At 31.2% G+C, this 121,896-nt stretch overlaps 5 protein-coding genes, 1 long non-coding RNA gene and 2 pseudogenes across 12 annotated transcripts; 4 read left to right on the top strand and 4 right to left on the bottom strand.

Moving 5' to 3' along the window:
* The first annotated feature begins 36,920 nt into the window (after positions 1-36,920).
* Positions 36,921-42,662, top strand: LOC123225224 (copper-transporting ATPase HMA4-like). 2 transcript variants are annotated; one of them, XM_044649132.1, is made up of 9 exons: positions 36,921-37,099; positions 37,756-38,044; positions 38,441-39,186; positions 39,328-39,799; positions 39,888-40,055; positions 40,310-40,564; positions 41,153-41,275; positions 41,500-41,985; positions 42,076-42,662. In XM_044649132.1, the coding sequence occupies exons 2-9, from the start codon at positions 37,766-37,768 to the stop codon at positions 42,466-42,468; spliced, it is 2,922 nt and encodes a 973-aa protein (XP_044505067.1). In that variant the 5' UTR covers positions 36,921-37,099; positions 37,756-37,765; the 3' UTR covers positions 42,469-42,662. The 2 variants fall into 2 exon arrangements, with proteins under 2 accessions (XP_044505067.1, XP_044505069.1); XM_044649134.1 differs by having other exon boundaries at positions 37,760-38,044.
* Positions 42,663-45,307: 2,645 nt separating this feature from the next.
* On the top strand, positions 45,308-47,054 carry LOC123226483 (annotated as a pseudogene).
* A 12,380-nt stretch (positions 47,055-59,434) lies between these two features.
* Positions 59,435-65,277, top strand: LOC123226199 (E3 ubiquitin-protein ligase BIG BROTHER-like). 6 transcript variants are annotated; one of them, XM_044650722.1, is made up of 9 exons: positions 59,435-59,586; positions 60,140-60,243; positions 60,339-60,494; positions 60,847-61,078; positions 61,846-61,880; positions 62,436-62,480; positions 63,505-63,632; positions 64,697-64,805; positions 64,894-65,277. In XM_044650722.1, the coding sequence occupies exons 3-9, from the start codon at positions 60,354-60,356 to the stop codon at positions 64,960-64,962; spliced, it is 759 nt and encodes a 252-aa protein (XP_044506657.1). In that variant the 5' UTR covers positions 59,435-59,586; positions 60,140-60,243; positions 60,339-60,353; the 3' UTR covers positions 64,963-65,277. The 6 variants fall into 6 exon arrangements, with proteins under 6 accessions (XP_044506657.1, XP_044506661.1, XP_044506659.1 ...); XM_044650726.1 differs by having other exon boundaries at positions 60,140-60,226; XM_044650724.1 differs by having other exon boundaries at positions 59,458-59,705.
* Positions 65,278-72,921: 7,644 nt separating this feature from the next.
* Positions 72,922-74,301, bottom strand: LOC123225304 (extensin-2-like). The gene is made up of 2 exons (XM_044649237.1): positions 73,272-74,301; positions 72,922-73,149 (listed from the first exon to the last, which is right to left on the bottom strand). Exon 1 carries the CDS (start codon positions 74,192-74,194, stop codon positions 73,319-73,321), a length of 876 nt encoding a protein of 291 aa, XP_044505172.1. The 5' UTR covers positions 74,195-74,301; the 3' UTR covers positions 72,922-73,149; positions 73,272-73,318.
* A 6,602-nt stretch (positions 74,302-80,903) lies between these two features.
* LOC123224753 lies at positions 80,904-81,400 on the bottom strand. The gene is made up of 2 exons (XR_006504051.1): positions 81,303-81,400; positions 80,904-81,183 (listed from the first exon to the last, which is right to left on the bottom strand). It is a non-coding gene; the product is annotated as an uncharacterized LOC123224753 (long non-coding RNA).
* A 7,176-nt stretch (positions 81,401-88,576) lies between these two features.
* Positions 88,577-92,398, top strand: LOC123225396 (annotated as a pseudogene).
* A 7,477-nt stretch (positions 92,399-99,875) lies between these two features.
* LOC123225366 (aldehyde dehydrogenase family 3 member F1-like) lies at positions 99,876-106,214 on the bottom strand. Its single transcript, XM_044649299.1, has 10 exons — positions 105,986-106,214; positions 104,563-104,631; positions 104,072-104,168; positions 103,727-103,933; positions 103,304-103,428; positions 102,967-103,071; positions 102,707-102,879; positions 102,513-102,603; positions 101,703-101,852; positions 99,876-100,313 (listed from the first exon to the last, which is right to left on the bottom strand). Exons 1-10 carry the CDS (start codon positions 106,163-106,165, stop codon positions 100,053-100,055), a joined length of 1,458 nt encoding a protein of 485 aa, XP_044505234.1. The 5' UTR covers positions 106,166-106,214; the 3' UTR covers positions 99,876-100,052.
* A 12,284-nt stretch (positions 106,215-118,498) lies between these two features.
* Positions 118,499-120,983, bottom strand: LOC123226427 (transcription factor MYB46-like). The gene is made up of 2 exons (XM_044650945.1): positions 120,626-120,983; positions 118,499-119,404 (listed from the first exon to the last, which is right to left on the bottom strand). Exons 1-2 carry the CDS (start codon positions 120,946-120,948, stop codon positions 118,774-118,776), a joined length of 954 nt encoding a protein of 317 aa, XP_044506880.1. The 5' UTR covers positions 120,949-120,983; the 3' UTR covers positions 118,499-118,773.
* Positions 120,984-121,896: the final 913 nt, after the last annotated feature.

The following is a 121,896-nucleotide window of genomic DNA, read 5'->3' on the forward strand; positions in this document are numbered from 1 at the left end:
TGATGATTGATCGAATTTATCGACCTAAAGAAATAATTGTAGACATCGCCGATCGATATAAAATTGATATTTCCTACTCACAGGCTTGGCGGGCAAGAAATTGGGCTATCAATTCATTGAGGGGTTCACCGGAGGAATCTTTTATGCTGTTACCAGATTATTGCTACAATTTACAACGTACTAATCCGGGCACCATTACTGCTATTGAAACAGACGATGAGCATCGATTTACAAATTTTTTCATGGCGTTAGGATGTTCCGTTCGTGCATTTAGTCAATATCTTCGCCCCGTTATTTGCATTGACGCTGCTTTCCTTAAAGGTCGATATCTGGGGCATTTATTTATTGCGATGGCTCTTGATGGTAATAATCAAATATACCCTATTGGTTTCGGTGTCGACAAAAAAGAAGATCACGACACGTGGTGTTGGTTTCTTATGAGAATTAAAGAATGCATCCCTAACCTCTCTGAGCTTGTAATAATCTCCGATCGACATCATGCTATCTACTCGGCAATGGCTGAAGTCTTTCCAGATGTCCACCATGGATGTTGTTGTCATCACCTTCTGTGTAACATGCGGGCAAAGTATAAACGAGACTCAAAGGTATATTGTAAACAAGTTATTACATTTATAACAGTTTATCATTTTCAAACATTTTGCTTACAATGAGTTTTCATATTTTTTTCCCTCTTACAGGTCGCAAGTGCATATTGGAAAGCCGCTAAATCATACACAGAGTCTGAATTTGGGCAGATGATGCAATCCATTGACTCAATGAACCCCCAAGCTGGAGCTTATCTACGGGATGTCGGCTTTCCCCGTTAGAGTAGAGCGTACTTTCCAGGGCATCGATATAATATCATGACCACAAATATTGCTGAGTCATTTAATGCCCTTGTCAGACATGCACGGGGCCTACCTATAACCATGCTCTTGGAGTTTATTCGTGATACAATACAACGATGGTTTTACGAGAGGAGAACCCATGCAAGTAAGTATCAAATCGATATTAATTAAAAGTTGTCTCATATATTTTTTTTCCACTTTGTTAATCATATTACCAAATGTGTTCTTAATATTTTTTCTGAATTACAGGTGAATGTCATAACTTCCTCACCCCTTGGGCGGAAGATAAGATCAGTGATCGTCTTTCAAAGTCTGCAAGTTTAGATGTTCGACCGATTACACCTACTCGGTATCGGTTGTTGGAATTGGTGGATTCATGGGTATTGTGGACTTTGGTGACATGTCATGCACGTGTAAAAAGTTTCAGCTTTCACGTATTCCGTGCAAGCATGCCATTGCCGTTGCACGACATATGAGACTGACGAATGTGCACGTATGGGTTCATCCATTCTTCCGCACCGATATTTATCGTGCAATATATCAGGAACCAATCAATCCTCTTGGAAATCAATGTGATTGGTTACACTCACCGGAAGACACAGTTATATTGCCCTCCGTCCTCGATAGTCGTCGTCCAGGTCGTCCAGCCAATAGAAATCGACGTCCATCACAAGGAGAAATTGTTACACCGAGGATTTGCAGTCGTTGCCATGAACCGGGGCATACACGAACCCAATGTAAATCCCCAGCACCGGTCCCGAGCTCTGCCCCCCAGCGTTCACATACAAAAGGCAAAGGAACGAGATCTTGACATGCTTATACTCAATTTTGTTTTTTATATGATTCTTCATTGTTGTACTCCAGGTTTATGTAACCGATGTATTTTTATTATTGTTTCAAATGTGTAATTGTATTGTCATTTGATGTAATAAATTTAGTGTTACTTATTTTTAGGATTACTTTATTTTCTCTAATTGTTTCAATTATGTAAATGTTTGAGTAATTATACGTTTTTATTGTTTTTTCATGACAAGATTATTTAAAAAATGAACTCAAATACGATACACATCCATATATAGCCACAAATAAAGTATATCATACACATATGAACATACAATAAATATATACATCTAAACATAGGAATAACGATAAATATACATCCATGAGCTACTCGATACAATGAAAATACAACTGTGTCGTTAATCGTTGACGCATAGAGGTAGACGACTCTCGGGGAAAAACGTAGCTACGTGCCAACGCCAAACACTCAAAAAATCGCAACATAAAGACGCCACAGTCACCGGAGCCCAACCCCTGCTGAGGTACATCCGACGCTCGATGTAAAGTGAGGGGATCACGTCGTAGAGTCCTCCTAGAAGCTGTCCAAAAAGTCGTCGCCTCTAATAACGCGGGAATAAAGGTCATGTACGGTCGCATGCGCTACTCCAGAGTCCCTATACTCCCCGAATATGAAACATCTGAATCGTACACCGTAATCGACCACTCACGGAAATCTATAACTCCGGCGACCCAATGTGCGTTCTCAAAGTTTATAGGGATGAAAACCTATAAACAATGAGACATTTTAGTTACTTATCGTTGTCGTTAACCAATTGAATATAATAAAAATATATATAAACTCTACCTGATCGACCATCCCCCATGGTTTGTACAACAATCCCGGGGTGTACGATGCATCAACCATCCTCGTGAAGAGCCCCGAAAACTCAAACTCTCCAATCGGTGTGGTCTGCCAACTCTTCCAGGCCATCTCAATATGGCCTCCAAAGAATGTGTGGGCAGTCGTCCAACGCTGTGAGATAGTCGACTGGTGATCGGCCTGCGGCCGACGTAATAAAGCCAAAAAGGAGTCCACATGCTAAAATGGTTTAAACAAGTTCACGTGTTAGTTAGTAATAAATATATCTAGCTTTTTATGAAATTATAGACAACTCACATCGTCGGTCAACCACTCGCGCAACTCTACAATAAGCCTCCAGAAGCTGGCCTTCGACTTCGACTTGATGAAGTAGACATCATGTGAGTCGAAAGCTGCAGCGCTGGTGTACCACGTGAGGAAAGATTCCTCACGCTCAGAGGCAGAGGATGGAATGGTCGTAGGTTGTCGTTTCGCCCTCCCTTTGAGTGGATTCGTATACGGGGTGCGAACCAGCGGACCCTTCCGAACGATTCGGCCACGTGCTGTACGAATCATCTGCATGATCCCAAAAAAATAATTAATTCGTCATTCATCCTACGTAACAATTAGCATTAATCGATTTATCTTACCTTCTCCAAGTATGCGGGAGGAGGTTTAGCTGGAGAATCCTGAATCAAGGTCAAGTCCACCACGCGTGCTCCCTTGGCGGACTAGAAAATATAAATTTTGAACATCTCAATGACCAATAGATACAACTATTTATATACTAAGTATGATTGATATACCTCAATAGGGATGGCCTCAAAATCGTCCTCCTGGAAATCCTCCTCCTGTGAACCAATATCCACTATTTTTTTGGTCGAGCTCGGGATATCAGCAAGTAACCATAATCGCTCGTCCTGAAAAACAGTCAAAACATCATCAAATAAATAATATAATTGAAAAGACAGATCAATCAATGACAATTTAAAAATAAAGTTAACCTGAACTTCCGGGGAAGGTGTTCAGGGAGAACCCTCGATTGATGCAACAGAAGGACTAACCGATGCGTCCTCCGGGCGACTACCCTAACATATTAGTAATAATAACTTAATTAGTGATATTTCATATATAACAATACTATAATATAATAATGACATTTAACAATAAATATAAATTTCAAACATCATACGGACCTCGTATGGGTGACGGGATGGTATTGCGGTATCAACGGGGGATGTCGGTGGGATATCCTCGTCCCTCTCCTGTGCGAATGTAATAATAGTTGTCAGAATTATAACACTGTAGACATTTTATATAAGTAATAAATTATAAGTGGTTTTACAACCTGAGCGACGGAGGCTGGATATGTACGCGTGACGATGTCCTCCAAACGAGTCATACGATCCTCTAATCGAGTCATCTGAGAAGAGACATCGTCACGTAATCGGGTCATCTGGGAAGAGATATCATCGCGAAAACTCAATATCTCACGTAAAATCGTAGTACCCCAATGCGCTAAGGTAGCATCAGATGTAGAAATACTGGGTGATACGAATCGGGGACACTGCTCTGTGGCATGATGGGTAGTGCGGTCCTCCACTCCAGGATGCTCCTCCATGCTAGGGTGGGCTTCTAATCCAGGATGGTCTGTCGTCCGTGGGCTCTGAACAACAGGGGAACATATAGGCTACTCCATAACAGGAGGCTGAATAGGCTCCTGATGTGTCTGTGGAGTCTCTACAGGTACATCTGAAGGTCCCGAGGATGGAGGAGCCTCGTCTCTAGTCGCGGTCGGAACCGAAGAAGATGAGGAAGAATCAGCATCAGGTAAACCGGTGTACTCACGAATCTCAGCGTACCACGGTAAACCCTCCTCGATCGATGATGGCTCAAGAGGGAATGTGACGTCCTCCTAATGATGAAGATATATAAGTCAAAATAATTGTAACATATAATGAATTAATCGACTTATTAATTTACTAGTACATACCGGATCACCAGTGAAAATACGACCTATATGAGTCCAAACAGGGACGTCTCATGTACGCCACCTCAACATCTGTGGGGACGCATAGAGATCGAAAAGGTCAATCCAATCGTGTAACGTCTCTAAAGTCTCATATATCCAATACTGTAATATAATCATTTACGAGGTAAATATAAAGCAATTTATATTTTTGCCAATTAATATATATAAATAATAATATAAAACTTACCTGAAATGCGAAAGGAAATCCGTAAAGGTCGTATTTACAGATTTCCTGCATCCGTCCGGAACAGACCATCTCACTCGCCTGTGACATAGAATCGTATGTCATCTGCCATACAGTGACGCCCCACGAGTAAGAATTAAACCCGTCCAAATGATCAACTAATTGTAAGTACTCCGTGGACACCTTCTTTCGTCGATCATTGCCCAACAAAACCATGTGTAGAATATACAACAAGGCGAGCTTGACAGCGTCAACATCGTCATCCCCCCATGGCCTCGACAAGAAAACACGCTCGATGTCGTGATACTGCACCTTCGAACAACCGTGAAAGTACGTAGATCTGATCCTATGTCTGGAAGAGCGAGCAATATATGAAGAAACATCGATCCGACGGCTAAACGAAAGCCCTGTCACCAACGTAAACTCGAACGGACTAAACCTCACATCAACCCCGCTAACCCTAAACCAAAACTCGTCTCTGGCAAAGGGTGGATGTAACTGTCGGAGTAAAAATGCATGAACCAATATCCCGCAGAATTTGGTTTCGGGTAAACGAAGGAAGGACCTGAAACACGTCCTCTCAAATAGTCGCAGCTGCTGAGGGGTCAATGTAGAAGAAATCTGGGATAATGTCGTACGCTGTGCACGAGATATCGCATTTGCCCGGAAGTGTCTGTACTCGTCGGGAATGCGCAACTCGCTCTCAATCCGTCTTCTTTTGCGAGAAATATCCTGTAACAATCACGTAAAATTTGTTAGATATTCACAAAAATAACTATGTAAACAAATGTATTAGTGAAAAAAACATATAAAGATGAGAAATACCAAATAATTAAAAAGGAAATGACAAAACTTAACAAATAAGAACAGAAATTCGAGTTCTATACGTTCAACTTCTGTAGAATGTTAACAATCGAAAAAGTTATCTTTAAATGACGGAAAATAGAAAAAACGAAACTGAAATTCATACTTTCTAGGTTGAAATACCTTGAAGTGACGATAATCAGAAAATTGTTCGAAAATTTTGAAAATACGAATCGATATATTCTAAAATGGTCAAATTTGAAAAACGGATGTGAAATTCAAATTCTATACGTTGAAGTACCTTAAAGTGACGATAATAAAAAATTCGTTCAGAGATCGTGAAAATACGAATCGATATATCCTAAAATGGTTAAATTCGAAAAAACGGAAATGAAATTCGAATTCTATACGTTGAAATACCTTAAAGTGTCGATACTCAGAAAATCATTCGGATATCGTGAAAATACGAATCGATATAACCTAAAATGGTAAAATCTGAAAAAATGGAACTGAAATTCGAATTCTATACGTTGAAATACCTTAAAGTGACGATAATTAAAAAAATCGTTCGGAGATCATGAAAATACGACTCGATATATTTCGAATTGGTGAAACTCGAGAAAACGGAGTTGGAATTCGAATTCGATACGTTGAAATACCTCAAAGTGACGATACTCGGAAATTCATTCGAAAATCATGAAAATACGAATCAATATATCCTAAAATGGTTAAATTCGAAAAAACGGAAATGAAATTCGAATTATATATGTTTAAATACTTTAAAGTGACGATACTCAGAAAATCATTCAGATATCGTGAAAATACGAATCGATATAACCTAAAATGGTGAAATCCGAAAAAACAGAACTGAAATTCGAATTCTATACGTTGAAATACCTTAAAGTGACGATAATTGAAAATTCGTTCAGAGATCGTGAAAATACGAATCGATATATCCTATAATGGTTAAATTCGAAAAAACGAAAATGAAATTCGAATTCTATACGTTGAAATACCTTAAAGTGCCGATACTCAGAAAATCATTCGGATATCGTGAAAATACGAATCGATATAACCTAAAATGGTAAAATCCGAAAAAACGGAACTGAAATTCGAATTCTAAACGTTGAAATACCTTAAAGTGACGATAATTAAAAAATCGTTCAGAGATCATGAAAATACGATTTGATATATCCTGAAATGATGAAATTCGAAAAAACGGAGTTGCAATTCTAATTCGATACGTTGAAATACCTCAAAGTGACGATACCTGAAAATTCATTCGAAAATCATGAAAATACGAATCGATAAATCCTAAAATGGTTAAATTCAAAAAAACGGAAATGAAATTCGAATTCTATACGTTGAAATACCTTAAAGTGACGATACTCAGAAAATCATTCAGATATCGTGAAAATACGAATCGATATAACCTAAAATGGTGAAATCCGAAAAAACGGAACTGAAATTCGAATTCTATACGTTGAAATACCTTATAGTGACGATAATTGAAAAATTGTTCGGAGATCATGAAAATACGATTCGATATATCCTGAAATTGTGAAATTCGAAAAAATGGAGTTGCAATTCGAATTTGATACGTTGAAATACTTTAAAGTGACGATACTCAGAAAATTATTCAGAAATCGTGAAAATACGAATCGATATAACCTAAAATGGTGAAATCCAAAAAAACGGAACTAAAATTCGAATTCGATACGTTGAAATACCTCAAAGTGACAATACTCAGAAATTCATTCGGAAATCGTGAAAATACGAATCGATATAACCTAAAATGGTGAAATCCGAAAAAACGGAACTGAAATTCGAATTCTATACGTTGAAATACTTTAAAGTGATTATACTTGGAAAATCATTCGGATATCGTGAAAATACGAATCGATATAACCTAAAATAGTGAAATCCAAAAAAACGAAACTGAAATTCGAATTCGAAAAAACGAAACTGAAATGACGTCGTTACATCGTAAGTTGTGTCAAAAAACACCAAAATTTGAAAACTCGAATTTGAAATTTGAAAAATACATATAGAAAAACCTAAAACAGAAAAAACGGTATAAAATTCGAAAACTACACGATCAGAAACCGTGGATGAGAAAAATCTCAATTTAACCCCAAATGAAAATTCTTTAATTAAAAAGGTCCAATGTTATATCCAAAATTTCCATAAAACCCCCTTTGTTGTAATGAATCTCATCCAGCTCTCCAAGATTTTAAAAAACCCAATTTACCCCCCAACTAAGTAGGAAAAGGACGCTGTCGTGGGAAATTTCGTTCTGCCGTGGGAAATTACGTTCCCACGGCAGACTGCCGATCCACGTTTCAGCCAATTTCGGCCAATTTTTGGTCGTTTTGACCTCCGATTTTTGCATAAATCAAATCTACACATTCTATAACATAAAACCCCTCAATCAATTCAACAAAAACAACCAAAAATCCAAACATTTTAAGCAATATTCAAAGCGTAAACCCTAGAATTTCAAACCCAAAATTCTCAATCAAATCTCAATTATATCAGCAATAAATTGATCCAAACAAGATTACGGGAGATATACTAACCTTCTTTGCCATTTTCGGTTGCCGGGAAGCTTCAAAATCGACGGAAATGACCTTCGCCGTGGGATTGACGTGGGAGGAGGAAACTTTTGCGATTTTTCGTGGAAATGCACAGTGAAATCAGAGCTGCCGTGGGAAATTTTGCTTTGTATATAAAGGGGGGCAGGTTCGTAATTTCGCTTTTCCCACGACAACGTGCGAAATTTCAAAAAAACCCGACGTGGGCTAAGGATTTCCCCGACACCCCAATGTTTTAAAAAAGCCAGTTTACCCCCCACAACCCATTGTTCATTCAACTGTCGTGGGAGAATTCGTCCTGCCGTGGGAAATTCCGTTCCCACGGCAAACTGCCGTTCCATTCGACAGCCAATTTTTGGTCGTTTCGACCTCCGATTTTCACATAAATCAAATCTACATATTGTATAACATAAAACCCCTCAATCAATTCAACAAAAACAACCAAAAATTGAAACATTTTAAGCATTATTCAAACCGTAAACCCTAAAATTTCAAACCCAAAATTCTCAATCAAATCTCAATAATATGAGTAATAACTTGATCCAAACAAGATTACGGGAGATGTGATAACATTATTTTCCATTTTCGGTTGTCGGAAAGCAAGAAAATTCTCGGAAATGACGTTCGCCGTGAGATTGCCGTGGGATGTGGAAAAAATTCAAATTTTCTTTGAATTGCACAGTGAAAATTTGCTGTGTTTATATATGGGGGCAATTTCATCATTTCACAAAACATGGGCATTTTTGCTTAAACCTGAATTTTTTTGGGCAATTTCACTTAGACCCCTTTAATTTTGCCTAGTTTTTAAAATTTCCCTGAATAAAAATAGATGGGGGAAGAGATTGAAGACAAGAAAGAGATGGTTCGACGGAATGGTACGAAGCTAAAAGTGAAGTTCTTTTGTCAGCTAGCAATCTATGATTTTAGCTCCTTCTTGTGGGATTACACTTGTAGGGAATAATTAAACATGTCATGATCAAATTTTATAAATAAAAATCAAAATTTATATACTCAGATTTAATTTTTGATGAAGTATCTTCGAATACGATATAAGGTGCTGATGTTAGTCTATTTCTACGATGTCATTTGTCTACGTACTGATTTTTATTTGGGAGACAAGATTTGTGCATTGATTTTTGTGTGTTGGGTGGAGAAGAATATGTTTGTGATAAAAATAGCGTTCTACACTTTTTGGGGAGGCAGTTTAAACTTTAAACAAGAGTCCAACTGTCGATCATCAACCCCTAATAACTTTCCTTCGACGGTTAAGAAAACCGGATAGAGTCAATCCATCATAGATGAACCCGAACCCAATATTTCTCATTCACACATGACGAAAGATTCGAATCAAATACTTAGCCATAAAAATCTCATATAGCAGTACATTTCATATTTACAAATGTGGCGTCCGACCGCACAAGCAACCTACACTTGGGAGCTAAATATTATGCATTTGTTAGAAATAATATAACCGCTTCAATCTGAATTAAAACAAAATAAAACATTAAGCTCGCAGTCCTCTAAAGTTACTCGATAACACTAGCTCCCTTTAATCTCTCATTTATCATTGTATTATTCTCCTATGTATCCATGATTAAGTTCAATCTCTCATAGAGTGACATGATCGGCCGACCAAGGGACACACGTAATATATAAATCTTTCTCTTCTACTCAATTTTCTTAATTTAAATTTAGCTATTTTTTTAGTCGTGCTCTATAGACTGAATCATACATGGTTATAGGTTCCAAGTTAAAATAGCAATACTAAGAGTAAATATCGAACAACAACAAAGAGTTAAAGGGTACCAATATGAGATAATTTTCATAAAGTCTCATATAGTGAGGGAGCAAGGATTCATCCTCTCACTACTTTAATTGGTCGTCTTACCAATATGAGGTATGAATCATGTGTTACAGTATGTATTTTCTCAAATGTCATTTACAACACTATATAGATCTTAGTTCAATCGTTACACCAGTGTCTAACCTGAGTTCTTAATGATCTTCACACTTATAGGTATTTATCCATATTAAGAACTCACATCTGACATTCACAAGTTATTTGGACGTGGGGAATCCAAATAAATCATTTTCAAATGTATTTAACCATGACCTCATCTTGATCAATTATTAAGGCGACATTTTAACTTCGATAATTTTTTTTTTGAGAAATTTGTTTTCCATTGGTATACTCTTTTAGCATTAAATTTCTCAAGAATAATATCCATCTTTGCTCACTCTCTCAGAGCCAAAGGTAATTACTCATATGAGTACGCTAATCTCTCACTTGTGTGACATTATAATCCTGTTGAGCTAAAAAAAGATGCATATGTAGTGAAAAACCAAGAATTTTGGGACGCAAGTTCAAAACATAAAATGAACTTGAATTCATGATTTCCGATATTGTGTTATCAGTACAATATATAAGCTCAACACTTATCAATCATAGTCTATGTAATCCAAGAAATTTAACATATGTGAGAAATATTTTTCTTAGAACAATCTTGATCAAAGGATCAATAACCATACAATACGTAGAATTATATTATACGTTTATTTTCCTCTTGAAAATGGGGTCTCTTACTATTTTGTATCTAGTGTTGATACGTTTGGTTATCCTATAAAAATTCACAATCTTTTATTTTAACAGACAACTATTATTCTGACAATATCGTTCTATTTATTCAGATTCATGAAGAATCTTCTTAATCAAATAGTTTTTTGTATATTTACTAAACAGACTATATACTAGACTTTTGTTGTGGATATAGCTACGCATCTCTGTTTCTTATCGCTCCAAAATATGGGCCTTTTTGAAATAAGAAAAACATAGCCTTATATTAATTTGCATTGGTTTAAATACTTCACAAACCGACATCTCAATAGTCAATCAAATACAAATTTGATCCTTAATTACATAAAAAATAATTCACAGAACTTTTTAAAAATATCAAAGTTATACATATAGCCTTCCAATGCTCTTTTCTCATTTTTTACTTATATTGATTAACTAGTCAATAATAAAACAAATATTTGGGCATGCACGCATCATACCATACATAATACATCCGATGACATCTGAAAAGATGACCATTGACATTTCTCTATTTCTATCTTAAGTTTTAGGACATATCTCTTTTGGCTCAATAATTTGTTATTTGACATAGGAATATCAACAAGTCAAAAAAGTATGAATAATCATCCTTTGATGATCATCATCTACTTTAAATAATTTCTAGCTATTTACACATCATCACACACATTGATAGAATTACAAATTTGTTATTAGACTTCGTCACAAAGACATGGTGATTTTGATAAATCCTTTTAAAGTCATAAGACATTAACACTTATGAAATTTCAAGTACCAGTATCTGTATGATAGTTTTAGGTCATTCAACGCCCTTGAAGTTTGCATACTCTGCATTTTAGACCTATAATAACGAGATCTATATCTCGTTTTACTCAAATTTCTTTGTCAAGTTCTCCACTAAGGAAAGTTGTCTTGACATTTATCTAATGTAATTCTAAATTCAAATGCATTATTACAGCTAAAATCAAATATATTGAAGTAAATCTTATAAATGACAAAAATATCTTTCTACACAATATATATTTTCTCATTGGGTATAGTTTTTTGCTATAAAGCGAAATTATCTATTCATTGAGTCATCCGTCTTACGACTGATTTAGGAAATCTATTCATTCCTAATGAATTTTTGATCTGACGGTAAGTCAACCAAAACTTAGAATTGGTTTGATTTCTTCCAATGTTTTTTTCTCATTTTTTACTTATATTGATTAACCAGTCGACAATAAAACAAATATTTGGGCATACACGCATCATAGTATACATAATACATCTGATGACATCTGAAAAGATAATCATTGATATTTCTCTGCTTCTATTTTAAGTTTTAGGACATATCTCTTTTGGCTCAATAATTCGTCATTTGACATAGGAATATCAACAAGTCAAAAAAGTATGAACAATCATCCTTTGATGATCATCATTTATTTCAAATCATTTCTAGCTATTTATATATCATCACACACATTGATAGAATTACAAATTTGTTATTAGACTTCGTCACAAAGACATGGTGATTTTGATAAATCCTTTTAAAGTCATAAGACATTAACACTTATGAAATTTCAAATACCAGTATCTGTATGATAGTTTTAGGTCATTCAACGTCCTTGAAGTTTGCATATTCTGCATTTTAGACCTATAATAACGAGATCTATATCTCGTTTTACTCAAATTTCTTTATCAAGTTCTCCACTAAGGAAAGTTGTCTTGACATTTATCTGATGTAATTCTAAATTCAAATGCATTATTGCAGCTAAAATCAAGTATATTGAAGTAAATCTTATAAATGACAAAAATATCTTTCTACACAATATATATTTTCTCATTGGGTATAGTTTTTTGCTATAAAGCGAAATTATCTATTCATTGAGTCATCCACCGTACAACTAATTCAGGAAACTTATTCATTCCCAATGAATTTTGTATCCGATGGTAAGTCAACCAAAACTTGGAATTTGTTTGTTTTCTTTGTATTTCATCTCTTCTTCCAATGCATTTCAAAATTTTTTTATTAAGGAATGAGATAATTTCGTTTATTATTTCAAGTTCTTCATCATCTTAGAGAGTGATTATGAAAATCTCGTTTTCACTTCAAAACGTCACTTGAATACTTTTGGACGTTCACTCCTATACAATTGAGAATTAATGTTCCCACTATCTAAAATAGATTAAAGTTTAATCTCAATGCTCTTACTAGGTTGAAATGAATATAGCAAGCAATTGAGGATCATTACTCCCACTATCCAAAATAGGCTATAGCTTAATTACATTTGTTCCCATTATCTAGAATAAATATAGGTCTTATTTCTTAGGACTCAATTAATGATAGTTAAGATATAGTCATCCTCATTCTTTTCTCATCTCATTCAGATGAAACATTTTATCAACATCATCCCTATAAAAAAGATATTTTCTATGAATGCAATATCTTATAATATAATTTCAGTTAATTTTCTAACGGAATCATTCCTAATGAACATATACCCTTTGGAGTGTTTAGCGTATTTGATAAAAATACATTCATTTCTTCTCGGTTTTAGTTTTTTTTTAACTCATGGGAAAAACTATGGATAGACATTGCTAACCATTAAGGCTGCAATCTATTAACTCAAGTTTTTTACCTGACCATAACTCGTAGGGAGTGGAAACAACTTGTTTAGTAAACAATCGGTTAAGTACACAAGCAACAATAAACATCATATCATCACAAAGTGACTTGATGTTTTGTTTACGCCTTCATTGACTTAACCATGTCCAATAGAGTTTAATTACTCTTCTCTGTTACACTGGTTTGTTGCGAAGTTTTTGGAATTATTATTTATCATACTATTCTTTTTTTCATTACTGAGCTTTTTGAACTTTTTGGATAAATACTCAAGATCTCGATGAGTTCTTAAAACTTTTATCTATTTTGTCTAATTGATTCTCAACCTCAATTACATATACGTTGTCTGAAACATTCTATTACTTCTGACTTACGGGAGATCAAATAGACAAGACCGAATCGAGCATTGTTATCAACATAAGTAATGAAATATGAGATACTTTCTCAAACTTTATATTCATAGGAAAATATATACTTACGTATATAAATTACGAAGAAAGTCAAATTCTTATAGTTTTGTCGAATTGTTTTCTAGAAGCTTTTTCAGCTAGACAATACTCACATGTGGACAACTCTATTTATGTGAAAGTTCCTACTAAACTTTCATAAGCCAATTTATTTAACCCATCTTGGCCAACGTACCTTAATTTAACATGACATATATTTGCATTAATATCCATACATATAAGAGAAGTAAATAATGAAAAAAATTAACATTATCAGAATGTAAGGTGACAAACACCATACAATCATTTAACTAACAAACCAAATTTATAGAAGTCAATTTTATCGCATTTCAATAAAACACCTAGAGAAATTCAAATTATATCATAGTTTAAAAAGAATAAGTACTTTAACTAAGATTTATCGAATATTTGGAGCATATTAGATTTCATATAGGTATAGAATTCGACCACCTTGCAAAATTTATTTACTTGTGTCTGTTCCTCTTACTACAACCCTTGTATTATTGTCTACATACATCCAATTCATTTTATTTAGAATTCGACAGAAATCTACTAAAGATCTTCTATCATAAGCTACTTGGTCAATGGCTTCTGAGTCTGTAATTCACATAAGATAATACTCAGTTAATATCATAGTACTAGAAACTAAAGTTTTATCACTTTATGTTAAACAAGACTATCATTTTTAGCTCTGTTCATTCATAGGCGATATAATTCTCGTTACTTCTATTGTAACTATTCATCTTATATCTATCTCTTCTTCTAGTACTTCTGCCACACTCTCGTTTCAATTTTTTATTCTTATTCTTTGAACATTATATGATCTCCTTCCCATATTAGGATTTAAGCCACTCATTTTTAAAACTTGATTCTGTAATGTATGCACGAATACCAAGTTCAACTGCCTCAAGGGCGCTTGTCCTTTAGTTCTATGTGGCAAGAACAACTAACAAAAATTCGTCTTTCGTTATTGTGGGTCATATACACCTTCATACGCTCCCACTATCAGAAAGAGATTGTTTTTCTAAATGAACCTACTGTTCATGTGTCAGGTTATATCTAGCTGACTTCAGTTTTATAATCAAATTTGAAATTAAATCAAATTCAACAATCAATTATCTTTATTTGCGGACTATAATTCCTCCAAAATCTTCAATAAAAAACATACTTATAGCATATATTGTTAAATATTAGTGGTACTTATATACTAGATCATTATTCATGAAATTGATCAAGATATTACACGAAGTGAATCTTACTTCTTACATGCATGATGTGCATCCACATCATGCTTGTGTGACGCACTCATTTGGGTTTCTATCCCTTAATTAGCCGCGACTTTATCTTAACCTGATCTACGACCTCTAAAACCTTTTGCTCATCTAAGATATTGTGCATTTCAAATGTCACACGTTGAAATTCTCTCTATTCAGTATTATTCTCATTCAAATCAACTATCATTTCCTAGGATATCTTAGTTAAGTAGATCACAGAGACATATACACATTAATTATTGCAATCACCTATTAAAATTTAAAATATCTCACATAAGGTATAAAATTGAAAGTTCATTATATTCTCAATCATCTTCTAGACATTAATGTTTGACATTTTAAACTTTAATCTAATTGCGCCAATATTAATTTTGGATGAGAATTTCATTAAATTCTATCAATCTCAAAATTCTCATACTTAACAAATATATGATACAACAAATGCATAATCTATTTTGACTACGACTATTCATCAACCCGTATTAATCTTTGAGTTACTTTATCCATGACAAAATCTCTATGAAATTTGTATTAAGTGAAATATCTCGCATTTCGTTAATTTTGGGAATAACGTTAAAATAGTGGATATTCTTTCATATATTACTAAACATTGCTCTATAGTAAACTGTAATGAATTCACCTGTCCCAAAGATTTTAAATTTTTGTCCCGAACAAGATCATTGATTACGGGGCTCATATTCATACATATATATTATTAGACTATATACTATCTTTTTTTCAATTAAAAGAGTTCAACAGATTATTAATAATCTTAACAAGTAATGTGATAATCCCTAGTCAACAAACTTGCATGAAGTAGAAACATGTATTTCAAAACATCAATATGTGTTTTCGGGAGTTGGAATGAGGTATTACATGTCTTTATGTGTCGTAAGACCCATGGAACACATACAGATCTTAGCACTACACTGCTTCCAAGGACCAGAAAACAGGTTTCATGTGCTAAAACGAGTTGGAAAGGGGTGTTCATGTGCTATCATGAGCCGAAATAAGTTCATACGCTCTTTCACACATCTAGTTGATGTTGCATGCGCCTTTACGCACCGTAACAGAGTCTACACGCACTGGGTAATGATTGTCACCACCATGCACCACCATGCACCAAAAGCTATTTGTCATGCTCTTCCACGAGCTCACATGCGCAAGTCAACAGTTCGGTCAACCTATTGACCGTTGACTAGTCAATAAACCTGGATGGGCTTTGACCGGGTTCGGCTAAACCAAGTTGGCCAGTGGGTTAACCCATTGACCAACAAGTTTTTGACCAATCCGTTGACCAACAGGTTTGATAATCAGATTTTTCCAATCCAAATTTGATCCGAAATTATGCATAAACCTTAGATTTTTGACCTTCTAATTAGCAGCATTCCGACAACAGCACCATGGGGCTTTTGTAGCCGAGTCGACAACGAGCCTTATTGTTCCAATTTTTGACGCCAATGTCGTCGAAATCTGTCGAAATGATGAGGAAGAAAAACATTCCTTTTGTGCTCGATTTTGGGTTGATTTCCATCGATTTCGACATTATTTCGATTCAATTTTTATTTCAATACATGCAATACATTTCAAATCAATCATCCAACATATTTCCCGTCATCAATTTCATGTAATTGTGGTCAAATTTAATTCATGCCCAAAATGAATTTTTTAATCAAAATTTCAATCTAAAAGCAGAATTCGGATTCAAAATTTCTATAGTATACATAATTTCATCCACAGAAAACGTGGCATATACGCATTCTAGGCTCTGATACTAATGTTGGGAATAATCAAACATGTCAGGATCAAATTCTATGAAATTCTATAAATAAAAATCGAAACTTGCATACCCGAATTCAATTTTCGATAAAACATCTTCGAATACGATGCGAGGTGTTGACATTAGTCTATTTCCATGGCCTCATTTGCTCATGTACTGATTTTCACTTGGGAGATAAGATTTGTGCATTGGTTTATGTGTGTTGGGTGGAAAAGAATACGTTTATGATAAAAATAGTGTTTTACACTTTTTGGGGAGACAGTTCGGATTTTAAATAAGAGTCTATCATTAACCTCCAATAACTGCCCTTTGACAGTTAAGAAAATCAAATCGAATCAATCCCTCATAAGTGGACCCAAACCCAATAACACCCAACCTTTGTACTTAGTAATCGCCTTCAAATCAACATTTGACAACGAACTGGGTTTTGATTGTTTGTTTAGACACCTCAATTGAGTCTTTTGATGTAAGAAATAATTGTGTTAAGGTTGTTAATCCTCAAGGTTTTGTTTAGCAATAAAATTTTTTAAGTTTTTGTCAACCGAGTAAACAAGTTTTCAAAAGGCATTATTACGGGATTTTCGTTAAGGTTAAATGATAATCAAGGGAGGAATAAATATTTTCCTAAAATATTGGGGGTGTTCAAACTTTCTCATCTCTTGGGACTTAGTAATATAAAACCCCTAAGTTTTACTTACCAAAAAATTTCAAAACATTCCCTAAGACTATGGGGTGTTTGATTGAAAGTAATATTATTTTGATAATATATTTTATATTATTAATATTATTTTATTTGGCTTGTCAATAATAAAATATTTTAATAATTTTTTATTATCAATGATGATATAACAATTAACATAAATGATAATATTATCAATTTTGGTAATTTTGATTTTATTATAATTTTATAATTATTAATTTTTATACTTAAATAAATTTATTTTAAATTAATATAACAAGTAACATAAAAATAATTTATCTATAACATAATTTTTTATTTTTATAATAAAATATTATTCAAAACAAACACAAGGTTTTAGGGATGAAATTGTTAAACAACAAACTCGTAAAAGTATTTTTTAACAAAGAGTTTTGAAAAGTTTAAAGATATTATTCTCTTCTTTTATGTGAATGTCATTGTATGAACAACATTCTATTTTAGAAAAAAAAAAGGCCAAAAGATTGGTTCCCACCCAAGGTTTAAGGTATATTCAAACTTTTATTTGTCAATTTTCAAAAACTCAAATACCGACTTATGAGTTAATTTTTATTAAAAATCTCAGTTAAGATTAAGGATAAAACCATTATTTACTAAAAATATTTTAAAAAATTTTCCTTCCTAAGTTTTAAAAACTAATAATTTTTCTTACCCGAAGTTTGAAAGTGACTATTTCCCCCCAAGATTTTAAAACTGTCATTGAAGACAAAAACTTCATCATCTTCAACCACGTTCTCTTTCCCTATTAATCAAACCCCTCCTTCTGATGAAGATGAAATTGTCTTCATCCGAGTGTCTTATTCTTAAATAAAGATGATTCATCGTCTTTGTCTTTGACGAAGACACTCCGATGAAAGGGATTTGATTGACAAGAATAGATAAGTCAAAAGGGAGAGAGAAAGTGATCGAATACGACGAAGTTCCCCGTCTCTAACGATAGTTTCAAAACGGGAAATTATATTAATTACCTTAAATTAAGGGAGTCTAAACAAAATTATCCAAAACAATTAGGGTTAAGCAAAAATGCCCCATTTTTATGAAATGGCCAAACTGCTGCTACATATAAATAATGAATTTTACATATTTTTCCTGTTATTTTCCCACGGTTCTACTGTGCAAATTTAAAGAATTTCCCCTTTCCCACGGGCGTTCCACGAGAGAAGAGATTTCCGTCGATTTTCATATTTTTCAATGATAAAAAATGGCAAAGAAGGTTAGTACATCATTCCTACTCTTGTTTGAATTAATTTATTGCTCATATTATTAAGATTTGAGAGAGATTTTGAAGTTTGAAATTTTAGGGTTTCGATTTTAAATAATGCATAAAATGTTTTGATTCTTGGTTGTTTTCGTTAAATTTCTTGAGGGGTTTTGTGTTATAGGATATATAGATTTGATTTGTGTTGAAATAGGAAGCATAAATGACTATTTTTTGGTCAAAAAATAAGTTAGAATCATCGACGCTCGGTCAGGAGAGATGGACCGCCGATTAGGGGGAAAGTTAGCGTTTTCAAAATTCTAGGGACCAGGGAATAGGGGGTAGTCCACTAGGTGTCTTATGGAAATTTTACATGAAATCGTTAGCTAATACCATGAAAACCGTGGGTTGGGGGGATATTGACTTTTTTTAAATTACAGAGGCTTTAAGATATTTGAAAATTGTTGAGGGGGTAAGGGAAAAATATTGGACCTATTCATAATAGAAATTTTTTTAGGGGGTAAATTGATATTTTTCACACCCAGGGTTTTTCGACGTGTAGTTTTCTAATTTTATATTTGTTTTTCCTGTTTTAGGGTTTTTCAATATATAGTTTTCGAATTTGACATTCGAATTTTTATTTTCGTGTGTTTTTAGGCACATTTTACAATGTAGCTAACACAATTTTTGATCGATATTTTGTCATTTTAAGATATATCGACTTATATTTTCAGATTTTCGAATGATTTTTCAATTGTTTAGGGTTTAGGGTATTTCAACGTATATAATTTGAATTTCAGTTCCGTTTTTTTTTATTTCGTCATTTTAGGATATTTCAATTCGTATTTTCAAATTCTCGAACGATTTTTTGATTGTTTAGGGTTTAAGGTATTTCAACGTATAGAATTCGAATTTCAGTTTTGTTTTTTCGAATTTCATTAGTTTAGGATATTTGAATTCGTATTTTCGGATTTTCAAACAATTTTTCGATTGTTAACCTTCTAAGGTATTTCAACGTATAGAATTCAAATTTTAGTTTTGTTTTTTCGAATTTCGTCATTTTAGGATATATCAACTAATATTTTTCAGATTTTGAAACGATTTTTCAATTGTTCACATTCTAGGATATTTCAACGTATAGAATTGAAATTTCAATTCTCCTTTTTCGAATTTCGTCATTTTAGGATATATTGACTCGTATTTTTAGATTTTTGAGCAATTTTTTGATTGTCCACATTCTAGGGTATTTGAACATATATAATTCAAATTTCAGTTTCCTTTTTTAGAATTTTGACATTTTAGGATATTTTGACTCATATTTTCAGATTTTCAAACGATTTTTTGATTGTTCACATTCTAGGGTATTTTAAATTCAAATTTCAGTTCCGTTTTTTCGAATTTCATCATTTTAGGATATTTCAACTTGTATTTTCATATTTTTAAATGATTTTTCGATTGCTCACATTCTAAGGCATTTCAACATATAAAATTCAAATTTTAGTTTCGTTTTTTCGAATTTTATCAGTTTAAGATATATTGACTCGTATTTTTAGATTTTGGAATGATTTTTTGATTGTTCACATTTTAAGGTATCTGAACTTATAAAATTTGAATTTCAGTTATGTTTTTTCAAATTTTGTCATTTTAGGATATTTTGATTCATATTTTCAGATTTTTGAACGATTTCTCGATTGTTTATGGTTTAAGGTATTTCAACGTATAAAATTCAAATTTTTGTTCTGTTTTTTAAAATTTTGTCATTTTAGGATAATTTAGTTCGTATTTTCATATTTGCGAACGACTTTTTGATTGTTCACGTTCTAAGGTATTTGAACGTATAGGATTTGAATTTCAGTTCTATTTTTTTGAATTTCATCATTTTAGGATATTTTGATTTATATTTTCATCTGATTTTTTGATTGTTCACATTTTAAGGTATTTTATCATATAAAATTCGAATTTCTGTTTTATTTTTTTGAATTTCATTATTTTAGGATATTTCGAGTCGTATTTTTAAATTTTTAAATGATTTTTTTATTATTCACATTCTAGGGTATTTCAATGTATAGAATTTGAATTTCAGTTTCGTTTTTTCAAATTTTGTTATTTTAGGATATATCGACTCTTTTTTCAAATTTCTGAACGATTTTTTAATTGTGCATATTTTAGGGTATTTCAACGTATAGAATTTGAATTTCAGTTTCGTTTTTTCGAATTTCATCATTTTAGGATATTTTGACTCATATTTTCAGATTTTCAAACCATTTTTTGATTGTTCACATTCTATGGTATTTTAACGTATAGAATTCAAATTTTCATTTCGTTTTTTCGAATTTTATCATTTTATGATATTTCGATTCGTATTTTTAGATTTCTAAATAATTTTTTGATTGTTCACATTCTAAGGTATTTCAATGTATAGAATTCGAATTTCAGTTTCTTTTTTTAGAATTTCATCATTTTAAGATATTTTGACTTGTATTTGTAAATTTTCAAATGATTTTTTGATTGGTTAGGGTCTAGTGTATTTTAACGTATAGAATTTCAATTTTAGTTCCGTTTTTTTGAATTTTATCATTTTAAGATATTTTGATTCGTATTTTCAAATTTTCGAATGATTTTTTAATTATTCACATTCTAAGTTATTTCAACGTCTAGAAATCAAATTTCAGTTGCATTTTTTCGATTTTCACCATTTTAGGATAGATCAACTCATATTTTTCATATTTTCAAATGATTTTTGGAGGATGGCAGTTTCATTTTTCAGACTTTTGTCATTTTTGTTTTGATTGTTTTTCTTTTTTTAAATCTTTTTTATGTTTTTTTATTTTTCATTTCTACATTTGTTTATATATATGTTTTTTATGAATGTCTTACAAATTTTTAAAATTTTTTGTAGGATACTTCTCTTAAAAGGAAAAGTGTCGAATGCGAGCTACGGATCCCCAACGAATCGAGACACTTTTGGGTAGAGGTTATATTTCGTGCACAACACATTCTTCGTAGGTCATGTCGGGATGACTTGTAAGAGTTGGCAAACCACACCGATAGGGGATTGTTTTACAAACCATGGGAGATGGTTGATGTGGTATAGCATAATAATATTTTCATTATAATTTACATTGAATTATAATATAATCTACATGTGTATCCATTATAATTTCTCACTGTTTATAGGTTTTCGTCCCTATAAACTTCGATTGCTCATATTAGGTTACTGGAGTTATAGATTTTCGTGATTAATCGATTACGGTGTAAGACTCTGAGGTATCATACTTAGGGAATATAGGATGTCTCGAATGACAGATGCGACCGTACACAACAATCATACCAACATTATTAGAGGCGATGAATTTCTAGACAGCTTCTGGGCTTCCATCACGACATACTCCCCTCATGTTACATCAAGCGAAATGTGTCCCTCAGTAAGGCGAAGGCTTCGACGGTGACTATGACATGTTTATGTTACGATTTTTTGAGTGTTTGACATTATCACAGAGCATAGATTTTCCCCGAGAGTCGTCTACGTCTATGCGTCGGCATTTAGCGTCGCAATTGTATTTCCATTGTATCGAGTAGATCACAGATGAATATTTATTGTATGTGCTTATATGTATGATGTACTTTATCTATCATTATATATGGATATGCATTTGATTTCATTTTTTAAATAATTTTGTCACGGAAATAATTATATGAGATTAGAGTCATGTTATTAACTTTAAATTATGGTATTAGTGAAATACTCAAAAATATTTTCAGCATGAATATCATTATTGTTTATTTAATATATTTCAGGTTCAATGACATAATTTATTGATTTGTATAAGTTCAGCTTAATGCACAAGTAAAACATATATTAATCAAATCAGGAAAAGTTAATTCTAATAATTGGAAGAATAATGTTTATTCTAACAAATATGAAATGAAGAAAATTATTCACACTAAATTTATTATATCACATGTGAATACAATTACACATTTGAATCGATAATCAAAATACATCGATTACATATTATTTAAACAATAGTCATGAATCATATAATTCATAAAAGGCCAAATGACTATTTCCCACCCAAGGTTTGATGTTTTCTCAAGTTTCCACCCTTTAACTATGGAAACATCAAACACCCACCCATAGCCGGTTAGATTTAACAAAACCCTAACGGTGGTAAGGGTAAAATCGTCATTTTTGCTATAATATTAAAAATAAACTAAAATAGAATCTAATTTTGCCCCCCTAAACTTTAAAAACTAAAATTTTCCCCCAGCCTAAGTTTTAAAAAATGGCAGTTTCATCCTAGGGTTTGGTTTTGAAATCTTCGACGACCATTCCGGCTCCATTACCGACGACCTCTTCCTCCCGAAGCAGCCTCTCCTTTCGACTAATGGTTTCCTCCCATTTGGAGGCTCGATCGACGTCGGAGACTCCTTGGGAGATGAAGAACTTCGTCGGGGAAGATGAAGTTCTTCGTCTCCCCAAACGAAGACAAAGCCTTCGTCTTCGTTTGGGAAGACGACCGTCTTCCCAGAGTGAAGACGATCGTCTTCTCAGATGAAGACGATGACTTCGTCTTCGTCTGGGGAGACGAAGAACTTCGTCTTCCCCGACAAAGTTCTTTGTCTCCCAAGGCGTCTCCGACGTCGATCAAGCCTCCAAATGGGAGGAAACTATTTGTCGAAAGGAAAGACTGCTTTGGGAGGGAGAGGTCGTCAGAAATGGAGCCGAAACGGTCGTCAAAGATTTCAAAACCAAACCCTAGGGTGAAATTGTAATTTTTTAAAACTTAGGGTGAGGGAAAATTTTAGTTTTTAAAGTTTAGGGGGGCAAAAAGAGAAAATTTTCAGGCGTTAGGGTTTTGTTAAATCTAACCGGCCATGAGTGGGTATTTGGTGTTTCCATAGTTAAAGGGGGGACATTTGAGAAAATATCAAACCTTGGGTGGGAAATAGTCGTTTAGCCTTAATAAAACTAATCAGAAGCTTGTCAAGATCTCGATCTTTTACCTTTTTTGGATAAACCCTGTGGGATGGAGCTCGAGTCGGTGCTGAGCTTTTACATTAGGTTCGAACATGCCCTGGTTCCTTACAACGACTACAAATCTTAAGTGTAACATTTTCCTCTTGTGAAAGACATCGATTTCTGTTGAAAGGATGACCCGAACGATGACTATCGAGAACATGGGGCAGGATAACTCTTTCTTCTGGTACATGCAACCAGTCTGATTGGTTGTCATGATAAGTAGACCACATGCATGTCTGACAAGAGTGTTAAATGACTTACAATATTAGTTGTCATAAAGTTGTATCAATGCCCTGAAAAGTGTGCTCTACTCCAGCGCTTAAATCTGACCTCACGTAGATAAGCCCCAATTTGAGGGTTCATGCATCAAGAGATCGCATCATAGCCTTAAAATCTACTTTTGTATATGATTTCATGGCTTTCCAATATGCACCCGCAACCTGCAAGGTAATAAATAATATGAGAACTTTATGATCAAAATTTATGAAAATGTTAAATGGAATAAAAATTTAATACAGGTTTAAACACGTTACCTTTGAGTCTCGTTTGTACTTTGCACACATGTTACACAGAAGGTGATGAGAACATCCATAGTGGATATCTAGAAAGACTTCAACCATTGCAGAGTATATAACATGATGTCGATCTAAGATTATCGCCAACTCGGAGATGTCATGGATGCATTCTTTAATCTTCCTGAGAAACCAACACCATATGTCATGATTTTTTTTTTACTGACACCAAAACCAATGGGGTATATCTGGTTATTACCATCGAGACCCACTGTAAGAAATAAATGACCGAGATATCGACCTTTAAGAAAAGCAGCATCAATGTAAATAACAGGTCAAAAATATTCTTTAAATGCATGAACGAAACATCCTAATGCCATGAAAAAACATTTATATCGATGGTCATCATCCGTTTCAATAGCGGTAATGGTTCTCGAATTAGCACATTGTAAATTATAGCAATAATCTGGTAAGAGCATAAATGATTCTTCTAATGAACCCCTTAGTGAATTTAAAGCCCAATTTCTTGCCCACAAAGCCTGTGAATATGAAATGTCGGCGATGTCCACAATTATTTCTTTCGACCGATAAATTCGATCAATCAACACAAACTTTGACCTCATTAATTGACCTAAAGCTCAAGCCCCAACTTATTGATGATGTGACATTATTTGATCAACTGAACATATGTGGGTTGGATTCATTTGACTGATTTGAAACACTTCACCTTTTTTGGATTTGGTTGCAGATATATACTACCGACAGCTTTCAGCCTCGCACTTAATATTTCATCGCCCTTTATTAGACCTCTTGACCTTGAATTAAAATCCTTTTAGTAGGCCAAATTGCTTCACAATATCTTTCAAATGTTGTTTATTATGAAAAATATCACTAAACTTTACAACATTCTCCTCTCAGATCGATCTTGTATCACTTGATGATGTTAATGGTTGTGGAGAAAAATTAGGAAACCACCTAAACGAATAAGTGGAGACATTGTTAAAAAAAGGCCTAGAATAATTTCTATCACCTAAAATAGGATCTTCAAGCTGTAAATTGTTCATACCTTTGATAACATGTGGCTTATGCTAAGGATTTGCCTCTTCAAAAGGAATATCAGTCATGTCATTTCCATTAAAGTCACCTCAGTCAGGAACCTTATCTTTCTCTCCATGAGCCCATGAGTTTGTAATATACAATGCGTCATTATTGAAATCAATCAAGTTTTTCAAATCATATTTTTTTTTTCACTTAACTAATTTCTTCTTCTTCTACTTCTTTTTCTTCTTGTCCTTTAATCGGAGTACATGTAACAAAAATAAAAATACATTCTTATAAGTATTGAGACATATCAATAAAACCCTATATATCTTTATCATTTTGGATCTATATGGGGTAATCGAGCTTAATTTTTCTTGGCTTCATTGATAGTTGAAGGTAATTTTTTATTGGATCAAGACCACAACACTCCTTCAAAAGCTAAAAAATCCTTCAAATGGTGTACCAGAGAGAATTTTAATCAATAGTTTAGATCTTCCAACATATTTCATTGTGTTGTCATCACCTTGAATCCATTTCCCTTGATAACGAACCGATGCAAAACCAGTCATTTTAATTATCACTCATACAATAACAAATTTTTGGAAAAAAGTAATCATTTATAATAAAAAATCCATAATAACCATTTAAAACCATCTTACACTGATTAATATCAAAATACCCCTATTATTTTTCAAATATTTTTTAACCCCCTATAGTTATATAACATTTTATTTAACACTCTTGTATGTTGTCTTGTATTAAAATGCATCTATTTATTCTTAACATTTCATTTAGAATGTTCTTACAATGTTTCATATCAAAATACCCCTCATATCTTTTAAACATTTCATTTACCCCTATAATTATCTAACATTTAATTTTACACCTTTGTATGTTGTTTTGTATAAAAATACATCTATCTATTGTTAACATATCATTTAAAATCGTTGTACAATGTTTAATATCAAAATACCCTCCATATTTTTCTAACAGTTCATTTTTCCCCCTATAATTATCTAACATTTTATATAACACCCTTGTATGTTGTGTTATATTAAAATACATCTATCTACTCTTGACATGTTATTGAAATCCTTCATATATTGTGTACTATCAATATAGCCGCATATTTTTGTAACATTTCATTTTGCCCCTCATGCTTATCTAATCTTTCATTTAACACCCTTGTATATTGTCTTGTATCAAAATGTATCTATTTATTCTTAATATGTTATTTAAATTCTTCATATATTATGTCATATCAAAATACCTCCATATTTTTCTAATATTTTTTTTACCCCCTATAATTATCTAATATTTATTTAACACTCTTGTATGTTATATTATATCAAAATGTATTTATCTATGCTTAACAATTCATTTAAAATGTTCTTACAATGTCTAATATCAAAATACCTCTAATATTTTTTAACATTTCATTTAGCCCTTCATAATTATCTAACATTTCATTTAACATCATTGTATGTTGTCTTGTATTAAAATATACATATATATTTTTAATCTGTTATTTAAATCTTTTATATATTACGCCCATATTTTTCTACCATTTCATTTAACCCCTAAATTATTATCTAATATTCAAATACCTCATTTACATAACATACAAACTAAATTTAACAAATAAAATTAAGTTTTAAGTTAAGATTCGTATAAATACATTTTTTTCACGATTTGCTTTTTTTATTCGAATTTAGAAATACAAACTTCTTCCTTCCGAACAAATCCGTAGTAATTGATATTAAGTAAAAATGAGAGTGAAAATGAGTATTTGAGTGATATGAGAAGTGTATATAATAAGAGTGAGAGTATGATGGTTTATATAGATGTAGTGAAGGGTAATTTTGGTATTTTAAAAAAAATCTAAGGCATTTTTGCTTAGGAATAGGACAAATGGGCATTTTTGCTTAAGAATAGGTAAAATAGGCATTTTTGCTTAATAAAAGGGTAAAATAGGCAATTAATATAATTTCCCATTTCAAAAACCTATGGGGAAAATGTTTACTTTTCAAAATTTAGATATGGGCAAATTGTTAGTTTTTTAAACCTAGGGAGAAAATGAGATAAAATTTTAATTTTTTAAATAGTTTTAGTAAATAACAGTTTTACTCTTAACTTTAGTTAAGTTTTTTAATAAAAATTGACTCATAAGTGGGTGTTTATAGACCTGGCCACGGGCTGGTTTGGCCCTTGAACCGGATCGAAATTGGTTCGGATAAAATCAAAACCGAAAGAACCGGAACAGGAACCGAATTGAATCGGAACCAAAACCAAATTTTGACGGTTTGGTTCCGGTTTATATAAATTTAAACCGTAAAACTGGCGGTTCAATCCGGTTTATAAACCGGTGGTTTACATCTTCTAAAACGGTACTTTTATTTTATTTTTTTAAATTTTAACAAAAAGGAACCAACGGTTCCCTGCATGGGAACCGTTGGTTCCCTGCAAATATGTAGGGGACCGAGTCCCTTGCATATTTCAAAATCTTTTGCAGGGGAGGTCCCTTGCATATTTTTCAAATTTCATTTCACCCTCTCCATTTTTAAAATTCTTTTTTTTTAAATTTTTCCTATATATATCCATTCAATCTCTCAACTCTCCCACACTAAATCCTTCAAACTCTCTCATTCTCATCTTTTCAATTCTTAATACTCTCTCAATCTTTCAATCAAATTCTCTCAAATTTAATTAAATTCTTTCTTTATTTTTTATTAATTTCAATTTCAATTTTTATTATACAATTCATAATTAATTATAGAATTTATTCTTATAATTAATTTTATTTATTATTTTTTTATTATCTTTCATAATTAATCATATAATTAAATTTATTTATAATATAAAAGTGGATAGTTCAAGAGCCGAATTACGCTAACAAGATATAAAAGTGGACTTCAATGAAGAATCGTTTAATTTAACTACGGATAGTTCGATGACGAGAAATAATAATTAAGATAGTGGGGGTGAATGATAAGGTAAGGGGTACTGTCGGCTATTGGATGTGCAAAGGTAAGAGAATTACATAGGCTTTAATTCTTCTAAATCCTAAGAAGATATGTAGAAAGTTTAATTGAAAAATTAAGTCCAAGTCTTTCTTTTAATTTTCAATTATTGTAATTAATAATTTAAAAATTAAATCAAGATCATGTATTAGAATTGACGGTTTAAGATCAGTTTCGAACCGGGGTCATGAACCGGAACTGTTGGTTTCGAACCGGGGTCATGAACCGAAATCGTCTGTTCCGAACTGGTTACAAACCGTCCTATTACGGTTTCAGTTCAAGGTCCTTATTTTTTCGAACCGTGAATCGATGGTTTCAAACCGAAACTACCGATTCATGAACCGTGGCCAGGACTAGGTGTTTAGGTTTTTGAAAATTGATAGGTTGGAATTTAGAATTACATTAAACCTTGGGTTGGAACAAGTCTTTGGCCCTAAAATAATAATAATAATAATAATTTTAATAACTTTTTATATTCTATATAGGCCAAAAGACTTATTCCTATCCAAAGTTTACTTGTTTTCCAAGTTTTCACCTATTAACTTTAAAAACCTTAAACACCTACCTATTTGTTAATTTTGATTGTTATTGTCAAAGGTAAAATTGTCGTTTTAAAATTATATTTAAGGAAAAAAATTTATCCTTATTTTTCACCTTAGTTTTGAAAACTAACAATTTCTCCTTAACTTAATTTTTAAAAGTCACTTTTCATCTATACCATTTAGGGTGTCTAGAGTTTTTATATTTTAAAGTAAACAACCACCTCTCTCAAAGTTTAAAACATTGCACTTACACCCCTAAAAATTCATTCCCTATTTTCGGTGACTGTTCCTTCCAATGATTCCCTCTGGAGCATTGTCAACCCCACCATTGGTAAGCTTTCTCCCTTCCTAGTGGTTTCCTAGCACAGAAACTACCAAAAATCTAACTGAAATGGTCAGATTCATCACATGAATCTACGCAACAAAATTACACAAATCCGTGCGATGAAGCTAGATGTCTTTTGGAAGAGTTGTGCATCAGTCGATGCACAACTCTATTGCATGGTTCTGTGTGATTTTTTCATACAATTTTGTACAAAAAATCCAACTATTTCAATCGAATTTCTTGTGATTTCTGATGCCTTTTTGCTTTCTCATTCAATTAGACAAAATCTTGTATAATATCTTTTATATATATTTAGCATAAAGTGAATAACCATATTATTCTATAATATTGACCACTGTTATCATATTTTATCTTGCATAAAATTTTATATTGTATATTGAAGAATCAATTTATAAACTAAAAAAAAAGTACTTATATAACTCATTAAGCAATTTTTAAAGCTTATAAATAAAAACAATTTTTATTCATTAATTTACTGTTATCTTATTAATGTTTGAAAAATAAAAATTACTCAAAAGCTAGTTATTGAGATGAGAGAGCCCAAGACCATATAAACCCCACACTAGTTGTCCATACTTTTTAATGTAGGATCCAAGTCCCATACCTTGCACTTAGGATCCTAACATACCACCACGCTCCGCAGCCCTGGTGCCCACGCGAGCTGGCGGTGCGCTAGCTCCCTACTAGCCTCGGGCGAACACTATAATGCCGGCGTCACCACCCGCACCGCACGATTACAACTGGGAGACATAGTGATGGCTCTGATACCAAATGATACGAACCTTAGAAGAACCACACCTCAAAAACTAGCTATTGATATGGGAGAGCCCAAGACCATATAAACCCCACACTAGTTGCCCATACTTTCCAATATGGGATCCAAGTCTCATACCTTGCACTTAAGATCCTAACATAATACGGTGGGCATCATACATGTTGACTTTTAATGAAATATATTCAAAACTATTCTCTATCCTTTCAAGAAAATGTCTTAATGAACATTTTTGGATCCTACTTGAATCGGATAATCACTTTTGAAATAAAATCAATAATATCGAGTATAACAAATATTAATTCTAATGATTATAGAGTCGGTTACTAGACCCAAAATTTGTCCTACTTAATGTGATTGATTTGGTTATAAAAATGGCAATCTAATTCGAGTGAAGTTTTTTGTTACCAAAAAAAAAGGTCTCAATGGACATTTTCAAGGGTGATATTCATTATCCTAATAACTTATTAACATGCTTTTTAATTTTATCAACCTACATAGTTTACACACAAAAATCAGTTTCATGCTTTTGTCCACGATGCTAGTTTCATTGCTTTTATATATTAACAAGGCCAAAAGACTTGATCCCATCCAAAGTATAGTGATATCTCAAAGTATTATCCTCAAACTTTCAAAAATCTAAGTATCCATCCATAAGGTAATTTTTATTAAAATATCAATTAGGACTAGGGGTAAAATTGTTATTTATTAAAAAAATTAAAGTTTTTTTTCACATTTTCTTCCATAAGTTTAAAAAACTCATTATTTCCCCACCCAAAGTTTGGAAAGTGATAATTTCTCCTTATGGTTTTTTCCTCTTCTCTCTGGTGACGATATGTTGTCTCTGACCATCAGTCGTTCTCCCTCTACTTTATCTCCCCTCCTGTTCTATCTCCCTTTGCTCTCTAACGACTTTTCAGATGAAAATCATCTAAAAATCCAAACAACTTTCATTTGAAACTCCAAATGATGTCTAAACGAATCATCTGGAAGGTCGTTGTCCAGATTTTCAGACAATGACATGCCCAGACGATTCTTCTAGACGTCATTTGGATTTTCAGATGAAAGTTGTCTAGATTTCCAAATGATTTTCATGTCCAAAGTCGCCGAAGAGTAAAGGGAGAGAGACTGGGAACAGTCGAAGATAGTAGATCATCGCAGAAGAGAAGAGGAAAAAATCTTAGGGGGAAATTATGAGTTTTTAAACTAAGGAAGGAAAATGTGATAAAACTTCAATTTTTTTAATAAATAATGATTTTACTTCTAACCCTAACTGAGATTTTTAATAAAAGTTTTAACCTAAAAAACTTTGAAAAAAATTATAAAGATGAACTCTTTTATAAATATCATATTAATGTTTTACACAAACAATTCGAAACCTATAATCAAATTTGAAAATTTTAATTGTCATAACTGTCACATATCCACACCCGACCCTCTCATAATTGTCACCCACCAAACTCAAACCCATTAGAACCATTAGCAAAGGAGAAGAGGCTAAAAGTTAAAAGGGAAAGAAGAAAACGGTTACATTTGCAAACACAAAACTTTATTAGTCAACATTTACATTTTAAAACGAAAATATCAGTGCCTCTATTTGTTCCTATACTTCAGAAAACCTTCACCTTTCTTCTTTGTTTCTCAAATCATAAACATTATTTGAATTTTCAAAATAAGATTATTGACTTGGACAAATATCGTGGAAGTTTAGGTAACATGTATTTGTGGAGCTTGAAGTGTGAATTTTTTTTTTAAATTACCAACTCGTGATAGGTTTGAAGTTTGTTTTAATTATTTTTTGTGTTCCTTTATTACATATATTAGATGAATTTAAAGTATAGAAGGGAGTGGATATAATACGACATGATTTTGGATACTTAGTTTACCTACTTTAGGGGCATTTGGTTGAGGAATAATGAAGATTACTCTGGTATATTTTCATTACTTATATAAAGAGTAATCTAATTACTACATTCATCTTATGTATTAAAAAATTACTATGATAATCTTGATTTTATTATAATTATATCTTTTTTATTAATTTTTTTTAAAGACAAAAATAATCTTATTTTCAATTAATATAACAAATAACATAAAAAAAATTAGAATAATTATCTTAAGGACATTTAGTAAATTAATATACTAGTATTATTTTATTACCTCTAACCAAATGCAATAATTATTTATATTTACCAATTTTTATTAAATTTTATTAAATATAGTAATAATTTATATACAGTAATTTTCAAGATAATATTATAATTTGATATAAAATATTACTTAAATCAAATACTTCCTTAATGTAAAAAAAAAAAAATTACTTAGTCAAAAAGATTGCACAAAATGAACCATAACACAGAATCTAATCTACTTCACATAATTCATAACATGAATCACTCATATTGTTGTACGGTTAGACATTACCTCAAGAAAAATGCCTAAGAATTATATTAAAGAAGCGTCTAGACATTACATCATGAGTGATTGCAAGGAACATATAGTGATTAAACAAGTCATTTACACACATGTTGATTCAAAGTGCGAGTACAAATCCTTGTATCTAGAAATATTGAGAAGAATGTAATCTTATAATTCTAATCGTTTCATTACAAGTTGTTCCATAAGTTTGAAAGAACATTATGAGTATGTAGAAGTACAAACTCTTAAGCAAGTTATATGAGAACTGAAAACATTACCAAGCCAAAAAGAGAAGTTTAATCAAAGCTTGAGTCTAAGTTTATGTTTTTACAAAATTATATTGAGTATTTATGCATGAGATGAGCTAGCATATTTTACAGTGCTTCTATGTTCATTAGAGTGTTGAGCTATGTAAGACTTGTTCTTGCAGTTATGCATGTGGAATTCAATGTCATGACTTTTAAAATTTTGTGACACCCATGAAAGAAAATGATTTTTCTCATAAACCATAGGATATATTTTTTAAAAGGTTGTTGCGATGAGACACTTGTGAGATTCTTTATACACATGCCTACAGTGGTGTACCCTCAATTGTAATGTTATGACAATCCAATTATATTATGCATATGGAAAGGGAAACTACAAAAGCTAATTATGTTATTCACATAGTTAAGGTGACAAATTCTTATCTTAACCTAGTTTGATCAACACAATTAGTACAATTTTCAATAAATATTTTATGAAAAAACTTTTATTGATATGTGAAATGTTTTCATTTCATTTATTGCATTTTATGTCAACATAGTTTAGGCCCATATGTGTGCCCTAGATGATGAGGTCATGAGATAGAAAATGTAAAATGATAAGTAAATAAGGAAAAAAGAGAAAAGAAGGTAGAACATATAATATAATGATTTCTTATTTATTGATTGTTTATCACTCACATTTTTTTTCATTTTTTACGTTGAAAGTGATTGACAACTAGAGAGATACTAGTTAGTAGAGGTTATGCATGATGGGATTATGAGGATTATGTTTTGATATATTTAGTTATATAAGTTTCACCACATCTGATACATCACGAGCTATTTGTCAATTTGATATTTAGTTTTTTAGGCATCTCTTGCATGTTTTTTTAGGTTGATGCATGAAAAATGTTAAGAATGAGAAATTTTAGAGTTTTTTAAAATTTCCGCTAATATAAGTTATTATTCAAGTTAAATAGTTAGTTGATAAACAGTAACATCTCTCTTTGATTGACAATTCTATTCGAATGGTAATCCTTTGGAGAGGGACATAACATGACATTAGTAATGATCAATCTATCAATTTACTTTCTTTGCCATTTACATACCTTTTTGAGAATAGCCACTTTAAAGCCACCACACAAATATATAATTAGGGAAAACTCATAAAGATAAAAAATTATTAAAAATATATATATTACTTTATTATTTAAGGTTTTGAGAATTATTTATTATAATTATAATTAGGTTTGGGTTAAAATTTCTCTTGATATATAGTTGAAAATAGTTGCAATACATCATGCATTATCCTTCTTTAATTTATATCATATAATAGGGATATTAATTAAAACAAACGCAAACTTTTCCATTTAAATCTTTTTAGACAAACTTATAGTGATTTTACTTTTTTAAGCAAATTTAATTTAATTTTTAATAATAACCTTCTCGGGCTAGTTACGTCACTCTTTTGACTAATTACATCAAAATATTTTTTTCGATAACCTATGAACATTCTATGTTTGTTAGGTTATGATTCAAAAATTCAAAAACTTATTCGAAATGATCAATTTTTGTTATAATACAGATCTGAACGAAAAGATTAATATAAGTGCAAAGAAGGGTGCGTGAAGGTACGCGCAGGTACGTATGGGTGTGCAGTCATATATATATATACATATATATATATACAAACAAACAAAGGGGCGAAGAAGTGCGCACACTCACGCGCGGACCTCTTGGCACCCATTTTATGGCCAAATGATTATTTCAACCCCAAGTTTTAGTGTATTCTTAAAATCACACCCACGAGGTTTGAAAAACCTGATGTCTTACGCATGGGCTAACTTTCGTTAAAAAAAGTAAGAGTAAAATCATTATTTTATTAATTATATTAAAAATATATAAACTTCATTATATTTTCCCCCCACAGTTTTAAAAACAAACAACTTCATCTCTACCTAAAGTTTTCTAATTTTCAAAAGTAACATTCCCTATCCCCCCCAAAACCTAGGGATTATTTTCCATATGTTATCTGGTCACCATCTCCAGCAACTAACCACAATGCTTCAACCTGCTACTCGTCAGCCACTAGATCTTCACTCTTTGGTGGAAGAAGAGGCGACGAAGACACGTCGATTCGTTTGAATTGATGAAGACCCTTGTCTCCGTTGATTTATCTAGAATCGACGAAGACTTCATCGATTCTTTTGGAATCGACAAAGGTGACTCTTCAGTGGACCATCTGGAAGCTTCGGAGGTGGCCGATGAGATGATGGGTTGAAGCTCTTTCTCCGGTTGTCGAAGATGGTGGCTAAAAAGCCTCTGGAAAATAAACCCTAGGTTTTGGGGGGAAAATGTTACTTTTGAAAATTAGAAAACTTTAGATAGATTAAATTTGTTGGTTTTTAAAACTCGGGCGAGAGGGGGGGGGGGGAATAATGCATTTTATATTATTTCAATATAATTCATGAAATAACGATTTTACCCTTACTTTTTTAACAAAAGTTAGCCCATGGGTGGGACTTCGAGTTTTTCAAACTTTGTGGATGTGGCTTTAAAAATGCATTAAAACTTGGGGGTGAAATAGTCCTTTGGCCCCATTTTATATACATATATATATATTATATTTTTTTAAATATTATATAATATAATATTATAATATTTAATATTATATTATATTTAAAAATTATAATATATAAAAATAATAATATAAAACAGAGGTGTGAAGAAGCGTGCCTCTTTGCATCCATTATATGTATATATATATATATATATATATATATATATATATATATATATATATATATATATAAAATGAGTGTGTGCGAGTGCGCGCATCCTCATCCACTCGCACATCGATAGGCATCCGCGTGCACTCTCACGCACCCATACACATTTTTCTTCGCAGTCATATTAATCTATTCGTTTTGATCTGTATTAGAATAAAAATTGCTCATATTTAATAAGTTTTTGAATCTCTGAATTATAACCTAACAAACATAGAATACTCATAGATTGTCAAAAAAAATATTCTGATGTAATTAATCAAGAGGATGACGTAATTAGTCGAAAGAGGTATTATTAAAAACAAAATTAAATTTGTTTAAAAAAGTAAAATCACTATAAGCTTGCCTAAAAAAGTTTAAGTAGAAAAATTGGTATTTATTTTAATTAATATCTCTATTTTAATGTGGCAATTAATATTTTTACCATTACATTTTCAGGTATCCATCTTAAGATGTGGTGAGAAATTTCATTTAAAATATATTGATTTGATTCTTTTTTAGTCTGTGAATATGTGGTATGGGATCACTCAAATTAAAAATAGGTTATTACATTTTACTTTTCAGGAATATTCAAATATTTATTCACATTTAAAACGTTAATATTTTTTGCAAGATTGGTTATGTGCACTTTACATTATATTTCAAAACAATTTCGTAACCTTTGTGAACAAATTTTAATATAACAAAGAGAACAAAAATTTTAATATAATATGTTAAAAAATACTTTTGTGAAAAAATATCAATTAACCCCAATCCCTGAAAGTGGGAACTGTTCATTAGCCTCCATTATATATATTAAAATTCTAAAACACCCTTAAACTTTTTTGAATTTCTATAATCTCAATTTTTTTTCGAATTTCCAGTAACCCCTAAGAAAATTTTAAAAAACCTCAATTTTTTCAAAAATTATCATTACAATTATACAACAAAAATTCCCTTGATTATAGGAACGGGGAAGAAAGGGTGAGAATAAAAAGAAAGAAAAACAAGAGGTTTCTTATAATTTAGATATTTAAAATGTTATTTTTATTTTTTTGACAATATAAAATTATATGATAATTTTAAAAAATAAAATAGTAATTTTATTGTTTAATATCATTATTTTATTAATAAAGTTTAAATTTAGATGAAAATATTATTTATAATTAATTTTAGATAAAAAAGTACTATTTTATTATCGAGGAGCGGAAAAGGGTTTTAAGTCAAATATTAAGTGGGACATGTTATTCACTCATTAATTAATTCCCTTCATTCCACTAACTCTCACGTCACGCCACAGTTGGTAGGCCGTGGGCCCAACCAACGCCCAAACCCATCGAAAATGAGAATCAGAAGTCAATGGAATCAACGTGGTACGATCGTAATTTCCATTTTCGTTAAGTGGTGGGAACCGTTACCGATTCAAAAATTCAAAAGGTTATAAAACCACCGGATACAAATCTTTCGGGCGCACTAGTCTGTAGGTTCTTATCGTCTCATCTCTCTAGTCTCCTCTTAAAACGCCGTCACTGCTTCCTCTCGAATTTGTAATTTCTTAGATTTCGTAAATCCTGAGGTATCATTTGACGCGAAGCCCTGACTTTCTGCTTTTGCTTTTTTGTTTTATTGTGCGGTTCTGGTTTTTCATCACGTGATTATCGATAGCGACTTGACTAAAGGTACGTGTTTTGGTTTTTTGTACTCGGGAATATTTTTAAGTGTTTGTTCTTGAAATATGTGTAGCGGTTTGTTTGTGAAGCTACGTGGTCAAGGCGAGGAGGATGTTGTACTTGATTATGTTGATTCGTTTGTTTGAGACAAAAAAAAAATAAAAATGAAGAGCTGTGTTAGTTTGATATGCCTTTTTGATGTTATTGAGCTGGTGAAGTCGCTTTATTAATCTGTTGTGAGTTGATATGTGAATTAGTTTTTACTTTGGTTGGTTTATGCCTTCATTTTCGAAAGATTTTGATTATGTAAATGTATATATGAATCTTTTTACATAGGGGCATACTTTTTTTTTTTTAATTTGGAGCAAAAAATCTGCATATTCTTTGGTCAAGAAGTTAAGCTAAACTTTTGTCTGAGTCTAGATGAGGATTTAAGAAAAAATAATTTGCATGTTGTAGGAGAGAAGAATCCTCCCTTTATTAATAGATGTACACAAACGATTAAATTTTTGCAGCTCAAATGCTATTCTTGGTCTTTACTTTTATCAGCTTAAGCATTTAAATGTGAAGCGATTACTTAAAAATTGGCGAGTTTGAGTATAACTGTAGTACTTGCTGATATGAAATGTAAATAGTAAAGATTTTGAACTTTTTTGTTGTTTAAGATAGACGGACATGATTTCCGTGAAGGAAAAAATGGAAGTTAAAAGGAGGGATCATCTGAAGAAACCCTTATTGCAGCATGTAAATGGAGTTGCAAATGACATCCCCCAACAGATTAATGATGGAGGTAAGAAATTTAGGACGGTAAAGTTCAAAATACGGGAGATCAAGTGTGCTTCTTGTTCAGCATCTATTGAATCTGTGCTGTTGAAACTTAATGGGGTTGAGAGTGCCATGGTGTCACCCCTTGATGGCCAGGCTGCAGTTAAATATGTTCCCGAGCTTGTTACTGTGAGTGTATTCAAGAATTGATTTAACATTTATTTATGTTTTACTAGTATCTATATTGTATACAAAGGATGAATCTCTGTTAAAAGGGGCAAAAATTATTTAACTATATCTCAAATTAGCCTCAAATTTTTATTCACATTGTAATGTGTTTGTGTCTGAAATATATGGTTTGGAAAAGTATGAAAGGAAATGTTCCAGCCTGAAGCCTCCTGAATTACATGGGTATGAAGATTATCTTTGATAAATGAATTTTATGATGTTAGAAAATTTCTTTCTTCTTAAATCTATGGTATGTGCTTGTGCCAGGTTTCACATATTCTGGCATGTTTAAATCTAAGGTTTGCTTTCTCTTCCCGTGCTTGGAGATCTGATTTTTTTTTTTTTAATGTTTCTCAGGTGAAACAAATTAAGGAAACCATTGAAGAAGCAGGTTTCCCTGTTGATGATTTTCCAGAACAAGACATAGCAGTATGCCGCCTCAAGATTAAAGGAATGATGTGTACCAGCTGCTCTGAGTCTGTAGAATGTGCCCTTCAAATGGTAGATGGAGTGAAAAGGGCTGTGGTTGGTATAGCTCTTGAAGAAGCAAAGGTTCATTTTGATCCAAATGTCACTAATACTGACCGTATCATTGAGGCAATAAAAGATGCTGGATTTGGAGCTGATTTGATTAATTCTGGCAATGATGCAAACAAAGTGCATTTAAAACTTGAAGGAGTTAAGTCACAGGAAGATTCTAACTTTATTCAGACCTTTCTTGAGTCAGTTGAAGGTGTAAATCATGTTGAAATGGATATGGAAGAAAATAAGGTGACAGTTAGCTATGACCCTGAACTCACTGGCCCAAGATCTATTATACGGTGCATTAATGGAGATTCCCATGGCCCTAACATTTATCGTGCAAGCTTATACATTCCTTCAAGACAAAGAGAAGCAGAGCGGCGGAAAGAAACTCGGATGTACAAGAACCAATTCTTGCTAAGCTGCTTGTTTACCATCCCTGTTTTTCTGTTTTCAATGGTACTTCCAATGCTTCCTACTTATGGTGGCTGGCTAGACTACAAGGTTCATAACATGCTCACTATTGGGATGCTCTTAAGATGGATCCTCTGCACACCAGTGCAGTTTGTTGTTGGCCGCAGGTACTAAGTTAATTTTTTAATATGCAATCTTCTCTTCAATGATACTTTGTTTGCTACAATATGAGCATTTATATTTTTGAAAAGTAATTTGTCAGATAATTTGTGAGACAATTAATATTTTGGCTTGGTTGTCTTTGTCAGGTTCTATGTGGGATCATATCGTGCATTGAGACGAAAATCTGCTAATATGGATGTTCTGGTCGCACTTGGCACTAACGTTGCTTATTTTTACTCTATATATATAGCAATGAAAGCATTGACTTCAGATATATTTGAAGGGCAAGATTTCTTTGAGACTAGTGCCATGTTGATATCCTTTATTCTCTTAGGGAAATATTTGGAGGTTGTTGCCAAAGGGAAAACATCAGATGCTTTAGCAAAGCTGACAGAACTTGCCCCTGATACAGCTCATCTTTTAACATTAGATGATGAAGGAACTGTCATTTCAGAGATGGAAATCAGTACTCAGCTGATACAGAGGAATGATATAATCAAGGTTCTACCGGGAGAAAAAGTTCCAGTGGATGGGATAGTTATCGATGGTCAAAGTCATGTGAATGAGAGTATGATTACTGGAGAGGCAAAGCCTGTTTCTAAAAAACCCAATGATACGGTATGAATGGTTTTGCATTTAAATTTTAATATATGTGGCACTATAAGATGCTGAATGAAGGCTCTAACTTTTTCTATGTAATTAATAGGTTATTGGTGGGACCATGAATGAGAATGGTTGCTTACTGGTTAAGGCTACTCATGTTGGGTCAGAGACGGCTCTTTCTCAAATTGTTCAACTTGTAGAAGCTGCTCAGCTTTCCAGAGCACCTGTTCAGAAACTAGCCGATCAGATCTCAAAGTTTTTCGTCCCAACAGTGAGTTTTTTGTGTCCTCCGTCATTCTACTTGGTGTTGAATTTTCTAATTTTTTCTGCTTCATATAATTGTCACAATTGTGAAAAAGATGAATTTGTTTGAAACTCTTATGATCCATGCTTGAACATGGAGTTTGGTTTGGTTTAGCTGCAAATGAACCAATCAGAACCACCTACACAAAATGCAGGTCCTTTACAGCTGATTTTTGCCACTGCTTATCAACTCAATCATTTTGTTTTTTAACCCCATATCAGGTTGTTGTTGCAGCATTTATTACATGGCTCGGATGGTTCATCCCTGGCGTGGCCGGACTTTACCCAAAACATTGGATTCCAAAAGTCATGGATGAGTTTGAGCTTGCTCTACAGTTTGGTATTTCAGTATTGGTGGTTGCTTGCCCATGTGCTCTTGGACTGGCAACCCCAACTGCTCTCATGGTTGCCACAGGGAAGGGTGCTTCTCAAGGTGTGCTTATCAAGGGAGGAATTGCACTTGAAAAGGCACACAAGGTATGACTATCGTTCTCTCATAGCAGCTCCATAAGTAGAATTTTGGTTCGATTATGAATTGTGTCCACCTGTGGCTTTACACAGTAAGGTTCTATCTGCTGGCCAGTATTACCTGAAATGTACACTTACATGTAACAGAGATACATAATGAAATTCCCAGATTGTGTAGTCTCATTCTATTGATCAGATTCTTCTATAACATAACGTATTCAGTTCATGATCATGATAAAATATGTGATTGATTCGACAACACTGGTTCACTTTTGCTAAACGCAATTGAGATTGCCATATCTCCATTGAAAACAGATGTAAGTCATTTCTTTTATATTTCATTTAAATATTTTTTCACTAGAGCATACATTTTGAATGTTGCTGAACATTATCTTTGCATTAGTTTTCTACAATCATATACTCATTAGGGTGATGTATTAGTCATTCATTAGCACTATTTTACTTCTTTTCCTTCTACCCTCTGGCATGTACAAATGAAAGTATGAAACCTTGGTCGTGAGAGTTTAACTTGATTAATGTTTCAAGTTGGCGTCGAGGTGACTGCATTTGTTATAGTATCTTCTGTTAATCCTGCAGGTAAAGACAGTTGTCTTTGATAAGACAGGGACACTGACAGTTGGGAAGCCTGAAGTAGTCAGTGCAGTGCTCTTTTCTCATTTTTCAATGGAGGAGTTCTGCAACATGATCACTGCTGCTGAGGTACTGATATATGTTTAGACTGCCTCAATAATTAAAATGCATTTCGGTGGAATTTAAGTTGGTTGAAACACTCCCGTGCCAATTTTACCTAATTTGAACGCTTGAAATAAATTTTGCATCTGTAACGTAGCGATGATGAATGGGTTTCAAAGTTGCCCGACGTGGTGTATGCTCATGCATTTACATATAATTTTTATCAACACTTTTATTTATAACTTGTTCAGGCAAATAGCGAACATCCAATAGCGAAAGCTGTGGTGAAGCATGCAAAGAAGCTGAGTCAGAAGTTTGCCTCCCATACTAAACTGGTTAACGAGGCTAAGGACTTTGAGGTGCATACTGGAGCTGGTGTAAGTGGAAAAGTTGGTGACAAAAGAATTTTAGTTGGAAACAAGAGGCTCATGCAGGCGTTTCATGTCCCTGTTGAATCTGCGGTGGAGAACTATATTTTGGAAAACGAGCAACTGGCCCGAACTTGCGTTTTAGTTGCCATTGATGGAAAAATTGCTGGAGCTTTTGCCGTAACTGATCCCGTGAAGCCTGAGGCCCGGGTTGTTGTATCTTATCTCCATTCAATGGGCATTACAAGCATCATGGTAACTGGTGATAATTGGGCCACGGCTACTGCCATAGCAAAAGAGGCTGGAATAGAGAAGGTAGTTGCTGAGACAGACCCAATTGGAAAAGCTGATAAGATAAAAGAATTACAGGTAAAACTTTTGGACATGACTATAACTGCATGGTGCTTTATAAACAATTTATACATCCCTTTTGTTTTCTTGAATTGGCAATGGATGCAGTTAAAAGGGATGACGGTGGCTATGGTGGGAGATGGAATAAACGACTCCCCAGCTTTAGTTGCAGCTGATGTAGGGATGGCAATAGGTGCAGGGACAGACGTAGCAATAGAAGCAGCGGATATAGTTCTCATCAAAAGCAACTTAGAAGACGTAATCACAGCGATAGATCTTTCAAGAAAGACCATTTCTCGAATTCGTCTCAACTACGTTTGGGCACTTGGTTATAACATTCTCGCCATGCCTATTGCCGCCGGAATTCTCTACCCCTTCACTGGAATCCGACTACCACCATGGCTGGCCGGGGCTTCCATGGCAGCTTCATCGCTAAGTGTGGTTTGTTCCTCTCTCTTATTGCAGTCTTATAAGAAACCATTGCATATTAAAGCCTCTTAAGGGACGGTAGTTCACTAGTACCAAATGATAATGATAATTTATAGAATTTGCTGTAAATTTGTAGGGTAAATGACATATGATGATTGAAATATGAAAAATTAAGTAAAGAAGGGAGGGGGAGTTGTAAAATAGTGTTAGACATGGTCAATTTAACTTTTTTCATTTTAATACAACTTTCTCATTTCATTCTCTTATATATTGATTTTTTTGTCTTTCAGTTATTGTATTTTATTTATGAGTAGTATTATGTTTATAATTTTATACATAAAATTTAATTATATGATAACATATTAACGTTTATACAGTTTTATCTATGTAATACATTAATGAAACAATAGTGTTATTTTGATTTTTTCACTTTGATCGGGTGAATTTTTGTCCTTTATAATAATTGTGAGAAACCCTATTGAATCTAAGGAGGGTTAATTTTTTTTTTTAACGTTTGAAGAGGATAAATTTAATAAAACTATATGCATAATTTTTATACATAAACAATAATGTGTCATTATCTGATTGAGTATTATTTTATTTTTAATTTTCATCTATAACTATATAATAATATATTATTGTGTGTATATAAAATTATACACATAGTATTACTCGGGAAATTTAACATTTTATTTTAGAGCACATTTATGATTTGTAAATAATTTGAAACTATGTTTGGTATGGTATTGAAAATCTCTGGACTAAACAATGCAAAATTGAGAAAACAACTTTTATATATGAGCAATACGTGACATATGGATGAAACTGTTCATATATAAATAGCCTTAAATTTAGTGTTTAGGATTTTTTTTTTTTTTTCATGTGTCTGATGCATATGTTGGGTTGGTTTTTGATATTGTTTAGATAATTTTACCATGTGGATAACACATAGTGAGAGGGGTTTTTTTTTTTTTTTTAAAACACGTGTTGTATTGGCGTTGTGTAATATGCATGATAAATCTTTTTTATATTTTTCAATTTAGGGGTTACTGATGTTAGGTAATTGATGTTTCTCATTTTTGGGTTTTTCAAGTATATTTTTCAAATTTTTAATCTATTTTTTAACAATAAAATATATAAATATATAGATATTATGAAAATAATATTGCTTCTAGGCATTAAATGTCTCTTAAGAAACCATTTGATTTAATTTTTTTTCTATACATATAAAAATCAATAATGCAAGTGATTAAATATCTCTCGATATCATATTAGAATTTCAGATTACGTTGGAGTTTGCAAGGATAAAAGGATCTTTGATTTCTTCAAATTCACAACAAATCTCTAAATTTTTTTTTTTCATTTAAAAATTTCCAAATTAACACTTCTTTAACATAATTAATATATTAAGTATAAAGAATGGCAATTCAACCTTCAAATTTAATAGTTTGGCTTGTTTTTTTCGAGATATACAGAGATTAGAACTAAGATGTGAATAATTAAAATCTTTACAATCGTAGATAAAAGATATATCTCCACTTATTTTCTTTTTGATACGTTCATTCATTTCTTTGTTTATCTCTTTCCCAATATATCTTTAAACTCTTAAAATTAACTCACCCTTAAAAGTTTAAATTATAATGAATGTATTTTGAATAAATATTTCATTTTCTTTCAATAGCCATAGAAGGGGAAGGAGAGGACAATTTTTTATATTGAGAGGGGGACAAGACAAAAACAGAGAAAGATCTCTTTTATGAATACAGAGATAAAAATTAAGATGTCAATCCCACTCTGTTCTATTGTCATCTTGATATTATAAATGTTAACATTCGTTTTATTTCATTTTACCTTAAGATATTCAAGTGAAAAAATGCTTAAATAATTTTTAAAACATCAAATTTTTCTCAAAATGACCAAAATCCTTATGAAAATAACACAAAAAACCCCATGATCAAATCCTTTTGAGATATATTAATTTAAATATGATTTAATAAAATATTTATTAATATACAATTTTCTTTCATAAAATCAATTAATTCTTTTACATATTTTTACTATAAAACTCCATGCAAAAGTAGCCATGGTAACCCAAGTCTCTCTCACTCTTCTTCTCTTGGAATCGCAACTTTTGAGCAACCAAAGCAAGGGAAAGCCACTTCAAAATCAAAAGGCTATTAGTCATATTTAAGATTAATCATTAATGAATCTCCTTGTCTGGTTTCGTGGATTCTGCAGCGACCGGATCGCTCGGTCTTCTAGTGATATACGTGTTAGCTCGCGTAGCTCTTCTTTTGGTCTTGCTCTTTTTTCGCCTTATCAGTTGTTCCATTCACCTCTTCTTTTCTTATTTCTGTTCTTCTTATAAACCCTCTTCTTCTTTCTCATTTTCTCCCTTTCACCTTCGCCTTTCAGGTTAGTTTCATTCATTGTTTCTTCCATATATATAATAAATGTCAATTAAATGTAATAACTTGGTGAATTTTTGGCAATAATTCTTGTTATATTCATTATTTAATAATGACTGTAGGGGGAAGGATAGACTTTAAGATCGATTATTTTTATAATCTGAAAAAATAGATATATTGTATTTTTGTTGAACACATTCCTCTAAAATGGAGAAGTTTCTTCAAGTAATGTTAAATTTTTATTTTCACGACATTCAGTTTATAATAACAATTACAAATTGGTGATGGTTTTTTGAATTTTCAGCACTTTATGTGGAATCATTTTTAAGCACTAATTTTAGGGTCAAGAGTAGATGATATAAAAGAATTACAGACTTTTGTTGTCTTATATTAAACTTCTTAGGTTCATGTTTTTTTCAATACATTCTTCTTCGCTATGCAATCCAACGCACTCTAAACTTTCTGTTTTCTTTTTTTATTGTGCGATTGTTTAATTAGGTTAATAATTTGTTAGAAGTAATGGCTGAGAGGCAGCAGCAGCCAAGCGTTGCAGAGAAGACAGTAGGACAGCTCTATCTCGGTTCCACTCTATCCCAAGATGTTCATCAAAGCCGCTGTGGGGGGTTTCAGCATCCGGCGGCGATGCAAAGAAGGCGCTTAACATATGTAAACTATTGCAATTCAACATTGCAACAACGTCCCATCTCACTTATTTCTTCACCTGTAATGCCAGCCAGTACTTGTACAAGGCTCCAAAGAGATAGGCTTCACCAGTTATCGCCCTTGATTTTCTCATGGGTGGAGTCTCTGCAGCGGTGTCTAAGACTGCTGCTGCTCCTATCGAACGTGTTAAGCTGTTGATTCAAAACCAGGATGAGATGATCAAGGCCGGCCGCCTCTCAAAACCTTACAGTGGAATTTGTGAATGTTTCAGCCGTACTATCAAGGAAGAGGGCGTGATTGCTTTGTGGAGAGGCAACACAGCTAATGTCATCCGTTATTTCCCCACTCAGGTTTGCCATTTTTTCATTTAGCAATGCTGTGCGCACCGTACATAAATCGATATCAAGTGTGTACTCGGAATCATTAATCATTTAATTATGTATATCAAATATATACCTATTTATATACTCAAATTGGATGTGGATAATTTATTGTTTTTCATTTGATATAACAACTTTGAGATAAAGAGGCTATTTTGTGGTTTTATCCCCCGATTCCTTCCTGCAGGCCTTGAATTTTGCATTCAAGGACTACTTCAAGAGGCTGTTTAACTTCAGGAAGGATCGTGATGGTTACTGGAAGTGGTTTGCAGGTAACTTGGGATCTGGTGGTGCTGCTGGTGCATCTTCCATGTTCTTCGTCTACTCCTTGGATTATGCTCGAACCCTCCCGTCTTGCCAATGATGCCAAGGCCGCCAAGCAGGGCGGAGGAAGGCAGTTCAATGGACTGGTCGTGGCTTCAATAATTCATGTGTTGGCATCATTGTGTATCGCGGCCTCTACTTTGGCATGTATGATTCATTGAAGCCAGTTAACCTCACCGGGAAGTTACAGGTTCGTAAATTGCACAATAAGAAAACTGAAATTAGTGAAAGAACAATTAACAGACGGATAATATCGGATATTATAAGTAATATTTTTTTATAATTTTAGTAATTAATTATTAATATTTTTATTAAAATTAAATAAATTTATAATTTCATAAGGAATACGGCCGTTCAAAATTTATTTTCCCTTGTTAAAATGTTTTAATGATGAAAAATCTTATATTTCCTTTTTGTTATGGCTTTTTAGTTAGAAATATTGTTGATGGGAATAAAAGCATTTTTCCACTTGTTTTGTAGTGTTGGTTGATTTAAGCTCCAATGAATTTTATTTTTTTTTAGTTTGTACTAAAATTAACATGAGACCATCTCCATTTTCAATGATTTCAGGATAGTTTCTTTGCAAGCTTTGCTCTTGGATGGGTTATAACTAACGGCGCAGGCCTTGCCTCGTACCCCATAGACACAATTCGAAGAAGAATGATGATGACATCAGGAGAAGCTGTTAAGTAAAAGAGTTCAATGGATGCATTTAATCAGATTCTTAAGAATGAGGGTGCTAATTCTCTCTTTAAAGGCGCAGGCGCCAACATTCTTCGTGCCATTGCAGGTGCTGGTGTGCTTGCTGGCTATGACAAACTTCAAGTGATTGTGTTTGGAAAGAAGTATGGTTCCGGGGGAGCCTAATTGAGACACTAATTAAGTCATAGAAGTATGAATTTCTTTTTTTAAGATAGTAGTCTTGGCATATTGGTGGGTTGCATACAGATACTATGGATATCAGCCTCAAAAAGGGTATAGATTTTAGATTTTTACAGACAGACTAGACATAAACGCAGGTATCCACGGGTAACCAATTATTTTTTCCTCACTCATCATCTTCTTCCGCTTCAATATCAAACTTATAAGACCTTTACCTACCATAATACATAGCACAAATTTCACATCTGCTCTTTTCCTTGGATGTGAATTGGATTTAAATCCACCCTAAAATTGAATTAACAAAACAAACCCATTAATAAAATTTGCTAGTTTCAATCACTCCAACTGTATAAAATTGAAACAGATTTTGATTTTTAATCCTCACTGTTGCTAACTAATTATTCTTTAAACCAACTAATAATATTATATAATGAAAAATGCTCCACACACCAAGCCACCACAAAACAAATTAAAAAATAAACTCTTTCATTCATATAAATTCACCTTTCATTTTCTTGAATTTTAAGAGCACTTAATGAGAAACTTTATTGTGTTGAAACATAATTTGAAGAATGTGAACCCCAAACACTTTGTTGTAGATTTCCATTCCTAAGACATATTTCTTTTTGTGCCTAGTGCTCAAATTCTTAGAAAATATAGTAGATAGACTTATAATCGGAGGTGGATTTTCATTCATCCATGGAAGACTTATTCTCTCTATAGAGTACTTGATAAGATAAAACCACAACAAATATTGAAAGATTGTTGTTTTTTCTATACTTTATCGATTAATTCACTTGTGAAAAGATAAGTTTTTCTACAAATAATTGCATTAGAATAACAAGAACAAAGAGATAAATAAAAAATCAATATTAGAGTATAATCCACGGGTTCGCCTGTACTAATAGAGCTAGGTATAGTTTCAAAAAAAATTTTACTAATATAAATCAATTTATTTTTTATCTGCACATGTTTTACTTATACTTGTTTATACTCGACTTATACCCAATCCACCTACCCTTTTGCTAGATCTACAAGATAGATTAACGAGACTAAAAAATGTTGTGCTAATAAAGTATAAAGGTTCAAGTCCACTTCAAAGAAAAATATTTGAAGCAGTTTGATGGGAACTCTTGGATTAAATTTAGCCTTGATGATTGACTTTAGAGCACTTGTTGATCTAACAAGTTTAATTGGTGTAATCCCAATAGTCATGCAATGACTTGACAATGCTACTCCAGTGACATCCCTAAAGACACTTGTTCTGCTACAAGTAACTCAAAAGAACTCCCATGCTTCTTGAACTAATTCTTTATCACTCTCAAAGGGAAGATGACAAGCACCCTCTATAGCGAAGGGTTTGTCCCTTGTCTAATGTGTAGTTATAACTCACGTAAAGGACCTATCGTGCCTCATCATAGTGTAGATGTTCAAAGTGCAAACTTGAACTCATGGGATGATGATGTTGACCTATGATGGTACAACACAACTTGATGAGGTTAATCGATGTACATGACATTTCACATGTATGGGAAATCCCCAACTTACTAAAAATAACTTATTCTAGGGCAAAATCAACCATGGTGGATCCTCTCCATATCATGTGGATCTTAATCCATCACCCAAAGATATCTCCCAAGAGTAAAATAATCGTAAGCGTCATGACAAGAATGTCAACCATCAACATACAAAAGAAAACTCACTCACTCCCTAAGGGATTTGTTCATTCATCTTATGAAGAATTAAGGTTAGTATTTGACATAATAGCTCGCCTTGATGAACAAGCTCAAAGATTTGAGCTAAGGGATTACTTGACTATCTGTCGTGCTCGCCCAAGGCATTTAGAGGATATCCCCTTTATCTTTTATCAAATGAGCTTTGGAATACTTAGCTACTCAAGAGAATGAGCCAAAGGCCATACTGCATTCTTTTTGTAGGTTTGTTATGCACCTTTATCAAAAGGATTTAAGATGTCATCTATCAATCTCTTCAATGGAACTAGAGATACTCAAGATCATTTAGATGCTTTCAATGAACTAATGGAGCTTTACCACATCTTTGACCTTACCCAATGTCGGTGCTTAACAATCACACTTACGGGAAGAAAGAAGAGAGGATTAAAAAATTTACCCTCTGGTTTAATCACATCATGGAAGCAATTGAATGTCTTATTCATGTGATAGTTCCAAGAGACTAAACGCTCTATAATTCTTATAAGTCATCTTGGGAATATTTAGCATGAGAATGGTGAAACCTTGAAAGCCTACTTAGAATAGTTCAATAGTGAACTTTCTAAGGTAGGAACTATTTTGGAAGAATTTGTCTTGGCATTATTTGGGAGAGGTGTGCGACCTTATACAAAAATTCTAAAAGAGCTACTAGCTGAATAATGCTCATCCTTGGCTGAGTTTCATAAGATTTCTAAGATCAAACACACAAAAATAGTATGACATGTCAATCGCAATAACCAAATGCAAATGACATGTCGTTTGAATCAAATTAACTATATTTAATTACTAGGAGAAAACAACATGTCTAACAATCAAAAGCAGTTGACATGTTGGCTAAAAGGTCATTCTTAACCTCCAATGAGGTCTTGTTCCAAGTCAGTCAACCTCCAAATGTAAATCAGACTCTAAATCAACTTACAAAACTCCAATTTCAACATTTAATATGTCATTTTCTCAGTTTTTCATTTCCAGTTCATCTAAACAATCATTTCAAGCTAAAATGTCTAAATTTAAATTTCTCATACTAAAGAAAGAATTCAGATTTTCATGAATTTCATACAAATTGAGCACCAAGACAAGGCAGATATCCATATAATGTTTTGACACCAAATATTAGACTTAAATCAAGTCTTATATCTATGTACTTATACAAAATTACGCATAATAGAATAAAAATCAATAATTTGCAAGTTCAGTTTGAAGTATAATTCGTCCTTTGAATAAAAGATCTTCCCAACAATCTATATTTATAATACGTATGGTCTATGTGTGTCAAAATTCGTTCAACTTAGGAACCTCTCCTGAAACTTAATGTATACGTCTTCCTATTAAGGGTGCAACTGAAGAATAGGAGTGAATTATAGACCACTCAAAACTTTATTAAATGCTTCATTAACTGCTTATAACAGTTACATAGAAATGAAGAAAACTGATGAAGAGAAACTGCCATTCCAATCAAATTCACCAAGTTAGTCGTTGCCTTTAATTACCTAATTTATATTTTTTATAATTCAAAAAAGGTGATTTTGCCAACTCTCATCATTTTATTTTTGCTATCCATTTGTTTAAATATACACACACAATTTTTATAAGAATGCTCATAAGACTTTAGACTTTAAGCAACGAAATCACAACCATTACAAATATCTCTGCTACATTAGATAATAGGTAATAGTTTATATTTGATTAACCAATGGTAAAAATAACTGTTGCATCCAAATGCAACGGTTTTGACATGATCTAAGCTAATGGTTTGTTTAATCCCTAATGGAATAATTTCGATTACTAAAGGCAACAATTATTAAGAACATTAGGTGATAGTTATAAGTTATTTTAAACAACAAATTGTATCATTTTCAAGCAACGACTATTTAGCTAAAACAACGATTATCAAGGACATTAGGCGATTATTTATTATAAACTATTTTAATTAACGGATAGTGTTATTTTTAAACAACAACTATTTAGTTAAGACAACTGTTTTAAATATTTTACATAACAGATTGTGTGATTCTTAAATAACAACTATTTAGTTAATACAACTATTTGTAATACTGTAAAGATAACAGTTTTAATGGTTAAAACAACAATTGTAAATTTGTTATTGCATCAATTGTATATTTGTTATTGCATCAATTGTATGTATTTAATATAATGATTTATGTACATAATGCAATGGTTTTGTTTTGTTTATGTTTTCTTTTGCCCTATTTTAAATAGATGATAAATGACCATAAGATATTAAAATAGGTAATCGAATAAGAAATAGAAGAATAAAAAACAAAGTCATGTACTATAATAAAACAATTTTTAATTCAAAGTCAAGTAATTCAAATTTATATAATAAGTAGTTAACATAAACAATTTTAACACATCTCATCATAATCTAAAAAGAGAATTTATGTCTTTGATGAAAGACATTCTCAAAAGGCGTCTAAATCACAAGCCTCCTCAATAATCATAAAATGCCCACTCTTCTTTTTACCATCATCGATCACCATTCTTAAACAAAAAAGAAGAAAAAAGGTCAATAAAATAATTATTTAACCAATTATTAGGATATAAATTAATAGACTACTGTATGCTCACATGTAATAAAACAAGATAATAGCAATTAAGATTTATCATAATATTATAATATAAGACTACAATTCATTTTATATCTAAACTAACAACTCATACATAACTATGGTCAAATGACACTACAACAATTAACAAAATCGAGGAAAAATATAACTACATTACAACTTTTCATTAGTATTTACAAGTCAATTTACAATTGGAAAAAATTTATAAAAAAATGTCTAAATAATTGTCAAACAAGCTTATCATATTATTCTATAAGATAAATTATGCTAATTTAAAAAATAATAATAATAACATAATTACTTTTCATTGTTTCGTGCACTTAAAGCACCTTGAACTGAACTAAACCCTACAATCAACAAACCAAGTGCATCTACATTTATATCTAGGTTAACTTGTGTTATTTGCTTCCCAAGCATTGATAAATCTATTATGCCATTGTTGCTTTTTCAGCTTCCACCTTTTCTTTCATTTCATTATTTTCTTTAGCCATTTTTCCTTCTCAATTTCCAATTCTTCTGTCATTTGAGCAACTATTGCCTTTTCCGTTTTTAACTTCTTTTCCACTTCTTTCTCCAATGTTGATTTTATGAATTCAATGCACTCCTCTGGAAGTTTATAGGCATCCTTTGATGGTCATTTTCCTTTCAAGTTAGTTGGTGTAATATCTTTCCCCATCAATAGCACACAACTAGGTCGTTCTTATCCCAATTTAGGTATAACTTCTTTTAACCTCTCATCACTCTTTCTTTGGGAATGTAACTCTTCAATTTGAGCCTATAAAACCATAAAAAGGTTAAATTGCATGTGTTATAAGAACTTATATTTGAAAAGTTATATTTCCCTTCTTCACAATTAGGTCTTAGTATAATCACACGAAAATGATTTCGTGTATGATCATAGGGGGTTAAATATGAAATACAAATAATGTGTAAACAAATGTTAAATACAAGCACACAAATTAAATACAACAATTGAAAAATAAGTCATGCTTAAGTCTATGAGCAAAATGTAACCAAGATACTAGAAGGCACCTTGACAGTTTCTAAAACTTAAAACTAATACAACAGAGCTATAGGTTTTGTCACTAAAAGTTCCTTGTGGTTCAGTTGATAATTTTAAGTATTCTCCTTTTACGTGAAATTTTATTTCCCTTGTACCATGCCTTTATGAACAATGCCTAGATAAAAAAAAGGTTTAAGCAACTAATTAGATCAATAAAAAAGATTGATCCAATAGTTGTTATGTTTTTTAGGTTTGACACGAATGAGTCCCTATTGATGGATATGGTATTGTAGTATTGTTGGAACTTGGTGGTTAACCTAAGGCCAAATAACTATGAGCAATACTATATATACCTATTTTGGATACATAAATACGTATACACTTATGTGTGTCATTACATAATTAGATATTACTTTGTCTTTAATTCAAAATCAATTAATCATATGATGACACACAAAAGTATGTATCTATTTATATACTCAAAATAAGTATACATAATTTTATTAAATAATTATTTACTACCGTTAAATTTAATGTCATTAAAAAAAGATAATTAGAGCAATAAATCTAAACTACACAACTATATGAGGCAATCTAAGAATTATTATGAATAGGCTCTACCATAAGACAGTTTATTTTGTCAATTCCCCAATCAACTAAGCCATTAAAATGAGGCCAAACGACTATTTCCTACCCAAGTTTTGATATGTTTATAAAGTCACATCCAAGGGGTTTGAAAAACCCATAGTCCCACCTATGGATTAACTGTCGTTAAATTTTTTTTTGTTAAAAACATAAATAAAATCGTTATTTTACTAATAATATTAAAAAATATAAATTTATTAAATTTTCCCCAAAAATTTTAAAAATTAACCACTTCACCTCTACTAAAAGTTTTTTTAACTTTGCAAAGTTATATTCCCCCTCCCCCTAAATTTTTTTTTTCACCTCTCTGACCATTATCTTTAGCATTGACGACCTTCCCTCTCTACCCTAAACCAAAGATCGATGTAGGAGAAGCAATTTGGAGCAGATCTTTTGTCTAAGACGAAGAGATCTGCTCCAAATCACTTCCCATGCGTTACCCACAGGTTTAAGATAAAAAGAGGAGGTTGTTGATGCCGAAGATGGTGGCCGAAGGGGTGAAGAAAAAAACTCCAAGGTTTTGATAGAAAAATGTGATTTTTCAAAGTTAAAAAACTTTAGATAGAGATGAAATTGTTACTTTTTAAAACTTGGGGGGAAAATATAAATAATTTTATATATTTTAATATTATTAGTAAAATAACGATTTTGCCCCTATCTCTAACAGAAAATTTTAATCTTCATTAACTCATAAGTATGATTTTAAGAACACATCAAAACTTATGTGGGAAATAGTCCTTTGGCCTTAAAAATAGTTGTAAAATGCAAGAGGATAATACAAAGAACAAGATTATGCGCAGAGTTCACAATCAACAATATGCTTCAAAGTTCTCTATTGCAGACACAACTCAAAAAGAAACAAGGGATTTGTTAAGGAACCTAATTCCCCAATGATAAGAGATATTAACCCTAGAGAAGCAGACACAACTGCAAGCCTATTGGGAGGCTCCTCCTTTGTTCTAGATAGATTTGTGTGAACCGACCTTATCAAGTGAACTGAAGCCTGCAAACAAATACACAAACTCTATTGTAAAGTCCTGTAATCAATCAAATACAAGTCTAAAATATTCATATTTATAGTAACAACCAAGAAAAAATTGAACCAAAAAAAAAGTACCACATTGATAAACTGAATCTTATTTCGAACTAAAAATCTCAAATTCCAATATTTAGCACGGGGAAATTTCGCAAGTAAACTATTGAAATGTGAGTACTTGAGTGAAGATAAGAACAAAGATGAACCTTCCCTTTCACAACCCTTGTGTACCCTATGGTTAAAATTTAAACAGTGGCAAAATCAAACAAATATACTGAGATAATGGAAATCTCTTTGGTAAGCTAGGATAATGAAACTGTTACTAACATAGGAGATGGAGCCTGCGAGAATCATTTATGAGTTGGCCTGACTAAAAATATTAATTGGTTTGCCTGACTTTGAATGGGCCACTCATTTATGAGCCTTAAGGGAAATGTCACAGCCCATGTAAGTAAGTTGATCATTTCAAAGCTGTTGGATGAAAGTACTTCTCAAATAAAACAAAAAATGAAAAAATTGTCATGGACCCATATGGAGAATACGATTAAGATTATAAGTCAATTAACAAATTAATAGGTGACAATAATGTCAAGGACCCACTTCCAAATTAACTTCCTGAAATAACAACATAAGATTTTGGTACATAAAAATATAAGGTAGGTCGTGTTCTATGTATTTGAATTAAATATGATTTAGTTTAAATTGGATTCATAATTCATTCATAAAACAACGGTGTCATTTTGATAATTATTTTAAAAGTGGATACGAAACAAATTTAGTCCATTGAATTGTAGCTCAAGTTCAACTCAAATAAAAAATAGTCCGATTTAAATTCTCTTTGAGTTCGTTTAGCCAAAATTAAGAGTGACACTAATTTGAGTTGAATAAAAGTTGAACTAAGATGAACACATTTTGACTCAAGTTCAATTCAATTCACACCGCCCCTCCCCCAAAAAAATAAGGTTTTTTCTTTTACCTCTTCAACCACTATCTTTGGCGTCTACAATCTCCCATCTCCACACTAAAATATTGGCCAAAGCACAATAAAGTATGAAGATCTCTCTTCTCTAGATCTCTTCGTCGAAGATCTAGAGAGGGAAAGTGCTAGCCAACGTTTTAGAGTTTAGAGGGGAGGTCGTCGACGTCGAATATGATGACTGGAGGGAAAAAAACCCTAGATTTGGGGGGAGGGGGGAAGTGACTTTTTAAAATTAATAAACTTTAAATATGGACAAAATTACTAGTTTTTAGAACTTAAGTAGGAAAATATAGTAAATTTTATATTTTTAAAATATTATTAATAAAATAAAGATTTTATTTTTATCTCTAATAAAAAAAGGTTTAATTTTAGTTAACCTATGGATAAGATTTTTGAGTTTTTTTAAATTTTATAGATATTACTTTAAAAATACATCAAAATTTGGATGAGAAATAGCCCTATGGTCTTGTTTAAAAGTGGAATTATACATGGGGGTTTGATTTAGCTAAATTCATAACAAACGTAAAATATCTCCTGGCGCTCCCCATGTAGTAATCAGAAGTATTAGGCAGTAGCAAATCCCAAGAAAGAAATGTGGGCAAGTTTTGGGGAAGCAAACAGTAGGCTTAGCCGCAAAACAGAGTGTACTTGTGGGAAAAATTAAAGAAAAAAGAAAAAGAAATTGTAGAGACAAAAGGGGATGTGGGGAGTGATGATTTGTCCTGGCTTGCACGCTAGGTTTTGTTTGAATTGATTCTCATTGAGCATTTTTCGTGCTAATCTTCATGTTCATGTTTGGTGTGGCTTGGGCTTTGCTTCTTTGTCAAATTGTCACCACATGGCTGACAGGGTTTGGCCTTTTCAGTGTGAGAGCTGTGATTGCTTTTGCCATGGCGTCGGCACCTTAAATGATTGGACTACATTATTTATGGGGATGCCAAAACACCTTTTTATGTGGGTCTACTTTATTATATTTTTTTACTCCTCTTTATAGCATTTTGTTTGGATTCTTTGAGAAGTTTGTCCCGAATGACACTTTTGTGGTTGTCACCATATTATGCCTGAGATTGGAATCCTAAAACTCAAATGAAAAATATTCTCAATTTCAAATCAATAATTTAGATTTAATTATATATATATATATCAAAATTCTCAATTTTTCATCTCCAATTCATCTAAACAATAATTTCAAGCTTAAAAGGCTTAAAGAAAATTTTCTATTTCTGAAAAAAAATTCAGATTTTTATGAATTACAAGCAAAGTCAATACCAAAATAACACAAAGGTTATACAAGCTGTGATACCAAATGTTAGACATAAAATTAAGTTTTTATCTATGTATTGAAAAAAATATATATAAGATAAAAACAAATTTTATTATATGAGAAATATTAACACTAACCTTCCGTCGTTATTTGTTGTAGAAAATATACAAAATCTTCTTTTCAATATTGTATCTTTTAAGTGATCCAATTTTACAATAGAAATAGTTTACGTGTTCTTTCAAAATCGTTCACATGGAGACCTTTTTTATGGAGCTTAAAAAATCTTATCATTAGTGATGAAAACTGAAAAACTTGTGGGTTACGAATCATAACTTCATTTTTTAACTATTCATTAACTGCATAGAGTAGTTATGAGAAATGAAGGGAAACCAAATGTACTTCGTATAAATTTCTCCAATAGAAGTTTGTAGAACGTAAATGTTAACTCTAGATAAATGAATTGTGAAGGTGTAAACTTTATATATAAAGAATGTTAATGACTTAATATTAGCAAATAGCTCAAAGTCCATGAAAACAAAGGACATTATTAAAGATGAATTATTGGGTATTAATTAAACATATTCTCTCTTAAATTTCAAGTGCTAGTTTTTGTAGTCTTTTACTCAAACTAAGCATGACATGTCATTATACTTTAGCAACTTTTATCTCCACTTCTCATATAATCTTTAACTTGCACCACATTTAAATTTGATTAAAATGTCACACTAAGATTAGTAATTTATCATGGTCATACCCCAAAGTAGCTTACTTTAAAACAAGAATAAATGACTAACTGGGCCCATTAATATAATAATGTTGTTTAAGCATAACATTAGATTAGAAGAAGGCCAGCCAATCCCAAATCATATTTTTTATTCTCTCTTTCTCTATGATGAAGTGCTTTCATTGTCATTCCTAAAGTAAGATTACTCTAGTTTTCACAAAATTATTGTAAATTAAAAATAAATTAATATCTAATCACATAACGATATATTATTATTATGTATATAATTTTACATATTATATATATATTTATTTACTTTTTCAACCAATTTCAACTGACACCCAACTTCCCTTTAGATGGTTTTGGTGATCTCTTTTCCACCTATGTTCACATGCCCACATTTTCTCACCAGGACTTCAACTACTTGTATTACTTGGCCCCATTTCGTCGCTTTTCGCTTCTCCAACTTTCTACCTATTCATCATTTTGTTGAGCTTTGGTGATCCTGGTTGGTCTCACTTTTACACCAATTCATTATTCCGGTTTATCCTTCTAGAAAATTTATGTCATTTACCTTGCTAAGATCAAGGAGGGAGTAAAATTAGTAAAACACAAAAATTTTTAAAGAAAAAATTTGAGTCCGAACCTTTGTTATATTATAGTGATTTATGCCTAAAATTTATCCATTTAATTAATATAGACAGATTATTTGGATTAAAAAAAAAAGAATGCATTCAATATTATTGTAAATATAAAAATAACTAATTTATTTAAAAAAAAAATCATATGGTTGGCTAGTCATTGACATTCCCAGTAGTTCTAGTTTTTAATTTTGTTTAGCAAGAGGATGAGGAAATCAAAATAATCAACAGCGTAGCATAATCTTTCGTTATTCTATATTAATCAATTTATTATACAATTTATTTATTTTTTCTGTTGAGAGTGTGGATGAAAAATAAATAAATTATTTAATAAAAAAATTTGATGTAATTCATTCGATTTATTTGCAAGGGTCCCACACTACTGACAAGAGCTTTCATTTGGTCACCTACAATCACTCAAGGAGCTCACCCGCACTTTGCATGCCATGCCACCACGCCATTCCACTTCCAAACGATTTTCTATTGGCCAAAGGACTTGTTCGACCCAAGTTTAAGTCCATATCTAACATCCACCCACGGGGTTTCAAAAACCTAAATACTCACCCATTATCCAATTTTCATTAAATTTTACAATTAGTTATAAAGAAAAAAACACATCATTTTATCATAAATATTAAAATAAATAAAATTATTTCTTATTATTTCTTTTAGTTTTAAAAAAATTAACAATTTCTCTCTTATCCAAAAGTTTGAAAACTTTTATTTTTTCCCTTAATATTTGATTTTCCCAAATTCAAAGAGCATTTTGGGAAGGTCTAATCATCTTTTTTCTAGGTGATTTTTTAATGTGAATAGCACCATAAATTTGATCGAAAAGGATAAATGATGTCACACAGATCTGTGCATTGGTCAGATGACACACAAACATGATGCTGTTGTTTGTGCTTCGTCCAACAGATGCACAGATGACTAGATGATAAACAGATTCATGTGATTTTATTTAGTTGTTTTTAATTAGATTTTGACAGTTTTCATGTTGGGAAACCAACGAGGAGGAAGGGGTTGAAAGGCTAGTCAATTACCTTCCCGGAATGGACGTTGAATTTGAAAAAATAAAACCTAGGGAGAAAATATAATTTTTTAAACTTTTGAGAGAGAGAAAATTGATAGTTTTTTAAAATAAGGGAGGAAATGAGAAGTAATTTTATTTATTTTAATGTCAAAGATAAAATAATTTTTTACTCTTATAATTAATTGAAAAATTTAACGGTAATTAGATGATAAGTGAATATTTAGATTTTTAAAACCCCATGGATAAAGGTTGAAAATGGACAACAACTTGGGTGGGAATAAGTTCTTTGGTCTTTTCTATTTTTGAATTAACTTGTAACCCCTCAGGTTTAAAGTAAAAAATTTAAGGTATCTATATTTGAAAAACTGACACTAGTACCCTAAAAATGTTTTTCTTAATCAAATATGACAGACAGGAGAGATATGAAAGACATTTTGAAAACCTTAGAGGTAGTAGGAATAACAGGTCTAATATGTGTTCAAAGGGAAAACGCGATAATAATTTACATTATCTTACCGCGCGGCACAGGAGATCATCTCCCATCCAACGGAGTTCGCGTGTTCCTGATGAAACCACTGAAAAAGGCGCCACTCTCTCACAGTAAAAAAATAAAAAAATATTTAAAAAAAAAGCAATAAAAGAAAGAAAGCGATCTATGTCGGTTCTCTCTTTATTATTAATTTTCCAAAGAATCTCTCTTTTTTAATTTTCTTTATTTTATTTATAATTAATCAAAATTCACTATTTCTATAAATGTATAATTATAAATTCCCTGATCCATTGTTGTTACTTCTCTTTCCTTCACATTTTCCCGAGAAAATCTTTCCTTCCTCTTGAGGAACACGAGATTCACATTTTCTCCTTCTAATTTTCTCTTTACCATTTTCTAGGTACTTCTGCTTCTACTACTATTTCTACTCTTCTTTCTCTGTTTGTTTCCCTAGAAAATCTCACATTACCTTTCTTTTTTCGTCGTTTTCGATGATTTCTGTAGTTCTCTGATGGTGAGGTGAACTCTTATGCTTGTTTTGAGCTTTTTCGTTTTCTTTTACTTTCGTGCTTTTTCTTGGCAACTAAACAGTGACTGTGTTTCAGGATTCTAAAGTGCTAATTGGTTAGCTCAACTAAATCAAAATTGAGTGTTTTGTTTTGTTTTGTTTTGTTTTTGTTCTTCTTTATTTTCTCGAGAAACAAACAGAAGATAAGTTTTCTGTTGCGGTGGATTCTGGAATAAGGAAGGCTGAGCTTTGTTAAATCAAACTTTAGTGTTTTAATTTTTTTTTTTCCTTTTCTTTTTTCTCTTGCATTTCTTTGCATCCAAACAGAAGATATCAAATTGCCTTGTGATTTTATAATGCTGTAATATCTATGTGGAAGCACTATTTGTGGAATGGAAACTCTGACTTTGAATAGATTTTTTTTTTATTTTTACTTCTTTTGCAGGTTAGAAGCTTACCGAAAGCCTATATCTTGATGCGTTAACTTGTGTTTGGAGAGAGTCACAATTCATAAATTTTGTTTCAAGATCAGGTTTTTACCATTTAAAGGTGTACCGCAAGTGTATTTCCGATATTAATAACCGTTGATTTGGTATTTCTTATGCTTGTTAGTTTTGATATATTTTGGTTGCTTCGTTCTACAGATTAGTAGATTAAAAATGAGTTGGAATCCACATGTTGAGGTTCATTACTATAACACCAGCTACCCTTATAACAGTGCTGGAAGCTTTATGGAATACTTTGAAGGGCTTACATACGAACATGTGAATTTCATTTTTGATGGCGCTTCACATGTTCAGGTATCTTTTCTCTGATAATCAATGAAATTTTTCTTGACTGTGGTGGCAGGATTTTATGATGTTTTATATGATTTCGATTGTTATATCCAAATATGCAAATTAGGGGTTGTAAATAGATATTGGGTTGTCTGAGTCATATCTTCTTATTGTATTCGCTTAATGTAGATGTGCAGGGAAGTTGTGTTCATTGAATGAATAACTTTAGTTGTTTAATCCTCTATTTACAATGATGTGTCTGTCTGTAACTTGTGACAAATGAGTCTGTGATAAATGTTTGAAAGTCAATGCTAAGGTTACATAAATTGGTTTGTCTAAGGAATTTCTCTTTTATTGGTTCCTCTTTTATATGCAGGAAAGTGTTTACCCATCAATGAATACGAATCTGTACAAGTTTGGGTTATCTGAATCTGGGAGTACCTCATATTTCAATTATGGTCATCCGTATGAGGTCAATTATCATGAATCGCAGATTGATGATTACAGAAGGCCATCAGAGAACACAATGAATAATGAACAAAATGCAGCTGTAAATACAGGAAGGGAAAGGAATAGAAACACTACTACTCGTGAGAACCCTATTGAATGTAAGTTTTGAGCTCTGTTGTGGTGTTAATTTCAAGATAGATGGTTTAAGTTGTTTATATGGGTATATTATGACAATGATGATGATTAGAAATTGAATGGATCAGAAAATGAAAGATGTTGACTTATTATTGCCATCGCTTAATGAGGTGGTCCCATGTAAAATTCTATTACTCTATGCCATATAAAGAATAGAATAAATAAAATTCATGTGGAATGAATGAAAGATCGAAACAATGGGGATCCATTCATGATTCGCAACATGTTAAGGACTTCTTCTTATAACAAAATACCATGGCAGGCTAGAAAGAAAGGCCAACTAGTAAGCCTCATTCCATAATTTCTTTCCACTTTATTAACATACCTCAACATATCATTAGAAAAGAGCCTTCCAGTCAAGAAGGAAAACCTAAAAATAATCATTCCTGACTAATCATGCTTGAAGGGACATTGAATATACTGGACATCCCCTGGTTCAGAAATGCAGTGCATAAAATCCAGTTATTATGAAATCTTTCTCTTTAGAATATTGTGATATTGTTGATTCATTTCTATTATTGATGATCTCTATTTTCTTTATCTATCATTGGAAAGTCTGACCTCTGAAAAGGAATTCATTCTGCCAATATTGTCGGTGAATTTAAGGTTGTTTTTATTTGAGTTTGACTTCAGCTCTATTTCCAGTTTTATTTGATGATAACAATTTATTTTCAATAATAATGCTTATTTGGGATGTGCGTAAGTTTCCCTCATGATCCTTCCTTGTCAGGTCCACGGAGACATCAGAACACACACGATTATCAGGTATGTGTCTTGTTAATGGTCCCAATGCAAGTCAGCTTTACATGCATGAACTACATTTATGAATAGCTTCAGATGTCTCCTCTCTTTCTCTTTCTCTCTCTCTCTCTTACGCACACACACACAGAGAAAAGTTACACACGCTCACATGCATAGATGATATGCTTTTCTTTGCTTTTCTTCCTTTCATTCCATGATATTTCCAATGCTGATATAAATATAGTTGTTAAAGGTGCAGCTAACCACTTTCTACATTTTTGCAACTTACCTTAGTCATAAACCTTTCATTGTCCCTGGGCTCAAGGAGACATCTGCATCTTAATGTGCCTTCTGCAATCAATCACTATAGTTGTCAACTGTTAAATTCTATAATTATTCCTTTAATCCCTAGTGTTCAATTGGTCCTTAATACATATTTTTATGATATTCTATGGTATTGATCTTTCAATATATGTATTGTTTATGAAATAATTTAAATTTAGTTATACACACTTGTCATAGTTCATAGTAGATTTCAGTGGTCATAGAATAATATATCTTCATCTGTGATTGATGTAGGCTGTTTGGCAAGATGGTATAGATCCTGACAACATGACTTATGAGGTTGGAGCTTTATATTCTCTCTTCTTTCTTCCTTACTAGGCATTTACTTAGCAATTTTGCATTTTAAATTTTTCCTGACCATGTTGAACACATTAATATTTTGCCCATCCTTGCATCCATGGTTTTACACTGTCTGCCTGTTCAGTTGTCCTAAAGTGAAGATGATGTTTCTCGGTATAGTGAATATCATTAATCTTTAGGAAAGAAAAATTGTTTGCTGTAATTTTCCCAATTGCATTGTGGTTGGAATTATGCTATAATTTGACTTGGTAACTTGGGCTTAATGTTGCCTACTTAAGTGACTTATTGCTTGCTTAAAGCTCTATTAGTCATGCTGGTCGGTCATTTATAGGTCTTGATTGCTGCAGGAAGTTGATGCTTTAACTAATTTGGTACCTGAACACTTTCCTTTAGAACAATGGCTTCTTAAGAAAAAAGAAAAAAGAAAAAAGAGAAAAGATCCTATGATATGTTTAAGAAGTTAAACAGTATGTTTGAATATACACATGAGATTCCTGATAATATAACTCTGATGGATGTCAATGAAGCTGTGTATGCGAGTGCCGATTTCCCCAATTTACTTGACAGAACCTTGACTAATTGTCTGGGTAAAGGTTAATTTCATTGGTTTTCTCTGTGCAGTGTGACTAGAGCTAATATAAACACAGTGGTTATAGTTCCCATGGAGATGTTAGTTTTGGTTAAATGATAGAACATTGTTGTGTGTTGATCATGTGGCTTATGAATTTGATATGATTGTTCATCTTTCAATTCTGATTTGGTCTTGTAAATGAATGCTCTAATTAATTTCAAATGAACTACTTTGTTTACGGTGAGAAAATCCTCAAGTTTTATATATTTCTTCTCCCTTTTGTAATGACTGCTTTCTAGTGATTAAAGTTGCTCCAGTTGTCTCTGGTATGTGAACATCTGGCACTTCTGAAAAGTTGAATATTGAAAAGTTAAATTCAGTTTTTTACTTTTGTTTTTGATAATTATTGGTGACTAAATCATTCATGATCAGGAATTACTTGAGTTAGGTGAGACTGTGGGGAGTCAAAATCGTGGTCTTTCTCAAGATCTAATAGCAATGCTTCCAATCTCAAAATACAAGTGTGGGTTATTTTCTAGGAAGAAATCAAGAAATGAAAGGTACCATCCAGGTTTATTCTCTTTGTTTTGTTAAATTGTAATTGAATCCATCTCTTCTCTTGCAACCGTTGTTGTAATTGTGTTGCTCAAGGTTCAATCTACCTATTTCATGTTTCCGTTTATTTTATCTACATTGCATGGTCTACCACTATCTTATTCACTACCATCTAATTCTACTGAGATCCAGATCCCTTAGATGTTATAATGTAACAATTAAATAGAGTTCTGCTATATGTCTCACTTTTTGGGTTATAGGAATTGTGTTTGTTGATAATGTTGATAACCCAAAAAAAAAAAAATCTTTGAAATGGATCTGTTATCATTTCGGGAAACATAGAGTTGATTTATGCTACTAGAGGAAGAGTTTTGTAGTATTTGAGAAGCCTTAATAGAGTTTTGTGATAATTTGTTACTAGTTGTTAGTTATCAGATATTTTGTGACATGGATGCATAATCTACCTTTGTCCTTGATTCTATTATCAGGTATACTTTTTAATAAACGAATCTACTCAGTTGCCACCATAACCTTGTGAAAAATTCATGGGTTCAACTGTATCTAGTAATTTAATGTCTAATGTAATAGTAGATTCTCCCATTCTGGCATAACTACTCTATTTATCTGTATCTCTGACAATGACTGGCATTTTTTTTTCCATCTATTTAGTATATCCTTAGGTGTGTGAAACTGGAGTGGGATGATGGTTTCTTGTAATTATTTATATATCATTGTTTCTGGTTTTGTGAACATTAGCCCAGCCTAGTATATTAGATAATTTGAGACACAGGTCTTTAGGTTGAATTAGGCTCAACATTGTTTTTGATTGTAATCTAGAGTAACACCTAAATCTAATCATACACGCTCTTTATTTTTGCTAGCCTAAGTATCAAAAAGATGCAGTAGCTGTTTCGATTCTCACACATTGAAGCCTTTCATCTATCTTCCATCTCATAAATCATATCAACTATGAGCCTTATTATTATCTTGACCTAGTTTTTTATCCTTAATTTCTTCACCAGTGTGTCAAACCTGAAAATCTAAACTAAATCTGTCATGTTGGAAATAGGTGTGTAATTTGCCAGATGGAGTACAAACGAGGTGAAAGGCGCATCACTTTACCGTGCAAGCATGTGTACCATGCCAGTTGTGGGGCCAGATGGCTGAGCATTAATAAGGTAAGCAAATTGACAATTTCAAGCCATATTTAGAAAAATACTTCTTTTGGTGTATGAGAAGTGGCTGACTGGATTTTTATTTTCTCAGGCTTGCCCCATATGTTACACTGAGGTGTTTGGTGGTTTGTCGAAAACGTTAGGCAACAACCAGCAATGAACATAAAGAAGATAACCTTGGTATCGATTTCTTTCCTTCACATAGAGATGCTTGCTCTGTTTTCCCACTGGACAAAAAGGAAAAAAAAAAAAAATTTGTATTAGGTTTTTGCAATAAATGAAGAGTATGCACTTCATTGAAAATGGACATGTTGGAGAGGCTGAGAGGTTGTATAGAGTTTTAGTGGTTAAATTTCCACTTTATTCTATATTTGTTTCACTTTTACCTTGATCATCTTGATACCCGGTATAGATTTAGTGGTTTGGATTGCAGTCTTTTTGCCTGGTCAAGTGAATGCAAAAGAAAATTTATCTATGGACTTCTCATTTCGCAAATTAACTTGTGTTGCTTATGTTTGCTACTCTGGTTGATTCATTCATGCATCTTGTATCAGAAGGTAGCATCTGATCGATAATTTCATAACCCATAAAATAACAGGATAATAAACCTTAAAAGGTTTGCAAAATTAGTATAATATTAAAACTTTCAGAGAAAAGGTTTAGATTTGAGTTATATATACACACATGGTTATGTGTACAGAAAATCCGTTTGTTAGAATTGTTTTCTCAGGGAATATTGGTAACTTGAAATGAGTTGAGTTCAGGTTATTTTTCCTCTATTATTTGATGATGATGACATGGCAGGCGATGTTGCACCAAGAAAAAATTTAGAAGTCTAGAAGTTGATATAAATTAAGATATAATTAAAAATAAGTTAACACAACTTCTCATTCTCACAGAGATATTTGAAGGGGGTCTTTGATTTATGGTAATTTTTTATTTATTATTAGCATTATATTGTTGGGTTTGTATCTAATAAAAAATTATAATAATTTTTAATAATGATATGATAAATAATATAAGATGTAATTTGGTTATCATTTTTATTTTTAGGTATTAAAAAATTATTATAATAATTTTAATTTAGTTATAATTTTATTTTATTTATTAAACTTTTAAAACAAAAATATTACATGTTACATGAAGTATATTTAAAAAAAAATTATAAATGAACATTAAGATAACAACTAGGAAAAACAATTTAATTAATTTTTATAATTTGACAATATGACATGGGGAATATTTGAAAAAACACAAAAGAAAAAAATATATATTTTAACATAAAAGGATGTTAGTTTAACCAAGCATATTACTACTTTCTATTTAATAATCTTTCAAGGGTACATATGATTAGAGTAATATATTATTCACATGAATACTTTATATATATGTTTAATAAAATTTGATAAAAATTATTAAATATAAATAATTATTATATTTAATTAGGTAATAAAAAAATATTAAGGTATTATTGAACATAAATATCGTTAGCATAATAATTTTAAAATATTCTTTATGTTACTTGTTATATTAATTAAAAATGAAATTATTTTTGTTTTAAAAAATTTTATAAATAAGAATATAATTGTATAATTATTTTAGTAATTTTTTAATACCTAATGTGAAGATGATAATTATTTCTTATATTATTTATTACATTATCATTATCATTAGTAATAGAATATTATTAAAATATTTTTTTACTTGATAAATCGAACAAAATAGTGTTAGTGATAAAAAATAGATCATTAAAGTAATTTTTTAATATCTGAATCCAACGCCTCCTAAAAGTATAGAAATAAAATCATATGTTAATATTATTTTATTACTATTAGTCAAACATAATAATTATTTATACATGCTTATTTTATCAAACATAATAGAATTTTTATAGTAATATTTTATTTTTAATTTAAAAGATTATTCAAACTAAACACATGATATTATATTAAATTACTAATATCAGAGGATTGAGAAAACCACAAGTTTTACCTTTGGAATTCCAAAATTATAAATTCTCATTCAAAACTTAATTTTGAGAACAAAAAAATGACCTTGCTCATTATCAATCAAATAAGGGAAAAGGACAATTTTCCGCCCAAATTTTGATAAAATGACAAATATATATCTGTGATAGATGAAAAACTCAAATATTCACCCAAGTTTTAATTTGTTAATACAAATTTTCTGTTAAGGTTAATGTAACATCCCTCCCTAGAAGTACTACCCATCAAAGGAGAAATGTTACGAATTAATATTCGTAGCGTCTATTTTTTTTTTTTTTTAAAAATACTTTAAAATAAACGCATCATTAAAAGTGTTTAGGAAGTATTCCAAGAAAACTAAAAATCTGAAAGCGAACAAAAGATGTATATACTCATATGAAGACTCATCTGAAAGTATCTGAAAATAGGGAGTAATCATATGTAACTGTACCATAATCTCAAAAGTCAAAAGTCAAAAGTCCATAAGATCATGCTACTGTATGCATGTAATAAAAACCAGAGATAACCTGCTCCAGCTGGATCTACCTACGCTGACCTGACCCTGCCTCGCAGCTACCTCGATCACCTGTACCTGCAGTTAGGAAAGAAAAGGGAGTGAGTGATAAGAACACTCAGTAAGGGGAAAAATTAAGTAAACTATCCTTTTTTCCTGTTCAAACTCACTTTTGGGACTCAACCCCACATCCTAACCTCTATAAGAGATTGAGGGGGTAATTTAGTTCACTCTTTACTATTTGGGTTATACTTTGTCCCATCTGGTGTCTATTTAATACTTTCTAGAAGCTAACTATAGGGATTTGACACTTTTTTTTTTTTAAGCTCAAGCTCTTTTTCTTTCACTACACTATTTCTGACTCTGAATTAAGCTCTACTGCGAGCATGCTCTACTGCGAGCGGACCCTACTGGGGGTCTATGTCCTACTATGGACGTGTCCTACTGCGGACGTGCCCTACTGCTGGCGGTGTAGTGTAAAGTGCCCCCTCATAGTTTATAGCATACATACGGGTCTTATATTTTACTACATTTGCTTCCATTTAATTTTATTCATAACTCACCAAACATTACTCTTGGGACAACCCCTAAATCTTGAGTCCTAAATTCTTTTTCTTATTTTTCTTTCTTTTTCTTTCCTTTCCTTTCTTTCCTTTCTTCTTCCTTTTCTTTCTTTCTTTCTTTCTTTCCTTCTTTCTTTCCTGCCCAAAATTGCAAAACACTGTTCACAGAACAGTCATTTAACAGGGCAACCTTCTTTTTCATACAATTTAACATCCCAAACGGTTTCTAATTCATACAAGCTATATATCATTGGAAAGAGGATTCAAAGAGCTTTCCAACGACCTATAATAGCACTCATAATTCATTCAATCAGGCAGTCAAAACAGCAGATAAAGTCAGTGGCAAAAACTGCCTCCCCTGTTTTTCTTTAGTAAAACAGTCCTTTCGGTTTATACAATCTTTAACAGTCCAAATGATCTCTAATTAATACAAGCTATATATCATTGGAAAGAGGATTCAAAGAGCTTTCCAACAAGATATAATAGCACTCATAATTCATTCAATAAGGCAGCCAAAACATGGGACGAACTCAGTGGCAAAAACTGTAAATATTCTGTAATTTTCTGCCATGAACAAAATCACATACATAGACATCCCAAATGGCAAAACAACATTCCTCAACATCAAAATCAACATATATAATATAGATCTAAGGAACCAAAAGCCTAAAACATGCCACATATCAAGGAGGATACCCCTTACCTTGCTTTAAGCCAAATCTTTGAAAGTTGGCTTCCTCCTCTTTGTTTTGCTTCCTTTATCACCAAAATCACTTTAAATCAATACCAAAACACTCTAACATATTCACATAACATGCATATAAACATAGATAAAAGAAGAAGGAAGGAGATCTTTGGTTACCAAAGCTTCCAAGTGCTTCCTTTTCTTTTCTTTTCTTTTCTTATCTTCCAACTCCCTCAAATCCTTCCTTTTTCTTCAAGAAAGCAAAGGAAAAAACTGAAAAATGGTGGCTGCTGGAGTTTCTTACGGGAGAAGATGTAAAATGATGGAAAAGTCTTCTCTTTCTCTTTATATCTAAAGCTTTATCTCTTTCTCTTTTTCTCTTTTCCCTTTTTGCCCTTTTTTGCATTTATATATATATATATATATATATATATATAAAGCACACCCCTTTATATATATATTTAAAATAAGAAAAATCTCAAAACAGGGTCAAAAGACATAATTACCCCTGGAATATACCTAAGGGTATTACAGTTAAGGGATAAAATCGTTATTTTATCAATAATATTAAAATAATTAAAATTATATTTTATTTTCTCTTTTAGTTTGGAAATCTAACATTTTTTCCTTTGATTAAGTTTTAAAAATTCACATTTCCTGCCTAATATCAAACTTGAAATCCAACCATTTTCTTAGGTGAACAGTAGACTAGAGACAAAGGAACAGGACGAAGTCATCCAGAGGACGACCTATAGATGACGACCATTGTCTAAGGATGATGATAGTCCTCCAGATCTAGATGATGAGCATCATCCAAATCTAGACAATACTTTCGTCCTCTAGACTAGATGACAAGCGTCGTCCATAGCAATGCTCCTGTCGGTCATCAGTGGTCGAAGAGAGGTGAAGAAAAAACTTAGGGAATTGGGGGGGGGGGGGGAAGGTCACTTTTCAAAGTTTAGAGAGAGGGTTAAATGTAATTTTTAAAACCTGGGGGGGAAAATAAAATAAAATAATATATTTTTTAATATTATTATTAAATAATAGTTTGCCCTTATGTTTAATAAAAAATTTAACGGCAGTTTAGAGATAAACGAGTGTTTAGATTTTTTATTTTTTATGGGTGTATTGTTGAGATTAAACTAAAAGTTGGGTAAGAAAAAGTTCTTTACCCATCAAATAAATTATTATATTTCTTTAACTATTTTTATTTTTATAAAATTAATTGTCATCCCCAAAATTGTTTAATCTAGTTACATCACACTGGCCAAGGTGGAATCTTATCATGTCCGACAAGATCACACCAGAAAATGTGAGAGTTGGCGATATGAAATACAGCCGAGGTTTGTGACATTTTTATTGGTTGTTTTTGTTTTCCTTAATGGAATTGGGTTTTGGGTGTGTATGTAGTTTAGGAACTAGGGTGGAATATAGTAATTTATTAACGAAATTACAAATTTTAATCATACACCAACTTTTTGCTAACAATGCGGAGATTTCTCTTATTTCTATTATCTCCCATTTTATTTGATTGAACTTAGAAGCAATATTTTTAAAATCGGACTAATGATCTAACCAGTTATTTTACTAATTTATAGTTTAATCGATTCAACCGAAAATTGATTGGTTCAGCTTATTATTAAATTATAATAAATAAATTTTGCTTAAAAGTTTGTAAAAAAGAAAATCAATTAAAATATTTACACCTATAGAGAGTAGAACATATCTTTTTTAAGGATTAACAATCATTCATTTGATTTCAATTAAATAATTAAAATAAAAAAGTCTTAATCTCATGATAAAAAAAAAAATAATTCTATAAATTATTATCTATAGAAAACATTTCAATGAATATGAGATATATTTTTTTTTAATTTTATTTTTAAACTTATTTTTTCTTATAAACCTTTATAAATTCATATAATTTAATAAAAAATAATTAAATTACTTAAAAATAATTAAAATTAAAAAAAAAAACTCTACATTCTGGTCAACTCGATCAAAACCAACCGCATTTTCATGTTAATCGAACTAGACTTAAACCTGCTTTTCAGTTCAACCGATTGAACTAATCAGTTTAATCTGATTTTAAAATCATTGCTTAGAAGAGCAGAAAAACACAATATATGTATATAATTTTCGCAAAATCTTACTCTAAATAATCGTAAACTCTATGGATAATTTGTCTCAAAATTTGCCTAGTCTGCCCAATATATTTATAATCTCCCACTGTTGCCTTGATTATTAATAATCTTCATTCACAAGTTGTGATAAAATTTTTGTACCTACTACCTAACGCTTGTCTGTGAACCAGCTTTTATCTGAAGTTTTTGTTTGGGAAACACTTTCAAGGTAAAAATGGATGCTTTTTTTAGGGGGTTTAGTTTAGATAATATTTTATTACTAAAATAGAAAGATTATCTTGAAGATAAATTACTAGGTATAAATATATTTGATAAAATTTGATAAAAATAGATAGTATAAATAATTAATATGTTTGGTTAATGGTAATAAAAGAATATTAGTAAATTATTTTACTTAAATGCCCTTAAATATAATTATTTTTAAATATTTACTATTATTATTTGTTATTTAATTAAAAATAAATTTATTTTTGTTTTAAAAAATTAATAAATAATAATTAATTATAATAAAATCAAAATTACCTTAACAATCTTTTAATACCTAAAATAAAAGTGGTAATCAGATTATCACTTATATTATTTGTCACGTCAGTATTGGTAATAGAAAATTACTGTAATCTTTTATTACTGACAAACCAAATAAGTTAATGTAAGTAATAAAAGATAAATTACCAAAATAATCTTTAAAATACTTCAATCAAATGCTCATTTGTGTAATATCTTATAACTACTCTCTCTATCTTGACTTGTTCATAGATTTAGTGGGAAAAAGCACCAATGAATAAGGTTGAAAACAGAACTTCTCTACAAAGAAGAAAAAATGAGATTTGGGGACTACTTTTTAAAGACTCAATCCTGCTTGTTATGTAGATTAAATAAATGCATCCAAGTTATCAATAACTCGAATGTTTTTTGTATATAAAGGGTGTAACTACTTGAAATGGGATCCCCGGGTCAACGGAGGCAATGGCGCCCTTGCTTGTTTTACACTTATAACTCACCACCGCCACGCGACTACTACAAGTGCCTATACTATCCACCGAAGCATGAGGAGTATCCACCTATACCACTATAATTCGCCACCTTCTCCACCAAAGCATGAAGAGCTTCCAAAATATTACTACAAATCACTGCCTCCACCAAAGCATGAGGAGAACCCACCTTTTTACAACAAATCACCGCCTTCACCTAAGAAATCTCTCCCACCACCATATTATTACAAGTCGTCACCTCCATGGAAGAAATCTCCTTCCACCATACTACTACAAGTCCCCACCTCCTCAACTAAAGAAGGAAGAACATCCATTTTATTACTGCAAGTCGCCACCTCCACCACCAAAAAAGGAAGAACATCCACCATACTTGGCAACCCATGAACACTTGTGATTACATTTGTAAGTGTTTGTTTCCACAATGTTGTGTGCACATACGTTGCATTATGTGATCATATTTTTAACATAAATCTTACCAAGACACATGACATTATTTTTTGTCCATATACAATTATCTTATGATGGGACATATATACTATTTTAATACACAAAGGTATCAATCTTGTGTGTGTATGATCTAGGTATATAAAATATCCTCCTCCTTTGTTTAACTTAACTTGAATATTCATCTCTGATCTCTATAATTTCTTTGTTAAGGTCAGGTTCTTGCTCTTTTTTATAGCAACACTATGTTGCATTTATTTACTCAGTGTATCTCTTAGATTCCACTAGCAAGTTTCTCTTTGTACAAATTATGGGACCTCTGTGGCAGAAAGGATTTCAACTTAACAGTTCCAAAGGAGCTTGAACTTTATCCAAAGTAGGAAGCTTCAAAGACGAGTGGGACGCTCATGCATGTTTCAAATTCCTACTTGGTCATGTTTCAACCATCCATAGACACTTGAATTAGCTGAGTAAGCTTGTAAGCTTATTGATTTAATCTAAATTCCTACTTGTAATTGACATTTTGTTGGGCTTAGTGGATTTAAAGATGATTGGACTAGGTCCCATGAATATAAGCTATGTGTATAGTCGAACAAGCAAAAATTATGATTGTGTGAACCACACAATTCAAGTGTTCGTATTGCATTTAAAATTTGTCTCAATTTTTTGTTTGAATGTCAAGCAACGGATTTGGACAAAGTAAATATTTGAATGAATAAAGACGGTTTTTAATACAATGAAACTGAATTAATATTGTCATCCAAATTGATAAGAATAATGCAATTTATTATATATTTTTCATAAGGCTTGTCTATATATTATTAAGCAATAAAAAATACATTTTCAAATTCAAACATCCATGTATTCAAAATGGTTCCAACATAGAATCATAATAAGTTCACCAGCGCTTTAAATCACCCACATATATTATTGTTTACGAAAGGAATTTGCATTCATGGCCAGTAGAAAGTTTCTATTATTTGAAATTCCGCAGCTGATGTTATTTTTCCTATGTTACACCTGCGATGCCAGAAAAACAATTATAGAAGAAATTTATGAAATGATAGTCAGATAATTAAAAAAGCAAGAAGGGAACAATTAAACCAAAGAGAAAATGATTAAAAAAAATCAATAATGCATACTTTTGATGACAAACTCCAAGTATATGTAAACAATATTTTATTTAGTTTTATGATGGTGGTGGCGGTGGTGAGCTATAAATGTAGGGAGGAGGAGGTGATGGAGGTGGAGGAGGTGGTGATGGTGGTGGAGGTGACGGTGGTGGTGGAGACTTGTGAGGTGGAGGAGGAGGTGATGGTGGTGGTGGAGACTTGTGAGGTGGAGGAGGTGGTGATGGTGGTGGTGGAGACTTGTGAGGTGGAGGAGGCGAATTAGGCGGTGGTGGTGAGCTATAAACATAGGGAGGAGGAGGTGATGGTGGTGGTGGAGACTTGTGAGGTGGAGGAGGTGGTGATGGTGGTGGGGGTGATGGTGGTGGTGGAGACTTGTGAGGTGGTGGTGGAGACTTGTGAGGTGGAGGAGGTGATGGAGGTGGTGGAGGTGGTGATGGTGGTGGAGGTGATGGTGGTGGTGGAGACTTGTGAGGTGGAGGAGGTGATGGAGGTGGAGGTGGAGAATTAGGTGGTGGTGGTGAGCTATAAACATAGGGAGGAGGAGGTGATGGTGGTGGTGGAGACTTGTGAGGTGGATGAGGTGACCGTGGTGGTGGAGACTTGTGAGGTGGATGAGGTGACCATGGTGGTGGTGGAGACTTGTGAGGTGGATGAGGTGACCGTGGAGGTGGATGAGGTGAGCGTGGTGGTGGAGACTTGTGAGGTGGATGAGGTGACCATGGTGGTGGAGACTTGTAATGTTGCGGATGTGGTTGTGGAGGTGGCACTGAGACTGGGGCCGGACACGGCGGTGGTATACGCGAGTATGGAGGTGGTGGGGAGGTATAGAGGTAAGGTGGTGGTGGTGGATCATGACTACTAGCTACCGTTTTAGTAGCCACCAAGCAAACTGCCAAGACATAATAGACAAAACGAGGCCAAATTTTGGCCATTTTGGCAACTCTTTGGTCACTTGACGCTCTCAGAACGAATTCAATTAGGAAATTCTCAACTCTAAAGAGGCCAATGGACCACAAAAGAATAAGTACTCTATCCAGTCGCGTAGTTTATATAGCAATATCTTCAAGATTCAAAGCATATTTTTTTAATACTTCAAATCCCCTTTGACAAAATATATTATTATTTTCAACACATAACAACTGTACCAATTATTATCATACTAATTAAAATTTAATTTATATTTAACAATATCAGACTAATAAAAATTAACATTTTTGAGATTTGTATTTAATAGTTATCAGTATCTTATGATACATGATACAATACGATATATATGTAAAACGATACGTATTATGAAGTGTATTAAATTAATACGATATTGTAGATATATCGTTATAACATCTATAGGTAAGTCTAAGGGTATTTTAGTCTTTTTATCTTAAATTATGTAGTTAAATATCGAATGCGATATACACCCATATATCATCAGCGGAAATTCAAATTATAGATAAGATTGTGATCACGGTAAAATCAACAGTTACCTTAGTTGTGCAACACGATACATGACCATGTATACTTAATACACACCTGTGTATCGCGTCCAAAAATAAAAATAAAAACGTGACTCAACCTAGTTTCTCTCATATTTCACACATAATCGCGCCACAACAAAGAGAGAGAGAGAGGAAGAGGAGTCATTTGGTCACCAAAGAAACAACTGCTAATCATTAGAATCGTTGTTATTGTGTGAGAGAGTTGTTTGTCACCGAAAACCAAGTAAGTGTGGTTCTCTTTTGGCTAAGCTTATCATGAACGGTGCCATATGTGGTGAATGTATGATTAAATTAAGGTTATGCATTTGATCTGATGTTGTGATAACATGTATGGATTGGTTATAACACGCAGATGGACTCTTGTATGAAGTTAGTGTTAGAATATGGGTTTAAAATGCTAGAATCTATACCCAATCATTTTTCTTTCATGGATTGTGTTTGCTATTATAATTTAAAGGATAAACATGTTGGATACCTTGAAATGCATGTATAGAGGGTTATTATCTAGGTAGATTGCCACTTGTGTGATTTAATGGTTGAATGAATATAGTTTGATGAATATTGTCCATTGAATGAAATTGCATTGGTTATATGTATATGGTTAATTGTTTAGATGTGTATGATTTAATGTTTAACCAAAATTAGGGTGACTAGAGATCTGTATGTAATCGGTTGTATGCATAATGATCAAGGAATCGTAATATGAACTGTGTAGAAAATCTAGGACGAGATTTCTAAATCGCGACACATAGTCGTGTATGGCCTCATACATGCCTATGTTTCGCTTCAAAAAAATAAAGATCTTTGAAATTTTTGTGCTCTTTTCTTAGGGGAGACATGCACGGTTGTGTAGTATAGGACGCACACCTTTGTATGACTTTCCAAAAGTGGATGGTGTGCATAAGAAGACATGTGACCTTGTGCATGCAATTCGTCATACATAGGAATGTGGCCAGAGTAGCTCCCCATGTGCACCTGCTCTATATATGGTCGTGTGTTATGTGCTACATGCTTGTGTATATCTATCAAGAAACACACAGGCATGGGAAGGTAACTACACAACTATGTGCCCTTAAGAAGAATTAAAAAGACAACTTTAGCCCTTAGACTATGAGCATAGAAGGGAATAACCAAGAAGGAAGAACAAAGAAGCATAATATAATAGATGCTTGACTTAATGGATGACAACATAAACTCGGATCAAGTCAAATCCGGGTCGAAACTCAAAAGACCCAAGGATAGTGATATATATTTAGATAGTCACTAGTTATGTGTGTAAGTGACGGTAACATGAAAGCATTAAGGCTAAATACCCATAAGATGCATCATGCATTCGACGTCAGGGTGCATAACCACTCAGTTTAGATTAGGTGTGCATAGTAAAACTGTGGCTTCTAGTTATTCCTCATGTTATCAGCGGAATGCACCATATATATACCTAAGGTAAGGGTCATTCCTGGATGATTAGACAACAATTTCAATTAGCTTATATGATAAGGGAAGAAGCTGCTATTAAATAGTTCCCTGTGTGATCAAGGTGTCCTAATTAGCTGGCCTAATAGATCGTATGACAAGTGCATGAGGCACGACAGTTAGTAACATGCAAGGTGTCTTGAGCTTTTACTAGAACATTAAATATGTCAATCCCAGCTTGGGTTTTAACAACCTTTGTAGATGACCCATGTTAGGGCACCAAGGTACAGAGTTATGACACACTTTTAGCTTTACAAATGGGACACCACATCTAGCAATATATATATATAAGGTGTCAAAAGGTCACCATTTACCAGGTGTTTTACTTATGCGTTCCCTTTTGTATGTTTTGCAAGTAGAGGCGAGTAACGAGATAGGCAAGAGATCCAACGATTCAACAAACAACTACACGAGGGCGAAGGCATAACAGTCATTCATAGTTTTTTGTCATATTTATGTATTTCAGATACTCAGTTTCAGTTATCATTGTTAAACTCACACATTGAATATTCTTATTGATTTCAGACCGTATGTTTTAAAAATCAATTAGTGAATATTTCAATATTAATTTCACCACTTTTTTGTATGCTATATAAATGATCATGCATTAATTACAAGTTTTAAATTAAATGCTCCAGTTGTACATGTCTCTTTAGGTCGCATTCCTTCCTAAGGTATGTATCTAGAGATGGATGTTACAATTGTATGATACGATATATATTCCTTATATGAATCTATACATTTTAAAAAAAAATGATGATATAATAGAAGTGTATATGAAAATTTTTAAGAGTGTCTATAACATTTTTCAAATTAATGATGTATTAATTAATTTTTTTATTATTTTATTTTTTAAAAATCATATCATATGATACGATACTTAATACATAATACAAATATTAGGTTTTTGATAGATAATTCAGCTATCATGCGTAAAGTTTCGAAGATTGTATTTGAGAAAATACAACTTTGATTAATAAGATGTATTAATTCCGATTACCAGACAATATAATTATATGAAACCATACTTCAGTTTCTAGAACAAATCAGGTGAATTTACACGTTTAATTTACAGATATATTTGGTTGAAACATTTAAAATGTTTTTGCGTGTTAAGAGCTTGAGGTCCAAACAACTATTCCACCACAGACAGGTATGTATACAAATCAATAAAATATAAACGTTCTATATCCCAAAAACGAAGAAATATTATATTAGAATTAATGAGACTTCTAGAATTCTTTGAAAAATACTGAATTTATAATATAAGGAAACATAAATTAAGAAAAATAAGAAACAGAAGAATTTAAGATATATATATGTATAATTTTGAAGGGTTCCATCACTTTATAAATCATTTTAATTTTCTAAATTTCTTCCTTTCTCTTTAAAAAAATCAGTCATCCTAGGTGGAATGGAGTTAAGTGAAATTAAATTAATTTAATTAAATTTGAAGCACACAAAATTTTTTACCTAAAACTTCATCTGCCTCAATGGTTTTAAATATCTTACATCTTAATAAGAGAGGATTTGTCCATATTTGTTAGACAAAAATACTTAAAGTATAATAATTGAATATATAATTATTGTATTAGGTAAATTCGAGTTTTATAAATATGATAGAGACTTAAACTCAAAACTTTTTTATATAAGTTTTAATATTTTACTAATTTTATTATTTTTTATACTAGATAAAATAATTCATAGTTCATCCAATTTTTTTGAAAAGTATAAAAAAAATACTTGTTTATGAATATCACTACAAAAAATACTAATTTTAACGAGAGAAATAATAATGAGGGGGTCAAATCTCGTTGTTATAAATATTTTTTTAATAATTTTAAAAATTAATTATTTACATATCCATTAAAACAAAAAAAATTTATAATTTTAATGATGAAAAAATAATTATTAAAAATTTACTTTTAATTATTAAAAAGTTTCAATAATAAAAAATATCTTATTATCTATAGTTATTATAATTTTTACCGTTAAAAATATTAACAAAAAAATCCGATCGTTAGGGCCCTTTTTTTTTTTTTCAGTGTATTTAATTATGACTGCAAAGTACTTGGTGGAAAATTTGAAACGTAGTCAAGAAGATGGCCTAATAATATATATATTCTGTCTCAAACAGGCTGCTTTGTTGTTCATATCCACTACATTATTATTATTATTATTATTATTGTTTGAGTTAATTTAATTAATTAACTAATTCTCTTGTTCACAACATAAATTGAAACTAATTTATTATCATGATCATATTATTTAGATTGCAATTTACCATCCTGCAGAATGCTAAAAGATGTTAAATTGGTGATCTATGAGATCACTCAAACAATAAATTAAAAGATGAATTAATTTTTTTAAGAACATTTTTTATTTTTTTGAATTATTTGTCATTTATGATGCATAACCGTTTACTAGAAATATCAGTTAATTAAGTAAAAATTTTAAGTCACATTATTATTATTATTTTTTTTAATGAAGAACCCTATTTGAATTAGATTGCCTTAAAACTAATCAAACCGGATAAGTTAAATCTCAGATCTAATAATTAATCTTACGACCACTAACAAATAAGTTAAGAGTTTGATTTTGAAATGTTATCAAAGAATACTTAAACTCATATCGTCTTATACATACAGTATTTTCTTTTATCACTCAAACTATCTTGTGGGGGTCTTTAAGTCATATTACACTAAACCATACTAAATATTCTAATTAATGAGTAATATAATATGTACAATTTTATACATAACTAATGACATATAATCATATAAATAGATAATATAAAATTAAAAATAAAATAATATTTAATCATATGATAACATATCATTGATTATATATATAATTTTATTGCGAATGAATAATATAGAATGATATATATTTTAGAAATAGAACATGTTTGTTTAGAATTCAAATGATTCCTTTTGACTTATAACTAATAACAAGCAACCCATCCAATCTCTACTACTAACTGCCCACTTACTGATTTTTCTTTTCATGGGATTATGATAGCGATTATACTGCCTCCACTTTTTGAAAATTGAGTCATTTGGGAGCCAATGGTTTGGTTTTAGAGTACTAGGGATAGCATTGAATTTTGGTTCAAACTTCAAAGGATAGAGCACAGGGAAGATTAATGTTAATTATATATTATCCTCAAGTACACAAACATTATTGGTCGTTTTCATTTTTTACTCATTGACCTCTCTTATCGTTAAATTTGATCACTAATTTAATAATAATAATGGATTAATATTTTGACTAACAAGATAATTTTTAATAGAGAATAGATAATTTGTTGTTTTAGATATTCTAGTGGATCTAGATTTATAAATTCGTACAAGTTTTATCATTGTTGCTGAGAAATGCAGAAGTCACTAAGCTTGTACGAAGGTAATTCAAGTATTACACAGATAGTAAAAACAAGCAGTTAAAATCCAAAAATAGTGAGTTTAATTAAAACTTAACCGTATCACAAACACAAAATGAAGATGGAGGCTCAGTTTGTTGAATCAAACATCAAAGGGTTTCATTTCAAGTTGATTGTCAACTGAAAGTAGAATATGTATCTGACGGTTCAAATAGGCTGACTTTGCTTTTCTTGTTCAATAATTATATACGGTCAAGATCGATGTTTGCTAGGATTGCCAGCGTGTAATATTGTTTTGTGTAAAAACTTCTCTTGTAGCTCATGAAATCAATTAACAAAATTTCAAGTTGAAAACAACAATATTTTCTCTAAATTGTTTACTCTTCTCGATCCTTCACATGGTATCAGAGGTCTGAAGACTCACTTCAACGACAACACGAAGTTAAAACTCAGAAGAGTTAAGCTACGAAAGTTTCATCAAGAATGACAGAATTTTCTAGTGCAATTATAGGCTCTACTATGCATTAGACTCAATCCTCCTCTTCGGTGTTCTCTTCAAATTTATGGTTGATCTCACCAAAATTGACAGACAAGAATTAGATGCAGCATAGTTGGTCTCATTCATGAAACTTGGTGACTTGTTTTCATAAAAATCATTTAACATGTACTTGAGCCCCTTATACATTTCACTTAGGCTTGTATATTGTTTTTACCTTGCTAAATTATAGTCACGATCATGCCTAAACTCATAGACTAACTTTAGATATGTCTTGGTCCTACTAATTATTATTAACGTTCTCTTAAAACCTATATGACACTTTTTTGAGCAATTATTCCTCTTCAAGAATATTCGTTCATTTTCATATTTAACTTATACTCGTTGATCATAAGGGAGTTGACGTTTACTTTTGTTTATCATGAACATCTATTTTTTTTTTTATGATCATTCATGTTTTTATCATCACATACGATTATTCATAACCTGGAATGGGGCCCATCATGTATTACATTCCATGTCATCATAGTTTGGATAGGAATGTAAGATATTAATGAATAGAATTAAGACAAAAGGAACTTAGGATAAAAAGTCTATTATTTACATAGTGATTATCAATCATTCATTTCTTTTAATGTTTTATAAGTAATAAGTGTCTAGCAGTTGTAAAGATGTAAATCAATAGAGGTCATACATGAGCGGTTCATTTAGACCATAGTTTATATATTCATTTTTCATGTTCTATATACACTCTATGAATATTCGGTACTTGTGCTTGTTATGAATTAAATAGAGGTAGATTATCTCAGCAATTTTAAGTTTTATTCATTATAAATAATTCAACAATAACATCTCTCGTCTACCAGAGAGGGGTGTTACATAACCAACCTATCTTTTTTTAACTATGAACATTTATATTGTTTAATTTAGTCTTCATGAAGTCAGCTATATTTTTCAAAACAGCAGCATGACAAATACACAAATGAATATCGTTACATACACAATGAACAGGATCCCCACAATCAGCTGTTGTCTTGCATGGAAACGATATATTTCTTGCCTCCGCTTGCCTTTCTACACCTTTATATAAAATTATGATTCATTAGTATTTTAATTTCAATTAAAAAAAAATATTTTTATAAAGTATGCAAAGTAATATTGAAAACATGCAAAAAACCAATTAAAGAAAAAAAACTTACTTATTGAAAAAGCAAGGACTGCAAAAACGAAAGCGAAAACGAAGGCTAACTTCATTGTAAACTTCTCCATTGTTTTTTCTCAGTTATACTTTGGTTTCATGGTGAGAACTTATGTTCTTTATTTATATTGGTGAAACTTAGATCACTGATTGAAATGGTAATAAAAATTTCCCAAAACTAACCAGATACATAATTGAGAACAGAACATGGATATCTACAAAATTGGAAAAGAATTTAACATTACTAAATTTGTTACCATAAGTGGCAATGATAATCATTTTCCTTATTAAAAAATTTAAAAAAAAAACTTTATTTTGTTGCCATAAGTGGGAATGATTAGAAAATTTCCTTATAATAAGATAAAACAATTGAAATGTAAGAAATATATTATTCATTAATTGTATTATTTTCATGATTATAGTAAAAAATTATTTATACTTTCATTAAAGTTTTAAAAAAATATACATTTAAACGATGAGTTTTATATATTTCTCACTATAAGCTGAAAAACCTTTGAGGATAATATCCAACAGGAACATTTCCCACCAAATTATCTAATATATTTTCTTAATTAATTTGACACTAGTTTTGGCATTATGGCAGTCCAATTATGATGTGTCTATGGAAATAATGGACTACATAGTTATTAGTAATATATGATACAAGATACGTATTATACAATACGATACGGTAAGAATAAAAATGATATGTATATTAGGGTTTATCAAAAATTGATATAATATGATATGTGTATCATACGATATAATACGTATCGATCCGTATTGGTAAAATTAATAATAAAAATTAATACATCTTTTTTAATTGAATTGGGTGGGTAAAACTCAAAACCGAATCTAGGGATGGATACGAACAAAACCAAGTCTAAACACCTTCTAGCTTGAGTTCGATTTAAATAGAAAATAGTTTAGCTCGAGCTAGTCAAGCCAAAATTAAGGGTGACTGAAGTTTGACTAGAATAAAAAATGATTCTGTTTATTTCGATTTGAATTCATAACTCAAATTGATAATTTAAATTTGTGACTTGGTTCAATTCAAATTCATGGTTCGAATCAATAGTTCAAATTTGTAACTTAAGTTTATGATTCATTAACAAATCAATATTATTTTACCCATTTAATAAACAAAACTATTTATTTGAGCCTTGAAATTGAGCTGAAGCAAGCTACAAATTCGAATTATGAATTCGAATTGAGTCAACCATGAATTTGAATTGAATCAAGTCATGAATTTGAACCATCGATTCAAGCTATGAATTCAAACCACTGATTCAAGCTATGATTCAAAATGAACTCGAACTGAATTTGAATCAAACGAATTCGAGTCAAATCAAACTCAATAAACTTTTTAGACCAAGTTGGCTTAATTTGAATCTAGTCCTAACTAAATCTATTTTCTTATTGTAAAGTTGGGTGTTTAGTATATAACTACATATTTCAATTTATTTTTGTATTATTTATTTTGCATGTCGAAGTTTATTATAAATTCTTTTTCTATATTATTTTCTTAACTAAGCTACTAACAATTTGATAAGATAATTTTAATCGTTCATTTATATATTGGAAATGGAAATATTGGTGATATTAAATTAAAGTGGAAAACCAAAAAAAAGTATAACAAAAAAAACTTTAATTTAATTTTAAGAATTTTTTTATTATTTTATTTTTAAAAGGTAATCATATGATATAATATGATTACCTTTTAAAAATAAAATAATAAAAAAATATATAATATGATGCACAATACATGATACAAAAAATAAATTTTTTATATATGATGCGATAAGTAGTACGATTACCATACTTAACATCTATAATTTTAATATAATTATGGATGTTGTAGCTACTCCAAGACTAATAGAAAAAATTATAAAAAAACACGACATAAAATTTTATACATACATTGAGAGAATTTATGTAATTATATATAAATATAATTCAAGCTATAAATTAAAATAATGATTCATCGTGGTATTAAAACTGCATAAATTGGATTCATTAAAATAAAATAAAATAACTTAGAAAAAAAATTTGATAGCAATTTTCTTATAATATGCATTTTGTAAAAAAAAAAAAAAAATTAATAACTAAAAAAGATACTATGACCTCAAAGATACTATGCTTCAATTTTTTAAATCGGTTTCTTTCAACCTAGAATAATTATTAAGTGTGAGAATTGTATCTTCTCCCTTTTAGGCATAAGGTGTTATTCATCATGTTCTTAATGAAAATCATAAATGAACTTTCACAAACATTATAATAAAAATATTAGAATCTTCTTAATATCATATGGTTTGTAGAAATTTCAAGTAGTTCTTTGTATAAAATGAGAAATGGAGAATTTGTTTCGACATCTTGTTAAAATAACTTTCTAACATTTGCAAAGATGATAAAATGTTAATTCCATAAAACAAGAAAGACAACTTTGGGAGGACAAAATGGGATTTGCATTTATTACGAATAAACAATATTTTAAGATTGAAATGATGTATACAGTGTTAGTTAACATTTAAGAAGAACTCAATAATTATTTTGATGAAGTAAATATAAGACCACTTCAATGTATACAGTGTTAGTTAACATTTTTATTGTTTTTAATAGAGATACAATATTTGAATTTGTAAAGTTATATTCTTTTGATTTTCCTATACACTATAGTTGGTTATTCAATAAACAATATAAAAACTATTATAAAGTTTTTAGTGTTATAAAGCCAAGTGGCTTTCCACCAAAGCAAGTCAAAAAAGACAGTGGGAATTCATTTATTAGAGCAAGAAGAAAATGACAAGGCCTACGCAGGAGAAACCAAAAGAGTGTGAATGCATTAATGAAATTGGAAAATTGGCTTGGAAATTTGCTTCCTTTGTTGACTGGAGGGGCGGCAAATTGCCTATAAATCCCCCCTCCTCTCTTAATGTAAATATAGAGATTTCTCTTCTCTTTTCTTCATCCGGAAATAAAGTTTCATGCTCTCTTCTCCTTTGCTATTTCTTCCTTTCATTTCTTTATCCTTTATACTTGCTTAATTAATTTTATAACATTTAGAACCAATGTCAATTTCAATCATGTCAAAGGGATTGTTGGCCTTACCATAAAATTGTTGAGTTAAAGAAGATGTTACATACCAATAGTTATCTTATTAAATTATCATTAGCTTTGTCAATGACTACTAACAGTTGAATGAGTGTTCAAAATATTTATGATGATATGTTATATTGTGATTAGGTGATTATAAATTAAAAATAAAATAATACTCAATCACATAATAAAACATCATTATTACGAATAAATACACACTTATATATTTATTTTAAAAGAATAATTTGCCATCATCCATGGTTGGGTAGATTTGAATATATGTCCTTTTAATATATATATATCAAAAGTCTTTTTAGATGTAGTTTATTATTGGCCAAAAGTTTACTCTTTTTCTAAATTCCTATTTACTAACTTTAAAACACTTAAATATTCACCTGTTAACTATTAAAGTTAATAGAATTGGTTAATTTTAAAATTTTATCTCTTGTTCTCTCCTAAACTTTAAAAACTAACAATTTTTCCTTTAAAACCTAATTTTTTTAAATGAATGAAAACCTGCAATTTCCCTCAAGTGTTTAAAGTTTCCTATTTATAGTTTTACAATTTTACAGCTAACCTCCTCTTCTTTTTTCTTCCTCATGTCACCTCTAACCTTTTTGAATTTTCAGTCCCCACCCCCCCCCCCCCCCCCCCCCCCCCCCCCTCCCACACCCTCGATTTGGTTCAGTTTCCCAATCGTTTTTTAGTAACCCTCTTCCTGCGATCTCTGGCATCTTTCTCTGCCTGAGACAAAGCTGATGTCAGCCTCTCTTTCTCTTTGACATTTGAGCTCCCTTTGGGCATCTTCTCGTAGTGCTTTCCTCTTGATTCATGCATGACGTCTGACTTTCTTCGTCGATGCCAACATCTCTCTCAATGGTTTGAATTTTTGGTCTCTCCTCAACACTGATCAATTAGATTGATCGGCAGTCCCAATTCAAAATCTCAAGGTCTTTTTAAATTAATAACGATTCATCTTTATCTAGAGATGAAAACGGCAGAGAGAGTCATGATTGGAGGGAGGTCGACGACGGAGAAGAGAGGTCACAATTGGATTCTGGTTGTCGGAAAAAAATGAAACCCTAACAGAAAAATGTAATTTTTTTTAAACTTAATTCTAAGAAAAATTGTTAGTTTTTTAAACTAAAGAAAGAAATGAGAACGTTTTATTATTTTTAATATATTTCTAGTTAAATAACTATTTTACCCCTAAAACTAACTTACTCAATTATTTTTAACAGTTAATGAGTGGATGTTTAGGCTTTTAGTACTTAATAAGTACTATTTTGAGAATTTAACAAACCTTTTGTAGAAATAAGTCCTTTGGCCTTTATTATTTTGAACGAAAACCAAAAACTTTATTAATTTGCGCATGGGGTAGTAATCATTCATGTCACTTTCTCATTACAAGTCGGGTGCAATTTTATTGATATTTACAATTTATAGATAACATAAAAATGATCATAGTTTAGTATAACTCACAAATGTTCCCAATAAATTACAAAATTAGAAAATTATCACAAAAATAAATTATAACTCACAAATGATATAAATTAATAATATGTTTAGATAAATTAACAATATATAAATAATTATTATATTTAATTAATAATAACAAAAGAATATTGAAACAATAATTTAATTAAATGTCCTTAATTTATATTAAATGTTATTAACAGTATTTTAATACATAAATTGAAAGTGATAATTTGATTATTTTTTATATTATTTGTTACATCAACTTAATAATAAAAAATTATAAAAATATTTTATTACTTAATAAATCAAATAAGATAAATAACTAGAGTAATCTGATATACACTTCACCAAACATACCCTCGGCAAGTTATTAAAAATAATACAAAAAAAAATGATACAAGTCTCTTTAGACAAGATAAACTTCTATAATTTGAATATCTTTATGGAATACCATACGTGGAAGGGGTAATGGTACCCACGAAAACCCTTTGCTCATCTTCTATCAAAATTGTTACTAGAGAGAAAATAAAAAAATATATCAATGTAATTGTTAAGTTTATTTATGTATTTATTTAAAAATTGAACTTAATTTTATTTCAAACTTATATTTATAATGAATAGTATATTCGGACGATAAATAATTAATGAGGAACATTATACTGTTATTTCACTATTGGTTTGTTGAAAAATCACTTGTATTGGCTGAAAACTGGAAAACTAATATCCGTGTAAGTTTTTAATAAATTGAGAATATGATGTTGATTTGGTTCACACAAAAAATAGTTTGGATTATAGATTGGAGTTTGATTTAAAATTATACGTACCCATCTTTAATATATAAATAGGACATATTTAATGTGTATTATCGTGTGATTGAGTGATTTTAAATTAAAGATAAAGTAACACTTAATCATATGATTAATATACATAAATATATATTTATTTGTATACTCAAAATAGATACGCATAGTATTACTCTATTAATTTTTTCAAAACCATGCTTTAGACTAGTACTAGATTCACTTATAAGACTAAAATGATAACTTTTGTTGAAATGAATATAAAGATTTAATAGGCATTAGATAACCAAAAAAACTACACTGTAGATCCCCTTATATAATAAAAAAATATTAGAAATTATCCATATAAAAACAAAAATTTAAGATATTAAATTATCAAATGTTGATTTTATACTAGAGATGGCAAGGAAACTAGGATAGATCATATATCTCATTCCTGTTCTCTTCTCTGTCTTTGTCCCTGAAATGATGAAACAATTTTATGTCTCTACCCTATGGAGAAACAAAAATCGCCTTCCATGCCCTACCTTTGTCATGCATTATCCAATATGCATCGGCATGTCCACAATTCTTCCTCTAATATTGCTTATTACACGCACATTACAAGCCTTGTTGTTTACCACATGCTTGACATTTTGCAAGAAGAACCTTTCCTCTCAACGAACCTATTCGTTCATCTTCTTCTTCATCATCACCCCTTTCCTATTTCTCCCTCCTGCTCCTATTTTCTTTCATGCTTCTAGCCTTTATCTTCGTCTTCATCTTTATGCCCTATTTTCATGGTCAAGTCCATAACTTAAAATTAGCAGCAACAACAAAAGAGTGACCATATGTCTCATTGCTTAGTAGTTAAATTTTGATGAAATTGTGTTCAGTCTTGTGGGAATGCAAAGGTGGTAGGTGTTTGTAAAGAAGAAAGGAGAATAGTAGAAAATGAATTTTTTTTTAGGATGAAAATGAATTAGGGTTGGGTTTTATATATTAATGGTATGTTGGTAATTATTTAAAAATACAATAGATATTTTAGTAAATTAAGTAAGATAGATGGTATGAGATAGGGAGATATCTCTCCCCATTTGCACTTACAAGAATTTTTTATGTCCCAATCGTATTCCCTACTTATTTCAAAGAATCTCTTTCCATATAAGGTAAGACGAGACAAGATTTAAAAAATTAGAGTATAATTATCTTCCCTATTTAAAATCAAGTTCTTTATCACTAATGATTCTTGTTAATATTTCTAAGCGATTGGGCCTTCAACAAGCTTTCACAAATATAAAAAAAACCATAGGGGACGTTTATTACATAAAAGCAAACTTAAGGGGACTTGAAAGATACAAATCCTAACTCAAGACCATAATAATATTTTAATAAAATTATATATACACATTTTTTATACATATATGATGTATTATCATGTGATTGAATAATTTTAAATTAAAGATAAAATAACATCAAATTATATGATAACATATCATTTTTATATCTAAATTATATATAAAATATATATACACTTAGTATTACTGGTACACATGTTTTTTATTAAACAATTAAAAATATAAATAATATATCATTATATGATTAAGAGATTTTAAATTATATAATAATATATTATCTATATATCTAATAATATATTTAAGAATATATATGCACCTAGTATTGTTCAAGAAAATTTGTCGATAGGGGGTGATTAGGGCTATGCCTATTAGGGCTTTCAGAGACATTTAAAGACCATAGCCCATGGAAGACTTTTATGATATTAGAGAAAAGTTGAGGGGAGCCGAAGAAGCCAGTGCGCTCAGCGAAATGCGGCCCGTGGGCTGTAACCCACACCTTAGCCCAATATCGAGACGACAGTGTTTCCTTGCAAGGTCTGGAAAATTAAACAAGAGAAAGCGAGGCCGCGAAGAGGACGAACAAACGTAACAACAATGGCGACAACACAAGGAGGATACCACCATCATCCAATGACGCTAGAAGAAGTACGAACTCTCTGGATTGGAGACTTACAGTACTGGGTCGACGAGAATTATCTCAACTCTTGCTTTGCTCACACCGGCGAGGTACTTACAACTCCATGTTTTTGCTACAAATTATCGACAGTTTTGAAGTATTTATGGAATTCCATGAGGGTTTCTTTGTATTTTCATCGAACCATAGGGGGTAAATATATTTACTGTGAATTGTATTTTATGTCAGGTTTAAGAAGGTTTTGAGATTGTGGAAAAAATTTCAAGAATCAGGGTTAGTTTTTAGTTGTTGAAGTTAAGTTTGAACTTTTATCAATTAGTTTAAGTACCGAACTTCGCTTTTTTTAAAAAAAAAATTACGGGTGTTGTTTGGAGTATTATATATCTTTTCTTTTCTTTTTGTCACATATTCATAGTTTTCGTTAATGCTCGTACCAAATGAGATTAAGTTGTACTTGCGTTGAGTACCATTTGAGTATATTTGGTTGGAAAAAGGAGTAACATATGAGTTAAAAATTTCAAAATTGGTTGTAAAGTTCTTTTTCCTGAAGTCCATTGCGTAACTAAATGTTGTGAAATGTGGAATTTTAGGCACTTGAGTTCTTTTGTTATATGGTGAACCATTGACAAGTTTGACGGATATACTTTCTACAGTTAGTTTCAATAAAGATTATACGTATTAAGATTACTGGTCAGCCGGAGGGTTATGGGTTGTTGAATTTGTTTCTCATGCAGCGGCTGAGAGGATTTTGCAGACTTATAATGGGACACCAATGCCTGGGACCGAACAAACTTTCAGGTTGAATTGGGCTTCTTTTGGTATTGGAGAAAAACGTGCTGATGCCTGGCCTGAGCATTCAATTTTTGTAGGGGATTTAGCACCTGATGTTACTGATTTTTTGTTGCAAGAGACCTTTCGTGTTCAATATCCGTCTGTTAGAGGTGCCAAGGTAGTGACAGATCCAAACACTGGACGCTCAAAGGGATATGGGTTTGTCAAATTTTTGGATGAGAATGAAAGAAACCGTGCAATGACTGAAATGAATGGTGTCTTTTGCTCAACTAGACCAATGCATATTAGTGCAGCAACGCCTAAAAAGGTGACAGGTTTTCAACAACAGTATGCTGCAACTAAAGGTGGTATTCATTTCATTATTATTGGCAGAGCATTACTCAGATTAGCCACTCATATGTTTTAACTTTTTAATTTCGTCTGCAGCCATATATCCTGTTCCTGCATACACTACCCCAGTGCAGGTACTTCCTGCAGATAATGATATCAATAATACGACAGTAAGTCACACATGCTCCGGAAGTAAACCTATTTATGGAACATAATCTTCATAAATTATATCTTTCTCTTACTCTTTCTTTCTATTGTAGATTTTTGTTGGTAACTTGGATCCAAATGTTACAGAAGAAGAACTGAGGCAAACATTCTTACACTTTGGGGGAGATTGTCAATGTCAAGATTCCTGTGGGCAGAGGATGTGGTTTTGTACAGTTTGCAGCTAGGTTTGTTCAGCATGTGAATTGATTACACTGATAATATTCTAAATTGACAAGTGAAATAGTATCCAAACATTAATTTATTATTAAGCTATCAGTTTTATTCTTTTCTTTCCAACAAGAATTGCATAAATATAAGCACTGGAAAGAGGCAAATGAGATTATTGTAGAAATGGTCAAATAAATCTTAGTCAAGTTTTCTGGTAGTCCTATAGACTCTGTCCTTTCTAACCTATTAATCTATATAGGACATCTGCTGAAGAAGCCATCCTAAGGATGCAAGGACATGTGATTGGTCAACAACTAGTCCGTGTTTCTTGGGGCAGGAAACAGGTGATGTTTAAAAGGATTTTATCTGTGCCAAATGCTCTGTTTTTCCAGGGTTTTAGAATTTTTATCATATGCTTGCCACATATTGTGATAGTTATTATTCAAAGCTAGTAAAACCTAATTGACTATGTAAGTATTTGTATCTTCTCTTAGCAATAGGAGTTAGGGTTAAGTTGAAAATTTCAGCTGGAAATCATTTAGATGATCTGCAATTCTCCTTTGCATTTTAGGATATGCATGGCTGATAGATGAAAAATGGGATATGTTGTCAGCTTTCTTATTTGCTTAAAATTACTTGCATTTATTTTGACAGTTTTGGGTATTTATGTACTATAGGACGTAACTGGTAGCATGGGAGCACAAGTAGATCAGACTCAATGGAATGCCTACTATGGTTATGGACAAGGCTATGATGCCTATGCATATGGGGCCACACAAGATCCATCTTTATATGCATATGGGGCCACACAAGATCCATCTTTATATGCATATGGTGCATACACGGGCTACCCACAATATGCTTAACAGGTAAGATATAATAACAGAGTCTGCTAATTATGGGCTTCTATGTCTTCAGAATTTTAAGATATTCCTTCCTTTTCTTTATTCACATTAATAGGTAAGTGGCAATGTCCCAAATCACTTGTGTTCTTTTCTTTTAGGTTTGTTGTTTGGGGGCTTCTTTTCAGCTTTTTGTAATTATTTTTCGAGCCTCTAGCAGGCCTTCTTGTAAGTGGATTCTTATGTGGGTTATAAACTTTCTCTTCTATTCCTTTGTGGACAGCCAATTTACTTACACACACTACTTTATCATATTTTTTGTCAATGATAGACTTTGTTTGCTTTAAAGGAAAAAAAATCAGCGTGACCTACCTTACACCTATTTCACTTTTTAATTCCCACTGAAAAATTTAAGCTTCTACTTAGCTTATAGTCGGGTTCATTGCACCGTTAATATCACCCTGTGCTGTTTTTCTCAAATTTTCTCCTCTTCTTCTCTCCTATGGATGTTTCCGACCTTTCAAAGGTGCATATGGCCTTAAAATGATTCCAATTCATTTTATATAATATAGTTATAAATTGCTCTTGGTATATACTGCTTTCACTCTAAGATAGAAAAAAATATTAACTATGAAATATTTATATGCTGTATACCTTTTGATCTCTATGTTAATTATATTTTGTTTCCTATTCGAGAAAGAAGGTGCTGCATGTTCTAGAGTTACCACCAATTTTACATTTTGATTTGATATACTGTTTAATATTTATTCTGAATTCCATACTAATGCATGAATCCCGTATGGTATTTGGCAGGTTGAAGGTGTTACAGATATGGCCGCTATGGCTGGTGCTATTCTAGGTGTCGATTAGAAGGAGGATTTGTATGATCCCTTGGCTATGCCAGATGTTGACAAGTAAAATTTTTTCCCTATGATTTCATGATGTATATAGACTATAGATTTAGTTTTTTGTCAAATACTCAAATCTTTTGACTTTGATTTCTAGGTTAAATACTGCTTACCTTTCTGTTCATGGAAGTGCCATATTAGGTTGGACCTTATGGCAGAAAACTTCTTCACTTACACCACAAGCTTAGATTCATACTGTTGTTAGTACTGGATGCAACCCACTGAAGTATTGACTACGAGTTACCTAAATGTGGTTCAGTTTAGTCTACTGCACTTCTGCTTTGAAACTCTCAGAGGACTGACGTTCTTTCAGTCCCAAGATATGGTTGTTGGTATCAAAGATTAGATCATTTTCTTTCTAGGATGTTGCTTCCTAACTGACATGTTACATAGATTAGCTTTTGCATGCACAGGTTAGAGTTAATTGTATATTTCAAGTGGATTAACTTCAAATCATGCCATCTTGTGATATATCATTTAATAAAAGTATCTCCCTGTTGTAAATTTTCCTTTTCATCCAATAAATCTGGTGAGCTTCCCATTTGAAAAATAGTTTATCAATTCATTTCTCCTTTTTCATTTTTTTTTTTCCAGAAACTGTGTGATGAGATAAATTTCGTATTTTTTATTTCTTCCTTTTTGTAGTTAGACAACCATGCAAAAAGTGTTTTATTTTAACGTTCAAAATACTATTTTTAGACAAACACAGAATATGTTTTCATTTTTTTGCCTTTTCAAATCCTGCAGATTTTTAAAATCTACTGCAAAATGAAACGAATTTATTGGCAGTCAACACTTGCTGAACATGAATTACTGATTTCTCATACAATTTCATAAATCTGGTGAGCTTCCCATTTTAAAGTGGATTATGTACAAAAAATACAGTTTACTGTTTGTAGTCCTAGGATTCCTCATACAGAATATTTGCAGTACTTCAGATTAAACAATTCCTGTGCGGAATAAATCATTTTCTAATTACACGCTTAGATCACATGTTTAGAAAACAGCTGATTTGTGGAAAAATCAAACTTGGAATGGAACAAAGAAGAGAGGATCAGGTCAAAATTGTTGCTGTGAAATAGGGATTTTAAGATTGAATGTTAAGTCTTGAAATCATAGATACTTTGGACAACCATGGTAGCTCCCTGCTGTCCTTCATCGCAAAAGCTACATCATCACTGCCACAAAAGCAAGATGAAGTCCGTTAGATTCCGATGCTAAGGTGACGATGGATAAAAGCTTAGTGGTAGCTGAAGAACTAACCTGGGATTATTGCGCTGTAACTTTTGCAACCTGTGCCTGGATCCTGCTTCACATAAAATAATTCTGCGTTTACCAAGCTTACACCTGCCAAAAGGGAATCATCAAATATATTAATATAAGTTTTCCCACAAAACTGAAATATGGGAACCATCAGTATCATCTGAAAGATGTACACTTCAATTTGGATTCTGTCAGAAACATCCTAACCGAGAAGCTTTCAAGTACAGAAATACATAACAAAAATAGTTACCTGATGCAGCCATGGGGAATTTCGTCAAGTTCCTATAATTTTTCATGATCTATGGGTTTCTTTTTCAGTGTCAAATGTACTCAACATTTCTATGACTTTGAATATTTAAGTCCTCATTTCTGTATGATTAATTCAACTTTTAGGAGTGCTGGCTTAGAAGTTATTGGTATCTTTATATACAGGAGAAGACTCTAATTTTGGGCAATTCCAGCCAATAAAGAATATTTAACTTTGTCAAACCTAAGTTGAAGTGCTGAGGATACTATTTGGTCAGCTGATTTAGCTTAAGTCATGTCTCCACTAATGTTACAAGTAAAAGCAGAGTTCATTAATATGCCCATAAACTATACAGCTTGAAATTATGATAGATAATAATAATTTTGGCCTACATACAAGGATTAGGAATGTGAACACTATAATTATTACAAGCATATATTGAAGAAACATCATATAAGGAAGTGAAAGCTGGCTCACCCCACTTTCAACAGTGTCCTAGCCAGGAAATGTTTCTCCATTGCTTGTAAAGATAAGAGAAACAGTCACTGCCAACTGCAGCAAAGAAGAATAAAACAAAACAAAAAGATGTGAGAAAATAGCTAAAGAAACAAGTGCATAACCTCAAATTTATAAAGGGAGCAATGCCTAAAAGATAATAAAAGTTTGCTTAGTTTATGATTAAGGTGTAGCATAAAGGACTCACTTTCCAGTCCTTATGATGATCATGGTTAAAGTTTGGTTCCCTTCAGTTTCTAGTGCCAAAAACAGGACCCATACTTTTAACAGCACAGCGAAAAGATTAGCAGGTGCTTGAAAAATTGACGTTTTCAAAGTCGGTGTCACCCATCCCAGTTTTGTAGAGTTCATGCACCATGGCTGTTAAAAAGATTTGCTCAGTTTGGAACTGCTTTTCATAACCTACAAAAGAGGGAAAAAAAAAAAAAGCTTGTTTTCACATTTGCTGTATCTCAAATCCTTTTTTGATTAGAAGAAACAAACAATTATAATAACAACATTAAGGTTTAACCTTTCAAACCAAGGGCGGGCAATTACACAGCTAGCAACTGATTGTAGTGTTCACTACTTAAATAATGCACAAGCATGATAAATCCTTAATCATCAGTTATATAGTTCCAGCCGTTGTCTAATAACCTGACTAATAATTGCAGCTTCAGTTGAAATCCCATGCACAAGCATGGGGTCAAGCGGGCTATGGTTGTTCTCTCAGCCAATATTTATTTCAGCGATCAAGTGTGCTAATAATCCATCTATGTTACCAAATTGACAAGCTGGGAAGAGCTTCAAATATAAAAGCATTTTTTTTTTAGGGAGGCAGCTTGTATACATTATTTCTGAACACAACAACTAATTACAACGCATGTATATCTTACATAATTCAGTTGATAGTTCTTCCGCATAACAGTGTTAAGAATTTACCACTCACTCACAAATGCAGAGAAACAACCAGAGTGTTCGCTCTTTGTCATGGACAATATAACTTATCAAAGCTAGAGCAGGAGTAAAATGTTCTTCTAAAACATAATAGAACGTTTTATGTCTTGGCTCACCATTTTTCTCAAACCTGAGACATTAAACTATCCAATAATGACAATTGTTTATGAAACTATAAATACGTATAAACAATAAACATGTTACTTCCAGTACCTCAATGTCGGCGAAATCACTAGTTCTATAAAGTTCCTTTCTCAAATTATAAGGTTGTTTTCCAATGACTTGTCATTATGTAATTAAAAATTGTTCTATCTTTAATTTAAAATCATATAATTACATGATGACATGTTATCTGTATATCTAAATTGTATAAAAAAATGTATATACGTAGCTTTATTGTTTTATAAACCATTTTCTGTCTAATAAAACATAAATTTACTAACATAGCTTGTACTCAGCAAGCTAGGCCCAGCATCATGCTAATTACCTGTGCATTGTAAATTTTGATAAGAAGGCCAGAGCGAAAAAGGCAAATTACCAAATCCCTAAGGATTTTACTAGTATATTCTTATTGAATGACCCCAATGCCCTTCCCACGCCAAAGTCTTACTTTCCCCACATTCCCTATATAATCCATTTTCCTTTTTGGAAAAGCTAATCATTGAGAGAGAGGTGGTCAAAGATGAATAGACATCGAAGGTTGGGTCGGGGATATGGTTGTGACATTAGAAGGGTTTGGTGAAATTTTTCATTTTTTTCTTCTAAGTCATTTATACTTGGCTAAATGACTCTTTCCCACCCAACAGTTGTTGAAACGACATATTTTTTTGGTGCAATTTTTCATTTTTTATCTTCTAAATCATTTATACTTGGCCAAATGGTTCTTTTCCCACCCAATAATTGTTGAAACGATGATTTTTATCCTTTAAATTTAAAAAAATATCATTTTTTTTCATCCACTTAAATTTGTTAAATTTTTTTATAAAATTATTGAAAAGACAAAAAAAAAAACCTTCAAGCTAAAGAACACCTTGTCTCCAAAATTTTATGAAATAGTTTTTGTGCCTCTAATTTATATTAGGGAAATTATAAAAAATAGGCAAAAGCAAGGGGGTTTAAGCAAAATTGCCCAAAAAATTCAGATTAAAGCAAAAATGCCCAACTTTTGTGAAATGTCGAAACTGCTCATATATAAACCCACCAAATTTTCCATGTTCTCACTATGTAATCACTGTTCAAAAACAGGGGGAAATTCGAAATTTTCCCCTGTCCCACTGTCATCGCACTGTCAGCTGGATTTCTGACGATTTTCGTGGTTTTTCGCAACCGAAAATGGCACAGCACGTTAGAATATCTTCCGTCATCTTGTTTGAATCAAGTTATTGTTCATATTATTGAGATTTGAGTGAGATTTTACGGTTTAGGGTTTAGGGTTTCGATTTTGAATAATACTTGAAATGTTTTGATTCTTAGTTGTTTTCGTTGAATTGGTTGAGGGGTTTTGTGTTATAGCTTATGTAGATTTGATTAGTGTTGAAATTGGAGGCCGAAACGATGAATTTTTGGCCGAAAATTTGTTTCGAAGCGATCGACAGTCGACAGTGAGAACAATGAACCATTGACAGTCGAGCTCTATAACGACAACCAGCTTCGCTGGTTGCACCAAATCTGGAGGCCAAAATAAAACTGTTTCAATGTGTATTATGCAATTTTTTTATTTTATCAAATTTAGGATTTTCAGTTTTTATGATTTTGAGTTTGTTTGTGACCGGGCTAGACTTTTTTTATATGTAATTTTCAAATTTGATATTTGTAATTATAATGTGCTTTTTTAGACACGTTTTACGATATAATTATGAAATTTTTGATCGATTTTTTGGTTTTCTCGTTCATAAGCTATTTGAACGTGTAGTTTTCGAAATTCAGATATGTTTTTTAGATTTTCGAGTAATTTTTTTATTATTGATATTCTAGGATATTTCAATATATCTATTTATTCATAATATGTTATTTTCAATATAGTTTTCATGAATTGATTTTTTCGATTCGAATTCAGAAATATGAATTTCTTCTTTCCGAACGAACTCGTAGTAATTGATATTAAATAAAAATGAGAGTGAAAGTAAGTATTTAAGTGATATAAGAAATATATGTAATGAGAGTGAGAGAGTTTATATAAATGAGATGAGGGGAGGGGTAATTTTGGCATTTTAGAAAAAGCTATGGGCATTTTTGCTTAGGAATAGTGATTTGGGCATTTTTGCTTAAAAATAGTGAATTTGGGCATTTTTGCTTAATGGGGGGGTATTTTGGCCATTTTTTATAATTTCCCTTTATATTAATTCTAATTAGATATAATATAAAAATTTACTAATATGAGTATAGATAAGGGTGGTCAAGGGCATATAATCATTTGTTTAAGGGGCAAAAATTTTCTTTCAAATAATAAAAGTGTTAATGATATTTTTAAGGGTGAAAAAAGAAAAAGTTATACCCCCAAAGAGCTAAACAAAATACAACAAATTAATAATGTAAATATCATATTAAAAATTATTAGAGCTACAATATACTTTCAAAATATATGAAGGTGTATTTGTAATTTTTTAAATAAGAGTGGAAATATATCCATTTGTACCTATTAAGTTTCAAATGGGAAATTATAATAAATGGCCAAATTACCCCTCTATTAAGCAAAAATGCCCAATTTCACTATTTCTAAGCAAAAATGCCCAAATTCCCTATTCTTAACAAAAACACCCTAATTTTTTTTAAATTACCAAAACACATTTATATAAACTCCCTCACTCTCACTCTCATTACATACATTTCTTATATCACTTAAATACTCATTTTCACTCCTATTTTTACTTAATATAAATTACTACGGGTTCATTCGAAAAGAAAAAATTCGTATTTTTGAATTCGAATCGAAAAAAATAAATTCGTGAAAACTATATTGAAAATAATATGTTATGAATAAATAGATATATTGAAATACCCTAGAATGTCAATAATAAAAAAATTACCCGAAATCTAAAAAACAGATCTGAATTTCGAACACTACACGTTCAAATAGCTTATGAACGAGAAAACCAAAAAATCAATCAAAAATTTCGTAATTATATCGTAAAGCATGTCTAAAAAAGCACATTGTAATTATAAATATCAAATTTGAAAATTACACATAAAAAAAGTCTAGCCCGGTCACAAACAAACTCAAAATCATAAAAACCGGAAATCATAAATTTGATAAAACAAAAAAACTGCATAAATACTCATTGAAACAGTTTTATTTTGGCCTCTAAATTTGGTGCAACCATGTTATAGAGCTCGAAACGAGCTTCACGTTGATATATTACAGGCCCCATAACTCCTCCTGGATCAAAAGTTATGGCCGATCAAAGTCTGTCTCATATAGACCCTATGGTTTTAAAAAAGTTAATTTCCACCCAACCCACGGTTTTCACGGACTGCCCCATGGTTCAGTATAAAATTTCCCACGGACCCCCGTGGATCTCCTTTTGTTCCCCCTCCTCCTAAAATTTTGAAAATGTTAAAATTTCCCACGTGCGCCCGTGAGAAATTACACAGCACCGACAGATCTAACCCATTTTTCAGCCAAAAATCATCATTTCAGCCTCTAATTTCAACACAAATCAAATATACACATCTAATAACACAAAACCCCTCAAGAAATTCAAACAAAACAACCAAGAATCAAAACATTTATGCATTGTTCAAAATTGGAACTCTAAGCATTCAAACCTCAAAATCTCCCTCAAATCTCAATAATCCTGACAATAAATTGATTCAAACAAGAAGTGGGATGATGTACCATCCTTATTTGTCATTTTCGGTTGTCGAAAAACATAAAAAATCAACGAAAAAAATGAAAACCTGTTGCGCCCATGGGAAGCCCGCGAGAAACCCGTGGGAGACAAGAATTTTGCTTTGATTTTGAACAGTAAATTTGTGGGAAATGTGGGGTTTACATATAAGGACAGTTTAGTCATTTCCCAAATTAAGGGCATTTTTGCTTAAACCTTAGAATTTTGGACAATTTTGTTTAACACTCTTTAATTTTGGCCATTTAATATAATTTCTCTTTTCAAAATATGTATTTACACCTTTACATATTATTCACAATTTATTTCAATAGAGGTATTATTATAATATTCTTATCCTGAAAGACAAAATGACAATTAATTACACTTATTTTATGACGTTGAGATATAATAACATAAATATTTTCTTATTGTTAAAACTAATAGAGACTTTGATAGATAATTAGGAAAATGAACTTTTTTTCAAATTTTAGATGAAAATTTATTTATTTTATCAACCTTTGGGTGGTCTTTATACTTCAATTAAAATAAATGATTAAGTACTATTGTCAACAAACCACAAACAGTATGAACTATGACTAATTAGGGTTGCAAACAAGTTGAATTACTCACAATTCAATTTGATTATTGTTAAATCAAGTTGAAGCTTATTTTCGCTTGGTTTGGTGAGCTCACGGCTCAATTTGAGTACAATAGCAATAAACCTCCAAATTTTAAAAAATTTACATTTTCACCCGTAAGATCTCACCACTTTACTTTAAAATTAGGGTAATATATAACTTATGAGGTTTAACGAATTTTGTTAGTCAAGCTCGAATCAACCATTTCTATGTCAAACTCGAGCCTCCAAATCCCAAACTTATTGAGCTTAAGTTTAGCATATATCGAATCGAACCAAGCTCAAACTAACACTACTCGACTTGATTACAACCCTATTACCAATACCCAATGGGACTATTTGCATATAGGAAAATCTCTAGTGTTTAAGGCAATTCTCCCACAAATTGATAGGTAGTATTTTTTTCTTTTGTCTCGTAGATATATCAATTTAAACTTGAACCCTTGGGTTTTTTTTTTTTGAAGAATCTCTAATATTTGAAAAAAAAATTAACAAAATGCAAATTATTTGAAAATTTTGAGTCAATGAAAACATTAACTTTGATATCACACAATATCAATCAAATCAAACAACTACATACTTCGGAGAAACTCTTTACATATGCTAAAAGCTTAGAAATTTCGTTTGGCGCGTTTTAAAAACCCTTTTTTAATTTTCCGATTGATTAAACTTTCTATCCATTTTCTTGTTCCCCAAAAAAAAAGTGTTTGTTTTTTTTCCCTGAAATGTGTATTAAGTGAGGGTTGAGGCTTTTCTTGGTTTTTTTAAACCAAGAATGGATAGAAGCATGCCAAGGTAGTCATAATTGTAGACATCTTCCAGGAGTTGAAGTTTGTGATTGTTCCATGGAGGATATCTAAACCAAAAATCAGTGAGAAAGCTTCTTCTGACCACTGCCTTAAGGTGGCTGAATGTGTCAAAGGAGAACTTCCCATGGTAACTCCCCATCCCACTCTCTCCGATTCCTCCAAATGGTAGACTATCAGCACAATACTGCACAAACATAAAATTAGAAGAATTCTATTATTAGAGCTTGTTCAATTTTTTTTTAAAAATTTGTTTTCAAGAAGCCAATTGAACTAATATTCAGATCTATGAGATTAGATCCATATAACGTGTAAAATGGGATGGCACAAAGATGAACAAGAATTTGTTTGAACGATTCAGATCTATGAGATTAGAGGCAAAAATACCCAAGAGTTTTGGGCAAAAGCAATCAATATATTGTGTTTTATAGTTAACAGGTCACCTTTTAGAAAATTTGAGAGAAATTCTAAGCAAAAAGTTTGGACCAATAAAGAACTGATTTTTTTTAAGTGAGATTTTGTTATTGAAGGGGCACACCAAAGGTAATGAATATGTTGACAAAGTTGCTATCATTAGATAAGTTAAAACATTGTTTAAACTTACTCCGAGTTACTACATGTTTGGTAGTAAGGGGTTAGAGCCTTAAGTGGAAACATGTATTTTCAAGGGTGAACATGTATTCTATGGATACAAATATTCACTAATTTGGGATTGCTAAATAAAGGTTTCTCATGTTAACAAATGTATCAACTAAAAGTTTCATAATAATTGATGAAATGGGTGTTCCAAATGATGAAATGGAATAACATAATCATTCTAATACATGAACAATTATTCCAAACGTCATAATGGTCATTCCAAAAATTTAGTCGTTGCTCATTCCAAAAGTGCATTAGAGTATTCTAAAATTGTGAAAAGAAGAATGGGAAGATAGAACAAGCCTGTTTCAGGAGAAACAAGCAAGGTTGTGTGTGGAATAGGCATTCCATCCATGGAATGTCTATTCCATCGAACTAATCTGAAAAAATTTAGTTAAAACATTATTGTAATTTTGGATTACTTAGGTCATCACTATATTAAAAAAACTTTATGAACATGTTCAAAAGATTCTCCTTAGTTTAATAAAAAGAACGGTTGCTCGGTAAACATAGACATATTGCCGAATCACGTAAATTGTATGTCTTGTGAGATTATGTTTACCTTGAATTTTCTGTTAGTTCACTGTACATCTCTAATTCAATCCTTTGTAAAGATTAGAGGTTCAAATAACAGCAGGATATCCATGGAAACAACTTTAAAATGTTCTCTATTTTTCTTTATAACAACTAGAAATTTTTTATTTTTCTTATAACTAAGAGTTTTCAAGCCATCCCTTAATTAAAAATATTCATCGAAGGTGCTTGTTGTCTCTATTTTATGAGTCAAAGAAAACATTATTTTAAACTTGTTAAAAAGCATTTAACTTCTTGCAAAAGCACTCTAAAAAATTATTAATGCTAAGTAGGGTAGATTAATTATATTAATTAAAGAGAGATATAAAAGTAAAAATAATTAGTTAAGTTAATGATAATTTACTTGAATAATTGCATCATTGAATACCAAACTCCCTGATGAAGTTTCTGAAACTATTCTCCTTTGAAGTGCTTCTTTCTTGGTGAAGGCATAAATGGAAAGTGCTTTCGGCCTTGAATTAATAAACCCAATACTCTCTTCGATCTTCCTCACCTGTTAAGGCAAATGTTTTTAAACACAATTTTGGATACAATTCGAAAAATTAATGGAAAATTTAAAAAAATTAATAGTCGTTTTCTCAGTTAAATATATAATAATAATTAGAGGTGACAATAGGCAAGAGTGGGAAGGTGATCTCAATTTCCGTCTCTGTCTCCATATCCATTACGAAGATAAAAAAGATTCTCCATCCCCATCATTACAAAGAAAAATCTCTTCCTTGTATCTTCTAAACACAATATAAATATATTAAATAATAAAATTAATTTAAATTAAAACTAACATACTATTTTAAATATCACAAATATTATATATTAATTGTTTTAATATGTGCAATAAAAATATAAATAATTTAAAAATATAATGTTATGTTAGTATTTTAAATAAAGATATTAATATAAAAAGACAATGATGGGACGGGGAAAATAGTAAGGTGAGGACAAGGCGAGATGAGGAGGGGACATATACACCCCCGTCCCTTGCCTGTCCTCGATTATAGAGATATTTTTTGTCTTTGTTCTTCATCGGGGAATTTTTTCTCCGTTAGGATCGAAGACTCTAAATTTGAATCGAAATTATCATTTCTAATAATAATTATATAATTCAATATATTATTTAAACCATAATCTCTTGATAATATCATCCATTTAATACCGTAATTATGGGAAGCAATGGACCAAAGATTTCTTCAGTCATAATGGCTGCGTCAAGAGGAGGATTCACCAAGATTGTTGGTTCAATGAATCTGAATACATTGAGGTTGAATAAAATAAATAAATGCATTATGAATGAATAAATTATATTTTATAAATTAGTAAAAAAAAAATAAAATAAAATAGATGACTTACAAATTGTCTTCATCCATAGAGCCACCAACGACAATAGAATCCTTGATTGCTGGATCACTTATGAGATCTTTCAATCTCAGAAAATGTTGCTTATTAATTATCCTAGCAATACTATTACCATCCTTCGGGTTTTCACCGAACATTTTCTTGATGCTTCCCTTCATTAACTCCACCTAAATTATTGTTCCTCATTAAAAAAAAATTAATGAAAATAATAATAATAATAATAATAATTTAATTTGATGCAAAAAGGTTCGTACCAGGGGTGGAGCAAATTGCTCTTCCACCAAGACATAATCTATTGCTATGCAAGCTTGACCTGCGCAAGCCCCAAATTTTGACACCACTATTCGATTTGTAGCCGCCTGCCAAAATATAAAACAAACAAGAATTTAGAAACAGTTAATTGCCTTAATAATATGAAGGCAATGAAATGTTGAAATTGTAAAAGAATAATACAATGTGTACTCATTTTGGATATACAAATACATATACGCTTATGTTTGTTATCACATGATTGAGTGTTACTTTATTTTTAATTCAAAATCAGTCAATCACATGATGACAAACATGAAGTGTGTACCCATAATTAATTACCTCTCTATCCCAAGAAGATTCGAGAGAATCAACAATGGCAGGGCATTTGCCTCCCAACTCAAGGGTTACTGGAGTTAGATGCTTCACAGCTGCTGACATAACTATCCTTCCCACTTTTGCACTTCCTACCATTAGTTTCAAATTTTCATTAATCAAAAAAGAAAAAATTCAAGTATTTCTTGGATGAGTACTACATATATAAACTTGTTCATACAACTTGATGTATAGTAATATTTTGTCGGTGATTTTAAAGTGAGAGAAAAAGTAAACAATCATATCATTCAATGATCTCAAACTAACATATCAATTTATATATATAAGTTAATATAATATGTTTATACATCTAATTTTATTCTTCTTGGATTCACCCCTCATGTTGGACATTTACTGTACACACATATTTCATGTAATATGTTTACTTACCTGTGAAGAAGATCTTATCCCATTTTTGGTGGAGGAGTTTTTCACCAACATCAGGGCCACCCTCAAAGACTTTGATAGCTTTATTGTCAAGGTAACTGGGCACTACATTTGCTAAGAAAGAAGAGCAAGCTGGAGACATCTCTGAGGGCTTCAAAACCATTGTGTTTCCTGCTGCAATTGCCCCTATCAATGGCTCCAAAGATAGCCCTTCATTTCACCACAAATTGTAGTCAGTTAAAAGAATTCTGAAGAAATTTTTGTTCCCGATTTTTTCTTCGGGATTTTTTATCGGTTGTGTGTTTTGAGGGGAAAAAAAATCAGATCAGGAGAGAATCGGACACTTACCGAAGGGAAAATTCCAGGATGAGATTATGAGGACAACACCATGAGGTTCAGGAACCAGTTCTGCTAATGAGAGAACTGCAACTTTTGGTAGTTTAGCCTATCAATCAAACCACTAACAAGAGTTAATGGGTAATTATTTAAGAAAAATTTCTTATTTATCTTCAAATTTATTAAAAATCCTCTTGAAACTATGCAAATAGATCACAGCGATTTTTTTTTCCGAGATTTTAAAAATATATAATTTAAAGGTCCACAAAATTTTCTAATATAATAGAATAACATTTAAAATAATATTATATATATCTACTTTGAGTATATGTTTATGTTTATTATTGAATGAATATATCTACCTTATTTAATTTCAGAATTTTATTATAATATTTAATTTCAAATTATGTTTTGCCATGTATTATTAATTTTAATTGTATTATTTGAATATCTAGTTAAATACTAAAATAAAAGTACACAAAGACAAATAAATAATTAATTACCTTTTTCGTCGACATCCATCCTTTGAGATTTTCCAGTGCATAATTGATGGATTTCATTAATGTCCCTATCTGCCAGGAATATAAAAGTAAAAACATGTAAACGATGTTTTTATAGTGATTATAGGAACCAAGTAATTATCCATAAGAGAAAACAAACGACAAATTAAGAGTTTAAACTAGACCTAGCCATGGACCGGTTTGGCTCGTGAATTGGATTGAAATCAGTTTGGATAAAACCAGAATCAGAACCAAAAGAACCAGAACCGGAACAGAAATTAGATTTTGATGGTTCAGTTCTGGTTTATATAATTTTAAATCGTAAAACCATCAGTTCACATTCGGTTTATGAATCGACAGTTTACATCTTTTGAACAGGTAATTTTATTTTTTTGGAATTTTTTTATTTTTTAAAATTTAAAAAAAAAAAAAGGAACCAATGGTTCCCTCTCCTATATATTTCAAAATCTTTTGCAGGGACCATCTCCTACACAAATTCTAAATTTCGTTTCACCCCTCCTTTTAAAAGTTTTTTAAAAAAATTTTTCCTATATATATTCATTCAATCTCTCAACTCTGTCGCACTAAATCCTTCAAACTCTCTCATTTACTCTCATTCTCATCCTTTCAATTCTTAATACTCTCTTAATATTTAAATCAAATTCTCTTAAATTTAATTAAATTCTTTCTTTATTTTTTATTAATTTCAATTTCAATTTTTATTATACAATAATTAATTATAGAATTTATTCTTATAATTAATTTTATATATTATTTTTTTATTATCTATCATAATTAATTATATAATTTATTTATATAATTAAATTTATTTATTATATAAAAGTGGATAGTTTACAAGCCGAATTATGCCAACAAGATATAAAAGTGGAGTTCAATGAAAAATCGTTTGATTTAACTACGGATAGTTCGATGACGGAAAGAAATAGTCAAGATAGCGGAAGAGAATGATAAGGTAAGGAGGTACTGCCGGCTATTGAATATGCAAAGGTGAGAGAACTACGTAGGGTTTAATTCTTTTAAACTCCAAAAAGATACGTAGGAAGCGTAATTGAAAAATTAAGTTCAAACATTTCTTTTAATTTTCAATTATTGTAATTAATAATTTAAAAACTAAATCAAGATCATGTATTAGAATTGACGGTTCAATGTCGGTTTCGAACCGGGGTCATGAATCAGAACCGTCGGTTTTGAACCGGGGCCATAAATTAGAACAGTCGGTTTCGAACCGGGGTCATGAACCGATTACAAACCGTCCTATTACTGTTTCGGTTTAGGGTCCTTATTTTTTCGAACCATGAATCAGCGGTTTCGAACCATGGCCAGGACTAGTTTTAACTAATTATTCCTTATGAAACCCAACTGAAAAATAAAATGAGAGCGAAGAATAATGAAGTGAACTACTTGCCTCATCTCTGAAAGCTTCAACAGGATGTTTTCCAAGATCTTTTATGAGAGATTTATAAATATCTTCTTCTCTCTCATGAAGAAGAGCGAGCAAGTTTTCAAGCTGAGCTTTTCTCCAACCTGTTTCTTTTGTTTTTCCACTACAAAAATATTCTCTCAATTCTTCAACATCTCTCTCCATTTTGCTTCTCCAGGGTGCTTCGGCTCTTTCTTGGACAGCATATATATACACGCACATAAGCAGACCTATTTTATTGTGCCCTTTTTTTTTATTTTTAAAAACTTAAATATTTATTTATAAATTAAATTTTATTAAAAATTTTAGTTAAAATTAACAATAAAATTATTATTTTAATTATAATATTAAAAATATATATAATCTATTAATTTTTCTCTTTGGGTTTAAAAACCACAAATTTATCCTTTTTAAAGAGTTTTCAAATTTTAAAAAATTACATTTTCTTCCCAAAACCTAATTTTTTTTTTTCGCCTCTAGTCACCATCTCTAGTGTCAGCGACATCCCCTTTCTACCTTAAGTGGTCGCCAATGCCGATTATAACATTTTTCCTACCCTAAATCGTTGTCTGTCAGGACGTGTCATTATCTAAATGATTAGAGGGTTTAAATTTGTTAGTTTTTCAAATTTAGAAAAAAAAATTATATACTTTTTTAAACGTATTGTCAAAATGATGATTTTACCTCTAATCCTAACTGAAAATTTTAATAAAATTTGATTTATAAGTGAATGTTTAAATTTTTTAAAATTGAAGAATGACACTTTGAATTTTTACTATACTTTAGATGGAACAAGTCTTTTAGCCTTTACGGATTAGTATCTTACCCCATTAATCTCAATAAAATCAACCTTGTATTTATACATAATAAGGTAACAGAATTTACCCAAATAATAATTATATTATTTTACATGAATAAATCATGAAAATTAAATATTAAGCTGGAGAAATGTCTGGGGTCCATTTATTAAACTAGTGTCGTTCGTTGAAAGACATTTCACATCAAATCATAAATAGTTGGTTGATAATCCAAGTATTTATAAATAAAATTAAAAATAAAAAAATTAAATGAATTTATATAAAAATATAAATTAATTAAAAAATTAGAAAAAATAAAACAAGTTGAAGATGGGCTTTGCCACAAAGGAAGAAGCCATTCCGACTCCTGCCTTTGTGTCAATGGCAGAAGCCGCTGGCTTCTGCCTTCTGCCAGACGGAAACCTGTAGCAACAGCATAAGGTGCTTCTGCTACAAGTAATTAAATATTTTTTTAATTTTTTATATGATGTTGAATTGGATTGGACTAGTCTATAAACTTAATATTAGAATCTTAAATCAGGCTTAACAAACTCATAAATTTAGTCTAATATACTACAGTATTAAATCAAATCTTAATTTCATATTTTAAACTGACCCTTTATTTAACTTGACTTAATTACCGTGATTAATAGACTCATTAAATTAATATAAATAACTCCTAATTTTAATGCCAACTGATTTGATAAGATATCTAACTAATTTTGTCTTATAAGGAAAAAAAGGAAAGGTATCAAATCCACCGACAATGGCACAGTCAAGGTGTCATGTCCAAATTAACAAAACGGCGGTAAAGTCAAATCTATAAATATTAAGGTGAAAATAGAAAAATTAACAAACAAATTAAGCATCACATAAATAAGATCTGAAGTTTCCACATTTAGTTTTAATTTCTTATAAACAAAATGGAAGGATTCATGACAATAATACCTTCATGTTAGAGATGGCAATTAGATCTGTGAAATTAGATTTTTGTTCGGTCTCTTTTTTGAATGAGAAAAGAATTTATTGATAAAGATGATGACAGAGACAGAGATAATTAAATTTCTCGAATGAAGAATAAAGTAGGAATATAGATAAATGTATTATGTACTCATCCCTTCCTATCATGTTTCGTTTTCTCTCTTACATATTCATTATACCTTTACATATTAGATAATCTTTAAATTTTTTAATTATTACAAATATTTTTTGACATGTAATATATACTTCATTATTTTTTCAGAGGGGATAAAAAGGAGAAATTGCGGAAACATTTTCCTTGAGAGGATGTGGAGGGGAAGAAGAGAGCAATTATTCCTACAAGGAGGGGACACAAATTTTTTGATATTCCCATATGAGGGCAAGGTGGAAAAGGGAAAAAAGATTTTCTCCAAGGGATGAGAATGGGCTTTTAACATATTTAACTCTTGTCCGTCTTATTACCATCTCTACCTAAAATCTAACTAAATAACAAAGCCTTGGAGATTTATGAAATAACACAAATTCCCCTATTATTAATTTTAATTGTAAAAATAAATAATAATATACAATTAGACACATATTTATTAATAGAGTAAGTTTTAACTATTTATCTATCCTTTATTAATGATAAAGAAATGTTTATAAATTTTTAAATATTAATACTATTTTTACTATTTATTGAAGAGTGACCTAACTTAAGTAAAATTGTAACAAGGGGTGCTGCTGTAAAATTGAGAAGTTAAATTATCGAGAAATCTTCAAGCGTTGGCAAATATCAGGTATTGGAAATTTGTTGTGGACCACATGAATTGCATTAAATTGAAAATTTGCCTTTCACGACATACCAATTGTAAATTATGAGAAAGTGGCTCCTGTCTTTAATTGTTTCCCTTGAGAGACTCACTCCCATCCTTAGCTGCAGGGTTATGGTCCTTTTTTATTATTTTATTTTTTAAATCTAACTATAAAAACATTCATTTAATACCCTCATCAAATTTAGGTGAGGGACTTGTTTGTAATTTAATTATTATTACATCATTTATCAAATTTAGGTGTTGGCTTGGTTAAGGACTTGACCTAGAATCAAACTCAATCAAATCGGTCAATCGAATTAATGATATCACACTGATATAGGGGTGGATATGGATTAGGCCGTGTTCGAACACTCTTCGACTCGAGTTTAGCTCGAATAGAAAATTATTCGGATCGAATTTATCGAGCCAAAATTAAGTCCAGTTAGAGTTTGATTTACATGAAAAATAGTTCAACTCAATTCGATTTGAGTATGACTCAATTTCGTAGTTTGAATAAATTGTTTGAATTCATAGCTTAATTCGGTTAGAATTAATGGTTCGAATGATGATTCAGATTTATAGCTCAAATTTATGGTTTATTGACAAAACAATGCAGTTATCTAAATAATATTTAAAATTTCTTATTCAAGCCATAAATTTGAACTATAAATTCGAACTGATTTGAGTCATAAATTATAATCAAATCCAACTGTGAATTTGAATTATTAATTCAAGCTAAGAATTTGAGTCAAACCAAGTTGAAAACCTTCTAGCTTGAGTTTGGTTTGATTTAAAAAATGAATCAAATTTTTCAGTTTGAGTTCGATTTGAATTTAAATCAAACAAATTTGAAATGAGCTAAATCAAACTGAACCGACTCAAAGCATAGGCAGGCCTAATGTCAATAATGTAATTAGAATTTAAAACAAGTATACTAAATGTATTTCTTAGATATTATCGAACAACAAATACTTTTAGCTTAGTGATACTTATGCCTCCTTACGCATAATGGTTTAATTATTCTCATAATTTTCTAATTTCAACTTATCACTTTCATCAAACAAAAAAAAAAAATTTAAATTTAAAATTCTAATGAATTTACAAAATAAATCGATCAATAACCAAATAACAATATTGCATAAACAAAATAAATCGTAAATCCACCTTCAAAGATCATGAATTAGTTTCCCCCTAATTTTCTAATTTCAACTTTTGTCTTCTTCAAATTTAAATTAAATTATAAATAAAATTACTAAGTGAGATTGATTAAAAACAATTACAATGGTAAAAAATAAAAAAAAATCGTGTAGATGAAATGATTTTAGAAATTCATAAATTCCATCACTGCAAGTTTTTTAATACACATTTCTTTCCCTATATATATTTTTTAAAGGGTGTTATTATAAATTTTAAATAATTTTAGACTTTTGAAATTAATATTTGAATTTAATAGATGGGTAAAAAAAATATTGACTTTCAAACTCAAAAAATAAGAAGTTATTGTTTTACCAAAATTCAGCTGGAAAACAGGCATTTGGCCATAAAAAATTTAATTTATGGATAGATTATCTCTATCCAACCACTAACAATGAATGATGTGGTCCATGTCATATGGAAGAGCTTATATAAATTGGATTATATTTATAATATTATTAGCAAAGTGTGATGTGATAACAAAAGGATAATAAGAACAATTTACAAGTATAATAATGTGTGTTAGAATATATCTCAAATATTATACTTTCTATGTTTGAATATATTCTAAACACATGATTATGAGGTTAACATATATATTTTCCTCTAATACATTATTATATATTAATTTGTGTTTCTTTATATAGTATTTATAATATGTATAAATTCATGTATTATTCAAACAGTTTAATGTATCATAACTATAATTTATTTATATTTTATCAATGTGGTTATTGACTAATTTAGTGTTTTTTTTTTTTTTTTTGGATTTTTACAAGAGATCTAAGAAGGAGAAAAACTTATGTGCATCTTATTGTAATTACAAAAAAGCAAAAAAAAAAAAAGAAAAAGAAAAGAATATTTCACTTTTGCTAATGTGACATAATCTTATTATAAGGTTCTAATAAGGAGTAAAGGCATGCATCTTTATTTATTTATTTATTTATTTTCAACTGAAAGATAGGCTAGTAAATGTTCAACTATTAAAACTTATGGAACTTGTATTTTAAAGAGGTTGTATCAAAATGGGGCTGAAAGCGCATAATAAATCTTTGTATTAAATGGTGTCCCATTCCTTGCACTTGCTCCCCTTCCTAAACCATCATCTTTCATTAATGCAATAGAAGAAAAATATTGGTAGGAGTTGGCAGAAGTTATTGTTTTAGAGTCCTCTCATGTAACTTTGAAAAATTTTTGCGATGGGTCGGCTATGAATTTAAATTAACCAGCTTAAATTTAATATATGATAGGGAGTCTAACAAATTTATGTGATAATATTATGATGAAAAGATGATACATGTGAAGATTTTTAATGTAATTTGAGAAAGCCAAAATTTGGAAATTCATTGATTCAATGATTAATCATGGTTTTAAAAACTGGATCAGATCGGTTGGTCAGATTAGTTAAACCGTTAAACGCTAACCAAACCAATTAAACTATGTTTAAAATCGAGTTTGACTCGATCAATATAAAAAATTAATTTTTTTCAGAAATTCATTATAAAAATTTTAACCAAGATTTGAATATATATATCATCAAGCTAATTTTTTTTAATATTTAAAAATTTAAATTATATATTTAATTATAAATTATACAAATTTTTTTAATATTATTTTTAAATAGTTAATCGATCTAACCATTGATCAACCAATCCGACCACTAATTGAATCAAATCACCACCTCCAATAAATTGATATCCGATCCTGTTTTAAAAATATTATGATTAATATAAAGAATTCAGGTTACCACATTCACCACAATTTAATGAAGACCTATATTGACACCCTCAAGTAGTTTAAACACAATTGCAAAAATTAATGAAAAGGGTCATTTAAACATAATTGATTATTTTTGCACCTCACTTAAGATAGGTGACTTTTTATTTAGAATAAATTGAAGAGTATTGGTATTAAAGGAATTGTTTAAACATTCATGTGTAACATTTTAAATATTGAAATACCCTCACCCTTTTTTATATGAATCCCAATGTTTTGCACAAACTAAGATCACAACCAAATTCTACAGAAATTCAAAATTCTCGTTTTCACACCCTTTTTCAAATTCTAACATTGTGACTTTGAATTTTCAAATATTAATACATGATTGGTTAATAATCTTTTTTCATAAGGTTGACCGGTTCACTTTAATCTAATTATAATCTCTCTCCTTCTTTTACTGCACGAATCTTATCTGATCGCCAACCTTATTTATTAGCCTCATCCGACCTATCAAAACTTTTATAAATATTTTACAGCAATGCAAAAAGTTCCAACACTAATTCCTCTTACCTTCCAAACCTCTTGCTTAATCTTCAAACATCTTCTTTCCATGATTTCTACAAGCATTCAACAAAGCCCCCCACATGAATGCCTCATCACCATCCTCTAGATCTCCCTCCACACACATCTCTCTAATGAAAGCCTCAGCCTCCTCTACAAGCCCTGCACTCCCATACATGTCAACCATGCATACACAATACTCCATTTTTGCACATCACCCCTCGAGCCACGAGTCCTCCATGCATGGCTACATGCAGATAAATTCCAATGAAAGTCACAACATCAAGAGGGATTCCACTGACATGCATTAAGGAGAAAAGTTGCAAAGCTTGTTGCCCAGACCATTCGAGGCCAACCCATTAATAATAGTGCTCCATGAAATGGCATCTCTGTACATTAGGGCCTCAATTGCTATTCCAATTTCTCCACATTTGACATGTGTATTGGAAATTCAATTCATTACATCATTGCTCATCAAAAGGTCAACTCTAGTTTTGATGTAACCATGCACAAAGTGGCCCAAACTCAAAGAACCAATCAAAGAAAATGATGATAATGCATTCACAATTGAGGCCTAATTAGGCTCAGCTTCTTTAGTTTTCACCGTTTCTTTGAAAACCCTTATTGGCTTCTTCACAAAACCCTCTTTGAGCATACTCACCAATCAAATTACTCCAAGCAACATATCTGCCAAGCATATTCAAAAACAGATATTCTGCAGCCAAATTTGACCCACCACATTTTCACATATAAATCTAATATTGCATTCCCTAAAAGAATGCTAAATTCATCCACATTTCTCAAGCTATATCCATGAACAACTTTGCCCAATTGCAAAGACCTCAAACCATAACATGCGGACATGACATTAACAAGTGTAACACAATTAGGCCTAACACTCATATTAACAAACAAATCAATAGCTTTTTTTGAAAAAAAAAAACGACTCTTTGAAAACCCAGAAATCAAACGACTCGAAGAAACAAAGTCTGCGTAATCTGTAGATTCAAAAACTTTTTGGGCTGAGAAAACATCATGTTGAGTTACATAAACGTGTAGCAATGCATTTTTTATAAAAGCATGATGCAAATGCCCATGTTTGATGACATGGGCATGGATTTCAAGGCCTTTTTTGGGGGAATTGTGGGCCAAGGAGGATGGATTTAGAGAATGAATGAAAGTGTAGTGGTTATAGGACGAAGGGCAGTGGAGCATTTGAGTGTAGAGGGGAAAGACATTTTGTGGAATGGATTAATTTGCTAAGTAATTTAGGACGAGAAAATTACTCCCACTCAAGGTTTGGCTCAAAAACACTCTTTTAACGCTTTGATGGTATGATTAATATTTTTTCCAACCACAATTAAACTTCGTTAATGACAAAGAATCTTAAAATAGTTTCAAAAAATTAAATTACCATTTTACCTATAATGATTTCATTTATCAAAATTATCATATAATCTCAAATTAACAATATTTTTAAATAGCTCTTTTAATATCAAATTTACATTACAACTTTCTTTTTCTCTTTTACTTTCACTTTCACCCTCTTCTTCTTTGGAGCCAACCAAACCCTAGTCATCATTGTCACTTCCAACAACTCATCTTTGATAGTGAATCGACTTTCAAACCCACTCCTGACATCAACGTGTCCCATTTTGATCTATTTTTGTAGTGATATTATCATTTCTAACTCATTTTGGACGAAAAAACTTCATTTACTTACACTTAAAAACTAACGATATCATCTCTTAATCTTCCACAATGACTTGACTCAATCTTTCTCTAGTCTCTGTCACATGACTTTGTTTTCTTGGTAACCTTCACACTAGGGCTCAATTAATGACAACAGTGATGGTGAGATTTAATGGTAGTTAGGGTTCTAGAAACTTAAATACAAGTTTTTAAACTTGTTAAAACGTTAAACGTCAAAATTATATTAGCAAAAATGTTACTTTTTTTAAATTTTATAGATGATAAAATGACTCTTTATCTTTTCATTGTTATTTTTATGATGGAGTTTGATTTTGGATGAAAAAAAGTTATTTATATTATCAATGGAAGAAAAAGTGTTTTGGATGGTGGAAAAAAATTCTACGTCCCAACTTTCACCAACCTCTAAGACTCAACTGCGAATCCTTCATTTTTCATCCCCATCAAAACCGCTTCTTGTTTGAAACACCCCACTTCACATTCAACTTCAAGAATTGTTTCTAGCATTAGACATACTCTGAGGCACTCTATAGAAAACTGTCACATGGACAAGCCCTTGGTTTTAAAATCTGAAAGAGTTTCTTAAAGTTTTGCCGCATGGGTACTCAAGGTTTGTGTTGCTTGGAGCTGTCTCAGTAGGCTTTGCGTTTTTGTATGTGGGGTTAGATGACCAAAAGGACTTGGCTTTGGGGCCTGAAGGGCCATTAGTAGAGGAGTTTTGGGAAAATGTTAGGAGATGCGCACTTTATGCTCTTACAGTCAGTACTGATCATATTTGAGTTGCTAAAGAATCCTATCTCTGCAATTCTCCTTTTGATGTTGCTGGGTGGCAGCATCTTCGTTATTTCTCAAGTACTTTCAGCCATGGTCGGTGTCACTGAATTTAATTATGATTATAGCTATTACAGTGAGAGTATAGTTTTGGTTTTCTATGCAGATTTATTTCAGTACTTAATTTTGCATCTTTTAGCTTATCTATACTCTTCAAAAACAAGCAAGTAATATTTGCAAGTTTTTTTTTTTTTAAATTTTCTTAATGGTATTTATGGTAAATCTATAGAGATATCTATCATTTAATAGCTTTTGAAAATTCTTAAATGATAGGGACTTGTTGATCTCTCTCTAAATTTAACCTTTTATAATTAACGACATCAAGAATGATCTTTTTTTTTTTCAGAAGATCACAGCACTTTTACTTTTAGTACCTGATGTGCAAGAATTAAAATTTGAAGAAAAATGCTTTGCGGCCAAATTTTTTTATGGAAAAGGGAGAAAATTAAGGTTTTTTAAGACTAAATCACTTCTACCATTTCACATGTAAGTAGTGAGTTTGTATTAAATATGTATTCTTTTAATAATATATTTTTTAAAACTGAAATTTTACATAGAGAACCCATAAATATTATCTATTAAAAAAGTATATAATTTAATATTCTTTTTATAAAATAAATAAAAACAATAATATTTGTAGTTATTATAAATTTAAATATTAATAGTGTTATATTATTCTTAATTAAAAATTATTTGATCACATAATAATATTTAGTGTTCAAATTGATATTTATTATAAGTGTAAACAATTTTTTTTAATAAACAAACTTCTCACCAATAAAATACTTATACTTAGAGAATTAAATTCAAAAGCCATATGAAAAACATGTTTACAATTTCTTTTTTCAAATATTGCATCAGATTTTAAGCCATGCATGAATGAACAACTAAATTTCAAGTCTAGAGATATAGGCTAGACTCTAGTGCTTGATACGGACAGCTAAAGCATATCTTTGACCATATATTTTTTTTTTTTTGTATCATATCTAGCTATATAGTATATCTTTGATCATATATTTCGTTATATCATATCCGGTTATATACATATCTAATTTTACCTTTATTTGTTAAGTTTGTATCTAACCTATTTCCCACAAGTGTACTATATATACTCACGTTGATATAAATAATGATTTACCTTTGGAGCGCGAATATTGTTTAGATGGTATCGAAGCTTTTTTAAAGCCTAACAACCTTTTTTCTTGTGGGTGACAGTAAAACAATTATTAACACATCAAACTCGTCCACATCATAACATCCTCCTTTTCCAATTATACCTCACATTTTACCTCTGAAGTTAACTTTCTCTAATTACTTGTTATGACAAACTCAAATTTTATCTTTGTTATATAGATATCGACTGACTCATATGACAATAAATTAACACCACTAAAATTAATTGACGGGACAAAAGTTAATCCCGCCTATACATCAAGGTTCAAATAAGAACAACTCGTATTGAGTTGGATGATAAGTTTTCTCTCTAGAACAATTTCGCCTCAGGTTGTTGGCACCTCCACCGCAAGGGAGGCTTACTCTCTTTAATGTCTCAACTTATATATCACTATAAATACTAATTCTTGAAGGTGAAGTAAACTTCATAACCTACCAACCCCTAACTAAATATCATCTAAAAAGTAAGTGTTATAAAATGAAAAATCAAAAGTCAAGCTTCTATATTGGATTTTCTAATCTTCCATTTCTTTCTTAGCTGATCTTTTTAAAATCCAAGCATCCATTTTTGACATAAGAAAAACACACACACACACACACACACTAAAATTTTGATCAATTATCTTCTGTTAGGAATTAAAATAAGTATTTTAACGTATTTATTGTAAATAATGACATTTAGATTATAAAAAATAATAATAATAAAGAGAATTATTGTCTCCTAATATTGTCACTAACTTGTGTGATACACAATATAATTATACATATGACCATAGATATAACCTTGGGATCTGGAAGGAAATGATTTATAATGGCATAATGCAGCAGATACTAATTTCTTCTTATATTGTCCTTTTATGGTCATGATAAACTATTAATAAAGTTAATTAGGGATTTCAATTCTAATAAGCTTACTTTTTTAATTATTCACTCCTTGCACAAGTTAATAACTTGGTAGTGCAAGTGTTATACCAGTAAACATGGTTTTAATTTAGAAGTCTTGAAGATTTGCTAGTAAAATTAGAGGTGAATTAGGAATCATAATTAATCTTACAAATTCAACCATTAAGCCATATAACTAATAATTAAATGACATATCCAATACAATCAAAACCCAATTTGACAAATTGCTCATCAAACCGCAATTGATTCTGTTTTTGAAATGGACATCTTAACTAACTTTATGAGTTATATATATCAAACCTTATTTGAAGAAACAATGATTTTTTTTAAGGCCAAAAGACTTGTTCCACCTAAGGCATAGTAAGATTCCAAAGTCCCACTATCTAACTTTCAAAAACTCAAACACCCACTCAAGAACAAATTTATACTAAAAATCTTAGTTATGATTAAGAGTAAAGCCGTCAGACAAAGACCGTTCGTCTTCAATGAAGACAATTTTATTTTCGGCTCCACTAAAGATGGTTGAAGAGGGAAAGGAGAGAGGTTGAGAGAGAGGACGACCAATGGTCGAAGATGGCAAATCATCACTGGAGAGAAAAGGAAAAAACCTTAAAGGAAAATTGTCACTTTTCAAACTTTGGATTGGGAGGGGGGGGGGGGGGGGGGGATTGTGAGTTTTTAAACTTGAGGAGGAAAATGTGATAAAACTTTATCCCTAATCTTAACTGAGATTTTTAACAGAAATTTGCTTATTGGTAGTTTTTTAGGTTTTTGAAAGTTGGAATGTGAGACTTTGGAATTTCATTATACCTTGAGTGGGAACAAGTCTTTTGGCTTTTTTTTTTTTTTTAATACAATTAGGGTTAAATAATAAAAAATTGTGCATGCTTAACTCAAATGCATGGATCAATAATCTCTACTTAATAATACACTATCAATGAATGTAGATTAAACTACCAATTCAAATAGAAATTGATTTATAAACATTAAAAAAAGGGATTGATTGGTGTAGTGATTTTAGGTCTAATCACTATACTTTGAGTTTATCTATTTAATTAATATGGATTGTGAGTTTTTAAACTTGAGGAGGAAAATGTGATATAACTTTGTCCTTAATCTTAACTGAGATTTTTAACAGAAATTTGCTTATGGGTAGTTTTTTAGGTTTTTGAAAGTTGGAATGTAAGACTTTGGAATTTCATTATACCTTGAGTGGGAACAAGTCTTTTGGCTTTTTTTTTTTTTAAATACAATTAGGGTTAAATAATAAAAAATTGTGCATGCTTAACTTAAATGCATGGATCAATAATCTCTACTTAATAATACACTATCAATGAATGTAGATTAAACTACCAATTCAAATAGAAATTGATTTATAAACATTAAAAAAAGGGATTGATTGGTACAGTGATTTTAGGTCTAATCACTATACTTTGAGTTTATCTGTTTAATTAATATGGATAGAGTCTGTTGGTTAAATTAAATTAAAAGGAAAAAAAAAACATGGTTGTCATAAAGGGAATGAGTGAGAAAGAGAATTCTATGTTTTCATCATGTGTGGAATACAACCTAGTTATCTCCATTAATGACAACTTTGAACCCCCAAATATAAATTCCTTAATTTGTACATCTCATCATGTATATTTACTACAATAATTTTGATACATAACAATGCAACCTAATTATCTTCAATAATGACAACTTTCAATCCCCAAGTATAAGTTTCTTAATTTATACATCTCATAATGTGTATTTACTACAATAATTTTGTGTAAATAAAAATTAACTTACAACTATTCACATATCTCTCCACAAAGTGTATAAATGCTCAATCATGATATCTACTTAATTACATTATAAAAATACATTACATAAATTTCATAATGGTCAATAATCCACTATACTTCAACCTTATTCCATGCATGACTCTTAATTTCCACTTCTAATCTATTAACAAAGGGGTAATTTGAAGGGTATAAGTATGAAGGGTATTTTTTATTTTAGGAAAAGAAGAAGAAGAAGAAAAGGGGAAAGATCAAATTTATAAAAAGGATTTAAAATAAAATAGAAATTTGAGGGAATGAAAATAATGACTTACTATATTGATATATCAACGAGAATATATATCCATGAAATTATTAGGAAAAGATGAAACATCTTTCATCAACTCCTCCAAATCCCATTCTCCAAATTTCATCTCTTCTGATCCTTGCCAAAAGCTTCCAATCCCACCTAAAATTTCTTCTTCGCTATTATTATTATTATTATTATTATTCATGTTCATAATTAAACCATTATTATCATCATGTAAATTGTTATGATTATTCTCAATCTTCGCATTAACATTTCCCTCCATGCTGCTTATACCCTCCATCGACTGAGGCACATAAATCTCCTGCTGACGATTACTCCAATTCCCACTTGAATAATTACCAAACATGTTGGGCACCCCTTGATTATTATGAGGCAATGCATCTATCATGTATGACAATGTCGATGATGATGATGATGCATCCATCATGTACATATCCTTGTTCATGCCTTGTTGATGTTGATGTTCATGTATGGACATGAAGCAATTAGCCATATTTGGCGAAGCATTATCACCAGCACTATTTGGAGAGAGCATTGTTGTTGAAGATGAAGATAAACTCTTAAGCCTTTTCTTGATTGTTGAATTCCAAAAATTCTTTATTTCATTGTCCGTACGGCCAGGCAATCTTGCCGCAATTTGAGACCACCTTAATTGATTTTTAATTTCAAGAAAACCAACAATGTTAAGAAGATCAGTCGCCCCTTCAAATCAATCAATTAATTATGCACTTAAATTAATTGACTTGTTTGTGTGTTTTTCATTTATATACAAAAATCAACTGTAGTGTCTTCAAGCCCAAGGGAAGACCAGGAGCAAAAATTACTATATATTCTAATACAACCTGTATGTTTTTGAAGTACCTTATCATTTATTTGTTTATTCACAAAAAGAAATATATTATGTTTTAAATGGTGTAAACTAAACGTAAAAAATTCACAAAAATATTATTGCAATATATTTCATACTATATGAAGATAGTATTTCTCTTAATTAGTTAACGTATTATTATTATTTGTTTGAAATAAGAATAATATTATGTATATATAATTTTAAGTATATAGATGAATACATATATGATATATCATCATGTGATTTAATATTATTTTATTATTAATTCAAAATCATCCAATAATATTTTGAATTATTTTATTATTAATTCAAAATTACCCAATAATATCTATATAGTGATGACACATCAACTATATAGATATTTATGCATTCAATGTGTACGCATAATTTTATTTTTATATTAAACAAAACTTCATGCAAAGAAATCGTTGATAAAGGCAAAAACTACAAAATTATAATGTAGTATTACTTTTCATCCTTTAGTTCTCCAATTTCTTACTCAACATCAAAAGCCTTAGAGACACTTTGTGAAAAGGGTTAGGGACAAAAAAGTGTCCATCTCATTGAGTAAAAATTAGATAATTTCTCCACTAGATAGGCATGCATTGCCCTTAATATCTACCATTATTGGCCAGCCAAATTATATTATCTTCAATAGTCTTATTTAACATCAATAAGACTCCACTTTTAGGGTTAAGACAAACAAGTAGATTAACTAAATTTTTTTGGACCCAGACAACTTTATTTTATTTTATTTTTTGCTAACTTCAATTAATATCTAAACATATGTTCGATACCATCAATAAGAGATGGGCTATTATCATAAATGATGATGATGAAAGAAAGGGATAGATCTTTTCTAAATTGTAGACTTTTGTTTATTAAAACCAAACAAATACTGAAAGAGAATATATTATCATTTTTTAATACGACATAAACCGATGTCGTTTTTGTTTATTAAAACCAAAAACACTAGAAGACAGAAGACGATGAAGAAAGAAGGAAGAAGAAAGAATACCTGTTGCCAAGAAGAGAATGCAGATGAATAATGAGCTCTTCTTCTTGAGGAGAAAACGCACCTCGTTTGAGGTCAGGTCTCAAGTAATTGATCCAACGAAGCCTGCAACTTTTTCCACACCTCTGCAAGCCAGAATTTCTAGCAACATCACTCCAACAACCCTGGCCATTGTTGAGCATGTAGCTCATCAGCTTGTCGTCTTCCTCGGGAGACCACAAGCCCTTCCTCAGCTTATTGCCACCAGCTGAGGCACCACCACCACTTCCATTAACAACATTGTTGGAAGTAGTCTTCATAGGTGAAGGGTCTGAATGCTTCCTCATTTTGGTGATTGAATAGATGAACAAGTTTATTTTTTAATGTTTTCCCAATTAACTGGTGTGATGTGGATGAGTGAAAGTGTATATAACAGAAGAGAAAGAGAGAAAGCGAGGAGGCTTCATGAAGTGGAAATGAGATCATGATGATGGTGATGGTTGTAGGGTTTGCTTAGAATATAGGAAATAGAAAGAGAGAGAGAGAGAAAAGGTGGTTGATGAGTCTGAGTAGACAACGGTTTGGAGTGGGACATTTGAGAGAGAGAGAAAAGGAAAGAGAGAGTCTTTAATTCTTGTCTTTGACTCCATGATAAATATGTCTTTTTGCCATGAAATCTGTCTTCACCCCCAAGGTAATCTTTTCATCTTAAAATATACATGTATGAATCATACATATACAAATATATTGCTGTGTATTTTTTTGTAATGTATACATTTGTTATAAAATTTTGTATTAAGATGTAAGTAACCCAATCAAACAAGAAAAAATTAATATGCTTAATTGACGCTAACATAAAATACACTTACAACCAACTAAAGTGCAATGAGATATATAGAGACTTCTTTATAACAAGATCAATCAATAAAGAATAATAACTTCTATTTGCAATAGCAAAAAATATTCTTTGTATACACTATTGACATTAGCCAGAGGAAAATAAAAAGCGAATAAATATACAGTCGTTATAAGTGTTATTTTTATGATTTTAGTGACAATTATTTATACACTTGTTAAAAAATAAATAAATATATGATTTTAACAAGAGAGAAATGTTTGTTAAAAATTTATTTTTTATCGTTGAAAGCTTTTAACAACGAAAAAAAATCTCGTTATTACTTGTCATTATAGTTTCTCCCATCAAAAGTATTCTCATCATTAATGTTTTTAAAGAGAGAAGTTATAATGATAGGTGAGAACAAGATTTATCCTATCATTAAAATTTTTTAATGACA

This window comes from Mangifera indica, chromosome 9 (genome assembly GCF_011075055.1).
Source record: "Mangifera indica cultivar Alphonso chromosome 9, CATAS_Mindica_2.1, whole genome shotgun sequence".
In the NCBI taxonomy this organism is placed as follows: domain Eukaryota; kingdom Viridiplantae; phylum Streptophyta; class Magnoliopsida; order Sapindales; family Anacardiaceae; genus Mangifera; species Mangifera indica.

Coding starts and splice junctions, on each gene's coding strand:
- LOC123225224 (XM_044649132.1), top strand. CDS start 37,766: ATGATTTCCGTGAAGGAAAAAATGGAAGTTAAAAGGAGGGATCATCTG. Junction 40,565..41,152: donor CACTTGAAAAGGCACACAAG/GTATGACTATCG, acceptor TTAATCCTGCAG/GTAAAGACAGTTGTCTTTGA. Junction 41,276..41,499: donor ACATGATCACTGCTGCTGAG/GTACTGATATAT, acceptor TAACTTGTTCAG/GCAAATAGCGAACATCCAAT.
- LOC123226199 (XM_044650722.1), top strand. CDS start 60,354: ATGAGTTGGAATCCACATGTTGAGGTTCATTACTATAACACCAGCTAC. Junction 61,881..62,435: donor AGAACACACACGATTATCAG/GTATGTGTCTTG, acceptor TGATTGATGTAG/GCTGTTTGGCAAGATGGTAT. Junction 63,633..64,696: donor AAGAAATCAAGAAATGAAAG/GTACCATCCAGG, acceptor TGTTGGAAATAG/GTGTGTAATTTGCCAGATGG.
- LOC123225304 (XM_044649237.1), bottom strand. CDS start 74,194: ATGGCCAAAATTTGGCCTCGTTTTGTCTATTATGTCTTGGCAGTTTGC.
- LOC123225366 (XM_044649299.1), bottom strand. CDS start 106,165: ATGGAGAGAGATGTTGAAGAATTGAGAGAATATTTTTGTAGTGGAAAA. Junction 103,072..103,303: donor AATCTTCTTGGGATAGAGAG/GTAATTAATTAT, acceptor ATATTTTGGCAG/GCGGCTACAAATCGAATAGT. Junction 101,853..102,512: donor CATTGCTTCCCATAATTACG/GTATTAAATGGA, acceptor TTGCCTTAACAG/GTGAGGAAGATCGAAGAGAG.
- LOC123226427 (XM_044650945.1), bottom strand. CDS start 120,948: ATGAGGAAGCATTCAGACCCTTCACCTATGAAGACTACTTCCAACAAT. Junction 119,405..120,625: donor CATTCTCTTCTTGGCAACAG/GTATTCTTTCTT, acceptor AAATCAATTAAG/GTGGTCTCAAATTGCGGCAA.